This window comes from Ornithorhynchus anatinus, chromosome 1, assembly GCF_004115215.2.
Source record: "Ornithorhynchus anatinus isolate Pmale09 chromosome 1, mOrnAna1.pri.v4, whole genome shotgun sequence".
Taxonomy (NCBI): domain Eukaryota; kingdom Metazoa; phylum Chordata; class Mammalia; order Monotremata; family Ornithorhynchidae; genus Ornithorhynchus; species Ornithorhynchus anatinus.
This window is the reverse complement of record NC_041728.1, coordinates 94,597,033-94,741,211: the sequence shown is the minus strand read 5'-3', so window position 1 is coordinate 94,741,211 and position 144,179 is coordinate 94,597,033.

Below are 144,179 nucleotides of genomic sequence, written 5' to 3'. Positions count from 1 at the left end.
AAGCTCTGATTTTAGCAACATACCTCCACTGGGTAACAAGCATGAGAGGAATGGGCAATGGAATACCAAAGCAGTTGTGGTATGGTGAACTGAAAGGAGTCATATCCAAGCCAGGAGGACAGAATGAACGGTGGTGAAGCACAGTCTCAAACAAACTGATTTAGAAGTAAACTTCTGGGACCACTCCAGCAGACAAATCAGCCTGGAGCAGCAAAGGTGAGAAGGATTACTCTTCTTGAACAAAGATTTAAAAAAAATATTGCAATAACAAATACAGAGGCAGACTATGAATGGAAAAAATCCATTAACAAAGCAAGGGTCTATCCTGTGAATACAGTACAGCAGGTTGTATTGGTCACAAATTAGTCTTTTCAGCTGCAAACTCAGGATAGACTATTATTCTTTCCATTTTCAGAGGCCTTGTGAATTCACATCATCACATTAGGGAGGCCTTCCCTAATTAATTTCTAATTTTACCTCCTCATGTCCCCCCAACTCCCACTTCAGCTCTTCCACACCACGTAAGCACTTAAGTACTCACAATCCCCTGCAGCACTTTGGTTCATGTCTTTCTCATCTTTGTTTTTTAAACAGTATTTGTTAAGCATTTACTATGTGCCAGACACTGGGATAGATGCAAGCTAATCAGGTTGGACACAGTCCCTGTCCCATGTAAATCTCAGTCTTAATCCCCAATTTTCAGATGAGGCAGTTGAGGCACAGAGAAGTTAAGTAACTTGCCCAAGGTCACACAACAGAAAAGTGGCAGAGCTAGGATTACAACCCAGGTCCTTCTGACTCCCAGACCCATGCTCTATTCACTAGGCTATAGTGCTTCTCTATTTATACTTTCTATCTGTACAATCTCCCTTCAAGATTATAAATTCCTTGCAGGCAAGGATCCTATCTACTAACTATACTTTACTCTCCCAACCCTTTGGCATATTGTTCAATTAATTAGTGGTATTTATTTAGCACTTACTGTGTGCAGAGCACTGTATTAAGACCTTGGGAGGGTGCAGTATGAAAGAGTTACTAGGCATGATCCCTGTCCTCAAGGAGTGCTGCATATTTATGGTGCTTAGTATGTTCTGTTGAATTATTGAATAGGATCTAAACATCAGTAGAGTCATCTTAGAAAACAAAGGACAACTATAGAAAAATAATTATTTTTATTACACGTACATATATATATGTATGTATATATATATGTATGTATATGTACGTGTAATAAAAATAATTATTTTTCTATAGTTGTCCTTTGTTTTCTAAGATGACTCTATTTTTATTGCACGTACATATATATATGTGTGTGTGTGTATATATATATGTACCTGTAATAAAAATAATTTTATATACACATATATGTACATATATATCTTGTATCTGCTCCTACACTTGGCATGGAATGAGCACTTAATAAAAACCATATCTAACTACAGGATTAGACCCATTGGGAAAATATAGATTTGATTCACTTGGCTTACTCCAGTGGTGAAGGTAAATATAGCCTCAGAAACTCAGGACAGAGTCAGAAACTCAGGACAGAGTCTAACCCTGTCGAAGTTTAACACATGACAATCTTGTATGTTTAGGTGATTGGTAGAGGTCCTTGAGGGTCAAAAGTGGTGGCAGGCTTCACTAGAAACGGAAAATGTTTTTGCAAGCAAACACATTTGCAGTTGAGGGTAAAGATGACTAACACTCCTCCCTGTATCGTGTGAAAATTTATACATCAGGAAAGAAACTGCTGATCATAGCCAAACACAGCGATATGTCTTCTAAGGAATTAGTTTAACTGATGTGGAACTCCAAGCTTTCTATAATTGCTTAAAGATTTAAGTTTCACAGTTGGTTTCCCAAGCCAGAAGGGTCCCTGGCCAGGGTTGTGGCTGAGTTGTGAAAGTTAGCAGAACACTGTGTCAGAACCCGCAGTAACATATTTTCTTTAAAGGCCCAAGAGTATGCACAACTTTGCTAGGAGCTCACTGGCTGTACCTGCCATACCTAAGCAGGTGTTGAGAGACCTGCAGGCCCCACAGAAAATATAATCTGAATTTCTTATATGTATTGGAAGTACTTGTTTCACTATAGCCCGCTGGCATTGGGATTCAAACCACCAAGGGTGTAATAAAAATGGACATAACGCTTCGAAATGCCAAGAAAAGCAAATGCTAAACAGGAGCTCGAGCCGACTGAAATATCAAAACAGGCACAGAGATCACATCTGCTGAAAGATGCTGGGGAAAGTGTAGGACAGACCTTTTCCCAATGTACTTTGCAGGAGTTGCGGCCTGCCTAGATCCATCTCTGTAAGCCTAATGAAATTGGATGGAAAGGGCAATTTGACCCGTAATGCACATACCCGACAGCTACTTGGAGGCCAGAGCTCATATGCTCCTCTCAGATACCTATCGTTTCCTACCTGAATTCAATTCTTACCCCCAATTCCCTCAAAACATATGGCTGAACCTTTCACACAGAGAAAGATTACCAAGGTGAAATGCCACATGTTGGAATAAGGAACCTTGAAATTAATCTACAACAGGCAGAGATGGTGGAAAGGAAAACTACTGATAAACAGCAATCATTTGAGGGGAACTGGTAATGCACATTTTTTTTAAAAAGACCCTTTTCCAAAAGATCGTATTTCCAAATTTCACCTGGTGTAAAACACTAGCATTTGTAGCCCGAAAACAAAGTGTCAGAGAATATTAAATTCACAGCTTCTGGAAATCACTTCTTGTTTTTTGTGAAATTCAATGTGAGAACAAATATGTCATCGCTCTTTCAAAGAGCTGCAAAAATGATCATTCGTTTGCATGTCTTTATTGGAATTGATAATATTTTCACACTACTTTGTGTGTCAACTGTCTCCCATTTAAAGATCTGTTATTTGTGTTGGCCTCTATCACTTCTTCAATCCAGCCAAATAGGCTGCATCCCTACACCTCCAAATCACTGCCCACAATTTTGAATAGGTCTGGAGTTGCCTAGATCTGGTTTCTCAACTGGAAATGTTCATTTAGTAGCACAAATGTTACTAACAACGAAAACTCTGCCTTTACAATCCTTTTCTCTCAATCTCCTCGGAATTAGCCACTGTTTATTCATTAGGTCATTTGTAAGACAATTTTACAAAATGCCAATTAAAAATTCCACAGCCCCCACTGATTAATCAATCGATCGATCAATCAGTGGTATATATCAAGCTTCTTGGGTGCAGTATGTTGTACTAAGAGCTTGGGAGAATACAATAGAGTTAGTAGACATGATCTCTGCCCATGAGGATTTTTACAGTCTGAATGGTGAGACAAACATTGAAATAAACACAGATGGGGAAAAATGGCAGGGTATGAGGACATATACCATAAGTGATGTGAGGTTGAAGGTATGGTGAACATCATTGAAAATAAAGTATAAGAAAGCAAATGTCAGAACTGAGGTAGGTCATATCTATTCTTGTAAATTCAATAAAATTGATTGCTAAACCTAGCTTGATATTAAATAATGACATAAAGTAACAGTGTGATCTAGTGGAAAGAGCATCGGTTTAGGAGTCAGAGGACCTGGGTTCTAATTTCTAATCTGCCACTTGCTGCTGTTGATTTTGAGCAAATCACTTAACTTTACCTTGTTTTCCTCATCTGTAAAATGAGGACTAAATTCCAGTCCTACTTTGTCTTAGACTGTGTCTAATCTATCTTTTTTTAGCCCTGTGCACCGCTGGGCACATAGTAATTGCTGAACAAATATAACAATCATTCTTATTTACGACACTTCACTAACTAAAATGTCTACAAGTTTACAAGGTCCTGCAGCCAAATCTACTTTAAACAGAGCCTAATTGGTAGGGATTGTCTTTATTTGTTGTCCAATTGTACTTTCCAAGATCTTAGTACAGTACTCTGCACACAGTGAGCACTCAGTACATACAATTGAATGAATGACTGAATTGATTTTTCTTTTCCACATCCCTCCACAGATACTGCTGATAGGAATCCTATCTCTCTGGGCAGAATTGCCTCTCAGAATCCTAAACAGAAGAACTACTGACTGAAAAATTTATATCAACTCAAAGATCTAGTGCTACCATCCTGCAAAATTTGGTCAATGGGCCCCTGGATATGAAGGTAGAAGTGTTAAAACTAGTAGACCTGGGAGACCATTTCCTAAATTTGAGGCTTGAATGTTTAGGAGCTCAGAGTTCCATCTGAAGAGTCTGGAAAAAAGAACACTGGTTGAGAATGAAACTCAAAACACTACAACTTGAAGTTTAATCCTTCTTTTACAAACTCTGACAGCTCACTGGAAAGTTGTATCTGAGGATCAACATTTCAAAGGAGTATAATTACTGAAAAGGTGGCAACTCTCAAAGTCAAAAGGTCGGCCCACCCTAGCCACAGTCCTTCTATTGGAGGAGACAGGTCTATTGACCCTGATCCTTTCATTCCCTGGCTCAGGGTAAGCGTTTGTAGAGCCCTCATGGGAATCCAGCCCTGGGGCTCCATAATCCTGAGGAAGAAGCAGACAGAATTTAACCTGCCACCTCCTCTAATGGAGAGGTCAGAGTCCAAACCCTAGCTCTAGCCCTAGCCCAAGAGATGATAGTGAACTACCTACTTTCTAGTCAAGGCAAGTTTCATCAGCTTGTCCCTAGGCAACTTGATCTTCCACCCTTTCCGTCTCCTATTGGAGGTAAGAAAAGAAGGTACTCACATCCATCACGCCACCCAGTGAGATTCTGGATTTAGAGCCTCCTCCCCTACTGAAAGTCAATTCCCGCTTTTCAATTTCCCCACCTCCTTGTCTGCAATCTCTAGTTTCCTTTCTTTGTGAATCCAGAGCTCTCACTCTTGACTAGCCCTCCATACTTCCATACCTCTTGATCCATGCTAGTCCCTCATTCCGAGCATTTAGTTTTGGGCCACCTAGTTCCCCACTCCCAGGACAAGGTATGAGCCCGTCATTGGGCAGGGATTGTCTCTATCTGTTCCCAAATTGTACATTCCAAGCGCTTAGTACAGTGCTCAAATAAGTGGCAACTGCTCAATAAATACTATTGAATGAATGAATAAATGACAAGATGCATAGATTGAATAACCTGATAATCCAATTTAGGAAGGGCAATTATGATCTTTTGACTGCTATATTTCTATCTGAATTATAGTGAACAAGGTCTGCTGAAGTCCTTTCCTTGGCCAGAGGGACAGCTGGGGTTATAGTGTTAGCAGTGACATTCATTCATTTATTCAATTGTATTTATTGAATACTTACTGGGCAGACCACTATACTAAGCACTTGGGAAAGTACAATACAACAATAAACATTGACATTCTCTGCCCACAACAAGCTCACAGTCTAGAGTGGGGGAGAGAGACATCAATAGGAATAAATTAAGTTATAGATATGTGCATAAGTGCTATGGTGTTGGGAGGTGGGGAAGAGTAAACGGAGCAAGACAGGGCAACACAGAAGGGAGTGGGAGAACTCTTAGCTCAACTAATTAATTAATCAAGGGTGTTTACTGAGCACTTGCTATGTGCAGAGCACTGTACTAAGCACTTGGGAGAGTACGAGATAAGAGAATTGGTACACACATTCCCTGCCCACAAGGACCTTACAGTCTAGAGGGGCCCATGTTGATAATAGTCACAGTTGAGAGATGCTATTACTATGTCACAGTTTATTCCATTGCTCCCTGCCCTTTTCTTCCTGGTCACTTCCACTGTCTGGTGACAGAAGTTGAAATCCCCAAGGCACATATTGGATGGAGGGAAATATTGGGGAAGACTAAAGTGTCACGTGCTGCTGCAAACTGAGTGGTGGTAGTTTCATGACAAAGAAAGTGGCTCTGATTAAGTGTGTTCCATCTTTTTGTGTGTGTATGCATGTATGTGTATTTCTGTGTGCATTCACATGTGTGTATGTATGAATCTGAATGTTGGCATGTATTCTGACTCCTCTCTCTAACCCTCTTTCTCTCTTTTTTTTCTGATTTCCTCTACATAAATTTGCCTTTTTGACTCCTGTTTTTGACTTCTCCCACCTTCTGCTACAAATAGTGTCTAAGGAACTTATTCTTTCTCAAAGATCGTGGAAATTGGAACCAAATCCTGCTTGATACTGATCCCTTCCACCCAGGTGTCTTTATTAGTTCTCTTTTTCCCTTAATTTGATCTAGACTGTAAACTTGCTTGAGGCAGGGAATGTGTCTTTTATATTATATTGTAATAATAATGTTGGTATTTGTTAAGCGCTTACTATGTGCAGAGCACTGTTCTAAGCGCTGGGGGAGATACAGGGTCATCAGGGTGTCCCACGTGAGGCTCACAGTGAATCCCCATTTTACAGATGAGGTAACTGAGGCCCAGAGAAGTGAAGTGACTTGCCCACAGTCACACAGCTGACAATTGGCAGAGCCGGGATTCGAACACATGATCTTCGACTCCCAAGCCCGGGCTCTTTCCCTTGAGCCACGCTGCTTCTCTCACCCTCTCTGTGCCTCCCAAGCACTTAATACAGTACTCTGCATGCAGTAATGACTAATTATGACTGTTTAAATTTCTGTCAGAACCTCCCAAGACCCTCATATTTTTCAAGGCAAAAGGCACAAAGGTGAAATGTGAATTATAAATTTGAAAAAAAAAAGTAAACATTATTAACAGTATCATTGCCATTGCATTACTGTTAATTCTTATCATAATAATACTACTCAATTCTGCTTTGGTCACTGAAAAAAAACAAATCTGTCATCCTTAAATGTTCAATATGATATTTTTTACCTATTTCAAGGCTATCAAAGCAAGCAAGGCAATAGTTTGGTAAGTTCTTCCTGTGACAAGATAATTTGAAACATGAGAGTAAAGAAAAGCAGTTTTAGCTTTAAATTATTTATCTTGTTGCTTCACAAATGTCTTTAAAAATAATCATGCTAAAAATCTGTAGTAGGACTTCCAAACTGATTCCTAGTATCTGCTGCTACTTGCTGCTTACTTACTTCTGCTATTACTAGGATAAAATAAAACTTTCAGCCAACAATAATTCACCATGTCAAAGAAATCATACATATAACCAAAAATCCATATTCCAAAGTCAGAACTCAACATTATCATAGAATTCTTCTACCTAAGCAGTACACCTGAAGATGGTACAGGGATAGACAGGGAAATGAAAAATTGAAAGAAGAAGGCCAGCATATTTTTTAGGAGTCAGTCAGAGTATGATGCCATGGGATATTAGGTTCCAGACAGAAATTAAGGTAGCCAGAGCAGTATGGCTGTTCAATATTCTCTATGGCTCTGAGATTTGAGCTCCTCACAGGTGCCACAACTAATGGTTTGAGAAGTTCCTTTTCAGATTTTGAACAGTTCTTTTACCATCTTTTACAGACTTTATTCAATTTCAAATGGCAGAAAAACAACAAAGTTCTGATGGCAGATCAGTCTCTTTACACTGAAGTTCTCACATCAACACAACTGCACTGGATAGCACTTGTGAGGAGAATGAACAGTAAAGGAATCTCCCAACAACTGCCATATGGTGATCTCTAATTGGGAAACTGAAAGCAAAGCAGCCAGAGAAAAAATGTCAAAGATGCAGGAAAAAAAAGCTGCATCCCCATTCAAAATTAAGAGTGCGTTGCAGCAAATAGACCAACATGGCACTCTGCTTTCAAGACAGAAGTAGCTATTTCCAAGCAGAACTGAGGGTGTCCCTCTAGGTTCAGTTCCTGGTTCCCTTCTATTCTCCATCTACATTCACTCCCCTGAATAACTCATTGGCTCATATGGCTTCAACTACCACCTCAATGCTGAAGACACCCAAATTAACATCCCTGATCTCTCTCCCTCTCTACAGTCTCACATTTCCTCCTGCCTTCAATGCATTTCTAATCAGATGTCCACAAGTCACCTCAATCATAATATGACTAATACAGAACTTCTTATCGTTCCACCCAAACCCTGTCCTCCCCCAACTTTCCCATTACTGTAGATAGCATCATCAACCTTCCTGCCTCACAGGCCCTTAGCCTTGGCATTTTCCTTGAATCTCCTCTCTCATTAAACCCCCCTATTCAATCCATTACTAAACCCTGTCAGTTAGACCTTCACAGCATCCTTAAAATCCACCCTTTCCTCTCCGTCCAAACTGCTACTATATTAATACAATCACCTATCCTATCCTATCCTGCCTTGATATCTATGTCAGCCTCATTGCTGACCTCCTGTCTCCTGTCTTTCCCCACTCCAATCCATTCTTTACTCTGCTGTTGGATCATTTTTCTCCAGAAACATTCAGGCCATGTTTCTCCACTCCTCAAGAAACTTCTCTGTATCAAAGAGAACTCCTCACCATAAGCTTTAAAACACTCAATCACGTTGACCCCTCCTACCTCACCTCGCTACCCTCCTACTGCAATGCAGCCCGCACACTCCCCTCCTCTAATGCTAGCTTTGTCAGTGTACCTTCATCTCGTTCATCTTGCCACTGACCTCTCGTCCATGTCCTGTCTCTGGCCTGGAACATCATCCCTCCTCATATCCGACAGACAATTACTCACCCCACCTTCAAAGCCTTACTGAAGGCCTATTCCCTCCAAGATACGATCCCTGACTAAGCCCTCCTTTCCTATTCTCCCACTCCTTTCTGCATCACCCCGACCAGCTCCCTTTATTCATCCCCCCTCCCAGCCTCACAGCACTTATGTACATATATGTTATTTATTTATTTATATTAATATCTGTCTCCCCATCTAAGCTGTAAAGTCATTATGGGCACAGAATGTGTCTGTTTATTGTTACACTGAACTCTTCCAAGAACTTAGTACAGTGTCCTGCACACAGTAAGTGCTCAATACATATGATTGACTAACTTACTAACAAGTCAGCATCAAAGATTCAACTGTCAACACATCTCAGGCCCCATTCTTGGTAATAATAATAATAATAATAATAATAACAATAATAATAATAATAATAATGTTAGTATTTGTTAAGCACTTATTATGTGCCAAGCACTGTTCCAAGTTCATTCATTCATTGAATAGTATTTATTGAGTTCTTACTATGTGCAGAGCACTGTACTAAGCACCTAAGTGCTGGGGTAGATACAGGGTAATCAGGTTGTCCCATGTAGGGCTCACAGTCTTCACCCCCATTTTACATATGAGGTAACTGAAGCCCAGAGAAGTTAAGTGACTTGCACAAGGTCACACAGCTGACAAGTGGTGGAGCCAGGATTAGAACCCAAGACCTCTCAATTCCAAGCCCAGGTTCTTTCCTCTGAGCCATGCTGCTTCTCATACACCTGGTAATCTACAGACACATTATATAAATAAAAGGCACTGGCAGTTATCTTAAATTGTAAGGTCTTTGAGGGCACAGATCATGTCTATTAACTATGTGGTACTCTCTCAAGAATTTACCATAGTGTTCTGCACAGAGTAGGCACCCAATTATTACTAGTAGCCATGTAGCTGAATATGTAGATCTAACCACTTCCAGCCAATGCAGTGAGTAGAAAATGGAACAGGACCTCCTAAACCTCAGGGAACACTAGCTTAAAGGAATAAGAACAGGAAGAACCACGCAGCCATCAAGGTTTTTCTCAAAAAAAAAGTGCAAAGCCTCTGCAGAAGAGGGAATTCAAGTCATTAAAACTCACTCCTTGGGGCCAGGTGCCAGTAGGAGGGGAAACCAACTTGAGGGGAACAGTAGAACAGTAGCAGCACATCTAGTTTTGTGCAGACCAAAGTTATGGCCTTTCTGAATATAATTTCTGTTGAGCTTGGAGCTCCTCTCCCCCTCCAACATTTATTCACCCTGAGTTTTCCATGCAGCTGGGGATGTGTAAGCTGGGGCTATGAGAATACAGAGCAACTGGCATTTGTAACATTTCAACATGTTCAAGGGAAAAACAGCACATGCATTTTTGTCTCCAGAAGAGCTTTATGCAGACCACAGATTGAATCAATAGCTGGAGATCTGATGTATGTGCAGGAGCACAAATATCCCCAGGAGAACTCATCATGGGAAGTCCATGTTCCTATGGAGTAATCAAGCTTGTTGCTCTTAAGCTATATAAACCTTGTGTATCACCCTCCAAAAATCTTATAGGAAAGAATTTCCAAGTACTCTGAAGACATCCCCAAATGTCATTTCTTCCTCAGAGGCTTTTCTAAATAGGAAGCAACCCCCATTTTATTGAACACATAATTTTACCCATTAAAACAATCCCACTCCTTTTTGAACCATTGGCCCAGGAGACAGTGTTGGAGCCAATGAAGAGTGTTGCCTATTCTTGGAATGCCTCACCCCTACTGAGTCAGCTTGTTACACCTCAGAGCCTATCTTCCTAAAGACTTAATGGGGAAAGAGCACTCCCAACAGTCAAGCTGGCAACCATTTTCACATATGTCTCTATAGTCTTCTTAAATTAGCTGGTCAATGCATGTACTACACACTTATTATTCGCATTACACCCTAGGATAGAGACCAGATCATCAGACACAGTCCCTGCCCTAGAAAGGTTCTCAATTTAAAAGTCAGGGACAGCAATTATCATTCTCATTTTACAGATGAGAAGACTAAGGCATGGAGTGCCAAAGTGATTTGCCCAAGGCCATTCACCAGCCAGGTTAGTTCTCATTCTCAGTCTCAGGCTCTTTCTACAAGCAACAAATAGTGTAAATTGGCTGTACTGATGAACAAGCTTTGGGAAAAAGCATGTAACTGCACTGAACCTTCCATTGGGACTGAAAGGGAGTTTCCCTTGGTTCTTTCACTCAGGAGCAAGGGACACCAGTGAGTACTTTGACCTAACTCAATGCACTTGAAGATCTTTTACTAAAAAATACTGAACATCTTAACCAAGCAGGACTTTTAAGGTTTCCCCCTATTTCAGAGCTTCTTGATATTTATTACTTCTTGCCTCTCAAGACAATGCCACTCCTCCATGCAACAATCATCCCTCCACAAAAAATAATGCGGTAGAATCTCCTTGTTGCTCAGGGTTAAGGAGGTGGAAGTCACAGTAGGAAATAGTAACCTTTATTCTGCTAGAAAGGTGAGGCTTTCAAAAGGGACAAATGGGATGATTGATAAGAGGTAGACGTGTAGAAGATGTGGCTTGGGAAAGAAGAGAATGGGGAGGAGGTTTCTTCAATGATGTGTCAACGTACTCTCCCAAACACTTAGTACAGTGCTTTGCACACAATAAGTGCTCAATCAGTGTTTGGATGAAAGAATGAATGAATACCACCATCAGTTTAAAAAGTCTAGTTCCACAACTCTGTTCCCTATAGTCATCAAGGGAATCCCAACGAGAATCACCACCTTGATACCAAAAGCCTTAGCATGACTATACCATCCGAAGTCCTCTCCATTTCAGAGCAGGTCTTACTGATCTGGATCCTATTTTTCAGGTAATATAAATGCCAAAGGCACCTCTCCCACACTGCGTGTCTTGCAGAGAAGATACTTGGCTTGATTTTTGGGAAAGTGAGAAGGAGAGGTCCTCTCCCTCTGAGTATCTGGTACCTTTCTCAACAAGTCTAACTGACAGACCCAATTATTCCCCTCATTTTATAGTCATAAAAATTAGCAGCAGATACAACTTGATGGATTGCACTCTTTCTCTTCTTTAAGGATCACCTCCCTTCCTTGTTGCTTGAGTCTTCACCATATGCTGAAATTTAGATGAATACCAATGCTGTGCACACTGTTCAGAAGAGGCAATTGACATGGCCATTATAAGCCAGTTGCATGAAAATCCTTGGGTAAACATCTTGTTAAGTCAACGAACTGTGCCCTAAATTGGCACGTTTTTTTCCCTTTAGGTAATGGATAACCCTTCATGCAACTACTGCAGTGTTGCCTCTGAACTAATAATGAGAAGGAAACAAAGATCAGACTTGGATTTAGTGGAAGCCAAGTGTGAGGGCAAAAGTTTTATTAAAGGAGTTCAAACTAAAGGGCAGGCATCACCAAGACGTTATGCCTAAGGATTTAAATTTAGTTTCCTCTAGAAGTATGTGATGCCTGCCAAGAGACAAATTGTTTCCAGGGTAACATTAGAAACGAGGGATCAAATATCCCAGAGAGTCAAATGGCGGAGTAGACTGTAGTTACAGACCTCTCTGTTGCTATATCTATACATTAAGCATTTACTGTAGAAAGAAAACTATGCCAGTTTATGTTGGGAGAACAACATGGGAAGGTCAGTTTCTTGAAATCTTCAGAGACCTATGCTTCTAAATTTTCTGGCTGAAGGGAGAAGAAGATGAGTTAACCTATCTTTCAGTAACTTGGTAAGTGAAAATACAGGCAGCTGGTGAATGTGGATCTTTCAGGTCAGGGGCTAAACAACATCTGAGGATTTTATGGTTGTATATTATACTCTCAGCTCTGTCACTGAGTTCTGCGATTCTGAGCAGATGTCTTCACTGACAGAGTTTTCATTTAATAATCTGAAAATGGGAATGATGATACTGGTGTATTTCATTGAGGAGTTGCAAAGAATAATCAGTGAAACTGATTGTGAAGCACTAGCTAAATATTAACAAATAATTTAGATATCTTCTTAGAGAAAGGGAGGGATACAATCGAAGCAGTGTGGTCTAGTGGAAAAAGCACAGTTAGAGGACCTGGGTTCTAATTCTGACTGCACCGTCTGTCTGCTGCAAGTTATTTGACTTCTCCATGCCTCAGTTACCTCACTTATAAAACTGTGAGCCACATGTGGGACGTAAGGCTGTGTACAATCTGATTAGCACTTCGTACAGTGCTTGGCACACATAGTGAACACTAAAAAAATACCATTAAAAAGTTTATATGAGAAATATGCAAATTTTCCCTTTCATAAGTAATACTTGTGCAGCTCTTAAGCTCTTAAACCGTACAAATGTGGTTGGAAAGAGATGTAGGGGTAATAGTAATAATTGTTGGTAGTAGTTGTAGTAATAGTAGAGTAGTAGCATTTATTAAGGCACCCACTTTGTGATGAGCACTGTACTAGGCACTTGGGAAATACAAGATAATGAAGTTATGTGTTTTCTCCCTTCCAGGAGTTTATACTCTTTTAGGGGTGACAAACATAAAATAAATATATAACTAGAGTGGTAAAAATAAGTAACTGAGTTCCCAAGACTACTAAGGAAGGAGTAAACAAGTTCATAAGTGCTGGAGTTTGCTATAGGGATAATATGGCTCAAGGTGAGATGCTAGAAGGGAGTGATGGAGCATGTGGAAGAGAAGGAACAGGAATGGGAGATATTCAGGTAGAGGAGAAACTCAGAGATGGAAATAGAAGTGGACACAGTAGAAAAACAAAAACTACTCAGTAGCATTGGAGAGTGGTTATTAGGTAACAAAGACAAGGGTTTTGGAAGCTTTCGACCACTGCTGAAAACCCTGAAAATTTAGGTATAGGGCAATGTTGAAATAAGACTTGTTAAATAATGCACACATAAGGGTAACTGGAGCTCTTAAATTGGAAGTGAATATGGAAAGCTCAACTGCCCTAAATGTTCAAATTCATTTGGCAAACACTGGCCTCAGTAGGAGAATCCAAAATGTGTGCTTGGGGGAGGGCAGGGTGTGTGTGTGTATGTGTGTGTGTGTGGAGGGGGGTGGGGATATGCTACTTTTGTAGTTTCCATATCATTCCATTCTCATCTCATGCTTTCCCCAGAACAGTTATCTTCACCATGCATGCTGCTCAAGACTGTGATTTATGGTTGTAATGGTTAGTTCTAGTCTGGCTCAGTTCTCATGTAACTGAAGTTATTGATGGAAGCAACTGGAATTTCTTTTACTGAATGAAAATTACAGTTTACAGTGGTGGAGAAGCCTGAATTACCAATCTCTATTAACGAAACAGTCATGTGTATTAAAGGCTAGTTGCATTTGGAGGAGTTTTGTGTACAGTACAAATGAGTGAAAGACATGGTCCCTACCCTCATGGTCACAATCTACCTAGCCAGGCTACTGATCTGGATTCCAGGAGACCTAGATTCTAATCACAGTTCTGTCTTTCCCCTCTCCCTATTTCCTAATCTATCCTCCTCTCTACAATCTCACATTTCCTCCAGCCTTCAGGATATCTCAACTAGGATGTCCCACCATCATTTCAAATTTGACAACTCCAATACTGAACTTCTCATCTTCCCTCCCAAACTCCCTACTCCCTCCAGCTTTCCCAATGTTGTTGACAAAATGCTCACCTTCGTGTCTCATAAGCCCATGATCTTGGAATTAACCTTGAATCGTCTCTCTTCTTCAACCGACGTATTCAGTCGATCACTAAATCTTGCCATCATATCTCCATGATGTTTCCAGAATTTGGTCCTTCCTTTCCATACAAACTGCCACTGCAATGAGTCAAGCACTTCTTATATCCCCTCTCTAGTTTTTCCCTGCTTCCAGATTTCTCCCCTTCCAGTCCAAGCTTCATTCTGCTGCTCAGATTATTTTTCTATAAAATCATTCTGCTCACATCTCTGCATTCCTCAGTTTCCTTCAATGGTTTCCCATCCATCTCTACATCAAACAGAAACTCCTCACCATAAGAATCAGGATAATCAGTTATCTTCCTCTCTACTTAAGCCTCTTCCCTTAAATACTTAGATACTCATTCTACCCCAACATGTATGAACATATACTTTAATCAATCAATGAATGGTTTTTATTGAGCATTTACTGTGTGCAGAGGACTGCAACGAGAACTTGGGAAAGAACACTATAACAGAGTCAGTAGATACAATCCCTCCACACAAGTAACTAAGTCTACATACTCATATTCGGTGGCTCCCTTACTTGTATTCATTTTAGTGTCTGATTCTTCCTTGAGTCTATGAGCTCCTGGAGAGCAAATTACAATAATAATAATTGTGGTATTTTTTAAGCACTATGTGCCAGGCACTGTACTAAGTGCTGGGAGAAGGAATACAAGCAAATTCATTCATTCATTCAATTCAATTGTATTTATTGAGTGCTTACTGTATGCAGAGCACTATACTAAGCACTTGGAAAGTACAGTTCATCAATAGAGACAATCCCTGCCCACACCGAGTTTACAGTCTAGAAAGGGGGAGACAGACATCAAAAAAGTAAACAGGCATCAATATAGAGTTATAGGTATATACACATTAAAACAAGTAAGCACGCATTTATATAAATGAATATAATTATAGATATGTACATATATACACAAGTGCTCTGAGGTGGTTGGGGTAGGGCAAAGGGATCGAGTCGTGGTGATGTAGAGGGGAAGTGGAGCTGAGGAAAAGAGGGGCTTATTCTGAGACCTCTTGGAGGATGTGAGCCTTCTGTAGGGCTTTGAATGGGGGAAGTGTGACTGTATGGCAGATTTGAGGAAGGAGGATGTTCCAGGCCAGAGGTAGGACATGGTCCAGGGGTCAGTGGCAGGAAGGCAAGAATGAGGAACAGTGAGAAGGTTAGCACCAGAAGAGCTGAGTGCGTAGGCTGAGATGTAGAAGGAGACAAGGGAGGGGAGATAAGATGGGGCAAGGTGATGGAGAACTTTGAAGCCAATAGTGAGGAATTTTTGATACTGAGGTCGATAAGCAATCGCTGGAGATTTTTGAAGAGGTGGGTGACATGCACAGAATGTTTCTGTAGAAAGATAATCTGGGCAGCAGAGTGAAGTAAGGACTGAAGTGGGAAGAGGCAGGAGGTTGGAAGGTCAGAAAGGAGGCTAATTGGGTTGGAAAAAGCCCCTGTCCCACACTGAGCTCACTGTCTTAATCCTAATTTTACAGATGTGGTAACTAAGGCACAGAGAAGTAAAATGAATTGCCCAAGGTCACACAGCAGCAAAGTAGAGAAGCTGGGAGTAAAACTCATGACCTTCTGACTCATGTCTATCAGTTGTATGCACTCAGCATATATCACTGATTGACTGATAAACTGGTTAATATGGTTGAAGATCATACAAGCCATACTCACCATTCTATGCACCTGACTGCCTACTTGGTCATCACACTCCCTTCCACAGGGGAAACAAGCCTGGCACAGTGGGTGTTAATCCCTGTTCTGCCACTTGTCTGTTGTGTGACCTTGGACAAGTCACTTAACTTCGCTGTGCTTCAGTTATCTCATCTGAAAAATGGGGATTAAGACTGGGAGCCCCATGTAGAATAGGGACTGTGTCAACCTGATTACCTTCTGTCTGCTACCCCAGCACTTAGAACAGTGCTTGGCACATAGTAAGCCCTTAACAAATACTATAATTATTATTTCTGATGGGAGACTCCATCATCACACATTACCTGAGGAGGCTGACACACACAAGCTACAATGTTTTATCTTTTAACCCATCTAAACACTTTTTTCTTAGTCTGTCTTCAGTACACATGGTGTACAACTGGCCACCATTCCCAGTCTAATAACCCTTCATAAGTCACGCTCAGCCTCCACTGCTCCAGGCTACAGAATGATTGCTTTAATCTTTCTTTATAAATCCTTTTCTTCTCATCCATATGTTATTTTCATTGCTGTTCTTTAGAGATTTTCTCCAGTTTCTCTCCATCAGTTTTCATTGCGAAAGGAAGTTAACTCATTAGAATGATCAACTTCAAAAAAAACCACCAACTTTTGTCTTGGCCAACTATCCTTACAATTCATTGCACAATATATTATTTTTCCATTTATAAAAATGGGGGTTTTTCTGATTCAAAATTCTCAACTATAGGACAGGTCTAATAAAATAATTTGGAAGTCTATGGATAAAGAAGGCAGATACAATAAATCACCGTATGTCATTCAGCTTCTTCTTGGTCACTGAATATCTCGTCATTTTAGGCTGGATAGTAGTATGGTTTACCAAAACTTCAGCAATCTCTTTTAGGGAAGCCTCTGTTTCACAACATGATGACTAATTAACCTTGACTCTGAACATGCCATTCTAGAAGTTGATCATGACATTCCTTTTGCACTGCTGAGTGTATAGAAACATCAAGTTTATCCCTGTTTTCTCCTTTTAAAATCCTTCTAATTACACACTCCCATTCTGCTTTGTATCAGAAAGTTGAGCAGAAGGCACAGTATCTCAGGAAAAATTGCACAGCTGTGAACAGACCTCAGACTTCCCAAATGAATGAGTGTTAGATTTCCTCGGAAGGGGCAAAAGTTGAACTTTCAAACCTTAGAACACAGAGTCCAGAGAGGTGGGGGCTGTTTGTTGCCATTCCCATTTTATAAATGCAATTTTCAAGTGTCTCCAACTTTCTGAAATTCAGTACTGCAATGAATTCAGAACCATCATGTGGGTAGACAAAGATCTCTCTACTATTCCCCCCACTCCTTCCTGACTCTAACTCCAATTTAAAACAAGCACTCTAAGTCAGAGAGCATTTACATAAGTCACTGTTCCATCCTTCTCCTAGATAATTCATATTGTGATTGCCTAGATGTGTCTTTTCATTTCTGGTATGCTTATCCAAGTGCTCGGTTCAGTGCTCTACATAGACTAGATGCCCAAATAATAGAACTGAAGGCATGAATGAATGAAAGAAATCTCATTCTGACAGTGGATGTGCAAATTCTACAGCCACAGAGACAAGGAAGGCCAAAAAGATATTGTGCCTGCTTGTCTAATAGACCCTTTTCCTATAACAATTGGCTCTTCATTTTGTAACAACTCCAAAGAGTAGATGGTTCCTTTATAATACAAGGTTTTATGTGAGATTGTCAAATCTATGTACTTATACATCTGTCACTGCTATTCGTGTAAACTTTAATCATTTCATTCTACAAATGTTAAAGTAAGAGAGTGGCACTGTGTCTAAAAGGATAGGCTTGGAATTAAAAGTAAAAGCCAGTGAGGCAGTTCATTAGTTTTCCTTCATGTCAAAAGAGTGTAAGTTAACTTCATGTTGTAATGATGTAGGAACTCTGTGGTGTGTAGTTGTGCACTTGCTTGGCTCTGTTCTACACTGCATCTGTTAGCAATGAAGAAAAAAAGGGTTCCATTACCTAAAAAAAAAGTGTGTTTTCTCACACACATAAAAACCGCAGGCCTCCTAGAGGTGAATATTTCCATCAGGCCTCTCCTCATTCCAAAGTTTATAATCAGTAGCATGAGTTTACCATCCCCCACCAGAGGAGATTTTGCCAGACCAGAAATCAGAACTCAAAAAAAAATGCCCAACTGGCTTATTTTAATGTCTGCCAGCTGATAATGCAACAGGCAAACACATCCTCAATGTACTGTGGGTGAACCGGCTGCCTCTCCCAGGCTTCAAAGGGAATGAAATCGGATTCCTAGAACAAGCGGGAACAAGGTCTGGGAGTTACTGCCTGGAAATGGGAAACAGGGGTTCTATGGCACAGGCATCCTTTCTTCCTTTTCCTGTGCCATTCCGGTTAACCCAGAATCCTGTTTAGTTCATTCTATTCTGTTCATACACTTCATGAGTTAGGCACTGCTTTTTCGTGTGTTGTGTCATGTCTGTTTAATGATAAGAATGCTTGAGTGTCTACAAAGGGAGAACCACAGGGTGTAAGCTCCTTAAGGGGCAGGGACCTTGTCCTTTTTTTTTCTGTAAAGTGTTCTTACAGTGCTTTGCATTCTGTAGGTGACCAGGAGAATGCTCTGCACACAGTAAATGGCCAGTTCATGGTAGGTATATGGTGGAGAAGCAGCATTATGTAGTAGATAGAGCACAGGCCTGAGAGTCAAAACGTTATGGGTTCTAATCCCAGGCTCTGCCACTTGTCTGTTGTTCATTCAATAGTATTTATTGAGCGCTCACTATGTGCAGAGCACTGTACTAAGCGCTTGGAATGAACAAGTCGGCAACAGATAGAGACAGTCCCTGCCGTTTGATGGGCTTACAGTCTAATCGGGGGGTGTGACCTTGAGCAAGTCACTTCACTTATCTGTGCCTCAGGTACCTCATCTGTAAAATGGGGATTGAGACTGTGACCCTCACATGGAACAGGGACTGTGTCCAACCTGATTTGTTCGTATCTACTCCCATAAAGTGCTTAACAAATGCCATGATTACTATTACTTATTATTATATTACATCTAACACATTGCTCCACAAACAGTAGGCATCCAGTACAGTACTCTATTCATAGTACTGTGCATTCAGTAGGTGCCCAGTACAATGCTCTGCATAAAGGAGATGGCTAGAAAATACTACTGATTGATTCCTATACTCTTTGTCCTTCACCCTAAGCAATCCCAAAGGAAAATGGTTTTCATTCATAGGTTCTAGGGGTTCCAGCCACTTGACAATGGCCAACTGGAGGCTGGATTTAGGTGAAATAGTCAATAAGCACAGTCTCTAAGAACTTCAGGGTAAACTCTCACTGTCACAGATGGAGAGATAATTCTATTGGGATTTTCATAGCATTCTCAAGGATGAGTCTGCTTCACTCTTTCCTTCCTTCCCTCTATTCCCACCACCCGGCCAGTCCTGGAATCCACACTCACTAGGCAGCACTGAGATTTGTACCAAAGCCACTTCTTGCATCTGGCCTCCCCCATGGATGTTTAAATCGGACGTGCTTCTCCAATGAATAATGATGTTTTTGCTCTTCCATCGTAATGTTTTACAGGCGAGGTTTCTGCTACAGAATCTCCCCATTCTAAAACTTCAAAGCTCTTTAGTTTCCTGCAATGGGCAGAAAACGAGGCTTGTAGCCAAACTGGAAAGGTAAAAGCAAATCACTCCCCACCCCCAGCCCAGTTGTTCCCTACCAACTCTGGAACTGACACTGAAGCTGAGGGAATGGATATCTGTACATTCTATACTCATTTCTGTATCCAATCGGTTGTGTGACTTGAAATATCAATGAGCTTCTTTTCGTCCAAGTTTTCTTATTTGGATGGTGGGAATGGTGATACTGATCTCCCACACAGACAGCCTTGGGGATCAATAATCAAATCATTAAAAAAGCCCCATGGAAAATATGAAATTCTAGATCAATGGTTAGGTATAAAGAGAAGATGTAAATATTACAAATATATATTCATTCTGATTCTGACCCCAAGTCCTGAAGCCAGCCAGGAGGACTGTAAAAATGTTCGAAGTAGAATTTCAGTGAGTGACTGACTCACACCACTTTAAAAGGCAATTCTGCAGTATCTATGAAGTATTATTTTGAATGCTTTTTTATCTAGGCCAAAACTATGGATTTATTATGTGAAAATGAAAATTTTATACAAATATCGGAAACGAATACATATTTCCACTTGAGCAGTGCCTCAGATGTAGGAAGGCTGAAATAGCCTTTTCAAAATTGTACTTTCTGGTTGACTCTGTTCCTTTCTTCTTAAAACAAACAAACAAAAAAAACCATTGTACACATTGCCTTTGAAATTCTCATCTTTGCTGAGTCAGTCACCTACATAACATAATCTCACTCCCCAACTACATAAATACCAAAAGGCTAATTGCCACGCAAACACAGAGGCAGCTGAGAGGCAAAGCTGGGAATCTTTGCTGTGAAATTGAATTGGTTTCTGAGGAATTAAAGAAACCTGATTTGGGTGGTATTTTCTTTGGAAAGCATCCATCTTTGGAATGTCCTTCCATTCTTGGTCAGTCATGGCCCTGCACATGACCTTCTTGACAAAACATACCTTCCAGGTTCTCTCACCCCAAGAGAATAATGCCCTGATTACTAATGCCTTTGCCTTAGCAGTTGAACTGATCTTTGTGTATTTTTCTGTTGTTCCTTGTGCATCGACTAAATGACTCATTGAATCAGAAATTCGAAATGGATCTGTCCTGAAGCATGACATAATCACAAACCTTTAACCTTATTTCAACCCAAAGGGGGCTGTAGGGCTCAATAAGCTTGTCTTCACTGTAGTATATTGAAGTCCATAGATCTCAAGGAATCATAAGTGCTTACTATGGGCAGAGCACTGTACTAAGCTCTTGGGAGAGTACATTACAAAAGGGTTAGCTGACACGTTACCTGCCCAAAACAAGCTTACAGTTCCTTGTCAATGTCCCACTTAAAATGCCCAGAAAAAATATCATTACCCTTCTTGGGTAAATTACAGCTTTATCTTTAATCCTAGCTAAGAAGTCATCCTCCTTAAAGGATATAGAGAACAGGAGATTGTCATTTTGGAAGCAGCATGGCCTAGTGGACTGCAAGCCCGGACTCTAGAATGTAAGCCTATTGTGGGCAGGGAATGTGACTCTTTATTGCTCTATTGTACTCTCCCAAGTACAAAGTATAGCTCTGCACGCAATAAGCGCTCAATAAATAGGATTGAATGAATGAATTAAAGAGCATGGGTCGGGGAGTCAGAGAACCTGGGTACTAATTCCAGCTCTGCTGCTTGTCTACTGTGTGGCCTTGGGCAAGACACTTAATTTCTTGTGCCTCAACTACCTCATCTGTAAATTGGGGATTAAATCCTACTCCCTTCTACTTATACTCTGAGCCCCGTGTGGGTCAGGGACTGTGTTCAAAATGATTAACTTGTATCTACCCCAATCGTTACATAGTGCTTGGCACATAGGAAAACCTTAATAAATACCATTATTGTTATTATTTGCATATACCCAATTACCCATTACTATTATTTCCCATTACACATATTCCATAATGGCTTTCTTCCTCCAAGGTTCTTGTTCCATTGTTAACAGGATTGACTGACAGTACTCAGTGGCACAGCTTGTATGGCATAGAATCAGTGCTTTGCATAAAATATTCAGGACCCACATGTTTCATCAGCAGAAATAGAAGCAACCTCATTTTAATCATATCAAAGGAGAATTTGCAACTACTATTCATAGTCATTTTTATGGCTCACTTGAACTCATTACAGGTAAAAAAAAAAGCAAGATTACATTTTGCAACCATGAGATTATAAATTCCTTGAAGCCAGGAACCATGCTAAGCTTTCAGATAAATGCAATATAATTAGATTATCCATTTAGTCTAATAATGATAACTTTAGAAGTTAAACACTTACTATTTTCCAAACACTACACTAAACACTGAAGTAGATAGAATCAGACAAAGTCCCTGTCCCATATGGGACTCACAGTCTAAGGGGGAGAGAGAACAGATATTTTATTCATTCATTCAACAGTATTTATTGAGCACTTACTATGTGCAGAGCACTGTACTAAGAGCTTGGAATGCACAATTCGGCAACAGATAGAAACAATCCCTGCCCAATGACAGGCTCACAGTCTAATTGGGGGAGACAGATTGACAAAGACAAGACAACATCAAGATAAATAGAATCAAGGGGATGTGCATCTCATTAACAAAATAAATAGGGTAAAAAAAATATATACAAATGAGCACAGTGCTGAGGGGAGGGGAAGAGAGAGGGGAAGGAGCAGAGGGAACGGGGGCTTATCTGAGGGGAGGTGAAGGGGGGAAGGGGAAAGGAGCAGAGGGTGGAAGGGGACCAGAGAGGGAGCAGAGGGCAAAGGGGAAGCTCAGTCTGAGAAGGTCTCTTGGAGGAGGTGAGCCCTCAGTAGGGCTTTGTAGAGGGGAAGAGAGTTAGTTTGGCAGAGGTAAGGAGGGAGGGCATTCCAAGACAGTGGTAGGCCGTGGGCCAGAGGTCGACGGTGGGATAGGCGTGAACGGGGGACGCTGAGGAGGTGAGTGGCATAGGAGCGGAGCGTGCGGGGTGGGCAGTAGAAAGAGAGAAGGGAGGAGAGGTAGGAAGGGGCAAGGTGATGGAGAGCCTTGAAGCCCAGAGTGAGAAGTTTTTGTTTCAGGCCAAGGTAGATAGAAACTACTGGAGGTTTTTAAGTAGGGAGTGACATGCCCAGAGCGTTTCTGCAGGAGGATGATCCGGGCAGTGGAATGAAGAATAGACTGGAGTGGGGAGAGAGAGGAGGAAGGGAGATCAGAGAGAAGGCTGACATAATAATCCAGCCGGTATCCCATAAGGAAGCTGAGATGAGGAAACTGAGGCCCAGAGAAGTTAAGTGACTTAACCAAGTTTGCAGGGCAGCAAGTAGCAGAGCTGGGTTAACCAATCTATGGTATTTGTGGGGTCATCCTTGACTCAGCTCCACACATCCAATCTGCTACCAAGGTCTGCCAGTGTCACCTTTATAATATCGCCAAGATTCACCCTTTCCTCTCCATCCAAACGGCTATCTTACTGGTGCAGGCTCTCATAATATCCCAGCTGGATTATTGTGTCAGCCTTCTCTCTTTCTACTGCCAACCCCTCAAGCTCCGCTCCTCTGCCTCCCACCTCTTCATCGTCCCCCATTCTGGCCTATCCTGCCATTGACCCCTGGCCCATGTCCTCCCACTGTCCTGGAATGCCCTCCCCCCTCACCTCTGCCAAATTAACTCTCTTCCTCTCTTCAAAGCCCTACTGAGAGCTCACCTCCTCCAAGAGGCCTTTCCAGATTGGGACTGAGCTTCCTCTTTTCCCTCTGCTCCCTCTGCTGGATTAGAGATTACTATGCCCCCCCTTCACCTCCCCTCAGCTAAACCCCTTTTCCCCACTTTCCCTCTGCTCCTCCCCCCTCCCTTCCCCTCCCCTCAGCACTGGGCCTATTTGCTCATTTGTATATATTTTTATTACCCTATTTATTTTGTTAATGAGGTGTACATCCCCTTGATTCTATGTATTGCTACTGTTTTTGTCTGTCTGTCTCCCCCGATTAGACCGTAAGCCTGTCAATGGGCAGGGATTGTCTTTATCTGTTGCTGAATTGTACATTACAAGCTCTTAGTACAGTGCTCTGCACATAGTAAGCGCTCAATAAATACTATTGAATGAATTTGTTGAGCATCTACTGTACTATAGCTATACTATACTATACTAAGCTCTTGGGACAGTATGATAAAACTGAATTTCCTGACCACAAGGAGTTTACAGACTAGAGGGGGAGACAGACATTAAAATGAATTACATATATGTGCATAAATGCTGTGGGGATTAAGGTGGAGTGAATACCAAGTATTGAAAGGGTACAGATCCAAGATTCTGTGCAAATAGGCAACACAGAGGGATAAGGAACAGGGGATATGCTTGATAAAGGGCTTGGTAAAGGTGACCTCTTGGAGGGAAGCAGTGTGGTCTAGCAGAAAGAACATGGGCCTGGGAGTCAGAGGACTGGGGTTCTAATTCTAGTTTTGCCACTTGCCAGCTGTGCAACCTTGGGCAAATCAATTAACTTCTCTGTGTTTCAGTTTCGTCACCTGTTAAATGGGGTTTAAACACCTCTTCTCCCTCCTGCTTAGACTGTGAACCCCATAGGGGGCAGGGATTATCTCCAAACTGATTATCTTGTATCTATCCGATGACATAGTTCAGTGCTAGTTGAATAGTAAACACTTTACAAATACCATCATTATTATTGAGGCTTTGAAGGTGGGGAGAGTGGTTGTTTGTCTTAAATCAAAGGGGAGGGGTTCCAGGCCAGAGGGAGGATGTAGCCAAGGGCTTGGCAGTGAGACAAATGAAATCTAGATATAGTGCTTATGTTGGCTTTAAAGGAGCAAAGCGGGTTGTAGTAGGAAATGAACAAGGTAAGGTAAGAGGGAGAGAGCTGATTGAATGACTTAAAGCTGATAATAAAGAGTTTCTCTTTTCTAACCTGGTCAATATGCTCCCTTCTAACATTTTAGTTAATAGATTCAGAAGCAAGTGTTTCATGAGATTGGAGTGGCCTAACACTAAACATGTATTACAATACAAAATACTATCCTATGTTCAGCCCACTTCAGAGAAAAAGAATGGGTAGACAGTTAAACAGGATCCATTTGTTAGTTAGAACAGTGCCTGGCACATAGTAAGCACTTAACAAATGGCATCATTATTAGTATTATTTTTTAAAATTGTTTTGCTTTTGCTTTTCATAGAATTCATTAAGCCCTTGCTATGTGCCAGGCACTATACTAAGCACTAAAGAAGAAACAAATTAATACAGTTGTCACAATCCGTGCCCCATCTGGGGCTCATGGTCTTAATCCCCATTTTACAGATGAGATCCTGTTTAATCAAGACCTAGATAAGATAAATGACTTGACCAAGATCACACAGCAGATATGTGAGAGAGTCTGGATTAGAACCAGTAGGATCTATCCACTAGTTCTACAAAAGCCTTGGTAAGCAAGGCTGAATTAGGTTTTTAAAGAGAAGGAAGGCCAAAGTCAATGTTAAATTAATTTTACAATGGGAGAGCACACAAACTGAGCAATTCAAAAACTGAAATATGGCACTGTAAACCTAGGGATTTTCAAAGAGACAGTAAGAGCTTTTAACATGTTTGGGGTCAATCCATCAGAGCACAAGATCTCCTGTACTCTAAGACTTTACTTTGGCAAATAAAGATTTAAAATTAAAATCATGAAAGGGATTATCCTAGCCTCTTTTAACTTAGGTATTAGTTAAACAAAGATTGATACCACCTTATATGAAAATCTTGTTTGAGGATTCAAGGCTCACAGGAATCATGAAAAAACACTCTGATCATCAGGAGTGAAAGCTGCACATAATTAGAAGTAGAGAAGCAGCATAGCCTTCTGGATAGAGCACTGGCCTGGGAGTCAGAAGGTCATGGGTTCTAATCCTATCTCCACCACTTGTCTTCTGAGTGGACAAGTTTGGGCAATTTATTTCACTTGCCTAGGCATCAGTTATGCTAAATGGGGATTAGGACTGTGAGCCTGATGTGGGACAGGGATTGTGTCCAACCCGATTTGCTTGTAATTGTCCTCCCCGCTACCTCCCAGTGCTCAGTACAGTGTCTGGCACAGAGCAAGTGCTTAAAAAATACCACAATTATTATTAATCCACTGGGATAATTCATTATGAAAATAGGCTCTGCCCCAGGAATACCAAGAGAGCACTGTAATTCTCCACCTACTGCAGAGAATAATAATAATAATGGTATTTTTAAGCACTTACTATAAACCTGCCACTGCACTAAGTGCTGGGGTGGATATAAGCAAATTGGGTTGGATACAGTCCCTGTCTCACATGGGGCTCAGTCTCGATCTGATCCCTACTTTACAGATGAGGTAACTGAGACATGGAGAAGTTAAATGACTTGCCCAAGGCCACCCAGCAGACTAGAGGTGGAGCTGGAATTAGAACCCAAGCAGACTCTTTCTGGAGTGTCACCGTGGCTCTAGGAAATGCAGATGTAACATGGATGGGGATTCCCAGCTCTTAATCTCAGCCCTGGAGTCATTTTAGAAGCATTTCTTCCACTATTAGCTTCCGCTAGGTTCTAAAGCTCTCCAGCGACCAACAGGTGGAAGACCTCTGTCTTAGGTATCCCAAATCCCTGCACTCCTATCTCTGCTACCACCCTAGTCTCAAGGTTAGATGCCTCCCATAAGAATCTGGCTACCAGAAACTCACAGAGAAAGTTCTCTTTGCCATGGCTACCCAGTACCCTGTACTTCTCCTTTAGCCCATGCAGCAAGCAGATACCAAGATCAGAGAGTTCAATCGCATTAAAAAGTGTTCTTCCAAATATTCCATAACTTGGTAAAAAGTCAAACAGAATTCTGGATCAAACTGCCTTTCCCTACCACTAATATTTTTCTCCCCCAGACCCTCTGTACTTTTGGATAGGTATTCTAGGGCTCACATCCCTCTGTTTTTTTCCCATCTTCAAGTACCCAGGTTTCCAGCCTCACCCACTCTGAACCCCTTTGGATGTTAGGGTCTCACTGTGATTCTCCCCTTCAGGAGCATCTGCTTCACTCCTGCAAAGTCTTATCTCTGGAACCCAAAACCTTCAAGGTCTGTTAAGCCTCACCCAGAAATAGCTCCAATCTCTCCTGGGGTCCTTTCACCCTCTTATCTCCTCCAACCCCCGAGCATAGGGACTAGTTATAGTGACCACCTTGCTATTCTCCTACTATAACCCAGCCCACACATTTCACTCTTTTAATGCTAACCTTCTCACTGTACCTAGATAATGTCTATCTCATCATTGACCTCTTGCCCACATCCTGCCTCTGGCCTGGAGACCCCTCTCTCGCCTATCTGTCAGACCATTACTCTCCCCCCACTTTAAAGTTTTACTGAATACAAATCTCCAAAGGTCTTCCCTGACTAAGCCCTCCTTTCTTCTTCTCCTACTCCCTTCTGTGTCACCCTTACTTTCTCCCTAAGCGCTCAATAAATACTATTGAATGAATGAATGAAATTCACCCCCACTACCCACCCAACAGCATTTATGTACATATCTGTAATTTATTTATTTAGATCAATATCTCTCTCCCCCTCTAGTCTGTAAACTCATTGTGAGAAGGGAATGTCTGTTATATTGTACACTCACAAGCTCTTATTACATTTCTCTGCACAAGGTAAGTGCTCAAGAAATACAATTGACTAACTGATCACCACCACACAAGGCAAATCAGTTCCTTTGCTATGTCATGTAGTCTTTGTCATGCCAGATTTCAACCAGAATTGGAAGATTTTAAAGCACATCACCTTGGTTGTGACATAGATATAGAACAGTAAGCAGGCATTCATGGCAATAAGTTTATAAGAAAGACATTTGCCCAAAAGTTCTGCTTGCCTGTTAAGTTTTAGGACAGTTCATTTCTCTAGAACTACTAACATATGGTGGCTACTGTCTTTGTTTTAAATATTTTAAATAATAGCATAGAAAAGCCTGAAACTTTAAATTGAAAGGGTGAATTAATATCATTCATTAGTATAGTACAGCACTATACTAAGCCCTTGGAGTGTACAGTTCAGCAAAAGATAGAGACAATCCCTGTCCAATAATGGGCTCAAAGTCTAAACAGAGGAGACAGCAAAGCAAAACAGAACAAAACAAAACAAGCAGTCTAGCACAGACATAAAAATATGGAATACTTCATGAATTATCCCCAACCATCATGTTAATGCCACACTATCCTATCTCATATAAAGTCATATTTGGAGTTTATCTGACATTCATTGTGCCATGGTTTATATGCAGTTTCCACACCTGTAAAATGGGTATGCAATACCTGTTTTCTTCCTACTTAGACTGTGAGCCCCAAGTGGGACAGGGACTGTGTCTGATCTGGTCATATTGTACTGTACTCCAGTGTACTGTATTCCAGTGCTTAATACAGTGCTTGGCCCTTGGTAAGCACCTAACAAATGCCACAGTTGTTATTATCATTATTATTATACAGTCCATAGAACATGTTTCAGTTTCTTTGTTCGAAGGGAAGGTGAAAAACATGCAGTCATAGATGCCTGTCTACACAAACCGGAGTTCGAAAAAAATTTTCACACTCATCTACTAGGTGCTCTGTACACATTAAATGTCCAATAAATACTACTGATTGATTAATTTCCATATGTGTAATGGTGAATTGCTCCTATTCAATATACCAATATGCATGTTGTCTTTGGTTTGGCAAGATGGAGCATTTACTTCTAACTAAATGGAATAAAGTTATCTGTTTCATTTTAATGACAAAGAAGAATTATCTGATTATTTTTATCTAACCTCATGCTAAGCACTGTTTGGCCCAGAGTAGCACTTGAAAAATACCATTAAACATGAAAAATACCATTAAACACACAGACGCACACACACACACACACACACACACACACACGAAGATATTCTACTGCTCAGAGTGTTTCTTAATTTTGGAGGGATTCTTAGTGGGAGCTATTCCTTCTGTGTCGCTTTCAAAATATTTGTACTGTGTTATCAACAAGTATTAAAGATACCTCTTCCCTTCCCCAACCAATCAAACCCTCTATCTAGAGAAACCCCACCCACTGAATGGAATGAGGAGGATTTACAGAGACGAGTTGGTGGCAAAGGACAAGTTGACCTGCATTCAGCTTTGATCAGATTCCCAGACTTCCTGTGGGGGCAGTGGCAGAGACCGGCTGTTCCAGGAATCACCTGATGGCTTTTGATAAGCAAAAGAAAGAGGTTAGCAGATTTCATCACTTCCCAAGTCCATGTCCGACTTATAAATCCCTCTTTCAATACTTTGTCATAAGAGCAAAATTATACAACTCACACACAATTGAGCTGTAACAAACACATGCCCAAGCCTTTCATTTATTCAGCCAACCAAAGCTGTTTAAACAAAGGTATGAACACCTTTTGTAGTACAATAGCTTCCTCTAAAAGACACTTTGACTTATAGGAAAGAAGATTGGCTTTCACTAAGACAAACAGAACAAACCTAATTTTAACCTTTGGAGCACTTTTCCATAAGAATAGGAAATAAAGTTCTCTTTGGGTCACCATCTCAAAATGAAAATGACTCCCTCAGTATTTATTTTGATGAGATGTGTGCTAGTAATGAGTTCGTCACTGAATACACTGACAATTTTTAAGTATCTTGGCACTCATGTAGTATTTTATCACTCGCTCTTAATGTGGTCAATTACATCAAGATATATCAGTTATTATAAGGGAATTTTTTTCCCCAGTAACAAGGAAGTACATTTGGAGAATGTATTCTTTTGTATTCTTGGAGGAGTTATTTACTCTTTAAAAAAGTGGCACTTTGTGAGAAGAATGTGATTTCTTTTTCTAGCCAACAAGTTTTAATTTGAGGTTCATCACCCAGGGTAATTGGGTCTTGAGGATAATGTCAGTGAAGAATAAGCTTGCAAAGTGGAATCTGAATTGTATTCTTCTTGCAAGATAGTGCATAAAATAATCTTCCTTAGGTTTTCTCAACAGCTTGTTTATTTCACTTGGCCTCTATATATTTATACAGAGCTGTCCTTCCGGTTTGGAGATGGTGCTTCTGAAGTTGAGATTGCATCATTGTACAGAGGTGTGGCTGCTAAAATCAACCGTAACTGACCATACCTTCCATATGGTATACCCTTAAAGTTTGCCCTTGCTGTGCTGTTGAATTAGTGAACAAGATGCTAGGCTCTGAATTTGTTTCCTCACCTTGTTGTTTCAATCTTCCCAGAGTCTTTAAAGACATAATGAATGAAAGCATTAAGTAATATGACACACTCAGGACCCTAGGGAGGTAGCAGCAGAGGCTTTGTGAAGATCTTCAGACCAAGGTGAAATAAATTAGATATTCATTCAGCATCTATCACTATATCACTTAAGCATTTAATTATACAAAACTAAATCTCGGAAGGTGGAGTGGAGTGAAATTGAAGGGCAGATTTAAAACACTAAGATGTTTATCATTTCAGTGAGCTACTAGAGGAAGAGAGCATTTTATGTGCTTTATCAAGGGATTAACTTCATATTTTCACTGTCTCCTAAATATGGAAGGAGTAACTCACCATGGATTTATAAAGATCAAAACAGAATTTAATGTGCTTTGAGGATGAAAACTATCATCTGAGTTCCTGTTGTTACTAATAATAGCATACTAAAATAACGATAATAACAATGATAATGAGGGAAATAGTAGCAGTCAAGTACAAAAAAACTTGCCAGTTACATGTCTGCAACTGCAGGAAAATACAGTGTCAATCAGCTGGTCATTTTTAATCAGTGCTTAGTGTGTGCAGAGAACTGTGCTAAGTGCTCAGAAAAATACAATTCATTTACTCATTCAATCATATTTATAAGTGCTTACTGTGTGCAGAGCACTGTATTAAGTGCTTGGGGAAAGTAAAATACAACAAAGAGCTCACAGTCTGGGGCCCTGGGGAGACAGACATCAATACAAGTTGGTAAATGTGTTCCCTTCCTACAAGGTACTTGCAATTTAGAGGGATGTAGCTGTAAATTATAAAATCATCCCTCTTGCTGATTGGTTCTATTTTTTTGCCCTTGAAAAGTTCACATTTGCTACTGAAACTCTTATTCTGTCACTTCCCTTTCATGTTTCTCTTGCCTCGTAAGTACAGAAAATGGACATGCCAGACATTTCACAGAGTGCTGCACCTCTGCTTGAGTATGTGATTTTTGCCCTCTTCGTGCCAAGAGGAACTTGATCTGCAGGGACAAGAGACTAATAGTGGCCCTGCGTAAGTCACTAGAAATAATAGTAACTGTGGCACTTGACAGCTTACTAGGTGCCAAATATAAATTCTGGGGTAGATCGAGCCGTCAGACATAGTTCCAGTCCCAAATAGGAGAAGTGGCATGGCCTAGCGGCCAAAGCATAGAACTGGGAGTCAGAAGGATCTGGGTTCTAATCCCAGTTCTGCCAGTTGTCTGCTTTATGACCTTAAGCAAGTGACTTAACTTCTCTGTGCCTCAGCTACCTCATCTGTAAACTAAGGAGTAACACTGTGAGCCCCATGTGGGACTTGACCACCTTGTAGCTATCCTAGTACTTAGTACAGTGCATGACACAGATTAAGTGCTCAACAAATTCCATTAAAAACAAAGAATAGGGGTCAGAGTCTAAGTAGGAGGTAGAACAGGTGTGACAAGGAAACTGAAGCACAGAAAAGTTAAGTGACTTGCTCAAGGTTACCCAGAAGGCAAGAGGCAGAGCAGGGATTATAATCCAGGTCCTCTGACTCCCAGATTTGTGTTCTTTCCACTGGGATATGATAGGGTTATCAATCAATCAATTAAAGATATTTATTAACTGTTCACTGGTTGCCCAGCACCATATCAAGTGCTTTGTCTATAATCGATTTCTCCACACAGATCGTTGGTCCTGAAGTCTCAGGACAGAAGCTCAACAGTTGTTCCTGAGAGAAACCTCCATCACTTTCCTTCATCCCTCCAACCTCCAGCTCCACTTCTTCTTATAATGTTTTCATCCAGTAGATTTGGAATGTGAAGTCCCTTGTGTCCAATATTCTCTAGATATCTATAAAGAAAACGACTGCATTCACATTTGATGTGGTGCCATGTTTCTTGAGTGAAAGCTATGTATGTGATCTACCCAGTGACCCCTCATTAATAATAATAATAATGGTGGTATTTGTTAAACACTTACTATGTGCAAAGCACTGTTCTAAGCACTGAGGGGATACAAGGTGATCAGGTTGTCCCACGTGGGGCTCACAGTTTTTAATCCCCATTTTACTGATGAGGTAACTGAGGCACAGAGAAGTGAAGTGAGTTGCCCAAAGTCACACAGCCGGGAAGCAGCGGAGCCGGGATTAGAACCCATGACCTCTGACTCCCAAGCCCGGGTTCTTTCCACTGAGCCATGCTGCTGAAACAATCATGAAGATACTCAGAAGTGGCCTATGTGTGCAAATATGCCTGCACACAGTGAGGCTGGAAGGCCAAGCCAAAAGTAGAATGAGAAACTCAAAGAACATAAGCAATTCCTAGGCCCAGGGTAGACTACAAATGAATATAGTTTGGAAAATATAGTAAATAGGATATTTTCCAGACCAAGGTTAAATGAAAGGAGAGGGTAACTATGGTGCCTGAATCACTTTTCTAAAATACCTCTGATCACTCTTTTCCCCATTCTTCATAAACCTCCATTCCACCCACATCAAGCAGAGTAACCTGACCACTTGCGTTAAGACATTCATTCATCTTTCTTCTCCCTTCTAATTCTTACATCTCTCCCATTACAGTCCAGCTGACACGCTTTGCTCCACTCAAGCCAACCCACTCATTGTGCCTCATTTTCATCTCTCAGTCCACCAACCCCATGCTCAAGACCTTCCTTCTACCTGGAACTCCTCCTTTCCTGTCTGATGTACCTCTGTTCTCCCCGTTTTTAAAACCCTTCTGAAACTGTATCTCCTCTAGGAAATCTTCCCTAATTGATTCTCTGATCTCTCCACCCTATATTTTCCCCCATGACTGCTACTTCCGCACTTATGCAAAACCAAATCCCTTAGGTACTCACTCGTGTTTGAGGTACTTATGAGTATACTTCTATGCTCAAAGCTTCTTCGTACCTGTAATTTATTTTGTGTCTGTGTCCCTCAAATCCACCCCACTCCAGTCCATACTTCATTCTGCTGCTTGGATCATTTTTTACAAAAGCATTCAGGACTGGTCACCCTGCCCCTCAAAATACTCCAGTGGTTGCCCATCCACTTCCACATCAAACAAAAGTTCCTCACCACTGGCTTTAAAGCACTTCATCACTTTGCCCCTTCCTACCTCACCTCACTTCTCTCTTTCTACAGCCCAACTGGCACACTTCGCTACTCTATTACTAACTTTCTCATTGTGCCTCAATCTCACCTGTCTCACCGCTGATTCATTCATTAATTCATTCATTAGTATTTATGGAGCTCTTACTATGTGCAAAGCACTGTACTAAGTGCTTGAAATGTACAATTCAGCAACAGATAGAGACAATTCCTGGCCAATGATGGGCTCACAGTCTAAATTGGGGAGACAGACAGCAAAGCAAAACAGAACAAAACAAAAACAAGACAACATCATCAAGATAAATAGAATCAAGGGGATGTACACCTCATTAACAAAATAAATAGGGTAATAAATAATATATAGAAATGAGCACAGTGCTGAGGGGAGGGGAAGGGGGAAGGGAGAGGAGCAGAGGGTGAGGGGAGAGGGCAGGAGAGGAGGAGCAGAGGGAAAGGGAGGGCTCAGTTTGGGAAGGCCTCTTGGAGGAGGTGAGACCTCAGTAGGGCTTTGAAGAGGGGAAGAGAGTTAGTTTGGTGGACGTAAGCAGGGAGGGCATTCCAGGACAGCGGTAGGATGTGGGCCAGGGATCGACGGCAGGATAGGCGTGAATGGGGGACAGTGAGGAGGTGAACGGCAGAGGAACAGAGTGTAAGGGGTGGGCAGTAGAAAGAGAGAAGGGAGATGAGGTAGGTGATGGAGAGCTTTGAAGCCAAGAGTGAGTAGTTTTTGTTTCGTGTGAAGGTTGATAGGCAACCACTGGAGGTTTTTGAGGAGGGGAGTGACAGGCCCAGAGCATTTGTGTAGGAAGATGTTCTGGGCAGCGGAATGAAGAATAGACTGGAGAGAGACAGGAGGAAGGGAGATCAGAGAGGAGGCTGACATAATAATCCAGTCGAGGTATTATGAGAGCTTGTATCAGCACAATAGCAGTTTGGATGGAGAGGAAAGAGGGGATGTTGGCACTACTGTAAAGGTGAGACTGGCAGGTGTTGGTGACAGATTGGATGTGTGGGGTGAATCAGAGAGCTGATCCCTAGTTCATGTCCTGCCTTTGGCCTGGAATGCCCTCCCTCCTGAAATCCAACAGACAATTACTCTCCCAGTCTTCATATCCTTATTGAAGGCACATCTCCTCCAAGAGGTCTTCCCAGAATATGCCCCATATTTCCTCATCTCCCACTCCCTTTGCCTTCTCCCTGACTTGCTCCCTTTGGTCTTCCCTCGTCCCAGCCCCACAGTACTTATGTTCATATCTGTAACTTTATTTATACTGATGTCTGTCTCCCTCGCTCTAGGCTGTAAACTCACTGTGGGATGGGAATGTGTCTGTTTACTGCTGTATTGTAATCTCCCAAGCGCTTAGTACAGTACTCTGCACAAAGTAAATGTTCAATAAATACAACTGAATTAACTGTAAGCTCCTTGAGGGCAGGAGTCATGTCTACCATCTCTACTGTTTCCAAGCATTTAGTATGCTGATTTGCACAGAGTAAGTGCTCAAATGAATATCAGTGAGTGATTGAGGAGAAAGTAGGGGGAGGATATAGGCAGGAAGTCTGAGGCTTTTCTTCCTTGAGGCTTTTTTTCCTTCATTATTGCCTGTGCTTCCTGTATGCTAACTTGGTGTGTTTGCAATTTTTTTACAGAAATCCTAAGAAGGTATTGGGTATAGGTTTCAGTATGTATGGGCCTAGGTACCTCAGAGCAGAGAGTGCTAATTCATCAGAAAAGAGGTCATGAGGGTAACACCTCTGGGCCTTCAAGAAAAGCAAAAATTTGCTGTGCTGATGGATAACTCTGAGTGGTGTTTAACTCGCAAGCTTCGCCTCCAAGTGATAAAATAATTATAGTCATAATTAACAGATTACTATATCAAAGCCCCAAACTGATAATCAGATCAGAGAGACCCTGTCCCACGAAGGACTCCCAGCCTAAGAGGGCGAAAGAATAGCTACTTTAACCCCATTCTTTTAGACTAGGTAACTGAAGCACAAAAATATCATGCTTGTTATAGGTTGCTATCCCTTTTGCTCTTCAACAAGGGACTCACCAGTCTAAGGGGGAGGGAGAACAGGTATTGAGTTCCTATTTTACAGATGCAGAAATTGCAACAAAGAAGGCATGTGACTCCCCCAAAGTCACAAGACAAGAAGTGGTGGAGATAGGAGTAAATTGTGGGTCTCCCGTCTCCCAGGTCCCTGTTTTTTCCATTACACCACGTTTTTGTAATATTGAGATCAACAATCAAGCAAAAAAGCTTATTAATTAAAATGCTAAAATATGTCCTGAAGCACAGGCAACATATCCTTTGCCATTCAGCATACTGCTGCTTTTAGACCCAAGAAGATGGGCTTGTGAAAATTATTTCAACCAATAGAGTTTCTCCCATCCTGTGGGTAACATGGCTCAGAACATATAATCAATCATGCCCAGTCTAATTCAGATTCAGTACCTTATAATTTTGAATTCAGAATAACTCTCTGGAATCCAAAGTGTTTGTGGCCAAATCCATTGTGGATGCCTAAATGTTTTGGATCAATGAAAAAAGTAGTCAGGGATGCTTGGTCATGCTTCTGACCAGGTACAAAATGTCCTTCGTGACCAAAGGACAACATCAGAATGGCTAAAAATGACCTAGTTGCAAACCACTGCCCTCTTGCTTCAAAACCATTTCTATATGTAAAAGAAAGAATGCAGAGAACCCATTTCTAGAAATCAGGGTTGAGGGCCAGGGTGATGTCCTGGGCTTTTAACTTATTCGTGGCTCAGTGGAAAAGAGCATGGGCTTGGGAGTCAGAGGTCATGAGTTCGAATCCCAGTTCTGCCACTTGTCCGCTGTGTGACTGTGGGCAAGTCACTTAACTTCTCTGTGCCTCAGTTACCTCATCTGTAAAATGGGGATGAAGACTGTGAGCCCCACGTGGGACACCCTGATTCATCTGTGTCTACCCCAGCGTTAGAACAGTGCTCTGCACATAGTAAGTGCTTAACAAATACCAACATTATTATTATTATTATTCAGAAATCCCAAATACTAATATTCAATAAAAAATTGGCTTGCTGAATATGTAGGGAACATGTCCACCACCAGTTCTATTGTATTGCAAGAAGCAGCATGGCTTAGAAGAAAGAGCACGGGCTTGGGAGTCAGAGGCTATGGGTACTAATCCCGGCTCTGCAACTTGTCAGCTGTGTGACCTTGGGCAAGTCACTTAACTTCTGTGGGCCTCAGTTACCTCATCTGTAAAATGAGGATTAAGACTGTGAGCCCCACCTAGGACAACCTGATAACCTTGCATCTTCCCCATTGCTTAGAACAGTGCTTGGCCCATAGTAAGCACTTAACAAATACCATTATTATCATTATTATTATTATTATATTTTTGCACTTAGTACAGTGCTCTGCACACAGTAAGTATTCAAAAAATACCACTGATTGGTTGATTGTAGGAGCCAGAATTCCTAAATTCTAGTCTTGGCTCTATTGCTAGACTGCTGTGTGTCCTTGGACAAGACATTTAGCCTTTCTAGGCCTTGGTTTACTTAAAGGGGGGAAAATAATTCCTCCCTCTGCCTACCTCACAGGATATTTTGCGCACAAACAAGAAGCGTGAAAGCTCTTTGGGAAACAAAATCACCAAACTCAAAGTGTTACTCTGAAATGTGAGGTTGGAATACACTCACTCCTGTAGAGATCTTCCTACAAACATAGTCTTGATACTTGTGTAGTGAAATGCAGGGAATCGGTCTGGAATAGAAAAAGGCAAGCTTTCCAGGAGGCAGTGGTCCAGTAGAAGGAAAATGCTGGGGATAAACGCCTTTATCTATCTGCATAAATTCTGTATTCATAACATGAGGATAATCTGAGAAAGACAGACAGTGCCAAACTACAAAACCAGATAATGTGGTTGGATTGTTTTTGCCTTTTTTCTCCCATGCACCTCATAAACTGTTAACTTTGAGTATAATTTCCCAACCAGCAACTGGAAAAGGAGTTACTCTTGGAAAAAAATGATTTAGGATTCCAGCTCCAAATACATTTTTAAAAATCTTGGCTCTAACAGTGAGGCATGAAAATAAGTTCCTATGCAGGTGACATTTAAGTTCACCAGCTTCATCATCCAGGGAAATAGCAGTTGTCTGATTTCCAAAACACAATTCTGAGGGTGAATAAAATCTGCTTTAGCACCTGGAAAGAAAGGGAGTCAGTCTTTGATTATAGAAAATATGGTACGGCTAAGGGTCCTTCACATTTGAAGAAGATGCTCCATGGGTGAAATTCACCTGTAAAGACCAATGGAGAGCCCACATTTCGGACCTCATTCTGACTGTTCCATTCCCCCGGCCCGCAGCACACACATGGAAACATTGTCCCTTGTTATCTTGCTCTATGCAGCACACTGGTGTTTTTGCTTTGGTCTTTGTCCATCAATCAGTCAATGGAATTTACTGAGAGCTTACTGTGGGTAGGACACTATATTAAGCACTTGGAAAAGTCCAATTCAACACAGTTGGTAGATGTGAAGTCTGGCCACAAGGAGCTTAGAGACAGATATAAAAACAGATTAGGGATAGCAAAAATAGGATATTTTCTCTAGATTCTCTCAAAGGCCCTTCTCAAAAATAAATGTTTCATTCTGGACTGCAGTGTGTCTTGCTGAGCTGATTGCTGAAATGTCTCCCAGTTTTCATGGAGACCTTTGCTCTAGGTATTATTGAAACTTTTTTTTCTGTTCCTTTTGTTTTCAATTATACAATTTCAGCTTATGACACTCAGCCTTTTGGGTCCTACACTGAAACGTTTCTGCCCAGAACATCTCAAAAGTTGCCATTTTTGAAGCTTGAGTTCCACATAAAGTCTTCATACAAATAAGAAATTTAAGAGTTGTTGGATCACATCAGTGGGTGGAAAAATGTGTGTGTTTGGCGTGGCAAAGTGCTAAAGGTATTCCTTGAGTGAGTATAATGGTGAGCCTTGTGTCTCCCCCTCCCCCTGCAGTAGTTATTTTGCAGATCTTTTCATCTTTTTCTTAAGTGATTTCTTGCTCTTTCTCCACTGTACCACTGAACCAGCTTTGCTAGTCAACCCCTTTTACAGTACTGATCAGTGTGAAGAAGGCAGATTCTGTGAGTGATGAGAAGTGATGTAGCCTAGTGGAAAGAACATGGACCTGGGAAATAGAGGCCCTGGGTTCTAATCCCAGCTCTGCCAGTAATTTGCTGTTAGTGAGTCAATCATATTTATTGAGCATTTACTGTGTGCAGAACACTTTACTAAGCAGACCTCAGCATAACAATTTTACAAATGAGGAAACTGATGTAAACAGGTCTAGGTACCTCGCCTGTGAAACACTCCCTTCCGCTGGAAACATTATCTAATTTTGATTTCATTACACTATCTGCCCCTGGTTCTCCTCTAATCACTCAGGCCTCTCCTTCTCAGTCTCTTTTGTAAGCTCATTCTTTGCCTTCCACCTTCTAACAGTGGGAGACTCTCTAGGCTCAGGTTCGATTCCCTCTCCTATTCACCTTCTACACCCATTCCCTTGGAAAATTCATTTGCTCCTATGGATGGCTTCAACTGCCATCTCTATGTGACAATTCCCAAATCTATCTCCCTAGCCATGACCTCTTTCCTAATCTACAATTTTGCATTTCTTCCTGCCTTCAGGATATCTCTACTTGGATGTCCAACCAACACCTCAAAATTACTATGTCCAAGACAGAACTCCTCATCTTCCACCAAACCCTGTCCTTCCCATGACTTTCCTATCACTACATACAGCTCTACCATCTTTCCTGTCTCACAAGCCCCTAACCTTGGCATTATCCCTGACTCATTTTTCATATTCATCCCAAACAGTCAATTTGCAAGCAGATCCTGTTGGTTCTGCCTTCAAAATATTTCTAGAATCTGCCCTTTCTTCTCCATCCAGACTGCTACCACACTAATCCAAGCACTCATCAGTTCCCACCTTGACTAATGCATCAGCCTCCTCACTGATTTCCCCTTCTCCTGTCTCTCCCAACTTCAGTCCACACTTCACTCTGCAACCGAGGTAATTTTTCTGAAAAACCATTCTGTCCATATCTTCTACTCATCAAAAACCTCCATTGATTGCTTATCCACCTCTGCATCAGATAGAAACTCCTTACTGTGTGTTTTAAGACACTCAGTTAACTCTCTCTTTCCTACCTTAGCACGTTGATATCCAACTACAGCCCACTTCTCTCATTCCGTATTGTCTACACCTCTCATCTATCCTGCTACCATCCCATTGCTAGCATTGTTCCTGGGGCCTTGAACTAGCTCCTCCTTCTTATTCAACAGTCCACAACTATGCCCACCTTCTAAACTCCCCTAAAAATGACACTCCTCATTCAGCTTTCCACAACTCTGCCCACCTTCAAAACCCTCCTAAAAATCACATCCCCTCCAGGAGGCCTTGCCTGAGTAAGCCCTCATTTCCCCTACCCACTCACCCCTTTGCGTTGACTATGCACTTGGTTGTGTAGCCTTAAGCACTTTGATATTCACTTCAGACTCACAGCACTAATCCTTATACTATTTCTAAGCTACTATTTCTCCTATCCATAATTTCTTCACCACCAACCCCTCACTCTTGTTCTCTCTCTGCCCCCCCAAATCCCTGACCCTTCATATATGACAAACCACCACTCTTCCCACCTTCAAAGCCTTATTCAAATCCTATCTTCAAGAGACCGTCCCTGACTGAGCCCTCATTTTACTTTTTCTCTCTCCCTTCTTTGTCACCTATAGACTTAGATCTTTACCCGTTAAGCACTTGATATTTACTTCTCCCTCAGCCCCACAACACTTATGTACCTATCCATAATTAATTTATTTATTTTAAGGTCTGTCTCCCCCTCTAAACTGTAAATTCCCTGTGGGAAAGAAATGTGTCTACCAAGTCTATCGAACTCTCCCAAATGCTTACCACAGTGCTCTGAAAATGGTAAGCACTTAGTAAATGCACCTGACTGATGGATAAATATATTCATTCATTTATTTATTCAATCATATTTATTAAGCACTTACTGTGTGCAGAGCACTGTACTAGGCACTTAGGAAAGTACAATACAACAATAAACAGTAACATTCCCAGACCACAGTGAACCACAGTCTAGAGGTGGGGAGACAGAACATCAATATAAATAAATAAAATTACAGACATATGCATAAGTGAAATGGAGTGGGGGGCTGAGTGCGGGGGAGAACAAAGGGATCAAGTCAGGGCAACGTGGAAGGGAGTGGGAGATGAGGAAAAGTGGGGCTTAGTCTGGGAAGGCTCTTGGAGGATATGTGCTTTCAATAAGGCATTGAATGGGGGCTTTGAAATGTCTGGCAGATTTGAGGAGGGAGGACATTCCAGGTCAGAGGCAGGACACGTGCCAGGGATCGGCAGTGAGACAGGCAAGATTGGGGCTCAGTGAGAAGGTTAGCAGCAGAGGAGAGAAATATGCAGGCTGGATTGTAGAAGGAGTGAAGTGAGGTGAGGTAGGAGGGTACAAGATGATGGAGTGCTTTTAAGTCAATGGTGAGTAGTTTTTGTTTGATATGGAGGTGGATGGGCAACCCCTGGAGTTTTTTGAGGATGGGAGTGGCATGTCCTGAGCATTTTTACAGAAAGATGATCCAGGCAGCAGAGTGAAATGTGGCCCAGAGGGAGGAGAGCTAGGAGGCTGATGCAGTAATCTAGGCGGGCCCGATGAGTGATTGCATTAAAGTGGTAGCAGTTTGGATGGAGAGGAAAGGGTGGATTTTAGCTATGTTGTAAAGGTGGAATGAACAGGATTTGGTGATGGACTGAATGTTGAATGAGAGAGAGGAGTCAAGGATAAAGCCACACTTACAGGCTTCTGAGATGGGAAGGAAGGTGGTACCATCTACAGTGATGAGAGTTAGGGAAAGGACAGGGTTTGGGTGGGAAGATAAGGAGCTCTCCTTTGGACATGTTAAATTTGAGGTTATGGGAAGACATCCAAGTAGAAATGTCTTGAAGACAGGAAGAGAGATGAGCCTGGAGAGAGGGAGAGAGATCAGAGGAGAAGATATAAATTTGGGTGTGTCTCCCTCAACAGACTTTAAGCTGTGAGTGGGTTGCTTCTATTAACTGTTGTATTGTACTTTCCCAAGCATTTAGTAGAGTGCCCTGCACACAGTAAACACTCAGTAAATACCATTGGTTTGATTGTTAGTCCAAACCACACACAGTATAATGATAATAATAGTAATGATAATAATAACAGTAATAATAATGGAATTTACTAAGGGCTAACTATCTGCCAAAAACTGTACTGAGTGCTGGAGTACATACAAGAAAATCAGGTTAGGCACAGATCCTGTCCACTTTTAGTTTGCAGTCTAATACTGAAGGGAGAACAGGTATTCAATTCCCATTTACAGATGAGGGAAGTGGATCACTGAACTGTTCAGCAACTAACACCAAGTTACACAATAGGCAAGTGATGGAGTTGAGATTAGAAACCAGGATCCCTGACTAAGGGCTGCAATCTTTTTACTAGGCCATCCTGCGGGAGCAAAACAGGAATTAGAAGACAGGTCCTGTAACTGATCAGATCCTTAATTCCTTACACTTACCCTCACTACCACTCAGATTTAGGGATGGAGGCAATGGAGATCACAAGCGTAACCATGTTATGGGCAGGGAACGTATCTGCTAATTCTGTTGTATTATGAATTCCTTAGTGCTTAGTAGAGCTCAATAAATATGATTGAATGAATAGTAAGTGCTCAAAAAATGATTGATTGAGGAAAGAAGAGAAGGGACACCATGACATTTTCATGTAGAAAAATCGTGAGAGAGGGAAATAAAACCAGATATTCTCACCACCCAGAGGAAAGTCGAAGTGAACAATCCAAGATCCAAGCCATACTGCTGGAGTAATTTGTGTTGCAACCAAACCTCTAAAGATACACAGATCACTGCATCCAAGTGTGATGTCAATTGGTGAGCATTCCACCACATAATTCATTCTGCATTACTCCAAGATGCAGAGACAGTTGAAAAGAGAGTCACATTCCACAATAAACTAGAACTAAACTAGTGAGAAGCAGCGTGGCTCAATAGAACGAGCACAGACTTGGGAGTCAGAGGTCACGGGTTCGTATCCCGGCTCTGCCATTTGTCAGCTGTGTGACTGTGGGCAAGTCACTTAACTTCTCTGTGCCTCAGTTCCCTCATCTGTAAAATGGGGACTGTGAGCCTCACGTGGGACAACCTGATTACCCTGTATCTACCCCAGCACTTAGAACAGTGCTCTGCACATAGTAAGCATTTAACAAATACCTACAAATACCAACATTATTATAAACTAGGCAATGAAGGTGGCATTTAGGAACTGTGACATCTAATCCCAGCTCTTTGGCTTGGGCAAAGCTTTTTAAATGCTCCTTGGTGAGCCAGTTCCAACAGGGGAAAAGCAATCAGTGCATTCTGCAACTACAAATGTTAAGTTAATGCCTAACTGTGAAGTTCTATAGAAATAAAACTTATTTGAACCTCTTTCCAGGAGAAAGTTATCCCATTCATGGACAGTTTATGGAAGTGCAGGAGAAATAAGACCTTGAGTGTGTGCTGAGCACATTTCAAAGTAAATTAATCCTCTGTTCATTGGGAGTGAATGGCAGGAGCCGAAGACATACGAAAATGAGAAACACAGTTTATTAAGTGTGCTATTAAGAATGCTTTAAAGAAGAAAGAAACATGGATTAGACAAGATTTCTTCTCTAACCCAAAGAACAATGAAACAAAGTTGAACCTTAGACAATTGTGAGAGTGGGACTGTAATTACTTTTTTTCTCTCAGGCTCCTCACTCATAAACAGAGTTAGAGATTTGGCCATTCACTAAAGGCAAATTTAATTTGAGATTGGTAAATTATGATTAATGCCTTTTATTTTGCTATTGGGGTAAAATAATTGAATCATGGATTAATAGCATTCAGTAAGTCAGATGGCCCAGCCTCCTGCCTCTGGATAGTTAAATGACTTCACCATGCAGGGCAGATGATGGTCCAGTTTCATGTCCAACCTCTGTAGTTATCCCCTATTGGTTCAGTTGCCACACCCATTTAGGTGTTCTTCCTCTAGCCTCTGGAAAACCTCCACTGCTTAATTTAAACTCAATATCTCTTGTGTTGTCCTCAATGGACACAGAAAGAATGTTAAACATCTTGGCTAAAATATTTCTATCCCATTTGATTAAAGGCTCTTTGAGGATCCAGGTATTTAATTTTAATGTACTTTTCCCCTCTAAACTGTAAGCTCATTAATAATGATGGTATTTGTTAAGCGCTTACTATGTGCCAAGCACTGTTCTAAGCACTGGGATAGATACCAGGTCATCGGGTTGTCCCACGTGGGGCTCACAGTCTTAGCCCCCATTTTACAATTGAGGGAACTGAGGCACAGAGAAGTGAAGTGACTTGCCCAAAGTCATACTGCTGACAGATGGTGGAGCTGGGTTTAGAACCCACAAACTCTGACTCCCAAGCCCGGGCTCTTGCCACTGAGCCATGCTGCTTAAGCTCACTGTGGGCAGAAAGAGTGTATTCCAATTCTATGTTGTCCTTACCCAAGCACTTAGTATGGTGCTTTTCATGCAGTAAGCATGCAATAAATATAATTAATTTATTGATTAAACAACTAGGAGAGACCTCAGAATTCTGCACAAAGTAGACATCCAGTATTGTCCCAATACACTGTAGATGGTCAATATAAACTACTGATACTGCTAATTGGAAAATAGCTAAGTCTTTCCTCTAAAGTAAACAAGTTCAATTCCTGTTCCTCTATAACTTATTTTCCCTAATTCTAAAACATTTGATCATTCTTCTTTTATAACTAATTAAAGGTGCTTATCCAGCTCCTATTGTCTATTATAAGCTCTCAAGTGCTTAGTGTAAGTGCTCTGCAAATAGGAGTTTTACATTATAAAAAGGGAAGTAGATAAGAGGAAGAAGTGCTTAAAATCATCTATGTGTAGAAGAGTATACTTAGTGCTTGGGAGAATACTCTATAACAGAGTTGGTAGACACCTTCTCTACCCACAGCTATCTTACAGCCTAGAGGAGGGGGCAGAAATTAACATAAATACACAATTTCTAATATATAGATGATACATATGTACATAAGGGCTGCCAGGCCAAGGGTAAGGTGAATGTCAAATGATCGAAGGTCACAGATCCAAAGGCTTAGTCGATGCAGAAGGGAGAGGGAGCCAGGGCAAAAAAGGCTTAATCAGGGAAGGCTTCTAGGAGGTGTGACCTTAAGTAGTTGAATATATAAATGTCAATGTACAAAGCTACTCAATATGTTGGCCCTAAACTTGATATGATCCTCTATCAAAAGTCAGACACTCCAGAAACTTGGAAGGATTTCTTTCTAACACTTTTTTTCCCACCAGTTTATATGCCTCACTTCCATGTTGGCTTTTTAAATAATGGCTGTATTGAGCCTTAATATACATATCCTTAGACTCTATCAAACTCTTCCAAGCTCTTAGTACAGTTCTCTGTACTCAGTAAGTGCTCAATAAATGCTCTCTAGACTGTAAACCTAGTGTGGACAGGGAATGTGTCTACTAACTCTGTGGCAGTGTACTCTCAGATAAGCAGTATGATGTAGTGGATAGAGCATCGCTCTGAAAGGTAGAAGGTCATGGGTTCTAATCCTGGCTCTGCCTCGTGTCTGCTGTGTGACTTTGGGCAAGTGACTTCATTTCTCTGGGCTTCAGTTTTTCATCTGTTGAATGGGGATTAAGAGTGTGAGCCCAATGTGGGACAGGGATTATGTCCAAACTGATAAATTTGTATCTACCTTAGCACTTAGAATACTGTTTGGCACATTCATTCATTCAATCGTATTTATTGAGTGCTTACTGTTTGCAGAGCACTGTACTAAGCGCTTGGAATGTACAGTTCGGCAACATACAGAAGCAATCCCTGACCAACAATGGGCTCAAAGTCTAAAAGTAGTAAGCACTTAACAAATACCATAATTATTACTATTACTCTCCCAAGTGCTTAGTACAATGCTCTGCACTCAGTAAGTGCTTAATATATAACATCAGTTGACTGATTGTCGTGTTTCCTGTATCAGACTGGCCCGTCACAGTACCTGAAAAATCCCTGTGGGGTAATGTCTGCATGGGTCAGTCTAATCTGATCTGGGGCATGTCTGGATTTGAGTAACTCCTTGCTTGCTTGGAGTTTAGAGGATGCTTGGAGCCGGTTAAGAGAAATGTACCTGGACTTTTGTTTTTATGGTATTTGTTAAGAACCTACTATGTGCCAGACTCTGTACTAAGTGCTGGATTTAAGAAGCTTCCACTCCCCAAACCTTCTCCACTCCTCCCCAGCTCTTAGGCTTCAATGACAGGTCCCTGCCCATCTCACTGTTCACACAGAGATGAGCTGATTGAGGGCTGGCAAAATTGGGTTAAATCCTCTGTGTAGATTTAGGAAGCAGATGGATAATCCTTAATGTAGACCAGCCTGGATGTGCAAATCTATCAGTGATATTTATTGAGCAACTACTCAATGCAGCACATTGTATTATGCACTTGGGAGAGTTCGGCAGAAGGAAAAAGACATGGTTGCTGCTGTCAAGGAGATGTGGTATTCGGTTATGCAATCAGGGACCTGTTAGAAGGATCATTTTTCTGTTTGAGCTTTGTAAGTCAGAGAGCATTTCACACAGCTGCAGTGGTCAGCACCTGTCCTTTTTCTGTTTTATGTCTCCTAGGTGAACAGGCCTGGTTAGCATCCTAACAGGTAAAATCCAGGCTGTGCCTGAAGCCACTGTGCTCTCTATGAACAGGCCCTAGGTAAAGCATCGACATAAAGCAGGCTCCCTGCTGTGCTTGGTCAGAGTCTGTTTCATGTCTAGAATTCTCATATGTCTCTCTATATAATACATATATATATATATATGGATTGTTTATTTTATTCCCGCTCCAAAAAGCTATCTGGCACTTTTTTTCTGTCTCTTTCTGCAAAAATCCCACCCTCCCCTTTGTTTTTTTGTAAGTGGTATCATTCACATAGCAGTTGGAATGAGCTCAGAGAGAAACAAATCTACACATTTCCATCTCTTGGGCTAGGATTGGCCAGTTTATGCAGGGAATGTATGTTTCTGAAGCAATCCAGGGTGCACTCTAGGATGACTAAATTGGCTCATAGGGTTTGGATCATATGCTTAATAGAATTCTCCTGGCACTAGGGAATTCATGAGAAAGTCACATGCTCTTCTATTAGATTACAGGCAACTTGAAGGCAGGGTTGGGGTGTCTCTTGTTTCCATTGTACTCTTCTAAGTGCTTAGTTCATGGATCTGCATACGGATGATATTCAATAAATATCACAGATTTATTAAATACTTATTTCATTAAACTGTCCTGAATTTGAATGGTACTTTTATTTTTCCAAAGCACTTTCACAATGTTTATCTCATCCCCATGAGGTCAGGAGAGGCAGGGATTATTATCCCAATTCTTCACATGTGGCTAAGACACAGAATGGTTAAGTGCCTTGCCCAAGGTCACACAACAGGCCAGAGACCACTGTGGCAGCTCTGAGGAATAGGACTCGGATTCTTCTATTTCAAGATACAGGATATTCCCAGTAAAAAACAAACAATATAAAGCCTAGTTGCTCTCAAACCTGGGAATACTTCTCACTGTGCCACCACTGTACTATTCAGATTTTGCTGCTCTGCATATAAGGAGCAACCATGAAGGTCAAGGGAAAGGCCAATCATTTTCAGGATGAGACATTGGTGGGAGAGAACCCAAGATAGATCATTTCAGTGTCTACTGTTGTCTTCTAAAATGAAACTAGATTCTCTGTATTCCATTTCCTTTCAGTTCCTCCTCAGTCTACAGTGGGAACAATGGATTGCAGTGGAATACATTGTTAGGTTCCAAGATGTGATATTCCATTTTTTCAGAGAGAATATTTTATCTTTAGAACTCTTCCACCCTAACCACAGGGTTAAGATTAAGCCACATGGCCCTGACTCCTCTTTTTCTTGGGTCATGTGGTCCGGCAAAGGACACCCCTGAATTTGCCATGTAAACCAGAGGGCTTTCCAAGAAGTTTTTTGGGGTCATATTACCAAGGTAGAGCCCACAGTCCACTCACTGAAGGACACAGACAAGGGAAATAACACACAAGGACCTTCCAACAATCACCATGTGTAAGTGACACCTATTCTATATTTCCCCAGGGTGGCCACTGCCAAAATCATATATTTTTATGTCTTCCAGCTGTAATTTCCATATTAAGTTCTGATGCTAATACAGCCAACCTACCTAAGGCTAGTCTGAGAAATATCTTAGGTTTTCCTACTGTTAGGTCCTACTGGACCACCGCCTCCACCCCAACCCTTAGAGTTGGATAACTCAGGCCAGCCTATTACTCTTATCTCAAACCTTAGTTAACAATAAATAAATGAATCATTTTAAATCCAACATTGTGTACACTTTCAGTGATGAATGCAGACCAGTGCAATATGAATCAAATCACAACAAATGGCTTTGACCTCTTAAAACCAGGTCCTTGTGGGTTTGTTCCAAATATTCCAAACCTGTCATCTATGTGGTGCCACAAAATTCCCAGTATTTCTGATTACAAACTTCACATACTCCAGCTCCGATTTCTCCTTCATCCTAACTCCTCTCCTGCCCTCAAGTTAACTGGCCTTAGTTGTGCCACAAGAAAAGAGACCAGTCTTAGAAATGTCACCTGCTAAGCTCTGAGTAGTGGGGGATTTGTCATTTGTTTGTACTTCCCAAGTGCTTAGGTCAGTGTGTTGCACTCAGTGGGACTCATCAAATGTTATTACTACCACTACTACTGTTCACTTTAAGGTAAGAAGTGGTCTGCATGAGTAGACAGACTGCCTTCTTCCTGAACGTATTATTTTAGTATTCATTAATAACTATTAAAAATGATAATAAAAATAGCTATGGCATTTGTTAAAGTGCTTAACATCATCATCAGTGGAATTATTGAGTGTTTACTGTGTGCAGAGCACCATACTAAGAGCTTGGGAGAGTTTAATACCACAGAGGTGGTTACTATGTGCCACACTCTGAACTAAGCATTGGGGAATATACAAGATAATCTGGTTGAACACAGTCCCTCTGCCACAGGAGAACATGCAGGGAGCCTTTGGTCCACAACAAATTCATTGTCCAGGTCCCCTTTTCTAACAGTCTGATGGGTTCTGAGATTGCCATGCTTCTCATATTTAGTTCCAGTCTTCTCTCCCATTTTTGAACTATCTCTTCTTGTAGTCTATGCCATCATGCCATCAAAGAACATGGTCAATAATGTTAAAAATTCTCCCTGTCCATCAAGAAATCTTTCCAACTCAATGGGCATCTCAGTGACATACTGATGATGGGGAGCTTAAAGCACACGCATTAGAAATCATACAGGAAGGAGCCATTCTAGCACAACCAATGTAGGTTTAATAAGGTGAGTATTTGACGGAGTTCACCACCACTTCTAGAAAGAAAGACCTAATTAGATTTTGCTAATGATTACTTTTGAATTTGGCTAATATGATTATTATTATTTATTATTATTAATTCATTGGTCCATAATCAGGATTCATTCCTTTTTCCCTGAAGCTTGAAGAGAAGGGTTACACATTAGCTGAATGGTTGCTAATCTACAGTTCTTTTAACACCAAAAGATGTCCTGGGATACTTATGTTGTTTGGATTCATCCTATTAAAACACTGCTTTATGATCCACCCCTCCTGCCCCCTCCTCTGAACAATTAACATAATAGTTACTAGATGAGTTATACAGGACTGCTTTTCCCAAGTTCCCTAAAAGAATCGTTTTATGAGACTAAAACAATGCAGTTGAGAGCTATTTTTAAAGTCCTATTTATGGGTCAAAGGACTGAGGTCATTTAGTATCTGTATCTGTTTTTCTTGGTTGAATCTAGCTTTCAAGCTACTCAGCAAACTATCAATCCTCTGGTAGCATAACACACTGAACACAAATTATTAGAATGAGGCACTGACCTGGGTTTCTGACCCCTAATAATCAGGGAGCAATCAATCAAAGGTATTTATTGAGCACTTTACATATGTAGAGAAAAAAAATCCCTATCCTCAAGGATCTTATGATCGTATGGGTCCACAATAAATTTTTTACTTCCTTTCCAGAAATACCATGCTGGGGTGGAGGCTCTTGTTCATTATTTTGGAAACATGATGAAGATTTGGCAATCCCTCCTTACTTTTGTGCTGAATACATACTCTTTTCCCCCAAACAGGATCTAGAATTTCACAACCAGTGTTTTTCAAAATAGGCCAATTTTCAGAACTAATGTAGCCAAATTTCACAGGGGATAAATACATTCAGCCTAGCTTTCCTTCCTACACAGTTATTTGTAATCTTATTGACTAGATTACAACTTTTTCCTTTTAAACCTTAAATCATATTTTTATGGCCTCAGTAAATGCTCAATGAATACCACTGATTGATTAGCATAGTTACTTTTAATGGCTGCTGTTTGCATTTAGTTTCTATTAATTAATGAATCAATCAAGTACTTACCATGCTCAAAGCATTGTACTAATTGTTCAGGAGAGTAAAATGCAATAGAGTTGGTAGACATGATCCTTGCCCCCAAGTAGCTTACAGTCTTGAGTTGGAGACAGACATTAAAATAAATTAGAGTTAGGGAAAGCAGCTGGGCTGGAGGGTTGGGTATTGGGTGAGTAACAAAAAGCATAAGAAGACTATATTTAGTGCATTGTAAATACACTAATACGGAGGAGTGTTATCAAATTTGTCAAAGCAGAAAATTTATTTGGATCATTCAGGCTGCAAAATTACTTTTGGAGGCCTGAAATGGCCATTTGGACAGATAGCATTGAATGAACTCTATGAGAGTGCTCCAGTCTATTATGTGCTGTGTCCAAAATGTTTGGAAAAAAATAAAGAAATCATTCCTCTTTGTTTTTGTTCTTCATTTATTCATTCAATCATTCCTTAGTAATTACTGAGCGCTTACTGTATGCAGAGCACTATACTAAGTGCTTGGAAAGTACAATTCAGCAGTAGAGACAATTCCAGCCCACCACAGGCTTCTTCTTGGAAAATTGTTCCTTTCCAAGAATGACAATACCCTCAGGAATTGTTATCTAATAAAAAAATTCAGTTCTTATGACTTTTAATTCCTAAATTCTACTACATTTCTGAACTGCAGTTTGAGGCCCCTTAAGTCTGCATTTGAATTAGAGACTTCGCTAGATCACGCTACATGCTCTATGCCAGCAAACCATCTTACAAGATTCTATAAATGTTTAATATCTTTGCCATATTGGCCCATTTATAGTACATTTTATGGGTAGACATATTCTACAGATGATTTACTGAACTTCTATGTTGCCAAGCAAAGTGAAAATAAGTTTTTTCACCTTCCCACCCAACCAATGAATACACAGTATAACTTACTACGAAATTAATAACTTTGTCCTCTGAATTGGGGTACATAAAAAAGTAGTGAAAATAAATACATCTACCAAGTAATTAAAAGGATTTGAATTGGCAGATTCCCTCTTGTTTATGAATGTTCAGTGTTTGCATAAATAGAACTGGGAGATCCTTACTTTGTCCTTTTATAGTTTTCAAATGTTCATGGAAGAAGTTTACGCTTTCAACCCCACATCCCTCTCTCCCCTATTTCAAAAAACAAAATTCCAAATAGCAGCATGCTCTATCCATATCTGTTTAATAGGGGTCAGTTAAATTTTGAGAAATGAATGGCTTTTTCAACTATTCTGTTTATACTGGGAAAGTTCATTTTCAAGTGGTTTTGTAATACCACTTCTTTATCCTCCCGTAACCAAAACTTTACATCTAAAAAGTGAAAGGAGTTAAAATAATGCATAATATCCATAGTTTGTTTATATTAATGTCTGTATCCCCCTCTACACTGTAAGCTCATATGTGAAGGGAATGTGTCTACCAATTCTACTTTACTGCACTATCCTCCAGTGCTCTGCACATAGTAAGGGATGAATAAATATGATTGGTTAATTGACTGATAATACTTAAGAAATTATTCTAATTAAAAAGTTATCTAAGTCTTTGTTCACATATTTTCAAGAATCTTCTTCCATTCCCAAATGATTCTTTGCCTTGCTTTCTTTCATGCTCCTATCTCATTTACTTGAAGTGGAAGTATGCTTCTTGCACTGTTGTCGATGGAATGTGCATACCACACCCTTTATAAATTATCAGCATTTCCTTATCCTTATGTAAAATAAAAGTTACATTTCAACATTGGTTTTCATTGTGCTACCAAACCAAAGATTCATATTTATTGAACACTTACTGTGTGCAGAGCACTACAACTAAGCTCTACAGAGTTGGTAGGTTTACTTGAGGAAAAGCATGGGCCTTGAAGTCAAAGGATCTGGGTTCTAAACAGGCTCTGCTGGTTGCCTGCTTTGTCAATTTGGGCAATACACTTAACCTTATGTGCCTTATGTGGGACAGTGACTGTGTCCAACCCTATTATCTTGTATCTACCCAAGTGCTTAGTAAAGTGCTTAGCACATTGTCAGCACTTAACAAATACCACAGTTATTATTATTCACTTCAAATAAATAGAAATAAATATTCATTTACAAAAGCTTGTACAATTATCTTGCAATATTATATAAAACAATTTTCCAGTGAGTGGCCAATACAAGGAAACTTTTTCAATCAATCAATCAATCAATTGAACTTATTGAGCACTTCCTGTGTACAGAGCACTGTATTAAATGCTTGGGAGAGTACATATAACAGACACATGCCCTGCACACAGCAACCTTTCAGTCTTGTTACCTATCCTTTCCCCACATCAACATACATTCTTGGTGGGATGGGGGTTGCGGGGGAGTAAACCAAGTTGGGGAAAGGGGAAAGGAATGCTTTGCAAAGAATACATTTTTTCCAAGTGCTGTAATGTCAGTAATCCTAATGCAAAAATTACACTGAAGTTCAACTGTTTACATATAGACACATAGGTTAAGTACTATCATCCAATCATGTTTATTGAGTGCTTACTGTATACAGTGCACTTGGGAGAATCCAACAGTGAACAGACACATTCCCTGCCCACAATGAGCCTTTCCTTTATCTAGGAGAGGTATCAGCTCTTAAATCCCTTCAATCAGCTCACTTCCCTTTTTCTTATCCTCTCCCACTACAACCCAATCAATGTGTGTGGTCTCTCGCCAATGACTCCTTTTGGCTCAGTGGAAAGAGCCCGGGCTTGGGAGTCAGAGGTCATGGGTTTGAATCCCAACTCTGCCACTTGTCAGCTGTGTGACTGTGGGCAAGTCACTGAACTTCTCTGTGCCTCAGTTACCTCATCTGTAAAATGGGGATAACGGTGACCCTCATGTGGGACAACCTGATTACCCTGTATCTACCCCAGTGCTTAGAACAGTGCTCTGCAAATAGTAAGTGCTTAAATACCAACATAATTATTATTGTTACTTCCTGGCCTGGAACTTCCTCCCCCTTCATATTCGGCAGATCACTATTATTCCCATCGTCAAAATCCCACTAATATCTCTGGAAGCCTTCTTGGACTAATCTCTCCTCTCCCCAACTTCTTCTCCCTCCCTGAACATCCATCACCCATGCTCTTGAGTTGGAACATCTAAGCATTTAGGTACTCTGCTCATTCATCACCCCACAGCACTTATATACACATATCTTATACTCTGTTGTTTCCCTATTTTGTAACTTATTTTAATGTCTGTCTCTCTGGCTACATTATAATTTACTTGAGGGTAGGGATTCATGTCAACTTGCTCTGCTATACTTTTCCAGGGCCTTAGTGAAGTGCTCTGCACACAGAAAGTGTTCAATAAATGTCATTGATTGATAAAAGACGTAGCATTAGCCATGTCTTATATTGTAGCACATTGCCAGAGAACTGAGTATACCTCCAAAACAGAACACTGTGAATAAATGCCTAATATAGTGGTCTGCATGATAAGCACCCTATACAGTGTGCATATGCAGTAAGTACTCAGTAGATATTTCTATGTACCGTAGATGCCCAACACAGTGTTCCGCACAAATTAGGCCTTTTGAATGAATACTATCGAATTGAAAAAGAAGATAATGGAAAATACAACTGCAAACAATTTTCCAGCAATTCTCTCTTTTGAGTGAATACTAACTTTTTTTTGTATTTAAATAGATTTATAAGTCCAATTTCTTTCCAACTTCCTCTTATAAGAAAAGTCATAGGCTCCTCACAGGACAGAGTTCCTTATCTTCCCTCCCAAACCCTATCCTCTCATGAACTTTACCATCAGTGTAGGCAGCACAACCATCCTTCCCGTCTCACAAGCCCGTAACTTTGGTATCATCTTTGACTCCACTATCTCATTCAACCCACATATCCAATCTGTTACATCCTGTCAGTCTCACCTTCACAACATCACTAAAAGCCACCTTTTCCTCTCCATCCAAACTGCTACCATGTTAGTATAATCACTCATCCTATTCCGCTTCCTTTCTGACCTCCCAACTCCAGTCTGTACTTCACTCTGTTGCCCAGATTATCTTTCTACAGAATGTTCAGGGCTTGTAACTCCTCTCTCAAAAATCTCCAGTGTTTGCCTATCCAAAAAAACTACTCACCATTGGCTTTAGAGCTCTCCATCACCTTGCCCCCTCCTACCTCACCTTGCTTCTCTCCTTTTACAACCCAGGCCACACACTTCGCTCCACTGGATCTAATCTTTTCACTGTGCCTTGATACTGCCTATCTCGCTGCCGATCCCTGACCCATGTTCTACCTCTTGCCTGGAACGCCTTCTCTCCTCAAATCTGCCAGGCAATTACTCACCCCGTCTCCAAAGTCTTACTGAAGGCACATCTCCTCCAAGAGGTCTTTCCAGACTAAAGCCCACTTTTCCTCATCTCTCACTCCCTTCTGTCATCGACTCACTCCCGTTGCTGTTCTTCCCCACCTGCCCTGTCCCACAGCACTTATGTATATATCTGTCATTTTATTTATTTATATTGATGCCTGTTTACTTGTATTGATGTATGTCTCCCCCCATCTTGACTGTGTGCTTGTTGTGGACAGGGATTGTCTCTATATTGTGCTTTCCCAAGCACTTAGTACAGTGCTCTGCACACAGTAAATTCTCAATAATTATGATTGAATTAATGATTGAATGAATTGATTCTGGACTATGGATTTCTGCCTGAGGATGTTCTGGTGCAGCAGAGCCTAAATGACAACATGATCTCTATACAAATTAATCTCTGTTTAGTCATCAATCTGTGGGAGTATTCATGCTACCATAAGAAAAAATGCACACAATATTACCTTATGCAAATGAGATGCATGCATATTTATTTATTTTGTCATTATAATCAAAGCAGAATTCTTCACCCAAGGGAATGCAGACTCTAGGAATAGAGCAAATTAATTGGTCACAAATTGTTCACCAACTACACAGTTCTCCAAAGAAATTTTCCAAGATTTATCTCTACCAAAGGCACAGAATTAGAGCTCTCCTGCCACATGTTTCCATTTGAACAGATGGCAGCAGAAAGGTCTGACTGCAATGTGTTATTAGTTAGGAGAAAAAAAAAGACTCACTGATATAGATCAAGGGTCCTGTTTAAATTTACTTAGAGGAATCGTGGTTTCTAATCCATTCATGCTTGCAAGTGTAATTACTTTATAATTACTTGTAAGTGGTTAGAGTACTACAGTGCTCCTCCTTTGGATTTGTAATCTGGCCAGTGCATTTGGTCTACTCTTTCATTCTTTTTTTTCTTTTTCCTCATGGGCTAAATGATTTGTGAATCATGACCGTGAATTCCGTTTCTTCTGTGACATTTATCTACATAGACTCTGTTGATAATTCTTTGTAAATATCCTGGTAGTTCTACCAGTGGCCCAAAGTCTGCTACTCATGGTTTGGACATATTTTATTTTCTTTCCTTATGCCTCTCCTTCTTCCTTTTCCTCATCACTGTATGAGTTCGGGTCACCTCCCAAGGTTCCAAGGATATTCATTTAAGCTTAGAATAGTGGTGACATTTTAATCATACCAAGAAAGGATCTGAGATGTACCACAATTCTAGCCTTAGACATTACAACATAGAATTTATTCCATTTCAAAAATAGCTGAGATCCATGGGTTAGAAATATAATCTTTGGCCCTCAGTTTTCATACCAACTTGGGTGCAGATGAAAAACTACGCATTCTAGGAACCTGTAGGGATATTGTTCACCTAAGTCTCCAGTGAAGTATATTCAGTTGCCAAGTTTGGCCTCTGCAAGTATTTCAAAGGCTGCCATACAGGGAATGGATACCACCAGAAGTTAGTCACTCAACCAATCAACACCTACTGTTTATTAGCACTAACTGTGTGCAGAGTACAATGGTACATGCTTGTGGGAGTGCAAATGACACAATCCCTATCCTCTAGGAGACAGACAGAAAGTATTTACAAGCCATGGGAGCAGGAAGAACAAGAATATAGCTACCAGTCACAAGGAAATAGAAAGATGAAGTAGGTAAATGAGTAAGTGGAAATAAGTTGTATGTATGTGAATATATATATTTCATATTTATTGAGCACTTATTGTGTACAGAGCACAGCACGAAGCACTTGAGATAGTGCAATATAACAGAGGTGGTAGACATGTTTCCTGCCCACAAGGAGCTTACACTCTAGAGGAATAATTTTGGTATTTGTAAAGTGTTTACTCAGTATCAAGCACTATATCCGGGGCAGATACAAGATAATAATGTTGGTATTTGTTAAGCGCTTACTATGTGCGGAGCACTGTTGTAAGCACTGGGGTAGATACAGGGTAATCAGGTTGTTCCACGTGGGGCTCACAGTTTTCATCCTCATTTTACAGATGAGGTAACTGAGGCACATAGAAGTTAAGTGACTTGCCCACAGTCACACAGCTGACAAGTGGCAGAGTCGGGATTCGAACCCATGACCTCTGACTCCAACCCTGGGCTCTTTCCACTGAGCCACGCTGCTTCCCAAGTGGGAATAATAGGTCCCACATGGGGCTCACAGTCCAAGTAGGAGGGAGGACAGCTATTTAATCCCCATTTTGCAGACGAGGGAACCGAAGCACAAAGAAATTAAGTGACTTGCCCAAGGTCATATGCAGGGAAGTGGCAGAGCTGGCATTAGAATCTAGATCCTCTGACTCCCAGGTCCATGATCCTTCCACTTGGCCACATTTTTGCATAGCTGTCCGTGCGGAGGAGGGAGTATCAATACAAAGTGTTAAGGGTAGTTGTTGGGTTGTTACAACTTCGGATTGAAGTGACCGATAGATGGGTAATGACTGGTAGATGGGTAATGACATCTTTCACCTCTGATCCTCTGCAGCCTGCTAAGGCTGGACGCATTGGTGTGCAATGACTCTGGAGTTTATGTCTATTATTTTGACATGAGCCATTCATTTTGAAAACAAGATAAAGGTACAATCAAACAGAAATCACAGAATAGTTTGTTTTAATCGATTGATCAATTGATCCTTAAAATATGATTATTTTTTCATAGAATAATTAGGGCAATTTTCTCTTACCCCTTTCATTCCATTTAAGAATTGTCAGAATCTCTAACTTGCTTTTACTGAACATCTTGTAAAATAATAGTCTGCCTTTATAGCCTATTTGCCCTTCAATTTGAGGATTCCTTTACTTACCCTCAGGATGGAGAGAATGTTTTAACATGATAAGATAGCCATAATTCTAGTAGAGGGTCCATACTGTATACATTTACTGGCTGTGGTCATGTTTATGGCTGAGATACATAATAACCACTAAGAAGAGTTCTCAGCTAGAATTTCATTCTGACTTTTTATTGCTACTCAAAGGAGTTGTATTGGGGCTGCAATCACAATCCTGAATGAGAATGGATGGGGATGGAGTTCATGATACTCTAAGGCTCTAAAAGAAAACTTTCCCTTTTTCCCTGCAGGACAAAGCAAATGGTATAACTTTTTTTTTCACCCTCCATCCTCTCCTGTGTCCAGGCTACAATGCACTAGGCTGCCTGGATCATTAATAATAATAATAATAATAATAATAATGTTGGTATTTGTTAAGCACTTACTATGTGCCGAGCACTGTTCTAAGCACTGGGGTAGACACAGGGGAATCAGGTTGTCCCACGTAGGGCTCAGAGTCTTAATCCCCATTTTATAGGTGAGGTAACTGAGGCACCGAGAAGTTAAGTGACTTGCCCAAAGTCACACAGCTGACAAGTGGCCAAGCGGGGATTCGAACCCATGACCTCTGACTCCAAAGCCCATGATCTTTCCACTGAGCCACGCTGACTGTTATCAGGCATATATTTTTCCACTCCCTGAAAACCTCCAATGCTTATGTCAAGCAAAGATTCCTGACCCTTGGCTTCAAGGCTGTCTACCAACACTCTCCTTTTTACTTATTGTCTCTCTGCCCTTGCAACTCCCCAGCTTGTGCCTTTCCCTCCTTCAGTGCTCACCTTTTAGCTGTATTTCATTCTCACGTCTCCCACCTATGACCTCTTGTTCTTGCCCTTCTACCTGATTGTAACTCCCTCCTTCTTTGAATCCAACAGCCACTGGATATCTTTCAAAGCACTCTTAAAACCCCACCTCCTCTAAGAATTTTTCTCTGATTAGTTTCAAGGACCCCATTTCAGATCATGGAAACAGCCAAATAACAATGTTATTTAGCAGTTTTATATACAACCATTCTTAGCACTTAGACATATTTCTATGTACCCTACTTACTCACTTATGTATTCATTTTTTCATACTCTTGCTATTGCCAGTTATAACTCGGAGTCAGTAGCCTACACTGCTTTTTTATCTGAAGCTGCCCTTCTTCACTCAGAGATCAAACCTTACCCTGCTGTAACAAGCCAGGCAGGTCTGTCTGCTGTTGTTTCACGCTCTTTTTTCCCGGCAGTCCTCCCATTTTACTTCATTATTTGAGACTGAGTTTTAATGAGCCTGAGAGTAGCAGCATTAACAGAGCGTGTCCTCAATTTTACTTCTGTAACTTTCCCAAATGATACAGTTCTATGTTTCAAAGGGCTGTTTATTTTTTTTAAATCTGAATGAAAAAATGCTAAATGCTAAAATAGAGCTTATGGTAGAAATGTGATCTGTATATGAATACTTTTCCAAAAAATAGGATTTCCTAGGGCCAATTCTTGGGTGGCAAATGTGACAATAAAGAAGTGAGGCACTTTTAAAAGCTGCAGGATCCACTTCCAGCCATGACAGATCATTTACTAAATCACTGCTCTGATGCCTGAAATGGTACCCTAGTCGTGGCCTGTGAGAATCATTGCCCATAACCTCCTCCCAGGACTAATTAATGAGTTAGGGAAATTTGGCTCATCAGTCACCATATGGTAGTCATTTTAATAAATTTCAGAACACCTTCAATTTTGCCTTCAAAGCATAAGACTTTAGATATCTACTATCTCTGAATGAATGATTATTGATTGGAGTTGACATGTGGATAGACTCTGGGGTGGGACCATACTAGCATTCCTTTCAATATAAGGGAGATTTTCCTAAGTTGGGTGATCCTAACTGCAGTATCAATTTCCCAGTGACTATTTTCCACTGGTGTTACAGATGATGTAACTTGCTTCAATGTTTTCCAAATTAAAAATCTGAAGCAAAAAAAATGAAAAGAAATTCCTTGGGAAATAACTATGGACAACATCAAGGCAGGTAGTTCAAATTCTATTTATGACCTATTCCACTGTTACTTTCATAAATAAAAAATTCATTTATGTCCTTTTCAGTTTAGCTGCACGTTGCATTAACAATGCATCCACAACACTTGAGTAAAATATATTATTTAGCCATTATATCGCTTTAGTCTTGGCTATGTGCTACAGCAGTTAAAGTTAACAATATGACCCCATGAGGTAGGTTAGGATTATTGGTCCACTGCTGTTCTACTTCCACAGCCAAAGAACCTGGCTCAAAGAAGTAACTCAGCAGGTGGGTAGCCAGGGTGGGATTAGAACTCATGGCTTCTGAGTTGCTATTATGCTCCCTGGATTGCTTGGCAACCCAGGCCACATTTCCTCCCAATAAATGTCAGAAGGTAGCTAATGGAGAAACCAGTGCAAAATCATCAAAACCAAAGAAAACTCACCAAACACCCACTCAGACTTTACACCCTTGCCTGCTGAGCTTCATACTTTTCCTTTGCAAGTATACATATCTGGCAATGTAATTTGCTGGGTCCCAAATTTCCCATTTGCATGGGCATGCCTCATTTCCTAGGGGAAATTCAAATTGTTTCAGCCTCAAGTGCTTATTTTGTACTACCAAGCCATATGCTCTCCAACATGCAACTAGCTGGACCAGAACAATACAGAGATCGATGAATATGCTTTAGGGTGAGAAATCTGATTTAACTGGACAAAGTAAAGTAGGACGATGGTCACGAGAATGGAGTTAAAAATGTCAGAGAAATGAATATTAAAATGTAAGTGGAACGAAGCAGTGAAAAAGGGATACTAAATCTGAGTGACAATCTGAATAAATTGGCCATATTTAAATTTAACTTCTGTTTTGCTTTATTTTGGTCTGCACCTGAGGCTGCAGGAAGCCAGGACTCTGAGACCCGGAAGACTGGAGGGTGCCGAAATCTTGTGGACTTGTAGTTTGATTATCAGTTCTTCCCTAGGACATCAAACGGTTGAGTGCAGGGTCATGTCCTTTACTTTAATTATATTTGCCTATGTGCCCAATATAGTGCTCATCCAGTATAGTCCTCATCACTCCAGAGGTGCTCAATACCGTACCCTGGCTTTAGTAAGCGTCTAGTAAATCTTTTGCATTCAACAGAGTCTCAATAAGTGCTAATTGATGAGTGAACATCAGGGTGCATGATGGTGCATGTGCAAGATTCGGATACAACCGCTCTGAGAATTTTACTCAGAACATCAGTTCATATAGCTGGACTAGGTACAAAGTAAAAAAGCAAGTGTCCAAGATATTTTTTGGCAACCAATCAGAAGCAGTGCTTTCTAGTGGATAGACCACAGGCCTGGGAGTTAGAAGGACCTGAGTTCTAACACCAGCTCCTCCATTTGTCTGTTCTGTGACCTCGGTCAAGTCACTTCACTTCACTGTGCCTCAGTTGTCTCATCTGTAACATGCAGATTAAGAATGTGAGCCCCATGTTGGACATGGACTGTGTCCACCCTTGTATTTGCCCTAGCTATTAATACAGTGCCTGGTACATAGTAATTACTTAACAAATACCATAAAAAAACACAAACAAACAAAACACTCAGTTTGGGAGTTGGGGAAAAATCTGCTGTGGTAGCAACTCTATAATTTTTATAACTCATTCCTTCCAGAAGCAGCATGGTGTAGTGGATAGAACACAGACCTGGGAGGCAGAAAGTCATGGGTTCTAATCCTGGGCTCTGGCACTTGTCTGCGGTGTGACCTTGGGTAAGTCACTTCAATGGGCCTCAGTTAATTCATCTGTAAAATGGGGATTGAGACCATGAGTCCCATGTGAAAATGTGAGCCCATTGTGGGCAGGAATTTTCTCTATGGCTGAATTGTACTTTCCAAGTGCTTAGTACAGTGTTCTGCACATAGTAAGTGCTCAATAAATATGAATGAATGAATGAATGAATGAATGAATGAATGAATGAAAGAAAGGGACTGTGTCCAACCCTATTAGCTCGTAATCACCCTAGTGCTTAGTACAGTATCTGGCTCATAGTAAGTGCTTAACAAATACTATAATTATTATTATTGAGCACCTATCCCCAAACTAACTAGAAAAGGCCATGTAATTGGGCAAAAAGGACATCTGTTTAGAAAGGCCTGTCATCGGGTGCTCTCTCATCCATCAAGGTGGCTCAACCAAAAAGTTAACACAGGCACCATGATCACATTCTCCAGCTTAGCTCCTTGTGATCAGAGAACATGCCTGCCAACTCTGTTACATCGTACTCTACCAAATGCTTAGTGTAGAACCCTGCACACAGTAAAAATCAATGATTTTAGAAACTAGAGCAGCTGATGGGCTAAAACATTCCCCACATCATCCACATCATCATCGTTAGTATTTCTTGAGCACCCATTGGGTTCTTAGCACTGTTTTGAGCACATATTTTGTGGTGATCACTTTAATGTATCCCGGCTCCACCGCTTGTCAGCTGTGTGACCTTGGGCAAGTCACTTCACTTCTCTGGGTCTCAGTTCCCTCATCTGGAAAAGGGGGATGAAGACTGTGAGCCCCACGTGGGACAACCTAATTCCCTTGTATCTACCCCAGCGCTTAGAACAGTGCTTGGCACATAGTAAGTGCTTAACAAATACCAACATTAATGTAGCACTCATATTGGCTGAGCACTGTACCTAAATTCATGATGGCAGAGCACCTATTATGTGCCCACCACTGCACTGTGGACCTCAAGTCTGCACAGCACTGTATTCGGTGGCTTTTGGAGTAGAATACTGGCATGGGCATTCAGAAGCTTCAGTAAAAATAGAGGACACAGTCCTTAACTTCAAGGAGTTTACAGTGTATTATCAAAAAGATAAAGATAAAAGATTAGTGTGGTGTAGAAGGAGAATGCACCAACCAAATGGACATTCTGGGCAGTGCTGAAACCAGGAGATAGGGGGTTTGGGGTCTCGCAGAGTTTTAATCTAACCTATATTAATATCTGCCTCCCCCTCTAGACTTTAAGCTCGGTGTGGGAAGGGAATGAATTTGTTACATTATTGTATTGAACTCTCTCAAGCTCTTAGGAGAGTACTCTGCACACCGTAAGTGCTCAGTAAATGCAATTGACTAATTGACTGACTGGGACTTCTAGTGAGTCAGTCAGTCTGATATGAACAGCATGGCTTAGTGGAAAGAGCCTGGGTTTGGGAGTCAGAGGTCATGGGTTCTAATCCCAACTCCACCACTTGTCACTTGTGTGACTTTGGGCAAGTCACTTCACTTCTCTGTGCCTCAGTTACCTCATCTCTAAAATGGGGATTAAGACTGTGAGCCCCACGAGGGACAACCTGATCATCTTGTATCCTCCGAGCGATTAGAAAAGTGCTTGGCACGTAGTAAGTACTTAACAAATACCATCATTATTATTATTATTATGAACTATCAATTTTTCAATGGAATAAACTGGGTCAAAGGGATATTAGATTCCTGATTCCACCATTCTCTGACCTCTGGGATTAAGTCTCAAGTGAGTTGGGTATGGTATTTTTTAAGCACTTATTATGTGGCAAACACTGCATTAAGTGCTGGGGTAGATGTACAATTATCATATCTGACAAATTCCCTCTGCTATAAAAAAATATGTAGGAATTAAGGAGAGGCAGGGATCTCATTGTCATTTTATAGATAATGAAACTGAGAAACAGAAAGATCACATGAATTTTTTAAAGTCACAGAAGGACAGTGATATAGTTGGTATTGGTCAACTATAAATGAATCATATTTATTCATTCATTCAATCATATTTATTGACTGCTTACTGTGTGTAGAACACTGTGCTAAGCACTTGGAAAGTACAATTTGGCAACATATAGAGACAATCCCAACCCAACAATGGGATCACAGTCTACAAGGGGGAGACAGACAAAACAAGGAGACAGGCATCAATAGCCTCAAAATAGATAAATAGAATTATAAATATATACACATCATTAATAAAATAGAATAATTTATTCTATTAGGGGAAGAGTAATTGTCTGTCAGATATGAGAAGGGAGGGTGTTCCAGGACAGAGGCAGGACGTGGGTGAAAGGTCAGCAGTGAGATAGACAAGAACAAGCTACAGTGAGAAGCTTAGCATTAGAAAAGCGAAGTTTGCAGGCTGGGTTTTAGTAGGTGAGTAATGAGGTGAGGTAGGAGGAGGCAAGGTGATTTGGTGTTTTGATTAGATTAATTAGATCAGACAATTTTTGTTCTGACACAGGATTCACAATCTAAGAGATGACCAGAGCTATTGACTAGGACAGTAGCTGTTAGAGTGGAGAGGAAGGGATGGAGCAGGGAAGTGTTGAGAGAGAACTCTCGGGATTTTTCAATAAATTGAATGTAAAAGCTAAAGGACATTAAGGAGTTTAAGATGGCACCAGAGTGTGGGCTCATATGACAGGGAGGATAGGGATGTTATCTAAGAAGAAGGAAAGATAAGGAAAGGAGGGAGTTCAGGAGTGAAGGTAAGTAACTTAATATTCGCTCTGTTGAGTTTGAGAAGCTAACAGAACATGCCAGAAATATCTATAATGATAATGGCAATGATGATGATAGTAATAATAACAATAGTATTTGTTAAGCATTCACTATGGGCCAAGCACCGAACTAAGCACTGGGAAAGATGCACAACAATCAGATTGGAAACAGTTCTTTTTTCACATGGGGCTGATAGTCTGAGAGAGGAAGAAGTGTATTGAATCTCATTTTAAAGATCAAGGAACTGAAGCCCTGAAAATCAATCAGTCAATCCATCAGTGGTATTTATTAAGCACTTAGTCTATGCAGAGCACCATGCTGTGTCAGAGAGTACAAAAGAAAAAAGGTGGCAGAACACAATCCCTGTCCACAACGAGCTTACAGTAAGCACTCAATAAAGACTGAATAAATACTGAATAAATACTGAATATTGAAATAAATACTGAATACTGAATAATACTGAATAAAGACTGAATAAAGACTCAATAAAGAATGAATGAATGAAAGTTAAGTGATTTGCCCAATATCACAGAACAAGCCAGTGACAGAACTGGGAGTAGAACCCATGTCCTCTGGCACTCAGGATCAGGCTCTTTCTACTAGGCCACCTGTCTTGGAGCAGTTGGACATGCACCTACATGGTAGTAAGTCCCTCCATTTGCTGCATGTTACAGCCTCGCAAAAGTGTTCCTCAGACCAAAACCTAGGAAAACTGAGAAGACTATTCTGCTGAACAGAACTTTCACTTTTAGGAAAATGTGTCCAATCACGTGGCACTTCCTGGGGATGGAAATTATTATTTCTAGCTAAGGCAAAGAAGACCTAGGAGATGTTTTGCAAGCCTGGCTAGCTAGGTGGGCTCTGCCGAAGGCTTGCCGATCCCGTGTAGAGTGGGGACGCCTCAGAGCTTACACAGCTGTAATGTTCTGCTCCACGCTTGGTCTGGGCGATCACATGGCTGGCCCCAAAATGTTAAAACATCAAACCTCAAACGTTCTTTTGTTCCCTCTTCCATCTTGTGTATGTTTTACTCAGTAGCTTTGTTTATTTTCTTAAAATATTTCCTTTTTGTTTGCGTTTCTTGGCAGTGGCTCCCTGGAGTTTCTCTCCATGTAATCTTCTTTCGTTCCCTCTGCCAGCTAGATAGCTCTTGATGAACCACAAGTGAGTTCCGGAGGCTTCTGTTCGCTGGGGCTCGGGGGGTGTTACTTAGAAAAAAAAACAACTGCCAAGAAGAAATAGGAACTAATTATCTTCCTAATCTGAGTCACCTGGGTTGGGTGAGGATGAAGAAGAGAACTGTTGCACACCCGTGACCTATCTCTCCACAACAACTCTTCACACAAACAGCAGGAGGGGCCGCAGTCCATCTCCATCCTGAAAGGCATCACTGCAGTTTAACTATCACTGCTACAGGGAGGGCCAGTAGATTGAGCCCTCATCACTGTTTACCTTTAACTCCGGATGCTCCCTGAGATCATGAAAATCGAAATCCAAAATTAAACCTCACACCAAACATCTCCTCACTATTCAGCACCCATTCTACCTAAGGAATGAGGTGGGCAGGGCATCTCTTTACCTATATCTGTCATCTATCAAGAGGAAAATCATAAGAATATCAGTGAAGGGTCATCAGCATTTCCAAGCACCTAGTCCTCTGGGCTGCTTGCAAATGACCACTGCCTTGCCCGTGGGCATTTTTCCTACCAGTAGGCTTCGAGTCATTGGCTTGTCGAAAGTCTCCTTCAGAGAGCTAAATACCAGCACTGCCTGAACTAACAATAAGACATGTTTTACTAGTAGTGATGAAACATCTTCTGTAAACACTCCCTACCTTACCAGCCATCCTCTTCCAGTATTGATTCACCACTGAAATATTTGTGTCACTTGAGTTCAAGTACATGAAACCAAATCTTTCAGTGCCTGAAGTTGTCTGAGTGCCACAAAAAGCAGTGTGTACTTCAGCAGTTAGTGAATTAAATAAGCAAAGCATGCTAATGGTCTCTGGGAGACCAGCGCAGCTGACCTTAGAAAGAGAATGATAATAAAATGAAGAATACAAACAAGGGATGAAACTACAGGCCTTTTATGGGTCATATCAATACTGCCTGCTGGGATTAGATGTTGCATATTATTCTTGTCAATTCCCCAAAATGTTTATGGCCTTCCCTAGCCAGAATACATAACTGGAGCATACCATGGGAACGATGACTGTGCACTTACATATACGATTCATATTCTCACTTTGAGAAATATGAGCACATATTGAACGAGAAAAAGGTCCACTCTGTTGTGAGTCAGTGTGCTTTAGAATTTCTTGAAGCATTGCCTACATATTAATCATGCTACTGGCATAGGCATGCTTATACAAAGCACTGAAGCTTGTGAACCCACTGGAGCTCCCAGATCCTTCTTAATCTGATTATTTGAACTCAATTTCAAATAGCCAGTAAATATTTTCCTATTGCTACAGAAATGTGTAAACCAACAAGGTAATTCTGGCTAAAGATTGTGCAGTTAACAGACGATCCAGTCTACACAATATGATGGGACTTGATTTGAGTCAGCTTTCCTCAGGAGACCAGTGCAGACCCCGGCAGGGGAGAGACAAGAAAGATTGAAGGGAGAGAGCTATGTTAAACAGGAAAACGTTCCAGGTGCTAAAAATAATGATGTGTACATCCCCTGGGATTACAGAATCTTAAATTAAGTCAATGGGAGTTGGAATTTTACAATTTATTGTTCTAGTGGAGACTGTTTGTGAGATCTTTGCATTTATCCTGTAACTCAATTTCATTCCATTGTGGATATCATTTTAATATTCATTTTTTTGGCTTAGAATTCACAGATAAATGTTGCATTCTTCAGTCAAAAAACAGGTGTGATCTAACTAGGTGTAGATCTGGAATTCCTTAGTGGCACACTTCATGTTTTAGCTATGTTCCAGCCCAGATCCAGAAGGCACCCTCACTCATAGTCAAATTCTAACTCCACTGACTTTCCCCTCTATTTGAACCTTCTCCAGCCATTATCTGGCATTCTGTGTTGCACCTTTACCTTTAGTGCACAAGCCCATTTATTCCCTCTGTCAATTCCTGAATAATCCCTCCCTTTACATTGCCAGAAGGATGACCTTGGCTAGCTGCCATTGGCCATGGCAACAGAATTCGCACAGTTGCTATGAATTGTTGATCAGATAAGATTTTTTTTTTTCCTCTTACACCCTCTGCACTCCTTCCACTCACTTCCTTGACACTTGTCCCCACTCAACTTGCCTTCTTGTAAAATTTCATCCTGATCAAATCACTGGCAGTTATTGAGCATTTATGATGTGCAGAACACTGTATTAAGTGCTTGGGAGACTAAAATACAACAGAATTAGCAGACATGGTTTTAGGGTGAGTCATCTTCCACTCTCCCTTATAAATGATTTCTTTATATTAATGTCTGTCTCCCCATCTAAGACTGTAAGCTCTTTGTGGGCAGGAATGTGTCTGCCAACTCTGTTGGATTGTACTCTCCCAGAACACTTAGTACAGTGTTCTGCCAATAGTAAATACTCAGTAAAGACCACTGATGATGATGGTGATTGAAAATGCCCTTCTGAAAACTTGCAACAACAGGGACTGAATCTGATTGGGCTAGAGAAGGGTCCAGTCATCTCTGCCCCCATCAATCCTTTCCCAACCTTCTCTACTTTGATCTCCAAAGTCTAACAGAAGGATAATCTCCACATCCTCTCTCAACTCTGACCCTACTCCCTCCATCCAGCAGCTGTGAGAGACCAGAGAAATGAGTGCTAGAATAATCAATACTCCATATCCTGGCTTTGTCATGGTGTTTGGTTGCTTACTACAGTTATTACATGCAGTTTTCATTATTTTCCTGTTTCTTTCAAACCACTATCTTTAGAATTTAATTTACCAGTCTCTATACAAGGTTCCCCAGAAATCTTCTATTGCACTCTAAGCATTCAGTACAGTATTCTGCACCCAGTAGCCACTTAGCATACCACTTTGCACATAATAGCCACTCAGTACAGTGCTCTGCACAGAGGAGATCCTCAGTATTCTGCTTGTATTCAGCAGGCACCTAGTAGGGTTCAGAAAACACTGTTGACTAGTGCACAAGTAAAATCAAATCCATTTTAGAAGTCTGAAAATTGAAGCCCAGACTGGTTAAACAGGAATGGAACCCACTGACTCTAAATCTTCAAGTTCAACACTCTCGCCATGGAATGAATGCGCTGCCATTCACAGTATTGCTTATGCACCAATCAGCTATGTTTGGCTTTTGAGTTAGTTTGCACTTTACACAATGCAAATATGGAAATAGCCGAAAGAAGATATCGTATCAAATGATCCCTTAACCAAAACACCAAAACTTCCAGGGACCAAGAACAAGGAAAAACACGATATCATTGTAATGAATAAATAAATGAAAAAAGTGTTCTCACCCTTAACAGATGTTGATAATCAGCTGCTTGTTCAGCACATGACAAGGTGGGAGGAAAAGAGAGATACTAGCCCAGATGTTGTAAAATATGTATTAAGTCTGCAGTGGCATTCTCTGTTTGTCTTGAGGCACAGGAAAAGAAGCCTTCGTGCTCTTGAAGATGTAAGCTTTTAGGCACAGATAGATTTGAATAACTTAAATAGCCTCCCCTCCATGCGCAAAACAAGATTTTCTTCTTCTCCATATCCCTTCAATTTCTATAAAAGCTCAAAATTGACTGATGTAAATCTGTAATTGTCAAAAATGTCCAACAGGCATAATTTTTTGGTTACTGAAATTCTTTGAATTAACATTTTTATAAAATAATGGGCACTGAACAATCAATAGAATTTATTGAGCACTTAGTATTCACTGTATTAAGCCACTGGGAGAGTACATCTGAAGAAAAAGTAATTGCCCCTAATTAAAAAAGTAATGCATATGTCAATTCATAGATTAGATAAAAATTTTTTAAAAAAACACAAAACTGAATGGTTAGAGCACCAGAGAGGAGTAACACTTCCAGCATAAGCACAAAAAAAAAAGGATGAGGATCCAGAAGGATCAGGTTCTGCAAAGAGTATACAGAGATATTCAGATCCATGGCCACACACTATATCCCTATCCTCAATCAGCCATCTCACAAGGGACCAGGCTGGAGAGAGTGTGGCTGGTTCTGTGCAAACCCAATCAATCCTGGGTACTATCTGGTCTTGATGCAAAGTTGACTTTAAGGCAGTCTGATGTCCAAAGCAAATGGATAGATCACATGAGGCAACTGACATGTGAAGCAAGAAGCAGAGTCCAAATGAAGACTAAGCAAAAGTCTAGTTGGGGTATATGGTAGATTTGGCCCTGTCTGTTTGATTTAGTCATTCCACTGCCGGAAGGTAAGGGGTTGAATTGGATCATCTCTCATAGGTCCTTTGACTCCCATGATTCTGGGAGCTCTTTCTTCAGGAAAAATTCTTTAGAGAGATACAAACCTCTTTTAAATGGCTTCCCAATATAGATACTTCATTCCTACTTCCCACACCTTTCTGGCTTTTTCAAGGTTTTATGCCTAGAATACATAAATTGATTATAGCCCTAACCAGTCAGTACCCCTTGGGCCCACGTTCTCTTTGTTCTCCAGACTGGTACTAAATTTCAGTACAACCAAATCATAAAGGGAAGGCTTAGCTGGTTTTCCCTGGATTAGAGATGTTGTGTTGGAGCCCAAGGACCTTAATGGAAGTAGAGTGGAGGGGAAAGATGGGACAAAATCAGGGGCGAGAACCAACCAGTGATTTGGTTGGCTGCCACAGAAAGGACCATGGGGCTTTACTTAGTCTGAAAAGTAAGAAAAGGGTAATCAATCAATCAATCAATGAGGTAAGTTCCTTATTGGAAACTCCCATTGGAGAGTAAGTTCCTTATGAGCAAGGAACTTTTCTGATGCTACTGCTGCACTTCTCAAGAACCATTACTGCTGCTCCTTCATAACTACATTCAGTTTTAAGATATTTTTATCCATAAACTTGCTCTATACATTCATCTCCCTGTCTTTCAGACCTCTAGGAGAAATCGCTGTGGGACCTTGGGCAAGTCATTTCACTTCTCTGCACTTCAGTTCCCTCGCCTGCAAAATAGGGATTAAGACTGTGAGGTCCATGTAGAACATGGACTGTGTCCAACCTGATTAACTTGTATCTATCCCAGTGTTTAGGACAGGGTCTGGCACATAGTAAGTGCTTAAGAAATACCGTTTTAAAAAAATTTCAATGTGCAACAAGCCTGCTTCAGAGCATCTGGTTCAATTCAGATCTTCTCATGAAGGTTTGGAATTTTAGCCTTCGATTTGTGAAGCGTACTGATCCCTGATAACCTATCCCACCTGGGTGAGGGTAACAATCTCAATTCCTAACTGGTGGTTTGAAAGCAGGGATGTAAAGCCACATTAGCTACGGTCCTATATTATTAGATCATTTTGAGTCCATCAATCTCAAGAATCGGAACGTTTTCAAAAGGCCAGTCTTTCTTGAGCCTATGAATCCGATAAATCCTTTAACTCCTTCTCCTTCACACATAGAAAGCAGATTCTGTATGCCAAATTTTTCTTGAATTTGATGTCTAAAATTATTTCTTGAGATTGCTGATCAAGCTTTGATGAAACTTTATAGCCAGTGTTTCTCTGTGAGACAGCCAACGGTTCTTTAAAAAAGACTTCAAAATCTACCAACTGAAAGTGCAAAAATCCTAAGTAGATAATGATTGTTTCTTTCTTATATGTCATTTTTAGCTTCTATGGACTAAACTTTGCCGCAGAACTTGCATGTATCAGGAAGTTATTGGCTTCAATGGGAGCCAGATGTGGGCATATGGAATGGATTTTGGCCTTCTGCCATCATAATTTTAAAAGGGAGCAACTGAAAATATTAGTCAATTGTGTGTACGTATCCATATACACACATAACCACTAAAAACACATACATACCATTATAAATTTATGCACCCAAAAGGCACACATAGGTTTAAGCCAAAAATGTATTACTACCATGAAAACATATGATGAAAAGTTCAAATTGGATGGGTCTAGTTCCCAGGGTAAGACTGAGGATAGGTCCACAGCTCATCAGAAAGTGAGAGTGATTATCATCCCACTAATCTCCAGTTCAAACTTCACTATGGAGATCACTTACATTACATGATATCAAATAGGAGGTGGAGGAGAGGGAAGAGAAAAAGCTCATGTGGAAAGGTAACTTGTCTAACAACTTGTCTAACAACTCTGTTGTATTGCACTATTTTGCAAGCAGTTAGTACAGTGCTCTGCACACAGTAAGTGCTCCATAAATACAGTTGATGATGATGAAGAAAGTGACAAGGCCAGTCCAGGGAGATGGTGGCTTGGTAAGGAACAATCATAGAAATAATCATTTAAGAAATACTAATGGAAACAGGAAAATTGAACTAGGAGAAAGCAATATATTCTAAGGTGAACCAGAGACCAGACTAGGATTGGCCTAGGAGGCTTGGAAGTAGCATGATTTGCTTGGGGTTCTTGTGGGTCTTTCAGTGATACTCACCACATCCCCACCCTCTCAGCACTTCTATACATATCCTTACACTTTGTTTCTTCTCCTATCTGTAATTTATTTTAACGTCTACTTTCCCATCTCAAATGTAAACATCTTGAGGGCAGGAAACGAATCTACGAACTACACTGCACTCTCCCAGGCATTCCTCTGTGCTCAGAACTCATTAATTCATTCATTCAATCTTTTTTTTTGAACACTTACTGTGAGTAGAGCACTGTACTAAGTGCTTGGAAGAGTACAATGCAACTATAAACTGACACATTCCCTGTCCACAGCGAGCTTTTAGTCTAGAGGGGTACTTAGTAAATGTGACTGATTGTTGTTCTAACCTATTTCCTGCTGCGTCAGAAGCATGAATATACTCCAGCTTCCAGATCTTCATTACACTGCCTGTCCTGGTGGCATAGAATAACAGAATTAACCCTGATTCTCTCCTATATTTAGGGGACAAAGGTTAGGCATAACATTCTTCCCATCATATTGTTGTGGTGCGGCCTGAGGTTTATGTTGACCTCTCAGGGTAGCCTAATTGGCTTTGCAGTTCCCCAAACCCAGTGTGTTTAGAGGTCTTACTGTTTTTCTCCACGTTTTCTCTTTAACTTGGCATCCCACTTCTGGTTGCCAATGTTTAAGGTGCTAAAACAGCTGAAAGCTATTTCCAAAGAGTTTTACAAGTTTAAATGCTTAATGAGCCTTTCCATTTTTAAATGTTCTCCATGAGTCATTCATAGCAAGGAGTCTTGGGGAACACACCATAAACATCACCCTCAGTCGCAGCTTTGGGTGTTGCACCGTGAGCACTGTGTAACTATAAACACAATTGACTTATTTATTCATTCATTTGCTTTTCCTCTCTTGCCACAACCATTTATAGCTATACTTTTCCTTCTACACTTGGTGTTTATCAAGCAGTGGAATTTATTGAGCATACTGTGTGCAGACCAGTGTAGCTGGTAGAGTACAGTACAAATATAGACATGTTCCCTGCCCACAAGGAGCTTACAATCTTCAGGTTTATGTATAATACTACTACTACTAATATTTTTTACTATTTGTTAAGCACTTACTACATGCCCGGCACAGTACTGGTTTATATAATTTATCTCCACCTACCTTCACTTCCTTCTCAGTGTCCCACCTGGAGAGTTTCCAGTACTCCACCAGTCTTGACTACAGGAGGGAGAATCATGCAGAGGCATACCCACTCCCTTCCTAGCTTGGGCAGTGCCTAGCAAATGGAAGGCAATTTGCTACAAGTCAAAACTCAGCGGGGCTGGGTAGTAGCAGCATGGGAGAGAGTCGAGAGTGGAGACTCAAGTTAACTGCATGGAAGGGGCAATGGTAAACCACTTCTGTATTTTTACTAAGAAAACTCTATGGATCCACTACCAGAATGATTGCAGAAGGAGGCAGGGAATTCTGGGAGAGATGTGTCCATGGCCTCGCTATGGCTCGGAGACAACTCGATGGCACGAGATAGGACCTTCACTTCAAGGGCAGGGGTGGTTACTTTGTTGTTTATGAATAATTACTGTGACATTTATTAAACCATTAATATGTGTTCAACACGGTACTAAATCCTGGAGTAAATTCCAGACAATCAGGTTGGACACAGTACTTGTCCCACATGGGGCTCACAGTCTTAAGTAGGGGGGAAAATGCCCATTTTACAAGGAGAAAACTGAAGCCCAGGGAAGTTAGTTGCCTTGCTCAAGGTCACACAGCAAGCAAGTAAGAGGAACTGGGATTGTATGCTCCTAAGAGCCCAGTACACCATGCTGCCCAAGTAACCATTCCAAACAGCTCCCCACCCCCACCAAGAAAGCACTTAATAAATTATTATTATTTTGGTATTTAAGTGCTTACTATGTGTCAAGCTCTGCTCTAAAGTGCTGGGGTAGATACAAGTAAATCAGGTCCATAACAATCCCTGTCCTATAAGTGGCTGAGGGTCTAAGTACAACTAATACTGTTGGATCAAAAATGAGTTTTCCTCTCTAAGCAATAGCCCATGAAAGAACAGATGAACAAAGAAAGATATTAAAAATAAATTGATACACAAAAAAGACATTTCTCCACTATAACTTTCCCTTAATAGCAAACTTTTGAGGGCAGGGAACAAGTCTACCAAATCTGTTATACTCTCACAAGCGTTTAGTACAGAGCTCTGCATACGGTAAGCACTCAATAAATACAGTTGATTGATTACTCACTCAATTTTTTAAAACAAGGATATCATTATCAACTAGGGTATTTGTAACAATAGTGCAATAAAATATTTTAAAATCACAATGATGAGAAAAGCTGAGAAGGAAGCTAAGAGTTTTGAATGTCTAACTACTGTTCTTGAAAAGTAATTCCACTCAACATTGTACAAGGTCAGCAAGTCAATTCTGGACCACCCAGCTTGGGGATTTAATCTCAACACAGAGTTGCGTTGAATCCCTCAGCTGAGACATGTCATCCAGCACCTTTCATATTTATGGTGACTCATAAACAGGAAACGCAGCCCTGTAACTTTTTCATATCTCAAACCCTTTTATGAAAAAAAATATATAAAACAAAGAACTTAGCAGGACGTTTAAAGCAGCTGCCTTATGCAGTCTGTGCCAAAACAAATATTGCCAAATTAGTAAGCATACTGAACAAATTAAGCGCTAAATGCAAATTTATCGACTGAAATACAATGGTGGAGTAGCCAAACAGCCAGCAACAGTATAGTTCCTCTTTGTAAGTAGGTGTTTTTGTTGGCGAGTCGGTACAGAGTGACATGGGAACCGTGATATAAAAAGAGAGCATTTCTGTTACACCCAAGATGAACAGTTTGTTTTAGAAAGTTCAAGTAAACAGTTTCAAACATATATTCACTAAATTCAGAGTCTCTGTTGCTACTAAGAGTGAAATTAAAAAAAAAAAATCCAGCAAAAATTTTTTCAAAATGTGCCCAGTTAGAAATGTTCAAGTCAGCTTCATAAATCATCTGACGGAATTTTACTGCCCTTTCTCATCTCGGTTTAATGGAAACTGCTCCACCTCACCCCTGAAAAGAACACCCTTTTTTACTTCCTTATGATTCAATTCTAAAATTCTATGATGGACTCTTCATAAAGTTTTCCCATCTCCCCAGCAATGATGTATAGTTCATGCCATTTAGTGGACCTCTTCAAATATGACTAAAATGTTTCAACTGTAGAATTTTATAACCTTGTACTTTTATTCCTGTTAGCTGTGTTTACAGACTTGTTATTGCTCCTTGCTCTGCTTCAAATATATCTGCTGGCTTTTGTTTTGGTCTGATGGCACATTGTGTTTCAGGTGGTGCACGACAGCCTGTCCAGAAGATTCTGGCTTGGATCTTCTTAGTAAAGAGTGATTATGGTAATTATTGAGCATTTACTATGTACCGAGCATCACGCAGTGCAAAATAGTGAGACACCCAAGACAGCTTTCACAGTCAAATCTCTCATCTTTTTCCAAGAGTATGATTATGACTCAAGGTAGCCCTATGGCATTTCCTCATTGTTCCATAAGTGGAGGAAAACTTAAGCCAATATCTGAGGATTTAGGCTCCTTGTTGGCTTGTAGATGTTGTGAAAATAATAATAATAACAATGTTGGTATTTGTTAAGCACTTACTATGTGCCAAGCACTGTTCTAAGCGCTGGGGTAGAAACAGGGTAATCAGGTTGCCCCACATGAGGCTCACAGTTAATCCCCATTTTACAGATGAGGTAACTGAGGCACAGATAAATTAAGTGACTTGCCCACAGTCACACAGCTGACAAGTGGCAGAGCTGGGATTCGAACTCATGACCTCTGACTCCCAAGCCCGTGCTCTTTCCACTGAGCCACACTGCTTCTCATGGGATCAGCTTGGCTTAGTGGAAAAAGCACAGGCCTGGGAGTCACAGGTCATGGGTTCTAATCCCAGCTGTGTGACTTTGGGCAAATCACAACTTCTCTACACCTCATTTACCTCATCTGTAAAACGGGGATTAAGACCGCGAGCCCCACGTGAGACAACCTGATTACCTTGTATCTACCCCAGCATATAGAACAGTGCCTGGAACATAGTAAGCGCTTAACAAATACCATCATCATCAGATCTGATTTACCTATTTCCATGGATTTGACTGGGGCATTTACTTCCCCAAAATTTGGAGCTTTACACTGGAATGCTTTTCTCTGCTTTGACAGGCCATCTTCTCAAGGTGGTAGGGATTTATGTTCTTTCTCACTACAGTTCCTATCTCTGATGTGTAGTTCTATTTGCTAATGGTGCAGTGGTTGCAAGGCCCTGGAGTTTCTTTGTTGATAAGTAGAAGTCTTTAGTTTCAGCTGCTCATTATGTCCTTATATCTCTTCAGTATTGGTGCCCCACTGGTGATCATGTTAGCTTTATAGCTTGATCTCTCTGTCCAGTCACAGGTCTTTGTAGAGTTCTGTTTCATAATCATGAAGAGTCTTAAGGTTGCTGAGGCATTTTGTGGCTTTTTGCAAGAAGCTATTTAATCTCTGAATCATTTTTCATCAAGTTTCTCTTGATAGTGCCTTCTTGCCATTCCCACATTCTTGAGGGCTACTAGATAGTGTTTCTGAGAAAGACCTATTCTGTTCTCTTCATGTCTGTACCTGTATCTGTGTTCCTTGTTCTAAGTGAGCTGCTCTAATGCTGCTAAATATTACTTTGCTGCTTTCTTTTTTGCTGAATCTTGATGGTTTGCAGCAACTTTACAATGATATATGCCGACATGGATGTTCGATGTGAAAATAAGCAATTAGATCCATTTGTAGTGGGTACAGAAGAAAAGGGGACTAATTTTCACCGGATGAAATTTAAAATTATTTCAATACCAGTCCGATTTTGCAATCCTATTTGCAAGACAAATAGACCATAAGCTCATTTGTGAGTAGGGAGTGTGTTTACCAACTATGTTGCATTGTACTCACCCAAAGCGCTTAATACAGTGCTCTGCTCTCAATAAATACCATCAATTGATTGAAGACATGCATATCAAGAGACTGTCTTCCACTATGAAAAATCAGTATCTCTGAATGTTCAACAAATTGAATAACATGTTATTTAGTTTGTCTTACTTTTCTCCACATCTGCATCTACCCCTGCAACTTGAAACTAGTAACTTTTTGTGGCCCTTCCCACTTTTCACAGTCTTTTGAGAAGCAGTCCACCTCTCCATTAATTTCTAAGTGCATCTTTCTGTAAAGACCCAAATTAAGCTCCTTGTTTGCAAATGAAACCCAAACTGGAGCCTGTGGACATCTTTAAATCTATTAATCTCTGAAAGCCACTTGTAGCAAAGCTACAAATGTCTTTTTGCTTCAAGGGTTCTGCTCTTATAAAATAGCTTTTCTTTGTAAATAAACACATAATAAGGAATGTGGCATGACTGTTATTATGAGTTTTTCTGAGATGACTATCTTGGCCACAAGCATGGCCGCACCTCTCAGTCTGGAAAGGGCCAGTGATGAATGACAGCTCTATTTAGTCACTGCAAATAAAATACTGATGTTGGAGGATCGGTATCAAAGCACACAAGCAGCCTCCTGAAGTAGAAGGAACACTCTCAACCAAATATCCATGAGAAAAGAAAAAATGTCACAACATGCCCATCCTCAGTGACTTCATTCTTCACTTAGCAATAATCTGTACCCACTCATCTGCCAAAGCTAATGTCTTCCTTCCTTCAAATCCTTCTTCGGTACCTCCCCATCTCTTTTTAACGTGAGATGTTCCCCAAAACAGCAGTTTGTCATAGGGATAGAAAGTAAGTTTTAGCTAAAGTGATATCAATCAATGCATAGCATTCATTGAGGTCATACTGTCTGCAGGGCATGGTACTAAGCACTTGAGGAAGTACTATAAGTTTTAATAAACATGGTGCATGACTTCAAGGAGCTTGGGGCCCTTCAGTATAATGGGCGTCATATGTCATGCTTTGTTCCAATCTTTTTTGTTTGTCAACATAAATCTTTCTATTACAGAATACAGTAAGATTCATTTTCCTAAGAAATCAGCCAATTCACAGAGTTTTCTATAAGCCACTGGTTTTGCACCAGTGTTCAAGGTACAGTTATTCTCCTAATCCTTAAATCAGTCAATCAGTGGCTTTTACTGAGTGCTTACTGTGTGTGAAGTGTTGTATTAATCACTTGGGAAAGTACAGTACAATAGATTATGTAGATAATACCTTTGACCCTGTGGACTGCTCTCTCCTCCTGGAAACACTTTCAGGTCTCCATTCTACTGACACGATACATTCATTCATTCATTCATTCATTCATTCATTCATTCATTCATTCATTCATTCATTCATTCAATCGTATTTATTGAGTGCTTACTGTGTGCAAAGCATTTGGGAGAGTACAACACAACAACAAACAGACACAATTCCTGCCCACCACGAGCTTACACTCTAGAAGGATTAACTTGATTCTTCTCCTAACTCTCTGGTCAATCCTCAGTTTCATTTGTTGGCTCCACTTCCTTGTCTCATCTTTAAACTGTGGATGTCCCACTCCGTTCTAGGTCCCCTATTCTTCTCACTTTATATCCACTCTTGGGAAGCTCATTTGCTCACATGGCTTCAGCCCCCAATTTATGCAGATGACCCCCAAAATGTCCTCTTTAAACCCTGTCCCCTATTCTAACATACAATCCCACATCTCCTCTTGTGCCCAGGACCTCTGCCTTTGGATATCTAACCAGGACCTAATATTTAATGCAACTATAATTGTACTCCCCACCTGCCTTAAAACTAAACTCCCTCCTAACCTTCCTATTTTAGTTTTCCCTGGAACAGCTAACTTACCCTGGTCCAAAATGAAGTGAATTTGACAGGGCCCCAAATCTCTTACTATCAAAAGTAGTGGAAGGAAAATTGTGTGTGGGACTTCCTTTTCACGGATGACCCAAAGCGAGAAGCGGTATGGTGTAGTGAATAGAGCATGAGCCTGGGAGTCAGAAGGTCATGGATTCTAATCCCAACTCCTCCACTTGTCTGCTGTGTGACCTTAGGCAAGTCACTTCACTTCTCTGGGCCTCAGTTACCTCATCTATAAAATGGGGATTGAGATTGTGAGTCCCATGTGGGACAGGTACTGTGTCCAACCCAATTTGCTTGTATCCACCCCGGCACTTAGCACAGTGCCTGGAACATAGTAAGTGCTTAACAAGTACCATTGTTATTATTATTATTTATTAAATATATCTTTGTTTGCTGCCATTTAGAAAGACTCCAACTCTAAATATCCTGACCAATTGTACCAGGCATAAATGAAAACTTTAGAGGCAAAATTATCCCCCGGTATCTACACTTCTGTTGTTCCTGTGTCTTATGTAGGAATGTATCTTTGCAGGACATCAAACAGTGGAATAGCACTTACTGTGTGCAGAGTATTGTACAATCTCTTGGGAGAGTACAATATAATAGAATTTGTAGACTTGCTCCCTGTCTCCAAGGAGCTTATAACATAGAGGATACATCTTAGATGACGTGAAAAGATCTAATCTAAATTTCTCCTAAACTGATTTTTTAAAATATGTTTGTTTCATTTAGATGATAGAAACTTCCATCTGGAGTGCTGTTTTCAGGGAAAAGTGACAGTGGCCTCAGCCTCTAGATCAGCTTATTTAAAACGGAGAGTCTTTGATTTGCTCATTCCAGTAAGAGGCTGAAGACTTGAAGAGAAAGTGCATTTTCCCATTTTAACTTGGCTAATGGAAGCACACCCTCCTCCTCGCGTCTTATTTGGACGTCACAAAGTGTGGGAAATATGAACCGCATTGCAATTGAATTGTTTGTGTCCCAGATGACAAGAAACCAAATGCTTCAGTGGCTCTCCCCAGTCCACACAATGTTTTCTATGAGGGTTCATGCTGGGGTCAACACAGTAGTTGTATAAACATATGTTGCTAGCCAGATTTCTACTGGTCCTGGATAGAGGAGAGTTTAAGAAATAAATCCTCATTAACGACCTCAAATCATTTGTAACCTAGGGAGAAACATCAGCTTCTTAAGATGTGAGCCCTATAAGGGCAGAGATTTAGCTTTTTCGGATGTTCTGAACATTTTCTGGTATCCATCGGATGCTTCGGCAACAATAAATACTTAAAGCTTGGACAGTCTTCAGGAGGAAGAGACACAGTGGGTTAAACACACTGAGAGAACCACTGTGGCCTCTGTCTTGGGTGTTTGAAAGAATTTTAAACCTGTGGAGTTGAAGTTATGAGTGCTTAAATATATGACTGACATTCCAGGAGATCTGATAATAATGATAATAATAGTTTTATTTATTATGTGCTTACTATGCACCAGGCACTGTACTAAGTACTGGGGTGGATACAAGTAAATCAGGTTGAGCACAGTCCGTGGACTGCATGGCACTCACTAATATGGCCTAATGGATAGAGCATGTGCCTGGGAGTCAGAAGAATCCAGGTTCTAATCCTGGCTCTACCACTTTGGGCAAGTTACTTTAACTTCTCTCTTTCTCAGTTCTCTCTTCTGCAAAATTTGGATTAAGACTGCGAGCCCTATTTGGGACAGGGACTGTGTCCAATCCAATAATTCTTGTATCTACCTCAGAACAGTGCCTAGGACATAGTAAATGCTTAATAAATACTATTATTATTATTGTTACCGATGAGGTAATTTGAGGCACAGAAAAGTTAAGTGACTTGCCCAAGACCACAAAGCAGATAAGTGGTGGAGTCAGGATTAGAACCTTCGACCTTCCAACACCCAGGTCCATGCTCTATCCATTGCGCCATGTGCTTCCCCATACCTAATGAATATGCTGTAGTCCGACAAAGGATGGTCACACCCTTTAAGTATTCACTTCCTATAATGTAAAGAGAAGCACTAGGAGTCAGCTAAGAAATCTGGCCCAATGTAGGTTTAGTAAAACAAATACTTTGAACAGGAAAGATTAGTGCTCATGGAAGAACACAAATATGGAAATCGTTAAGTTGGTTCCCTAATCCAAATAGCCCCTGCAGAGCAATGCCACAAGCAGTGAATGTGTATTGGCAGGATAGACCCAATTATATTTTATCAATCTCATATCTCTCAATCTCATTGTCCATATTTGGGTATCAGACTCCCATAACCCCTACATAAAAGGGAAAACTTTCATTAAAAAAGTATTTTCTAAGATCCTAGCTCATCTATTAAGTCATAAGGTTCTATTTTATTTCATTGTTTTTCTCCATGAAAGTCCAACATGAAAATTAAAATTCTGCAATGGCCCATCTGCACAGCCAGCTGTAGTGTTGGTAAAAGTAGCCAGCATGCAAAATGTTGTCCTTTTCCTATCGAAGAAAGAGAGCTGAAGAATCCTACCGTGTCCAGGCATACCCATGAGCCACAACAATATGTAAAGTGGGTCATGCTCACCACATTTAACAAAATTTGTATTCCTTTCTTCCTCTGAATTAGTGTCAGGCGATTTTAAAGCATCCTAATGTTCTATCTGTTTTTACCTTCTAGTCTCAGAGCCAGTTTCTTAACAATGTCCAATTGTGTCAGGCACAATTTGAAGAATACACTATATTCTTTAAGAAACTTTAGAATTAGTGTCTCAAACTATTGGGACAATGTCGCTATTGTCTCTAACACTCAGCCTTGTTGTTTTATCTTGGAGGAAGTTTATTCCTAGATAGTGATCTTCATAACATGGAGTTGGGAACAGACACATTGACAGGAGGAGGACAGTTTACTGCTGCTTCATAAGAGCACTATTTAAGAGCAGGAGTGAACATTCTCATCAGCAAACACTGGCACTTGATGTTGTCGGGCAATCTGTCAGTTTTTGCTTATTTAGACTATAGAAGCTCCTTTCATAATCACAAATCTTAGTAATCAGCTTATGTTCGAAAAGTCCAGAGTTTTAAAAATGCCCTTTCTAAGAGATGGTGTTTTCACTCTTTCACACATCATGATGTCATCCCAGAAGCGAGTAGGACACTCTTCCTTTTACCCCTTTCTGCTATGAATTGTAGAGACGAAACCTAGCTGTTGTGAATAAGAGTGAGACATTCTAAAACAAAAGCGTCTGGTGGTCATTTCATTACTTCCAGCGGTGATGTATCCCTCCAAATCATTTGTGCTACTGCTGCCCTTCTGGTCTCATTGCTGAGGGTGATATAGGGCTGAAGTGTTGTGGATAAAGTGGGTGCAGTGATTTACTGGGAAAGGCTTCCTGGAGGAGGTGGGAATTTTAGGAAGGCTTTAAAGATGTGGGAGTGGGGGAGAAGAGAGAGAGTGAAGGAATAGTGAGTGAACAGTATCAATAAGTGCATAGAGGTGGAAGAGCAAGGTAAAGTAAGACAGTGAGTTTGGGAAGAGCCGAGAATGCAAGCTAGGAAATAGTGTGTGAAAAAGGCTGATATGTAAGATGGAGAGAGTTGATAGAGAGCCTTGAAGACAGTGGAAAGGAATTTCAGTTTGTTGTGGAGAAAGATGTGTAACCATCACTTTATATGTTAGAGGTGAAAAGATGAAAATGAAAATTGGGTAGCCACTAAAAAAAAGTGAGGAAATAGCCTAAAAACTAAAAGGTGAACCAAATTTGCCTTCTAATAATCCTGAGAATAGAATGGGTACACTACATCAGAGAATGGACTATTCTGAAAGGTGAGTCCATTTTCCTCTTTAAATTCTGGAAACTAGAAAGGGAGAAAGAGGATGGGAATAATGGAAAGAATGAAACAAGGAGACAACAACAGGGATAGAAGAGAACAGAATAACTGTGCCTTATAGTAAATACATCTGATTCAATGAGGCTCTGATATTTTGGAGACTAAACTGGAAGAAAGAGCTAGAATGACCTCCTGGATATTTCCTCTTCTCAAAAATTGATATTCTCATGTTAGTCCCTGGACAGCCCTGGTTTTAATAGCTCCCTCAAATGCAACTTTCTGGAGCTCTTATTATATTGGCATTAGCACCTTAGCACATTAGCATGAGCAGGGAATGAGTTTACCAACTCTATTGCATTTTACTTTTTCATTCATTCATTCAATAGTATTTATTGAGCATTTACTATGTGCAGAGCACTGTACTAAGCACTTGGAATGTACACTTCGGCAACAGATAGGGACAATCCCTGCCCAATGACGGGCTCACAGTTTAAACAGGGGAGACAGACAGCAAAGGAAAACAGAACAAAACAAAAACAGGACATCATCATCAAGATAAATAGAATCAAGGGGATGTACATCTCATTAACAAAATTAATAGGGAAATAAATAATGTATACAAATGAGCACAGTGCGGAGGGGAAGGGGGAAGGGGGAGGATCAGAGGGCAGGGGGGAGGGGGAGCAGAGGGGAAGGGGGAGCTCAGTCTGGTAAGGCCTCTTGGAGGAGGTAAGCTCTCAGTAGGGTTTTGAAGAGGGGAAGATATTTAGTTTTGTGGAAGTGAAGAGGGAGGGCATTCCAGGATAGCAGTAGGACGTGGGCCAGGGTCGACGGCAGGATAGGTGTGAATGAAGGACAGTGAAGAGGTGAGTGGCAGAGGAGCGGAGTGTATGGGGTGGACAGTAGAAAGAGAGAAGGGAGGTGAGGTAGGCGGGGGCTAGGTGATGGAGAGCTTTGAAGCCAATACGAGTATAGTGCTCTGCACACAATAAATGTTCAGTAAATCCCAGTGATTGATTATATTATTTCATCTTTCCTAATGTGCCCATAGCCAACCCTTTCAGTTCACTCATTCAGTTTGTGAACTTCCTAGTCTTATCCTCCATTTTTTTTTCTTTAGTATTTAGTCTAGTTCTTTGCACATAGTAGGTGTTCGATAGATATCACTGAATGAATGAATTATATGAAAAATTGGGATATGGGGCTTAGGGGAAAGAGATAAAATGAATTGTTTGGATCACTCAATTTGTAAATTATAAATTTGGAAACTCTAAAGGATAAGAAACCAAGTAAAGCAGTAGTATTGATTGACCACCTCCTTTGTGCAGTGACCCATCCTAATTTCCAATTTAGTGCTGACTAATGTACTGGGTGCTTGTTGCATGCAGGCCACTGAACTGGGCACCGATCATGTGCAGAGCACTGTCCTAAACCCTTAGAGCTGGTAATCCAACTAAACTAATCTAGCAGTGAGGAATGAGAAATATGGTGACACCCTGGCAAATGAGCCTGTATCCTCTCCTTCCTTCCAAATTGAGACGCCAAGCCAGGGTCGACCTAAACAAAACCTTTATCAGGCTTTCAGTTGGCTTCCTAATAGAAGACTCATGACCAAACCTGTGTTCCATCTTCTGGATTTCTCACCCCGAGTCAGAAAAGGCCAAGATAAAAAAAGAATATTAGCCAGAATATTTACCTCATGACAGTAGCAGATACTAAGCATACCAGCAGGCTATGCAAAGGCCCTGTTTTCCACAGAGTATTTCATTTTACTCTTTCTTCCAGCTTTAAGGCTTTTAAGAAGAAAAATTAAAAGAGTAAGAGGGGCCAAAATGGAATTTACTAGTGCAGTTGATTTTTCCTTCAAAAAGCAGGTGACAAGGTATAAGAAGCAGTATTTTAGTAAAAGGTACCTCTGTATTGTAAATCCCTTGTAAACTGGGACATTCTCTACTGATTCCACTATACTTTCTCAAGTGCTTAGTACAGTGTTCTGAACACAGCAGATGCTCAAGAAATATTATTGATTGATGTACTGATTGGAAATGACAGATTTGTGTCTCTTGTCAACATGAGCCAAAACTATGGGATTGGCAACCTCGTCCTCTTTGTGGAAAGGAGGTAATGCAGGTGACAATGAACAGTCGTCTGACTCACTGTTGGAAGATTGAAGATATTGTTGCTGCACTGTTGCCAAAAGAATGGCTTAGAGGAAGCTGTCGGGGGCTAATTGTCATGTGCTATATTTATGCTAATAAAGTTGGGGCCTAACAGCCTATCCCACTAAGACTTTTCTTGCCACTTAATTGCCTGAGGAACCATAGAGTTGGCAAAAACAATTCTGATGAATTTCCTCTTTGGCACTTCATTGTAATGTAAATTTAAAAAAACCATAACAACACACGTGTTCTTCTGGAAATTAATGATCTCTTTCCTTCCTTCCCTCTCTCACTTTGACCCCTCTCTTTTTTCAGGGTAACTTGTCTGTCACCTTCTTAGGGCATGACCTTCTTTTCACCACACTACAAATAAGTTTATCAGTGTCAGCATACCTGTGCTACAATCTTGGTTTTGCCACTGACTCTTCCTGTGGAACCGTGCCCTTCTTCAACTGTTTTAATGTCCTTGTTTCTGAGACTCCTGCTCATGATGTTTACGGTTCAACTTAGAGAGTGTGAATTAACAAATCTATCATTATCCTGGTGGTGATTGCAGGGAAAGATGCCTCCTGCTTTGACTAAAATTGGATTTATTTAGTACCTATCCTTAGAATAGATCAAATGACTTCCAAGTCCAAGACCTCATTTATTCTTAAAATTTGTTTATGCCCATTCTTCACAGGAGGAAACTGAATTCCAAAGATGCTAAGGAACTTGCTCAAGATAATAGGGTCAGTCAGCAATTCAACTGGGACTGAGACCCAGGTCTCCTGCTGTTTACTAGACGCTAGACTCCTACAGGCATGGCCAAGTCTGAGCTGTATTAGGACAATGGGACAATTTTACCTACTATGCTAAATGTTCCTCAGGCGCCTGTATGTGGGTGGAGGCTCTGTTATTATGGTTTTTCCTCAACTGTGGTCTAAAACCTGTTCAGTCAAGTTTATTTGAATCTGGTATCTACTGAGTGAAAAGAGAGCCAGGTGTTTATTATTATAAGAATTTACTGTTGCTGTCTTCAAATATCCTCCTGTATCTACTGTGAAAAGCGTGCCATGTTACTTTTGGAATGACAGTATTTTTCTATACTGTATTATTCTTCACAATTACTCCTCAGGCAGCTTTACCACATTCCTCTATCTCAGTCATCCAGATGAATGGAACCTATTTTCATTTCATCTTCAGGTTTCAAAAGAAAAATTGGAAGTTCTCACAATTGTATTGTTTCCTTTCCTATCTTTCAACAATTACTCACAATCAGGTAATTCTAGTTATTGATATTGTGTGTCTTATCCACAGTGCCTGCTTTCAAAAGCGGGTATTCAGATTATTCCTTTTTTAAAAAAATGTAAATGATCATATCTTGGAACGAAGCATATTCTGACAGTTCAAAATTCTGAGATTGTCCAATATTTGCCAGCCTAAAGTAAAAATTTTAAAATGCTATATAATAACATCTGTTATTACACAATAGTCCTCTTATTGCTTCCAGCAGTGTTCCAATAACCCAGGACGAAGGACTTTCACATAAAACAATGAGAGTGTATGCAAGCCTGTCAAACAGTAAAATGGCCTCAAGCAACACATACCTCCCAAAGACAATCAGAACAAAACTTCATTGTTTCAGATGAAGAAGAGTCTTAATATAGTAGTCACATTGTAGTTGCATTAGTCTAATGAATAATACTCATATTAGATATGGAAAGAGTTAAGCTAGTTCCAAACTTGGAGGATTTTTTAAAAAAATACATTCAATATATTTAACTGAACAAATGGTACAAATAAAGATTCTTTATTTGTAAGTAGATGTACATATATACATATGTACATATGTATAAAGTTTGTATATATATATATATATATATATATATATATATCATAGCAGTGCAAGTCTTGCTTTAGTTGTTTTATAGCTGAGTTGGGTCATTTGTAAAGTTAAGTCAACACTTTGGAAATTCTATTTTCAAAATGAGTGTATCAATCGAAAATTATACTCTATTCTTTAAGTATATTCTTGAAGCAAATTGAATCTCACAGCATTTCTGAAACAGAACATAAGCACAGATGTTGGAAAATTTTAAATGTGTTCATGAAGAATGTGGGAAATCACTATAAAATGCAGTGCAATGACTGTGTTCTGTGCTCACTCCTAGATTGAAGCCACAACCCGATGTGCAAATGTTGCTTCCTAAAGAGAAACTACTTGCACCAGTGTGGATTGCATTATCCCGGTACAGACTTGCGTTTTGGGATGAAATTTTTGTAATTTTCCAGCAGTCTTTTAACCAGATCACATAATAGAAAAATTTGCCCTAACAGAACTAAGCCATTCTGAGATTATCATTAATATCTTTAAACATGATATAATGCTTAAATACAAGCTCCCCCCAAAATGTGTTCTCATCAATCTTGGAGCAGATGGGTCCAGATTATTCTAAGGCTCAGATGGATGAGCCTAAACTCTAGGAATCCTCTACCCAAAGATATCAGTTTGCCCACAACATAGGCCATTATGAACTATTGTCAAGGAAGATAGATTTCCTAGGCCCTTGTGGATGTATTTTCCAGAATCCTAATACACTGAATAGCACATGCCCTGCTCAAATCTCTCTCTAGTGGGAGACCAGGACTGGTGTCAACTGAGCATCACCAATCCAGTAAATCTCTAACCTATTTGCTTCAGTGTCATTTCTCTTTTTATCCTTTCTTACTGAGCACTTCTGAAGATGGAGTAAATACTATGATTTACAAAAAGCTAGACACTAGATAGTAAGATTGGAAGCCACTGTTCAGGGATTTAAACTACTAGATCTTTGGACTGACCTTCCAATTAGACTGTGAGCCCGTTATTGGGCTGGGATTGTCTGTATCTGTTGCCGAATTGTACATTCCAAGCACTTAGTAGAGTGCTCTGCACATAGTAAGCGCTCAATAGATACAATTGAATGAATGAATAAGCAGTAAGCCATGCTGGGAAATGGAAAGAGATTAACTATTCAACATCCTTACAGCTTGTTGAACCAGTGAATCTATTAACCTTGTGTCTGAGTATAGACCTTGATGTCTAATACAGTAGATTAGTTGCAATGAAATAAATTCATTTAAAAAGTCATAATTGTGACAAAATTACAGCCTATTCTGTGAATAAGACTGCTGACTACTTAAATCCTATGGCATTTCTCTTCCTATTTATGAGCTCCTATAGCTTACTGCAATGGGAGCTCATAAATATGGAAGAGAAATGCCATAGGATGTAAAGCTATCATTAGAAAATGTGAAATACAATATATTTGTTTTTATAAAGTAGGAATGCCACAATGGCATGATCTGTCTCCAAAGTTTCTCTTAAAATTGATTTCTGAAGAATTCTGAACCTCTGAGGATGCCAAGAAGGAAGGAGAAATAGAAAATAGAAGTAGAAGGCTTACTTTACAATTGGAAAACATAAGGATGTGCTGCCACTGAATCAGATGAATGGTCAGAGGCAAAGGATTCAACCTGATGATCAGGGTTGGATGGACCATCTCAAAATCTTTATTCTTATCCCGTGCTTCCCAAACTTTCCCTCTGGCAGTACACTATATATCCTTCATCTGCAGAACATGGCCCTAGAGGATTGCTATGACATTAGTCATTTTATTGGTTAGACAGGCTTATTTTATGATCATGATATTTAGCAAGACATGGGTTAGTGTCTGGAAGCAACATATCCTTATAGCAGACAGACATGTCCTCATATCTGACAGATAATTGTTCTCCCCACTTAAAACCCTTTTTGAAAGCACATCTTCTCCAGGACCTTCTCTGACTGAACCCTCCTCTCCTCTTCTCCAGTCCCTTCTGCACGGTTCACACTTGCTCCTTCATTCATCTTCCGTCCATTCTCTACAGGGCATATGCAAATATATGTATATATCTGTAATTTATTTATTGATATTATTGCCTGTCTTCCCCTCTAGACTGTGAACTCATCTGCAGGGAATATGTCCGATGTTATCTGTACTCTCTCAAGCACTTAATATAGTGTTTTAATAATGTTGGTATTTGTTAAGCGCTTACTATGTGCTGAGCACTGTTCTAAGTGCTGGGGTAGATACAGGGTAATCAGGTTGTCCCATGTGAGGTTCACAGTTAATCCCCATTTTACAGATGAGGTAACTGAGGCACAGAGAAGTTAAGTGACTTGCCCACAGTCACACAGCTGACAAGTGACAGAGATGGGATTAGAACTCATGACCTCTGACTCCAAAGCCCGTGCTCTTTCCACTGAGCCACGCTGCTTCTCTACATATAGTAAGCACTCAATAATTATAATAATTAATAATAATAACATAGATAATTGAAGGATGCTACTTTTTCAACTCAAACTCATTGTGCCCTGTTATCAAAGCAAGTGTTTATGCAAATGCTTGCAGTGTTGGAAGAGGTGGTTACTATAGCACACATTTAACATGAGAACTGGCAGTAACTAGAAAACCTAAATCCTGATGTGAAATCCACTGTCTTATCTCCTAAAAGCAATTTGCTAATGTCCTGTGATATAACTTTTTATTTATTTGACATTGTTGTTAAATCTAAAACCAAAACACTGTATGCCAAGTTTTAATTTCTGATGAGGACTCAATGTTTGCCTAGAATAATCTAGGGGAAAGCCCACCTTTTATTTTAATTACCTTGATAATTACCTCAACTCATCCCTTTAGCTACAGAAATCTAGCCAAAAGCAGCTCCAGCTAAGTAAGTTAGGCCCAGTTTTAAATCAAAGTGTTTCTGTGACTCTGGTCTCTATTGCATTTAGACAAAGAGGAAAAAAACAATCAGTAAAAGTTCCAATTGGTATAGTAATAATAATAATAATACTTGTTAAGCACTTATTATGTGCCGAGAACTGTATTAAGCACTGGGGTAGATACAAGACAATGAAAAGAGAAAATAGGTGGGCCTGTCCATAATTTTTTTTTATGGCACTTAAGTTCTTACTTTATGCCAAGCACTTACCTAAATGCTGGGGTAGATACAGGATAATCAGATTGGTCACAGTGGCTGTTGGCTCATTGTAAGTAGGAGGAAGTAGGGTTTAATCCCCATTTTACAGATTAGGAAACTGGGGCATAGAGAAATTTAGAGATTTGCCCAAGATCACACAGCAGGCAAGTAAATCCTCAGATTCCCTGGCCCATGCTTCTTCCACTAGGTCATGCTGCTTCTCAACAGTGCTCATCTCAACAGCATGGCTGGGTGAAAAGTTCCCAGGAATGGGGTAGTCTAAAGAACTTGCAGGCAGTGATGCTGAAATGTGGCGAAATATCAAAGAACACTCAGGATTGGAAATCAAAGCAGCAGTAGACTATTCCATCTTAAGTAAATGTGCTAAACATCAGCTTGCAATAATCAACACAGAATTTTGCTGAAAGAGTAGCGGAGGAAATCTTCGATGATTCAAGATCTGAACAGTAGGAATTTATTGTAAGTGTAAGATAACCTGATAGCAAGATGCAAAGATGGTGTATTACAGGGCTCTTATATCGTAGCACTGATTACTGGACCAACCATCTCTTGGTAAGTTCAAAATTTTCATCATTGCTAAAATCAATATACCACAAACTGGCACCCAAATCATAAGATGACACTCAAATAAGCACTCAAATAACATTAAGCATTCAAATAGTAAGCACTCAAATACTATTGACTGACTCATGGATTGATTGAACGGCAAACTCCAGAAGTGTAAAAAAAACTATGCCAGGCATTTTGGTTTTGGAGCATCTTTAAAAGAATCAAAACCCCTTTTGGCTTCTATGAACATAACTGAGGAAAGGATGGCCTAGGAGTTACTCTTTCCCAGGTGGCCTTTAGACTGTGTGTGCAACCGGAAGATAATTCTCCACTGGGGATGAGAATGCTTCTGAAATTAAGGAGCCACCAAATCTTGGTCAGTTGGTAATTGAGGCGTCAAGTGGGGAGGTTGGGTTGTTGAGGGAGAGGAGCAAGAATAAGTAAGGGGGAGAGAGCTAATTAAGAGCCTTAAATCCAATGGTAGACTTTCTGTTTGATGTGGAGATGGATGGATAACCAATGAAGCCACTTGAGGGATGGGGAGATATGGAAGAGCAATTAACCAATGGTATTTATATTGAGGACTTAATAATAATTGTGGTATTTGTTAAGTGCTTTCTATGTGCCAAGAAATGTGCTAAGCACCGGCATAATCAGCTTGGATATAGTCCCTAGGCCACATGGGGCTCAAAGTCTTGAGCCCCATTTTACAGATGAGGAAACTGAAGCCCAGAGAAGTGAAGACACTTGCCCAAGGTCACAGAGCAGACAAGTGGTGAAGCAGCTTGGTGTAGTGGATAAAGCATGGCCCGTAAGTCAGAAGGTCATGGGTTCTAACCCCAACTCCTCCACGAGAAGCAGCAAGGCTTAGTGGAAAGATCATGGGCTTGAGAGTCAGAGGATGTGGGTTCTAAATCCTGCCTCCATCACTTCTCTGCTGTGTGACCTTGGGCAAGCCACTTAACTTCTCTGTAGCTCAGTTACCTCATCTGTAAAATGGGGATTAAGACTCTGAGCCTCATGTGAGACAACCTTTGTATCAACCCTAGTGCTGAGAACAGTGCTTGGCACATAGCAAGTGCTTAACAAATTCCATAATTAATATTATTATTACCTATCCCAGTGCTTAGAACAGTGCTTGGTACATAGTAAGCACTTAACAAATACCACAATTATCATTATTATTATTATTATTGAGTGGTGGAGCTGGAATTAGAACCCAGGTCCTTCGACTCCCAGACCCATGCTAACTGCAGAGCACTGCAGTAAGCTCTTGGGAGGGCACAGTGTAACAGAGATAATAGACACAATCCTTTCCCACAAGGAGCTTACAGAGCAGAGGGACAATGTTTTAGAAAATGATCTGAGCAGCAGAGTGAAGTATGGGCTGGAATAGGTAGAAGCTGGAGGCAGGGAGGTTAGCAAGTGCTGATGCAGTACTCGAGGCAGGATATGACAAGTACTTGAACCAGTGTGGTAGCAATTTGGATGGAGAGAAAGGTACAAAACCTGGATATTGTAGAGATAGAGTCAACAATATATAGTGACTGACTGAATACGTGGGTTGGAGGAGAGAGACGAGTCATGGATAAATTATAGGTTGCAGACTTGTGACACAGGAAGGAAGATGTTTTCGTCAAAGTGATCAGAAAGTTAAGAAGAGGAAAATGTTCCGTAGGGAATATGAGAAGTTCAGGTTTGGGCATGTTGGTTTTGAGGGGATGGAACATCCACCTTGAAAGAAAGAGGGAAGAAAATGCAAGATTGCAGAGATGGAAAGAGGTTGGGGTGGGAGATGTAGATTTGGGAATCATCAACAAAGGTGAGGTAGTTGAGGTAATGAGAGCAGATTTGCTCCCCAAGGGAGAGGGTGTGACTGGAAAATAGAAGGGGACCCAGAACCAAGCCTGAGGAAGCCCATAGTTAGGGAGTAGAAGGCAAAGGAGGAGCCAGTGAAAGAGACTGAAAGGGAGTGGTCAGAGAGGTAGAAGGAGAACCAGAAGATGACAGTATCAGTGAAACCATGGTTTGATTGTGTTTCCAGGAGGAGGAGTGAGGAGTGTGACCTGATGGAAAAACCATAGGCCTGGGAATCAGAGGACCTGGGTTCTAATTCCAGCTCTTCCACTGCTGTGTGACTTAGGGTGAGTCACTTAATTTCTCTGCGCATGTTTCCTCATTTGTAAAATGGGTATTTAAATGCCTGTTCCCATCCTACTTAGACTTTGAACCCCATGTGGGACAGGTACTGTGTCCATCCTGATTATCTTGTATCTACCCCAGTGCTCAGTACACTGTGTGGCACATTGTAAAATACCATAATCATTATTATTATATACTTTGAGATGCAAAGCAGTTTCTTGTTGGTAACCGATGATTATGCGTCAATACAAATTATCACCCTTGATTAGGAAAAAAGACAAAGTGAAATGGAGATAGGGAAACTAAAGAAATTCTCAAGGCTGTACAAGTTTCAAGGCATTATATAAGTTCAAGGTTATGTAGTGAGCTGATAGGGTATCACTGAATGGAAATTACTCTTGAGGTGTTATTCAAATAGACTTATTTTAATACCCTACATCAAGATGATAAATAGCTCATTCTCTGCCTATCCCACACCTCACTAAAAGAAAATTCAAAGCATACTTTATCATAGTGAAGGCAAGGTAGTGAAAGTAGTGGAGCTCCCCTGGGTTTATGCCATCTGTGAAGGTTTCTGACCACAGAGCAATCCAAGACATCTTGTGTGATATGGATAAACTAGGCAGGAATCCTGATTCTTACTGGCTAACACCATTGTCCCAAATCACAGCAGCTACTGAGATGACTGCACTACACTGACAACTGCATGTTTATCCATCAATCAATCATTGTTTTTCATTGATCACTTCCTGTGTGTAAATCACGGGGCTAAGTAACACTCTGGGAGAGAATAACACAGTAGAGATGTTGATGCAATCTCTGCCCACTAGGAGCTTACAGACTGCAGTGGAAACAGACATTAAAATAAATTACAAATGAGGGAAATAGTAGTTGTAGAAATAATAGTGGTCTGCGGTGCTACAGCACAGTAAAAGGACAGCTGGGACATTGGCTATGAATCAGTTTTATACAGAATTATTTGCATGCACACATCACAGTGTACTGCACTTTTCCCCCACCTAGTCACGTTACACCCCCTGCTTCATCTGAGAGAAGCAAGAGCACAGTGAAGGTGCTGTGCAAATCACTAGCACTAGAATCAATTCTCCCACAGGTCTTAGTCTGGGAATCCAGCCTGAGGCTCAGATGATAGAAGACTACCATCATAATAATAATAATTACAATAATAACTATGGTACTTGTTAAGTGCTTACTATGTGCCAAACACTGTTCTAAGCACTGGAGTAAATGCAAGGTAGCCATGTTGAACACAATCCCTGTCCCACATAGGGCTCACACTCATCTCTATATTACAAATGAGACCCAGAGAAGTGAAGAGACTTGCCCAAGGTCACACAGCAGACATGTGGCAAAGCCGGGATTAAAACCCATGACCTTCTGACGCCTAGGTGCTTATTCCACTGAGCCATTCTGCTTCTCATTTCAACAGTATTTTTCAAATGATAAAATCATTTGTCCAACAATATTCAAAGTCAGATGATATGTAAAGCAATTAACTTTCTACCAATGACCCTTTGTCTTTAAAGTTCACCGGAGTATAATTTTTTAAAAAAACCTTTCCACATTTACACTGTTTTAACCAGTAGTCTCAAACTTTTCAAATGAGCAACTGTCTTAAAATGTTCTTCAAAATCTCCTTAAAAGCAAATTTTCTACAACTGAATTTGATCCACACTGTTACTGGAGACAGTTTAGAGTGATGACACAAGTCAAACCACTGTGAATGAGACACTTTCTTCTTTCTTGTCTAAAACTGGTGTTGGAAAGGAGGCCAGGGCCAATATCCTACTATTCATATTTCATGTTGTAACATTTTGTCCCTTAATATTTTGGTTTTAGCCAATTTTGAAAGATTTATTGTTTGTTAGTGTTATGAGGTACAAGGATGGTGTCCTAAAGAGCAAGGCCAGGAAACTGCTCTCCAGGCAGTGATCAGTGGATTAATAGATGAAGTCACTGAACTTTTTGTATCTTTACAGTGGCTAGCTCATTTCTGGCTAGGTATTCATATTGAGAATGAAGTCAGCTGCTGGATTGATCTAAAAAACAGTGCTATTAGAATAAATGAATGAAAACCTCCTTGTTATATGAGGTTTTTTTTTTCTCAACAGGCATCAATATACAAGCATCAATAGCTTCAATGTAAATAAATAGAATTATATATATACACATCAGAACAAGTAAAACAGGCATTAAAATAAATAAATAGAATTATAGATATGTAAGTTTATACACAAATGCTTTGGGGTGGGGGGATAGAGCAAAGGGAGTCAGTCAGGGTGACGTGGGGGGAGAGAGGAAGCTGAGGAGCTCTTCCAGGAGGTCTTCCCAGACTAAGCCCCCCTTTTCCTCTCCTCCTCCTCCCCCCCCATTGCCCGACTCGCTTCCTCTGCTCTCCCCACCTCCCCACAACACAGCATTTGTGTATATATATACTGGTACTATCATCCTTCCAGTCTCTCAAGCCCACAAACTTGGTGTCATCCTTGACTCAGCTCTCTCATTCTTTCCACACATCCAATCCGTCACCAATGCCTGCTGGTCTCACCTTTACAATATCGCCAAGATCCGCCCTTTCCTCTCCATCCAAACTGCTATTTTACTGATACAAGCTCTCATAATATCTCAACTGAATTATTGTGTCAGCCTTCTCGCTGATCTCCCTTCCTTCTGTCTCTCCCCACCCCAGTCTATTCTTCATTCCCCTGCCCAGATCATCTTCCTGCAGAAATGCTCTGGGCATGTCACTCCCTCCTTAAAGTTCTCCAGTGGTTGCCTATCAAACTCTGCATGAAACGAAAACTTCTCACTCTAGGCTTCAAGGCTCTCCATCACCTTGCCCCCTACTACCTCTCCTCCTTTCTCTCTTTCTACTGCCCACCCCGCACACTCCGCTCCTCTGCTGCTCACCTCCTCTCTGTCCCCCGTTCATGCCTATCCTGCTATTGACTTCTGCCCCATGTCCTACCACTGTCTTGGAATGCCCTCCCTCCTCAACTCCACCAAACTAATTCTCTTCCCCTCTTCAAAGCCCTACTGAGAGCTCACCTCCTCCAAGAAGCCTTCCCAGACTGAGCTTCCCCTTTTCCCTCTGCTCCCTCTCTACTCCCCCTTCACCTCCCTCAGCTAAGCCCCTTTTCCCCCGTTTCCCTCTGCTCCTCCCCCTCTCTCTTCCCCTCCCCTCGGCACTGTGCTCATTTGTATATATTTTTATTACCCTATTTAATTTGTTAATGAGGTGTACATCCCCATGATTCTATTTATTGTGACTAAGTTGTCTTGTTTTTGTCCGTCTGTCTCCCCCGATTAGACTGTAAGCCCGTCAATGGGCAGGGATTGTCTCTATCTGTTGCCGAATTGAACATTCCAAACACTTAATACAGTGCTCTGTACATAGTAAGCGCTCAATAAATACTATTGAATGAATGAACAGATGAAATACATATTTATTACTCGATATTTTATTAATGATGTGTACATATCTATAATTCTATGTATTTATATTGATGCTATTGATGCCTGTTTACTTGTTTCGATGTCTATCTCCTCCCTTCTAGACTGTGAGCCCATTGTTGGGCAGGGATTGTCTCTATTTGTTGCTTAATTGTATATTTCAAGTGCTCTGCACACAGTAAGCGCTGAATAAATAAGATTGAGTGAATGAAAAGAGGGGCTTAATCTAGGAAGGCCTCCATATCTACTTTGTCATCATTCTTGAGCTTATAATTTTGATATTTCATTTGTGTTTCTTATTGCACACTTTCTCACAGCCAGTTAGGTAAGATATTCCAAAATGCATTATTCATTTTTCACAGAAGGTGGTAAAAGGATGCAATTGGGAAAAAATCTTAGAAAGTCTCTGAGGTGCATTGTGGTCTAGTGGAAAGAGCAAGAGCCTGGGATTCAGAAGGCCTTGGGTTCTTATAATGGCTCTGCAGCTTGTCTCCTGTGTGAGCTTGGGCAAGTTACTTAACTTCTCTGTGCCACAGTTACCTCATCAGTAAAATGGGGATTACTACTATGAGCCCCTTGTGGTACAGGGACTGTGTCCAACCTAATTATCTGGTATCTACCCCAGGGCTCAGTATAGTGTCTGGCACATAGTAAGCACTTAACAAATACCATATATACAAAAAAAAAGGGCATATGGAGGCAATCCACTGCAGAAGACATGGGTTCTTGTTCAGTTCCTGGCACACTCTCTGGAAGAGTAACCGATCTGTTTGGGGAGGGCTAGAGGAGAGGTAATGGCTGACTCAGTAATCTCCTTCATTTCTGTCTCTAACACTGCACCCAAGTGATGGAGAAAGGGTTGTTGCAAATGCCCTCATATTCAGGGCCATAGAGTGATCCTCAGTAAGAAAACTTTGGAAGGAGTTTGAGAAACAGAAGGGTCTCATTGGCCCTCACCATATACTTTACTGCCTCTGAATGGCTCTATGTTTCCTTGCACTTAGACTTGTAAGCTTTATTCACACCATCCTCAGCCCCACAGCACTTAAGTACATATCCATAATTTATTTCAATTCCTGTCTCCCTTTCTAGAATGTGAGCTCATTTTGGGCAGGGAATTATCCACTACCAACTGTTATATTTTACTCTTCCAAGAGCATAGTATAGTGCTCTGCTCTGCACACATTAAGTGGGGCAGAGAATGTTTCTGTTATATTGATGTGTTGTATTCTCCCAAATACAACAGCATGGCCTGAAGCATCGTGACCTAGCAGATACAGCACAGGCCTGAGAGTTTGAAGGACCTGAATTCTAATCTTGGCTCCACCACTTGTCAGCTGTTTGACCCTGTACAAATCACTTCATTTCTCTGGGTCTCAGTATCCTCATCTGTAAAATGACCAAAACATGACCCAAACTGAGCTCCTCATCTTCCGTCCCAAGCCCAGTCCTCTCCCTGATTTCCCTATCACCGTGGATGGTACGACCATCCTTCCCGTCTCTCAGGCCCGCAACCTCGGTGTCATCTTTGACTCGGCTCTCTCGTTCACCTCACACATCCAATCCATTACCAAAACCTGCTAGTTTCACCTTTATAATATCGCCAAGATCCGCCCTTTCCTCTCCACCCAAATGGCTACCTTACTGCTACAGGCTCTCATAATATACTGGCTGGATTACTGTGTCAGCCTTCTCACTTATCTCCCTTCCTCCTTTCTCTCCCCACTCCAGTCTATTCTTCACTCCTCTGCCTGGCTCATCTTCCTGCAGAAATGCTCTGGACATGTCACTCCCCTTAAAAACCTCCAGTGGTTGCCTCTCAACCTCCGCACGAAACAAAATCTTCTCACTCTAGGCTTCAAGGCTCTCCATCACCTTGCCCCTTCCTACCTCTCATCCCTTCTCTCTTTCTACTGCCCATTCTGCACCCTCCGCTCCTCTGCTGGCCACCTCCTCACTGTCCCCCATTCTCGCCTATCCCACCGACGTCCCCTGGGCTACGTCCTCCCACGGTCCTGGAATGCCCTCCCTCCTCACCTCTGCCAAACTAATTCTCTTCCCCTCTTCAAAACCCTACTTAAAGCTCACCTCCTCCAAGAGGCCTTCCCAGACTGAGCTCCCCTTTTCCCTCTGCTTCCCCTTCATCTCTCCGCAGCTAAACCCTCTTCTCCCCCCTTTCCTTCTGCTCCTCCCCCTCTGCTCCTCCCCCTCTCCCATCCCATCCCCTCAGCACTGTACTCATCCGCTCAACTGTATATATCTTCACTACCCTATTTATTTTGTTAATGAGATGTACATTACCCTGATTCTATTTATTTGCTACTGCTTTAATGAGATGTTCTTCCCCTTGATTCTATTTATTGCCATTGTTCTTGTCTGTCTGTCTCCCCCGATTAGACTGTAAGCCCGTCAATGGGCAGGGACTGTCTCTATCTGTTACCGATTTGTACATTCCAAGCACTTAGTACAGTGCTCTGCACATAGAAAGCACTTAATAAATACTATTGAATGAATAAAATGAGGATTAAGATTATGAGTTCTACTGTGGAACAGGGACTGTGTCCAACCCAATTACCTTGAGTCTATCCCAGTGCTTAGAAGAATGTCTGGCACATAGTAAGCACTTAACTAATACCACAATTATTATTATTATTAAGTGCTTAATACAGTCTTCTGCACACAATAAGCCCTCAATCAATGTGATTGATTAATTATATACCATTGATTGGTTCACTGATTGATTGATTGGACCCAGATTTGGCCAATACAGCCCACAAGGGCACAGCCCAATCAGGATGTTCCCTCTTCCTCAAAGTCCTATAATGTCCTACAGCTAGATAATATTTTGGAAATGTTCCTGGCGTGCTGGTTGCAGTAAGAGCCTCTTCTCCTAATGAATCATCCTAAAATGCACCCATCTCCTGTGTTTAGTAATACAGTACATTTTACCTGCTATGTGTCCTGAGGCTTGCAAATTCTAAACCCATCAGCATTCAGCAATATATTAGAGAGAAACATTCATAATACCGTCCCTGTATAACCATGCAAATACTGCTTTTCTCTATGGTTATCCTTAACCCCTGGCAATTTGTAGTGTAATTACCTCTTTTCTTGATTTTTTTTACCTAGACCTATCATAACACCACCTCTATCTTTCTTTAATCAACTATTTCCCAGACAAGAGCTACACTTCAACATAGGGATCCCTTTATAAATAATTCCAGTCCTTTTACAGTGGAAATGTATCAGATTTATCAGATATATGACTTACTCCAAATGACAGAGAGGAAAGGGCTAATCTTTGAATGGATACAACATGGAAGGGTCAGGTGGCTAAAGGCTTTATCAGCTTAACTGGTGAACTCTCACCTGCAGTAGAGTCATCTTTAAACCCTGAAGGACAGCTATATATAAACTACAAGAAAAATAGCAGACCAAACAAAAAAAAACCCAAAATAAAACCAAAAAAATGACATTATCACCTTAGAAGTTATTATCCCCCTTGGTTCTAAATATATTCTGTTTTTAACATCATCAAATGTCTCCTTGTTCTCTTATTGTGTAAGAGGGTAAAAAGGACCAATTGATCAGCTCTCAATGGAACCTTTTATAATTTGAAATTCCACAAATCAAGTTCCCTCTTACTCTTCTTCTTTCCAAATAACACAATCCGAGACTTTGCAATCTCTTGTTTAATGTAAACTCTACCAATTGCCACATTCGTCAGCTCAGTCTCCAATAGAATTATTGGACAGACTTGCTTAAGAACACAGTTTCCCTGCCAAGAGGTAGGGTTTGCACTACAAGGGCCAAACATTTTCGCCAACCTCCAACTTCTAATGTGTCTATGAGTTGCCAAACACTTCAAAATCCAGCATTTAAATCTTTGAAGAGAGGACTCAGCCTGTCTTTGTTGAAAGGTTTCCAAAAATCCTCTGTACTCTGCTTCTTTTAACATGATATGTGGATGTGTATATTCATATTGGATGACCAAGTAGAAACAAACTCAATTAGTTCAACTTGGTTTTTAGTTTGGCTTTAAACATTCTTCTATCTCCACAAACACCTATATCTACTTCAATACCAAAAAAACCCCCAACAAAAACAAAAATAAAACATCTGGTCTATTTGAAACATCTCACCACAGTTTAGCTTGATATAGGATTGCTTTTATATAGGCTACAGACTGGAGGTAGCATAGCCTAGTGGGCTGGGGAATCAGGAGACCTGTATTCTAATCCTGGATCTGCCACTTGCCTGCTGTGTGACTTAGGGAAAGTCACTTAATTCTCTGCACCTCAGTTTCCTCATCTGTAATATAAGGATTAGACTCCCGCTCTCTCTTCCTCTCAGACTGTGAGCCTCATGTTGGTTAGGGACTGAGACCTGATTGTCTTTTATCTACTCCTGCACTTAATATAGTACTTGACACTAGTAAGCCCTTAACAAATATTATTATTATTAGTGTAGCATTGCAGTCTCAACTCTTCCCCTGCCTCTCTGTCATCTTGGATAAGCTGATTTAACATTTCTAAGTCTTGGTTTCCTCATTTGTAAAATTAAGATTTATTCATTCAATCATATTTATTGAGTGCTTACTGTGTGCAGAGGACTGAACTAAGCACTTGGAATGTATAATTCAGCAACAGATAGAGACAATCCCTGACCAACAATGGGCTCACCGTCTAAACAGGGGAGACAGGCAACAAAACAAAGTAGTCGGGCGATATAATAATATTCTTTCCTTACATAACAGGGATGTTGTGATGATAAAATTAGATAATTGCTGTGAAAGCTATTTGGTAAAATAAGAATGCTATATAAAGACAAGTTATTATCATTTTCAGTGTTGTTGTAGATTTTCATGTATTTGAATATGACCTATACCATCAATAAATAAATACATTCAATTCTATAATGTAGTTGCATTGTAGATGAATTCTCCTTTAAAGAAAACTTGTATTATCGTAAGGATACCCTGGCACAACCATTTCTTTCAATATCAAATAGCAATGAGCTCAAATTTACTGAAAAACATCATCAGAAGGCTATTTCTTACTTTTCTAAAAGTGTTCTATCCATGTACTATAGAAGAACAGAGTGTAAAGAGGGATGATATCACTTACATAGACAAATAGCATATGATGTATAAAGAATATTGACCCCTACTGAAAAAGTTTGTTGAGCCAGTTCCAAAACTTTGCCTTAGACTGAGACTCTCTGAGAGGTCAAATACAGTGATAGGTTTGACCAGTACCATGTGTTGTACTCTCATCTTTGCCTGTAAAGCATTCAATCAGTCTACAGACCACTGTACTAAGTGCTTGGGAAAATACGAGTCAATAGGCATGATTGCTGCCCACAAGGAACTTACAGTTTAAAAGGGGGAGGCAGACAAAATACACTTCAGATAGGGAAAATTGGAGAGTATAAAGACAAGTAGATAAGTCCTATGGAACTTTGGGTGGGGTGAATATCAACTGCTTCAGAGGTTCTGATCCACGTGCATAGGCAACGCAGAAGGGAGGGCAAGCAGAGGTAATGAGGGCTTAGAAGGGGAAGGCCTATTGGAGGACACTTTAGTATTCATTCATTCATTCATTCATTCATTCATTCATTCATCCATTCATTCATATTTATTAAGCGCTTACTGTGTGCAGAACACTGTACTAAGCACTTGGGAAAGTACACTATAATAATAAAGTGGCACTTCCTGCCCTCAGTGAGCTCAGAGTTTAGAGGGGGGTAGACAGACATCAGTACAAATAAACATTCATTCATTCACTCATTCATTCATTCAATTGTATTTATTGAATTCTTACTGTGTGCAGAGCACTGTACTAAGTGCTTGGAAAGTACAATTTGGCAACAGAGATAATCCCTAAACATACAACAAAACAAATAAATAGAATTACAAATATATACACATCTTTAATAAAATAAATAGTATAATATGAACATATACACACAAGCACTGTGGGGCAGGGAGGGGGGTAGAGCAAAGGAAGCAAGTCAAGACGATGCAGAAGGGAGTGGGAGATGAGGAAAAGTAAGGCTTAGTCTGGCAAGGCCCCTTGGAGGAGATCTGCCTTCAGTAAGGCTTTGAAGGAGGCGGGGAGAGTAATTTTCTGGTGGATTTGAAGAGGGAGGGTATTCCAGGCCAGAGGCAGGATGTGGGCCAGGAGTTGGCAGTGAGATAGGAGATACTGAGAAGCAGCGTGGCTCAGTGGAAAGAGCCCGGGCTTTGGAGTCTGAGGTCATGGGTTCGAACCCCAGCTCTGCCACTTGTCAGCTGTGTGACTTTGGGTAAGTCACTTAACTTCTCGGTGCCTCAGTTCCCTCATCTGTAAAATGGGGATGAAGACTGTGAGCCCCACGTGGGACAACCCGATTCCCCTGTGTCTACCCCAGCACTTAGAACAGTGCTCGGCACATAGTAAGCGCTTAACAAATACCAACATTATTATACTGAGAAATGGTGAGAAGGTTAGCACCAGAGGAGCCAAGTATTAGTAGAGCTTTAAAGCTGAGGAAAATGGTAATCTGTCAGAGAGATATGAAGAGATGGCATTCCAGGCTGGAGGGAAGACATGGGCAAGAGGTTGGCAGTGAGATAGATGAGACTGAAGTACAGTAAGTTGGTGATTATAGAGTCAAGTGTGGGTGCTGTTTTGTAGTAGAAGATCACTGAGGTAAGATAGGAAGGAGAGAACTGATTTAGTGCTTGCTTTAAAGAAGAAAGTAAGGAGTTTTTGTTTAATGTGGAGGTGATTAAATAGCCACTGGAGGAAGTTGAGCGGGGAGACATGGATTGAACATGTGGATTCGGCAGCAGAGGGAAATATGAACTGAAGAGGGGAGTAACAGGAAACAGAGTTCAATAAAGAGGCTTAAACAGTAGTCAAGGCAAAATATGAGAAGAACTTAGATCAGTAAGGTAGCCGTTTGGATGGATAGGACAAGATGGATTCTACGGAGTTTGCAAATGCAGAACAGACAGTCAGGTTCCAGCTGAGACATGGTGTGTTTCAACAGAGTAAGCAGACCAGGGAGGAGTACAATGTCAAGAGCATTCAAAGTCTTGTGGGCAGGATTCATTTGATGCTGAAATGACTGCAAGATTAGTACCGATGTTGTTCCATGACACTTGGAGCTCCCACAATTTCTGCCACAATGTTGGTCAATTATTTTTCAGGATTCCTGTTGGGATGGGGAACTTGTAGAATGCTTGAGGTCATTCTAGAGGCCCTAGTCAGAAACTCTTAGTGACATAGCCTGGCAGGCATTTTCCTACTTACAGAGCCAGGACTGGAACCTGGGTCTTCTCATTTCCAGAACCATGCTCCATCCCTAGACTAATAACAAGGCTCAATAAATAAAGTGTAGATAGGTAGAGTATAAAATGGGTAAATATAGAAAAAGGCCTGTCTTACTTAGGAGGATTAGGTGTAGAGATTAGGATGACCAATTATGTTATAATAATAATAATTATTATTATGGTACTTAAGTGCTTACTATGTGCCAAACACTGTTCTAAGTGCTGAGGTAGATATAAATCAATCAGGTTGGACACAGTCCCTGTCCCACATAGGGCTCACAGTCTTAATATTCATTTTACAGTTGAGGGAACCGAGGCCCACAGAAGTTGTGACTTGCCCAGTGTAACACAGCAGGCATGTGGCAGAGCCGGGTTTAGAACCCAAGTCCTTCTGATTTCCAGGCCGGTGTTCTATCCACTGAGCCGGACTGCTTCTCTTGCTGCTGTCTTAACAGTGAACATAGCTACAGCTCCGGTGCCCTCAGGGTGATGCTGCTGACTCTACCTAAGCACATAAAGCCGGGCTTTTCCAGTCTCTTCACCATCTATTCCTCTAATAATTGTACATTCCAAGTGCTTAGTACAGTGCTCTGCACATAGTAAGCACTCAATAAATACTACTGAATGAATGAATGTATAATAATAATTACGGAATTTGGTAAGTGCTTACTATGTGTCAAGCACTGTACTAAGCACAAGACAATCAGGATGGACACAGTCGCTGTCCTTTATGGAACTCACAGTCTTAGAAGAAGGAAGAATGGGTATTGGCACAAAGACGTGAAGTGACTTTTCCAAGGTCAGCCAGCAGCCAAGGTACAGGCTGTGATTAGAACCCAGGTCCTCTGAGTCCCAGACCAGTGCTCTTTCCACTAGGCATTGCTACCCTCTGCTTGTTATTTCCAACCTCTGGGTGTCCCTCATGGATTTTTTCTAGACTCCTTTATCTCAGTTCATGCAGACTTCCTTGGGGAGTTCATTTGCTCCTATAGCTTGAAATGCCACTGTATAGCAATAGCTGAGCTATTTGTTCGTTCGTTCGTTCGTTCGTTCGTTCATTCATTCATTCATTCATTCATTCATTCATTCATTCATTCATTCATTCAATCAATCATATTTATTGAGTGCTTACTGCATGAAGAGCACTGTTAAGCACTTTGAAAGTACAATTCAGCAACAGATGGAGACAATCCCTCCCCAGCAACGGGCTCACAGTCTAGAAGGGGGAGACAGACAACAAATCAAAACAAGTAGACAGGCATCAATACTATCAAAATAAACAGAATTATAGATGTACATACATCATTAATAAAATAGAGAAATAAATGTGTACAAATTACACAAGTGCTATGGGGAGGGAAAGGGGTAGAGCAGAGGGAGGGAGTAGGGGTGATGGGGAGGGGAGGAAGAGCAGAGGAAAAGGGGGGGGGGCTCAGCCTGGGAAGGCCTCCTGGAGGAAGTGAGCTCTCAGTAGGGCTTTGAAGAGGGGAAGAGGATTTACTATGTGCCAAGCATTACATATGCTCAGTGTTGAGGTAGATACAAGATTATCATGTCAGACCTAATCCTAGTCCCATATGGGGCTCACAGTCTGAAGGAATAATAATGTTGGTATTTGTTAAGCGCTTACTATGTGCAGAGCACTGTTCTAAGTGTTGGGGTAGATACAAGGTAATCAGGTTGTCCCATATGAGGCTCACAGTCTTCATCCCCATTTTACAGATGAGGTAACGGAGGCACAGAGAAGTTGTGACTTGCCCACAGTCACACAGCTGACAAGTGGCAGAGCTGGGATTTGAACCCACGATTTCTGACTCTCAAGCCCGTGCTCTTTCCACTGAGCTACGCTGCTTCTCTAAAATTGTTATAGTGCTTTTATTGTCAAAGTGCTCTTACAATAATTAGTTCATTTCAAACCTTCACAACACCCCTGTGAGGTAGAGGAACCAAGGCAAGTATTATTACCCCCGTTTTACAGATGGATAAACTGAGGTACAGGGAAGTGAAGTGACTCACCCACGGTCACACGGCAGACTAGTGGGACAAGTGGGACTCGAACTCGGGTTTTCGGGCTTCCAGACTGGTGCCCTACTGCTTCGCCACACCACTCCCCTTTGTTAGTCCCCATTTTACAGATCAAGAAATTGAGGCACAGATAAATCAAATGACTTAAGCACTGTAGACAAATGGTAGAGATGAGACTCTTTATGGTATTTGTTAAGAGCTAATTTCCAGGCACTGTTATAAGCCCTAGGGTGAATATAAGGTAATCAGCATGGATGCAGTCTGTGTCCCACATGGGGCTCCCAGTCTTAATCCCCATTTTACAGATGAGGTAACTGAGGCCCAAAAAGTGAAGTGACTTATCCAAGGTAACACAGCAGACAAGTGGTAGAGCTGGGTCTAGAACCCAATTCCTTCTGATTCCCAGGCCTGGGCTCTATCCACTAGACCACACTGCTCCTCAGGTTCACTGATGCCCTGACCCGCATTCTTCCACTGGGCTATGTTACTTCTAATTTCTATTTGGATGAGTCCCAGATCTATCTCATTAGTTTTGACTTCTCTCCATCTCTGCAGTTTTACATTTCCTCCTGCCTACTGGGCATCCGTCCCCTCTCAGGATTGCAAACAGAAGAGTTTTCACTACTCTACCAGTCTCAGCTATGAGAGGGAGAGTCAAGCAGTGGCGTAGCCATTCCATTCCTAGCTTGTGCATTGGCTAGTGAGTGGAAGGCAATCTACTACAAGTCAAAACTCACCTGCTCAACTCAACTCACCTGTCAAAAAGCAGCAGCATGGGAGAAAGTCGAGAGTGGAGAAGTTTACTGCATGGAAGAAGACAATGATAAACCATGTCTATATTTTCACAAAGGAAACTCTATGAATACACTACCAGAATGATTGCAGATGGAGTGGGGTATACCAGGAGAAATGTGTCCATGGAGTCACTATGGATCGGAAATGACTCGACAGCAAAAAAGACAAAACCGGCATCTCTATATGGATAAACTAACAACACCCCTAGCTGAATTTCTCAATAATGAAAACTGAACACAGCTTCTTCTGTAAATCGCTTTCTCCATCTGACTTTTTCCATCACAGTTGACATCATTACTCTCCTCCCGATCTTCTAAGTCTATAACCTTGGCTTTACCATAAATTCCCCTCTTTCAATCAGCCACTATATTCATCCTGTTACCAATTCCTGGTGGTTCTCCCTCTTCAACATTTCAAAGACTTTTGTTTCTATCCAAAAGGCACCTTGCTGGTTGATGCCCTTTTTATATTCCAACAGCTGCCCTCATCAAACTTTACTCACTTCTCCCTGCCTCCAGTGTCTCCCTGTCCCAGTCCATAAGGCACTCTTCTATCTGGATCATTTTTTCTAAAATATCATTCGGCATACCTATCCCTATGCCTCCAAAATCCAAAGACTGTCCATTCCTCTCTCCATCGAACAGAAACGCTTGATCATTAGCTTTAAAGCATTCAATCAGCTCTCTCCTTCCTACTCTCATCTCCCATTACACCCCAGCTCATGCTCTATGTCTCAGTCATGCTAGCCTACTTGCTGTCTCATGCTCATTTCTCTCCCATCCAACCTCTTGTTCAAATCATGCTCCCCGTCTATAACTTCCTCTTTCTTCTTATCCAGTATACCACTGCTCTCCTTATCTTCAAAGTTATTCTGAAATCACATCTCCTCCTTCCCTAGGTCCACTGTGGGCAGGGAATACATCTACCAACTCTGTTATACTGTACTCTCCCAAGTGCATAGTTCAGGATTAGGCACACAGAAAGCACTCGCTAAATCAAACTGATTGTTTGAACTGCTATTTCACTCCTTTGGCTTTTCTAAGCATTTGAGGACCCACAATCCTCTCTTAGCACTTAAATACATATCTTATGTATTCTATTACTTCCTCCTATCTGTAATTTTCGTAACCATCTGCCTCCCCCCACCACTCCCCACCTTGTAAATCCCTGGAGGTTAGGAATCAAATCTACTAATTCTACTGGCCTAGCCCAAATCAGTCAGTCAATCATATTTATTGAGTGCTTCCTGGATCCAGAGCACTGTTCTGCGCACTCAGGAGAGTACAATATAACAATATGACAGGCACATTCCCTGCCCACAATGAGCAGTGCTCTTCATATAATAGGTGGTCAATAAATGTTGGCTGTGTAGTTAATAATAATAATGTTGGTATTTGTTAAGCGCTTACTATGTGCAGAGCACTGTTCTAAGCGCTGGGGTAAACACAGGGGAATCAGGTTGTCCCACGTGGGGCTCACAGTCTTAATCCCCATTTTACAGATGAGGGAACTGAGGCATAGAGAAGTTAAGTGACTTGCCCACAGTCACACAGCACAACAGGTTGTATGAAGGAATGGCTGTAGATATTCGCTGTGAGATCTTAGTATCAGGGTCCCGGGCTCACCCACAATAGCAGATTGGACTGAAACAAAATGGGGCAGCCCGCTATGCCCAAATGCCATCCATCAACTAGTTTATGAATTGAATGTCCAATGTTCTGTAACTGTAGCATCTTGTGGAAACAAAAAGGACATGGAAAATGACATCACTCCCTAATTTAAAATCTGACATGCCTGTTTTAATTTTTTGGACTCTTCCCTGCTTTTTCGCCTTCTTTTGAAATTCATGACCCTGCATGGCCCCTGTTCCAAAGTTCTTCCACACAACAGGCTTCTTTACCCTGCATGGTTATTCCTGGCATTCATTCACAGCCATGGGAATACAACATCTCTGAAATTCTCCCTGCAGAAGCTGTCTGCCAGTTTCAGTTAGCTGATCTGAAAAAGAGGCCCAATTTATTTAAAGAGACATTTTCATTACTTCTCCATTTTTGAGTACTATTTCAAAATTAGCTGACAGTACTATGAACTATTGTCTTTTCATCTGTACACCACAGAAGAAATATGAAATATTGCTCTGGTAACTTTGGACTTCTAACCCCGAACTCAAACTTTAAATGGGCACTGGGCTCAGCTTCTGAATAATCTTCTCTAGAGATTTTCTTTCAGGTTTTAACTTCACCTAAGATACCATGAACTTATTCTTCCCCAGGGAATAAAATGTTAACAGATAACACACCCTATGAACACAAAGTTCAAAACTTTACTTAAGAAAAGAAGTGAACCCAGAGTCCATTATTCCCCATCAGCTCTTGTCATATTCTAGATGTGGATTTCTTCTTAATGTGGGTGGCTACAGGAATACTATCATAACGTTACCCAGTTACCCTGAATTTAATTATTACCAGTGTTCACTTACAGTTGGAAAGTTAACATGGAAACCTTATTAGTGCTTTGAAGAATTCTTCAGAACCTTTTTTATGTATAGAAAGCCATGGGAAATGACAGCCTAAAGAATCAATCAATCATATTTATTGAGTGCTTACTGTGTCTGCAGCACTAAACTAAGCTCTTGGGAGAGTACAATATAACAGAGTTGGTAGACACGTTCTCTTCCCACAAGGAATTTAGGGTTTAAGGGGGAAAAAAGTGATTAACCTCAGTGATTTAAATACTTAGGCATTTGCAAACTCTAAACATTTAAATACAGATCAATTTATATATTCCCCTTACTTATTCAGCTATTCATCTATCTTCCAAATTGGTTTAACAAATTGTATCTTTGCTTTCTCTCCTGCTTCCACTGCCCTTACTTTAGTTGTAATCCCCCAAGATTGTGCTACATACTGTGCATACAGGAGGTGCTCAATAAATATGATCAATTAGCATTTACCTTTTCATATTTGTTGCTCCTGGAACTGAATTTCTGGGCCAATGTATGATGACATCATTCATGAGAAGCAGCATGGCGTAGTGCATAGAGTACGGGCCTGGGAGTAGGAAGGTCATGGGTTCTAATCCCAGCTCCACTACTTGCCTGCTGTATGACCTTGGACAAGTCACTTCACATCTGTGGGCCTCAGTTACCTCATCTGTAAAATGGGGATTGAGACTGTGAGTCCTGTGTAGGACAGGGACTGTGTACAACCCGATTTGCTTGTATTCACCCCAGCGCTTAGTACAGTGCTTGGCACATAGTAAGTGCTCAACAAATACTACAGTTATTATTATTATCATTATTAGAATGAACCCTGCAGTGGAGACAAGGTTTAATAATGGAAAGCAATGCAGACTGGATGCTATCAGAGACAAGTTCTATTCCCAATTTAAGCACTGACTGTTGAAGGCTCCAGCAAAAATGTGCCAGGGACTGTTCTAAGTGCTAGGGTAGATACAAGGTAATCAGGTTGCCCCACATAGGACTCACAGTCTTAACCCCCATTTTACAGATGAGGGAACTGAGTCACAGAGAAGTTAAGTGACTTGCCTAAAATCACACAGCTGAGAAGTGACAGAGCTGGGATTAGAACCCATTACCTCTGTCTCCAAAGCCCTTGGTCTTTCCACTAAGCCACATTGCTTCTTCTAGAAGAAAGAGCACAGGCTTGGGAGTCAGAGGACGAGGGTTCTAATCCCATCTCAGCCACTTCTCTGCTGTGTGACCTTGGGCAAGTCAGTTAACTTCTCTATGCCTCAATTATCTCATCTGTAAAATGGAGGTTAAGACTATGAGCCCCACGTGGGACAAGCTTATTACGCTATATCTACCCCAGAGCTTAGAACAGTGTTTGGCACATAGTAAGCACAACAAATACCATAAACACCTCCCCCCCCCGAAAAAAAAAACCCTTTGCTATATTGTACTCTCCCCAGGGCTTAGTACAGGGCTCTGCATATAGTAAGCACCCAATAAATATGATTTATTGATTAATTGAGAGATAGATGATAAGAGAAGCAGTGTGGCTTAGTGGCAAGAACATGAGCTTGGGAGTCAAAGAACATGGGTTCTAATCCTGGCTCCACCACTTGTCTGCTGTGTGACCTTGGACAAGTCACTTCACTTCTTTGTGCCTCAGTTTCTGCCTATGTAAAATGGGGATTAAGACTGTGAGCTTCACGTGGGACAACCTGATTATCTTGTATCTACCCCAGTGCTTAGAACAGTGCTTGGCACCTAGTAAGCACTTAACAAATACCATCATCATTATTATATGCATTTGAGCAATGAGCTCTAGCTATGAGTAACAATATAAACATTAAGTGGCTGCTTCTCTGAGACATTATCTAACAGACAGCTTTTCTACCTCTTCAACAACCAGCAATGACTGACTGTCTCCCAAGGATGTCAACATGGACGAAATTGCTAATGTTCAGCTAGAGATACTAGTTAGTGCTGTATGTGTTTTTCTCAGTTATTATATAGCTGTAAATCAGGGAATCGGGATTTTTACTGAATTGAAAACATTACTCAGGGAATCGTGCTGCATTTGTTGGAATTTTTTTGCCTTCAATATTAGCAATAAGAGGAAGGGTGCATCTAGAGAAATAAATAACCTCTGTGCTTACCAGTGCATTTCAACACACAGCAGATGGAAGCAGAGTCGACAACCCAGCATGCTTGCTAAATTGCAAGACAAAAGACTTAAGATATAAGATTAGGCTGGGGAAAAAAAAAAAAACTACTTCGGGCTTGGATGATGGCTACTGTCCTTATTCAGTCATACTACTGGAATAGCCCTGTGATTGCATTATGGAAGTCTGTTATATCCTGAGGGTTGCCAGAATGCAGTGTATAATTAAAATACGCAATGGTTGAACAGAATCCAGATACAAAGGTTTTGTTTTGTTTTGCTTTATTTTAATGCAGACTCCACTTGGAATCACCTTTGGAGTTCTGGCAGAGGCTCAGTCATTATTCAGTCACATTAAGTGACTTCCTGAACATCAACAACTTTGCCAAACAGCTCATTGAGGCCACTTGGTGACTACTGCCTGCATCTTTCTGGAAACATGAATGTATTCCATTCATTAAATATTATCATATTTATTTACATGCCAAAAGTAAAAGTGCAAACTGAAAAAAATTCAATGCTATGCAACCTTAACTTCTTTCTTTCTTTCTGTCTGCAGAGCAGTAGTTGCTTATTGAATAAAGAACACTGCATTAAATGGCTTATGGGTGCAGAGAACTGTACTGAGTGTATCCTCACCCATCCAACAGAAGAAGGGGGAGATGAGAGGGAGTCCTGGTGGACTGTGATGGGGGGAAACATGGCCCCTTCTCCTAGAAGTCCGAGGTAGGGGGCCTGACTCAACTCTAGCTTTGCTTCCTCCTCATGATCCCAGCTGGAGAAGTCTTTGAAGGGCCATTAATATATCATATAAAGGTGTCCTGGAGGCAGGTGGGGATGAAAAATTGCTGAGAAGAGAAGTCAAGGCTAGTGAAGTAGTTTTGAGGAGTCATCTGAACAGTGTGGACATTTCAAACTATCAATTAATGATCATATCTATTGGGTGCTTACTGTGTGCAGAGCACTGTACTAAGTGATTTAGGAGAGTTTGTGGACCTGATCCCTGCTCTCAATGAGATTACAGTCTAGCGGGACTGATAGACATTAAATTACAGACAGGGAAGCAGCAGAGAATAAGGAAATGTGCATGAGGACTAAGAAGATGGGCTGAGGTAAGTATCAAAGTGCCTAAAAAATAAGGATCCAGCTGCAAAGGTAATGCAGAAAGGAGGGTGAAAATAGGGTGGCAGAAATGAGGAAGACTTCCTCTTGGCACAGATGTGATTTTACTAGAGTTTGTAATACAGGGAGAGTCGTGGTCTGCAAGATATAAAAGGGAAGGTAGTTCAGATGACATCCAAATTCTGCTTCACTAGGCTTAATTTCTTTTCTTCTCAGCAATATTATAAATTATTTATTTGCATTCATGCTTGTCACCCCCTAATGACTATAAGCTTGATGTGGGCAGGGAACGTGTCTACCACTGTTGTTTTTTTTTAATGGTATTTATTAAGTGCTTACTATATGCCAGGACTGAACTAAGCACTGGGATGGGTACCAGCAAATCATATTGGGCACAATCCGTGTCCCACATGGGACTCAAAGTCTCAATCCCTATTTTACAGATGAGCTAACTGACACATAGAGAAGTGAAGTGACTTGTCCATGGTCACATGGAATAAAAGTGGTAGAGCCAGGAATAGAACCCAGATCCTTCTGACTCCCAGGCCTGTGCTCTTTCCACTGTGCAATCCTGCTCTTCTCCTAAGTGCTTAGAACAGTGCTCTGCATGCAGTAAGTGCTCAATGAAGACAAAAATAAAATAAAATATCTCCAGGCCAGAAGAAAAATTCATTCATTCATTCAATTGTATTTATTGAGGGCTTACTGTGTGCAGAGCACTGAACTAAGCACTTGGGAAAGTACAATACAGCAGTAAAGAGAGACAGACCCTGACCATATGGGCAAGGGGTCAGAGGAAAGAAACAAAATCAGTATTCTGTGAATAGGTTGTCTTCTGTTGTCTTAGAGAAGCAGCGTGACTTAGTGGAAAGAGCACGAGCTTGGGAGTCAGAGGACGTGGGTTCTAATCCTGACTCTGCCACTTGTCTGCTCTGTGACTTTGGGTGAGCCACTTAACATCTCTGTGCCTCAGTTACCTCATCTGTAAAATGGATATTAAGACTATGGCCCCACGTGGGACAACCTGATTACCTTGAATCTATGCCAGGATTTAGAACAGTGCTTGGCACACAGTAAGCACTTAACAAATATCACAATTATTATTATTATTATTATTATGAATAATAAAGGGAGCTAAGTGTGAAGGTTGAGTTGTAGTAGGGGATTAGTGAGATTAAGTAGGAAGGGGCAAGTTGACTGAGTTCCTTAAAACTGATATAAGGAGTTTCTGTCTGATGTAGAGGTGGATGGGCAACTATAGGAGGTTTTTGAGGAGAATGGAGATGTGGTCTGAATGATTTTTACTATAAAAGTGATCCAGGCAGCAGAGTGAAGGTACAGACTGAAGATGGAATAGACAGGAGACAGGATGGTCAGCAAGTAGTTTAATGCATGGGTCAAGGTGAGATATATGTGCTTGGACCATTTCACGGTAACAGTTCAGATGGAGAAGAAGGAGCCATGGGGAAAATTAGTTCTCCATGGAGTAAGTGTAGAATGAGAATATTAGAAGACCCTGAACTGAGCCTTGATGGAAAAGACCATGAAAGAGATTGAGAAAGATCAGCCATAAAGGTAGGAAGAGAACCAGGAGAGGTCATTGTCAGAGCAGTTGAATTAGGAGCTGTGTGGTTTAGTGGAAAAAGAATGGGTCTGGTTGTCAGATTTGGGTTCCAATACTGACTCTGCCACTTGTGTACTGTGTGATGTTGGGCAAGTCATTTAACTTCTTTATGCTTATTTTACCTCATCTGTATAATGGGGGTTAAGACTTGTGAGCTCATATGGGACAGGGACTGTGTCCAACCTACTTAGCTTGAATCTATCCTAGTGTTTAATATCATGTCTGACACATAGTAAGTGCTTAAAAAAACATAAAAAACAAAAAGAAACCCAATATAAAAGCAAGCTTACCTAGTTTTTCCAGATTTTGGAAGACAGTTCAGGGGTTAAGGAGAATTAGAGCTCATTAGAATCTATTAGTTTTGTCAAGAAGATAATTTGTGACCTCTAAGAATGTGGTTTCAGTGAAATGAAGGGTAGAAAAATCCAGATTGCAGGGCATTGAGGAGGGAATTGGAGAGAATGTTGAGGTAGTGGGTGTAAATAACTCCTTTCAGGAGTTTGGGCAGAAATGCTAGGAGGAAGATAGGGGTTATAGGTGGATGGTGTAGTGGGGTCAAGGGAAGATTTTCTTTTTAGAATAAGAGCTACATGAGTGTGTTTCTTCTGAGATCGCATATCCGCTAGGAGGTCTTCCAAAGGTAATTTCTAATCTTCTCACTTAGTATCCTCCAACTGCCAAGTTGGCCTTTCCATGCCAAGCTACAACAGTGTTTGTAGCATTTATTCACATTTCTTATGTATTTGATAACTCCCCTTATCTGTAATTTATTGAAGTGTCTGACTCCTCAACTAAACCTTAAGCAGCACAGCATGTGGAAAGAGCATGGGTCTGGAATTCAGAGAATCTGGTTTCTAATTCTGGCTCTTCCACTTGCCTGCTTTGTACCATTGTGCAAGTCACGACTTCTCTGTGCTACAGTTTCCTCATCTGCAAAACTGGAATAAAATACCTATTCTTTTTCCCTTCTAGACTGTGAGACACATATGTGACAAGAACAGGGTCCATACTGACTATCTCGTATCTCCCCCAACACTTAGTACAGTGCTTGATACTCAGGAAGTGCTTGGCTCCTCCACTGCTTTCAAATTTTCTCATGGATTCCCTATACAAAGAAAACACTTCCTTGACCCCAAGGCTCCCCTCAAGTTGTCACTCCTCCTTCCTCCCATTCTTCTCAAATCTCCTTGAGCTAGTTGTATACTCTAGCTGTTTCCACTTCTCCTCTACTTTTTTCCTTGTTTCCCTACAATCTGGCTTCCACCTTCTTTACTCCACAGAAACTGCTCTCTCTAGGGTCACCAATGATCTCCTTCTTGCCAAATTCAATGGCTTCTACTTCAGCCTAACCCTCGCCAACCTCTCAGCTGCCTTTGACACTATAGACTACCCATTTCTCTTCAAAACTACTTAACTTTGGGTTCAATGACACTGTCCTCTCCTGGTTCTCCTCCTGTCTCTCTGGCCACTCATTCCAGATTTATTTGGGAGGCTCCTCCTCTGCCTACCCCCACCTTCTAACTGTGGGGACCCTCAAGGTTCAGATTTGGATCCTCTAATATTCGCTTCTACACTCACTTCCTTGGAGAACTTATTCACTCCACAGCCTCAGTTACCATCTCCACAATGATGATGACAAAATGTACCTCTCCAGCCCTGACTTGTATCTCCTGCAGTCTCACATTTCCTCCTGTTTCCAGGATATTTCTTTCTGGATGTCCCGCCTACACCTCAAACTTAACATGTCTAAATCAGAACTCCTTAACTTCTCACCCAAGCCCCATCCTTCCCCTGATTTTCCCACAACTCTAGGTGGCACTACCATTCTCCCCATCTCACAAGCCTTAGCACTATCCTCAACTCACCTCTCATTCAAACCACCAATTCAATCTGTCACGAAATGATGTCAGTTCTACTTCAACATTGCTAAACTCTGCTCTTTCATCTCTATCCAAAAATGCTACTACCCTGCCCCAAGCACTTATATCCTTCCTTGACTACTGTTAATGAGATGTACATCCCCTTGATTCTATTTATTGCTATTGGTTTTGTCTATCTGTCTCCCTCGATTAGACTGTAAGCCAGTCAATGGGCAGGGATTGTCTCTATCTGTTGCCGAATTGTACATTCCAAGTGATTAGTACAGTGCTCTGCACATAGTAAGCGCTCAATAAATACTACTGAATGAATGAATGAATCCTCACTGACTTCCCTGATCCCTGTGTCTCCCCACTCAAGTCCTTATTTCACTATGCATTCAGTACATATCTCCTCATTCCTCCCAATAGTCGCCATCCAGCTCCACAACAAAAATAAACCCATTACAATTGCTTTTAAGTCAGTCTATCAGCTCTGCACTTCATATTTTACCTTGTTGATCTCCTATTACAACCCAACCCACACCATTTTCTCCTCTTAACACCAACCTATTCACTATACTTGGATCTATTCTATCTCAGTGCTGACTCCTTACCCACATCCTGGAACTGCCCTGGAACTCCCTCCCCTTTTTGTCTGACAGACCATCACACTCTCCACTTTCAAAGCTTTATTAAAATCACATCTCCTCCAAAAGGTCTTCCTAGACTAAAACTCTTTTTCCCCTACTCTTGCTCCTTCCTGCATCATCTGTGCACTTGAATCTGCACTCCTAAGATTTCATTATCACTCTGCCACACAGCACTTATCTATGTATCTGTAATCTCTTTTAATGTATGTCTATCCCTCTAGACTTTAAGCTTCTTGTAGGGAGGGAACAGGTCTACCAACTACTTGCCGCTGTGTGATCTTGAATTAGTCATTGCACTCCTCTGTACTTCAGTTACCTCATCTGTAAAATGGGGATTGAGAGCGTGACCCCCACATGGGACAGGGACTGTGTCCAACTCGATTTGCTTGTATCTACCCCAGCACTTAATACAGAGCCTGACACCTAGTAAGTGCTTAATAATAATAATACCACAATTATTATTAATTATTATTCTGTCATATAGTACAATCCCGAGCATTTAGTAATCAGTGTTTTGCACATGGCACGAACTCAATAAATATCACTGATTGATTATTCTGATGTATGTCTCTGGGTCCAGACCCTAAGCTCCTTGTGTGCAGGGATCTTGTTTACCAACTCTGTTGTGCCGTAATCTCCCCAGCTCTTATTACAGTGCTCTCCACACAGTAAAGATTCAATAAGTTTAACTGACTAATTTTATTATTATTATTCTCCTTGATTTTGTCACTTCTCACTCTTTTATAATATCCTAGGCACTTAGTACAGATATCTGCATACAGTAGGTGTTTAATAAATGCTAATGATGATGGTGACCTGACAGTGGTGATAAAGTAGGTAATATATCAAGTAGCGTATGAGTAAAGTATATACATAAGTGCTAAAATTATAGGGCTTATAATCACTCACAGAAAATTACATAGAATGAAGACATTTTGTTTTAAGAAAGGCCAATATCACCCTGAATTATAACATTATGATAAATCAGGAGTTGCCAATATTAATCTATCAGTGGGATTTATTATTTACTCTGTACAGAACAAACACTAAACACTTGGGGGAGTACAATACTGCTGGTAGTTACAAGGAGACTCAATCTAGTGGAGGACACAGTCAATAAAATAAGTTCCAGATAGGGTGCCTTGTAGGTTGAGAGGAGTGGGGATATGTAGGAGAGACAGATGGATTGAATGCTTTAAAGTTGATGGATATGAGTTTCTGCTTGATGCTGAGATTGCTGGTCAACAATTGGAGTTTTTGAGGAGTGAGGAGACAGGTGCAGAGCATTTTTTTATAAAAATGATCCAAGCAGCAGATTGAAGTATGGACTGGAATTGTGGGGGGACAGGAGGCAGGGAAGTCAGCGACGAAGTTGATGCAGTAGTCAAGGAGGGGATATGAAAAGTGCTTGGTTCAGGATAGTAGTAATTTGAATGGAGAAAAAGGGGAAGACTGTAAGGATGTTCTGAGTGTAGTACCAAAAGGAGTTAGTGACTGAATATATAGGTTGAATGAGAGAGATGAGTCGAGGATCATACCAAGGTTGTGGGCTTCTGAGATACGGAAAGTGGTAGTGTCAACAGCCATGGGAAAATTGGGTAGGGGAGAGGGTTTTGGGTGGAAAAATGAATTTTTTTTAATGGTATTTCTTAAACACTTACTATGTGACAGGCACTCTCCTAAGTGCGGGGGTAGATACAAACTAATCAGACCGAATGTAGTCCATATTCACATGGGGATAACAGTCTTGATTCCCATTTTGCAGTTGAGGTAACTGAAGAACAGGGAATTTAAGTAATTTTCCCAAGGTCACACCACAGCCAAGAGGCAGAGCTGGGATTAGAATTCAGATCCTACTGACTCACAGGACCGTATTCTATCCACTAGGCCATGCTGCTTCTCTGAGTTCTGTTTTGGACATGTTTTGGACTTGTTAAGTTTAAGTTGTTGACAGGACATTCAAATAGAGATGTTCCTAAGGCAAGAAAAAATTCAAGATTAGAGAACAGGAGAAAGGTAGAGGATGGAGAGGTAGATTTGGAGGAAATCATCTGTTTAAAGATGGTAGTTGAAGCCATGGGAGCAAATGAATTATCCAATGGATAGAAGTAAATGGACAGTAAAAGTGATCGAGAACTGAACCTTGAGGGTCCCTAACAGGTAAGGTTGGGAAGGAGAGAAGCTAACAAAAGAGACTGAAAAGGTGTGGCCAGAGAGGTAGGAGAAAAACCAGCACCGGACAGTGTCAGTGAAACCTAGGTTAGATAGGCTTCCAAGAGAAGGGGATGGTCCACAGTATTGAAGGCAGCTAGGTGATAAAGAAGAATTAGAATGGATAGGCAAGAAGGAGGTCTTTGGTGACCCTAGTGAGGGCAGTTTCCATGGAGTAGAAGGGGCAAGGACAGATTGGAAGGGATTTAACCAGAGTTGGAGTTGTAGAAGAGGAGGCAATAATAATAATAATAATGTTAGTATTTGTTAAGTGCTTACTATGTGCCAAGTACTGTTCTAAGTGCTGGGGTAGATACAAGGTAATCAGGATGTTCCACGTAGGGCTCACAGTCTTCACCCCCATTTTACAGATGGGGTAACTGAGGCACAGAGAAGTCAAATTATTTGCCCAAAGTCACACAGCTGACAAGTGGCAGAGCTGGGATTAGAACCCATGACCTCTGGCTCCCAAGCCTGGGCTATTTCCACTGAGCCATGCTGCTTCTCGATGTGAATGCGAATGTGAATGAGGCAATGTGTGTAAACAACTCATTTGAGAAATTTTGAAAGGAATGGTAGAAGAGAGATACGATAACAACTGGAGTGTACAGAGGAGAGTTATTACAGTATATTTTAGCAATATTATTCATTTCTTCTTCAAACATATTGGTTACCATAGATTCCCATATTTTGGTCAAAGTCTCTTGATCTGAATTGCCAATTCAGAAAAGGTTACCATCTCTAACTTTCATATATATTATATTCATGTCTCACAGTTTTGTAGTGTGACATCTAAATATATGATCTGTAATAGACAGGAGCACAAGCACAATAACAATTTGGAGAAAACCTTTAGCAGACAAATCTGAAGCATGAGCTATTTTGGCACCTGGCAAGGTCAAAAATATAACGAGAACAGAAATTCACTATTTCTACATCTGACCAAATTCAGGAAAGGCTAGATGTGCAAAAGAAAACAGAAATTGCATTCAACACAAGAAATTCCAGTGTGGGGTTTAGTTTGAATTTTAGATGAAGGTTGAGGTCAGTTCTTGTTTTTTCCAAAACTGGATTGGTTTGCACAGTCACAGAATGGATCACTGAGCAAAAGCAAATATCAAATCTACCTCCCAAAAGCAAACAGTTTTTTGGAAACTGTGTCCTAAAAGATGTTATGAAATGAAATTCACGTGGCATTCCTCATTTGCCCAAATACAGTGGAGGTTATATCAACAAACTGACCTCAGGATTCCACAATCTCGGGCACTATTGAGGTAACCTCAACATAGTTTTGAATGAGATTCAATGCCAGGATTCATATTTCCCATTGCTTTGGTGTGAAATATTAAAGCATAGTCATCATCAAATGAAATTTACCAGCTGCTCTCATATTTCCACTAAGTGTTTTTTTGCAAAGGACTTGGATTGACTGATTATCTACACTCTTGAGGGATCTAGATTTCACTCCACAGATTCCCTGACAGATTTGAATCCAGTGCCAGTGAATATCCCAGAGGTTTTCAAAATCCCAGCAGGGGAGGGTAAAATGAGGTGCCGTAAAAAAGGTAGGAAACGGAGCCATTAAACATCAATCAATCAATCACTGAGTACTCAGTGAGTGTCCAGTAGAGAGTATGCTTCCACTGTTGTATGAGTTCTAGCATTGCTTCTCATATGGTAGAATTTACCTGGAACATTAGGACGAATCCCTCTGGGTAGGTGGATTTTACGAGACCATTCTCATCGGTAAGGACTCAATTAGTAGTTCTTTAGCACTCATTGCTTTTGGTGCATGGTTCCATTTGCCCCTTGGTGATTTGGGTGAAAACTTGATTTAATACTAAGAACCTTATTTTCAAACATGCCTTTCTTATGAGACAGTATCACTGGGAAATCTCTCTTACAGACTAGCCAAAGATCCATTTCCTAGTCCACTTTCCTGTCCAATCTATCTTGTATCTACCCCAGCACTTATTACAGGGCCTATCACACAGTGAACACTTAAATACCACAGTTATTATTATTATTTCCTCAATAGTTTGGCTTCTAGAAATGCCCTGTTCAAACCTGGAGGAGGTGTTCACACTCCAAAACATAATTTAAGAACTAGATAAAGGGAAAGAAAGAAAGAGTTAATGGGGAGAAATAAAAGTGGTCCACATCTCCTCTTTCATTTGGCTTTTGTGAAAGTCTTCAAGGCACTGATGATTTACTGTTCATTTGAGGACATACCTTACCTAAGACTTGGCCCAGTGAATGTCCATTTAGTCTTGGACATAAACATTTTTCTTGAAAAGCTGTTGGCATATTTCATTAATTCTTCCATGAAATGTTTCCCCAATTCCCTGTGAGAAATGTGATGCCCATACTTCACGAATAAGGTATTGCATAAATTCCACTCTTTATGACTGATGTATACCTCACACTTACATGGTCAGAAAAAATGTCTTAACTCCATCTATGTTTGTTCATTACTAAGGGAAACCTTACCAATTTGTGAGAAATCCATCATTTTACAGCAGAAATAAACCATTGACTAAATTAATGACCAGTCTACTATATTTGTTACTTTAGAATTAGAAAAAATGTCCTTTCTCTGAACTTTTTCTCTCTCCTGTTAGATTCCATTGAGATGATAAAAAGTTCAAGAAGTTCTTGAAGTTGTGAGGAAACAGTGGATCAGAGCTTTAAGTTCTTAAAAGTTTTAGCAATAATTTAATATTCATCCCAACTTTAAATCCCTTTGAAAACCTAGGAAACAATTCAGAATTCCCTTCTTTTCAAATCTATAAAACATGGATAATGATGAATCCCTGTTGAATAAACCTCAAGAATGAAATGATGAAAATGTGCAGAATATACATTTTATCTATATATAGTTATATTATAGTTAAATAGTTTATTAGCAATTATTCTATGAGTCAAATTTAAATCCCTAGACCTTTGGGAATTATGATCACTCTAACTGAAGGTAGGTTTCCATGGAAAAAGAAAACAGGGCTTTTTTACACTTGTGATTTAGAGTTCTCAGTTGCACATTCTCCATTTGGATAATAAAGAGACAACTACTATAATGATTATTCTAAGCTCAGCTATTATGACATAAGTTGATTCAGTAGAACTTACTTCTTGAAAAATCTCAGTTCTACAAAATTAACCAGCTCCCAGGAAGGACCCTTCAATCTTCAATTAACTATATTTGTCCTGTCATTGGAATTTTCAAGTTCAATTTGAAATAAACCTTACTAAATACTCTGAGAATAATGTTACTCAGTATGAAGCCTGCTGTTCCACTAACATTTTTCAGCATATTAACCATAAGGGAATCATGTTCTGTATTTTTTAAAAAATCATTTGTGACTACTCCAGTTCTTTGTTACTTGTTTATGACATTCTTTGCCTACTCAAGATTCTTTGATACAATTTAAATCTCACCTAGGGAAATCAAAAAAGGGAATATAGTCAGTGGTTGATGACATCATCTGCTAGTAAGGGCTGAACATCTTCAGTGAATATGTAAGTACAAATCTGTGGTTCCTTAGGTACCAGATTTCCCACCTGTGTGTTTGTTGCTTGAAAGCAACAGAGAGCATGTTTCTTTTCAAATAGGAATCAGAATGGGATATTGAAGAGGGTACTGGAAAATTAATGTTAGGAACACGTTTCTCTTCTTAAGACTTTCCAGTGATCGACCACTTCCCTCCACATCAAGGAAAGATTTGATTCCCTATGACTAGTTTCAGAGCTCTCCATCAAATCTATCTTATTGGGTGCTCTTCTCAACCATTTACCATTTGCTTGCACTCTTGCTCTTCCCAGGATCACATCCTGGCTTTATCCTTCTCTCATCTTGACTGCTTCTATCTCCTTTGTTCTCCTGGAATTTCCTTCTACCTTCTACTTTCCACCTCAAACCTCAACTGTTTTGCCAGGGACCTAAATGACTCTCCCCCTGTTTCCTGTTAGTAAGTGATGCTGATAATATTTGGATACTGGCCCAAAACAACTCTAAGCTTTCTGACAAGAAATGTCACCTTTTATGTGAATTGATCTGAGTTTATTGCCTAGATCTTCTTGCAGACCCTTCTTCTCTGGCAGAAAGGCATTCCCTGACAAATAACACAAAGTCCAAGAGACACAGTATCTTGGCCACAGGAAACCCAAGAAAGAGCCCTGTCCAGCTCTTGAGTTCATATTTTATCTCTTGTGATTCACGTGACCATCATCCAGAATGGAAAGGTGTTAATCATTTCCTTCTTCTCCCACACTGTCCATTGTACAGGCTAATTGTGCATTTGTGTGTTACATACATGTAGAATGACCAGTCAAATGAGTCTCTCACTATATAAAAATCATCTTTGCTTCTGCTCATGTCTCTCCTGGACCCCCTCCAATCTGCCTTCCGTCCCCTCCAGTCCACTGAAACTGTCCTTTCAATGTCACCTATGACCTCCGTCTTGCCAAATCCAATGGCTCCTACTCGATCCATATCCTCCTAGACCTCTCACCTGCCTTTGACACTGTTGACCATCCCCTTCTCCTCAAAACATTATCCAACCTTAGCTTCAAGTACTCCATCCTCTCCTGGTTCTCCTCATCTCACTGGTCATTCATTCTCAGTCTCCCTTGTGGGCTCCTCCTCCCCATCCCATACCGTAACTGTAGAGGTTCCTCAAGGGTCAGTTTTTGGTCCCCTTCTGTTTTCCACCTATACTCACTCTTTTGATGAACTAGTTCACTCCCACAGCTTCAACTATCATCTCTATGCAGATGACACCCAACTCTACATCTCCTCCCCTGTTCTCGCTCCCTCCCTCCAGGCTCGTATCTCCTCCTGCCTTCAGGACATCTCCACTTGGATGTCTGCCCACCACCTAAAACTCAACATGTCTAAGACTGACCTTATCTTAGACCTTATCTTCCCTCCCAAACCCTGTCCTCTCCCTGACTTTCCCATCACTGTGGATGGCACTACTATCCTTCCTGCTTTACAAGCCCGCAACCTTGGTGTCATCCTTGACTCCACTCTTATTCATCCCACACATACAATCTGTTACCAAAATCTGATGCTGGTCTCACCTTCACAACAACCCGAAGATCCACTCTTTCCTCTCCATCCAAACTGCTACCTTGTTAGTACAATTACTCATCATATCCTCACTGGATGACTGTATCGGTATCCTTTCTTAACTTCCAAACTCCTGTCACTCCCCGCTTCAGTCTATACTTCACTCTGCTGCCCGGATTATCTTTCTACAGAAACGTTCTGGCATGTCACCCCACCTCCTCAAAAATCTCCAGTGGTTGCCTATCAACCTTGGTATGAAACAAAAACTCCTCACTACTGGATTCAAAGATTTCCATCACCTTGCCCCCTCCTACCTCACCTCCCTTCTCTTGTTCTACAGCCAGCCTGCACACTCCACTTTTCTGCTGCTAACCTCCTCACTGTGCCTGATCCACCGTCGACCCCTGGCCCAAGGCCTACCTCTGACCTGGAATGCCCTCCCTCCTCACACCCAACAAACTAGCTCACTTCCCCCATTTAAAACCCTACTGAAAGCTCACCTCCCCCAGGAAGCTTTTCCAAAATGAACCCCTCTTTTTCTCTGCTCCTCCTCCCCTCCCCATCACCCCTATTCCCTGCCTCTGCTCTACCCACTTCCCCACCCCACAGCACTTGTGTGTATATGTACATATTATTCTACTCATTTAATTAATGATGTGTATTTATCTATAATTCTATTTATTGATATTGATGCTACTGATGCCTGTCTAATTGGTTTGTTTTGTTTTTTGGTCTGTCTCCTTGTTTCTAGACTGTGACCCCATTGTTGGGTAGCGATTGTCTCTGTTGCTAAATTATACATTCCAAATCCTTAGATCAGTGCTCTGCAGACAGTAAGTCCTCAATAAATAAGATTGAATGAATGAATGAATGGTTGCTATGGGGAAGACACAGGTCAGCTCCCAAGTGGTCATCCCATCCCTACTTAAATCCTGGAATCTTCCTAATTTCTTCCCTTCTTGACCTCCATTTTTCACCACTAACTCACCAGTGGCTCCTTCCCTACTGCTTTCAAACATACCCATATATCTCCTATTCTAAAAAAATTCTTCTCTTGACTTCACTACAACATCCAGTTATTGCCCCATTTCACTCCTACAATCTCTCTCCAAAATCCTTTAGCAAGTTATCTACACTTGTTGTTCATTTTTCTCTCTTCCAACTCTCCTCAATCACTTGCAATCCATTATATACTCCACTATAACTGCCCTCTCTAATGTCACTGGTAACCTCCTTCTTGCCAAATCCAATGACTTCTCTGACTTCCTAATGCCCTCCAACCTCTAAGCTGCCTTCAACCCTGAACCATCACTTCTCCTGGAAACACTATCTAACCTATGTTTCCCTGACACTATCCTTTCTTCGTTCTCCTCCTACATCTTTGGCTGCTCCTTTTCAGTGTCTTTCACTGGCTCCTCCTCTGCCTTCCATCCTTTAACTGTGGGAGTCCTTCAAGGCTCACATCAGGTCAACTTCCATTATCCAACTAGATTCACTTAATATAGTGCACTGCAAACAGTAAGCACTCAATGAATAGTATTACTACTACTGCTGCTTGGAGAATTCATTCACTCTAATGGCTTCAACTATGACCTCTACATAGATAATTCTCAAATCTAGAGCTCCAGTCCCAACCTCTTTCCTTCTCTACTGTCTTGCATTTCTTCCTATCCTAAGGACATCTCTACTAGAATGTCAGGCTGACTCTTCAAACTTAACATGTCCCAAACAGAACTATTCATCTTCCCATTCAAACTGTGTTCTCCCTCAGACTTACCTATCACTGTAGAAAACATCATCGTTTTTTTCTGTCTCACAAGCACATAAACTTAGCATTATCCATGACTCATCTCTTTCATCCAACCCACACATTTAGTCTGTCACCAAATTCTGATGGTTCTATCTTTGTGGCATCTCTTGAATCAGCCCCTTACTCTCCATACAAACTGCCACCACATTGATCCCAGCACTTGATTTGCCACTGACCTGTTGTGTGTCCTTGGACAAGTCAGTTAATTTCTCTGTGCCTCAATTCCCTCATCTGCTAAATGGTGATTCAGTCAGTGCCCATTTTCTCTCCTACTTTGACTGGGAGACCTATGTAGGACTTGATTTTCTTGTGTCTACTCAATTGCTTAGTACAGTGCTTGGTACAGAGCATTTATCTAATAACATTATTATTATTATATTCTTCCACCATGATTAGCATCAGCCTCTGCACTAACTTCCCTGTTTCCAGTTTCTCCTTCTCCAATCCAAGTTTCATTCTTCTGCTTGGATTTTTTTAAGAAGTAATTCAGTCCAAATCTCCCCACTCTTCAAGAACCTCTGATTATCCATCCCTCTCTACATCAATCAGATACTCTTCACCATCACCTCTTAAGGAGCTCAATCAACTATTTCTTCCTACCTTACCTCACTAACCTCCTATTACCACCCAGCTGGTATACTCTGATCTCTACTATTGACCTATTCACTGTACCTTGATCTTTTCTTTCTCATTATCCATGTCTTTTCCTTGGCCTAGAACCCCCTTTCCCTAAATATCTAGCAGAACATAATTCTTCCCATCTTCAAAGCCCTAGTAAAATCACATTTCTTCCAAGAGGCCTCATTGACTAACCCTCATTTCTCCATGTTATTCACCCTTCTCTTCATATCGCCAATGCACTTGGGTGCTTTAATACTCACACTAAACCCAACCCCGAAGTCCATAAATATATATATATCCTCCATATGTAGGTTATTTTAATGTCTGTTTCCTCCTCTAGACTGTGAGGTTTTATGGACAGGGAACATGTTTACCAATTCGATTGTATTCTATTTTATTGTACTCTCCCAAATACTTAGTACAATGCTCTGTATACAGTAAGTGCTCAATAAATATCACTGATATTAGTCATTCTAATTTCACAGCTTGTGATTATTTTTGTCAGCCTCCCTCATTAGGGTAAAGGTATGTCTTGTTCTTCTGAAGTACTTCCAAAAATATTACTACAGTGTACTTCACTCAGCAAGCTCAAGAAATCTCATTACTACTAAAATTAGTAATCTTGTACTAAGATCTGCTGTTGATTTAAAAGTGAAAACTTTTTTGTTATATTCTGGGCCAGAACTAAACAGACACATTTATCCAGGAGAGATGGAAAACAACAAAATCATGATTTTAGGACTGCTTGCATACAACGTGTATTCCTTTGAGTAGTGTTCATTCCTGCAAAATGTAAATATTTGCCTCATCCCTCCTTTCCAACCAAGTTCTACTTATCAGTGAAATCATTCTATAACTTCACAACAGTAATAGAGGTTATATTATTAAGATGAATCCAGTTTAAGAACCCCTCATAAGTATTCTTAATAGAATCCATGACAATGGAGTTTTGAGCAAAGAAGTGCAAATGAAGTAAAGTTTCTCATAGGAAAAAGTGTAAAATGCATTATTATTACTATATTTTAAGCATTTACTATTTGCCCAGTTCTGTTGTAAGCACTGGGGTGGATACAGGTTGATCAGGCCAGACACAGCCCCTGTGCCACCTGGGGCTGATAGGTTAAGTAGGAGGAGAAGAGGCATAGAATCTCTATTTTTCATATAACCCAAACAATATAAATACATTAGAGTACAGTGATAAGTCAATCAATGATAATGATTGAGTACTGTGTGCCAAGCACTGTACTAAGCACTTAAGAGTAAACAATGCAGTGAAGTTCAATTAATCAATCATATTTGCTGAGCACTTACTGTGCACAGAGCACTGTACTAAACTCATGGGAAAGTACAATACAAATTAATAGGCACATTGAATGTCCTCAAGCATTTTACCATCTAGACGGAGAGACAAACACTGTCGTAAATTACTGATAAGGGAAATTGGTATTTTAAAATAGTCATACAAAAATTAACCAGTGAATTAATGATTAGCTTGTGTATATACATTTAATTTTCAAAAGCTTTATGTTGAAAATCTAATCTAATCTAATTTCATAATTAGAGAAAAAAACAGTGATACAGGCTTTTAATCTCTCTAATCAAAGTCAGAATACTTCAAACACTGAGATGTCAGAGGAGAAACAGAATAAAAAGAAGGTGGTACAAACCTAGGTAAGTTTATGTGGAGACAGAGCATTATACTGAAGTGAGTGTGTTCTGTAAGAAATACTGGCATTAAATTCAAGTGCAATGGTGAAATAGCAGTAAATGAAGAGTCATTATGGTGACAAAGCTTATGGAGAGTTACCAAATTATCTTTGAGCTTTATAATTCTCAATAATTTTTTGGTCTCTTTTTGCTTGGAATTTAAGTATTATTTTTCTAAATTTCAGTTTTCTGGAGTTTAGAAACACTTTAAAGAGTAGGTATATATCATAACTGCAAGAAGTCTTCTTTCTTGAAGTGCAGCAGAAGTGTTAACAAAGTGCTAATGCCACTTGGACAGGATAATACTAGTTCGTGTGTCCAAGCCTCTTATAAATAAAATCCAAAATATTATATTGCCAATTAAGCAACAAGGTGGAAAATTTTTGTGTTTCTTCTGGCCTTTATAGGCCATTTTTTCTCCTTTCAAAAAAATAAAGCAAGTGGAAGAAAGTTTTACACTTCCAGAAAGGTTGAGTAGGTCAAGAAATGCTACTAACATTACCTTCCAATGATAATTCATATGCCTGGCAATGTAAAATAAGTTGTAGACCAACTGGCAGCTTGCCACTGAACTTTGAATAGTCCCAGGGTCACCTTACCTTAACTGGAGTGGGACTGTAGAAGTGGATATGTAACAGCTTTACATTTAGGACAACAAAGTAATCCTGTTGGCAGTTCAATTCCCCTCTAGATTGTAAGCTACTTGTGGATAGGGAACATGTCTACCAATTCTGCTCTGTTGTACTCTTCCAAGAGCTTAGTACAATGCTTTGCACAAAATAAACCCTCAGTATTACTGATTGATTGTATCATTAATTATCATACAATAATTGTGACATGTGTTAAGCACTTACTATGTGGCAAACACTGTATTAAGCACTGGGTTAAATGCAACATAATTTGATCTGTTTTAGCTCGCCCTTTGGTGCCTAAGAGGTGGAAATAAAGTGACATTTTTTGCTTCATAATGGTATTTTGTTATGCTCTTGTAATGTGCCAGGCATTGTACTGAGTGGTGGGGTGGCTACAAGTTAATTGGATTGGACATAGTTCCTACCCCAAGTGGGGCTCACAGTCTCAATCCCCATTTTACAGCTGAGGTAACTGAGGCACAAAGAAATGAAGTGACTTGCCCAAGGTCATGCAGCAGACAAATGGCGGAGCTGGGATTAGAACACATGACCATCTGACTCTGGCACATGCTCTATCCACTCTGTCATTCATTTATACTAAAAACACCTAAGGTCTCCATTTTGAAGAGATAAAATATGAAAACAAGAAAAGGTAATGCAGTCTTTAAAGGCACCAGCAATGTATTTACGTTGCTGATCCAAGCCAAGGAAGGGAGCCAAGGGAAGTGGTTGGGCACACTGGGGCCTTGGTGGTGACAGCAATTAGGCACTCATCCTGGCCTTCAAGATGACCCTGGTTGCCAAATGGAGCAAGAGTAAATGGTGGCAAAAAGCCAGATCCTCAAGTAGCTCACAGCTGGGCAATGGCCTTTAATAATGGTGAACCCCTAGAGAGGTGATGCCAGCCAGTAAGCCATGGTCAATGTCTTTTGAAGCAGGAAAATGGTCTCAAGAGTCACACTTTGGTAATGTGGCATCACCAATTCCTGATGCCACTTCTAATGTCTCTTGTTCCCTTTATGCACTGTTTGGATGTCTAAGCTGCTGGCTCATTAATTAATAATAATAGTGATAATGATGACATTTGTTAAGCACTTACTATGTGTCAAGCACAGTTCTAAGCCCTGGGGTAAAAATGAGCTGATTAGGTTGCTCACAGTCCTGGTCCCAAATGCGGTTCACAGTCTCAATCCCCATTTTACAGATGAGGTATCTGAGGCACAGAGAAATTGAGTGACTTGCTCAAGATCACACAGCAGACAAGTGGAGGAGTCAGGATTAAAACCCAGATCCTTCTGACTCCCAGACCCATGCTCTATCCACTAGGCCATGCTAAGCCACTACTGATAGTATCTTGATTTAATGTACACACTATAAGAAATTTCACCTTAATGTTTGAAGAAACCAACTCTTTGTGGTCTTGGAACCTTTACTGAAAGTGAATAGTTTTGGATTATCAATTAGTGTTTTAGAGGGGGGTCCCATTTCCCTGTAGTCAATGAAACTGAACTTGATAGTGAGGTGAATGCATAAATGATTGAATGAGAAAAAGAGAAAGGCAGTAAAGTCAAATGCCTTTCAGATTCCTGCTCAAGAACATTCTTTATTAGTCACTGCATAATTGGGGTCCATCATTCTGGGCAATTCGTTGTCAGAGGAATGGCAATTGGTATTCCATTATTTCCTGGCTGGTTCATGGACTTGGGGAAAGGGAACATGAAAGAGAGGAAAGAGGGATTGTTTTCCTGGCTAGAGTTTAGGCAAAATAAAAGTTACTTCCTGTAAACTCCCTGAATATTTTCCCTAACTTGGACTTTTTATATTAAAAATAACTCTGAAACCATCTTCCCTGTGCTTTCTACCCACCCTGACTTCCAGCTCAAGTTCACCACCACTTATGGATGATAGATTTCAGAGGAAATGAATTACTGGGGGGTTCCTTCTGCCTGTTGCTTTACAATCTTATAAAACATGTGTTAACGATGCCATGGTGCCTAATTAGCTGTCCTGCTACTGTGTCCAGTCATGTAATGAGGCTCCCTTCAAGTGCCTATCTGCTCTACACAGTCCTAGCCTCCTCATTCATTTTTTTACATCCTTAACCTGAAATTATCACAGAAAAATCAAGCAATAATCAATTGATTAGTATTTATTGGGCACCTACCACGTGCAGAACCCTGTAGAAGCACTCGGGGAATATAACAGAGGTAAAATATATAGTCCTTTCTCTTAATCACTACATTTTAGGGAGAATTCTGAGGAAAAAGTGGGCAAGCAGTCATAAACAACCGAATTCACCCTGGACTGTGAAACACATGTGGGATCTGGATTATCTTGTAACTTCTCCAGCGCTTAGTACAGTGCTTGGCACCTTGTAAACACATGCCACAATTGCTATCATCATTATTATTAATTATATCTTATTATATCGACTACATTTTATTGTTCTCATGGCTTCCATGGATGGTCTTTTTTGAATTTTCATACACACTTTGTAGTTTCATTATTAATCAATCAAACAATCAATCATAAAATTACCACAAGTATTTGAAAACCAGTTACTAGGTTTTTCAGAGTCACCACGTAGCTTTTCCTTTCCAAATTTGACACAGTCTAGCCTGATTGTCCTCAGCTTCTCAATTCTTTTTGACACTGTGAACCATTTGCTTCTTGTGGAAACATGCTCTAACCTTGCTTTTAGTGACACAGTTTTCTGCTGGTTCTCCTCTAGCTTCTCCAGTCAATCCTCTGTTTTTGTGTTGTTCTTGTTGCCTCTTCCCTGGCCCATAACTTAGAGGGTCTCTTGGGACTTTGTTCTCAGCTGTCTTTTGTTTTTACTATATATGATTTGGAGAGTTCATTTGCTCCCAAGGCTTCAAATATCACCTCTGGGCCCAAGTGTCCCAAATCAACTTTGCAACCCTCAATCTCTTCCCTTCTCTACAATCTTGCTTTACCTTCTGTCTCCAGGATGAATCCCCTTGTCCTGCATACTGAAAGGTAATGAGGTCTTAATAGCCTCTTTTCATAAACCCATGTCTCAATCTTCTTTGCAAACAAAGGCAAACATGAATGCTGTCCCGACCCTTATTAAAAAGTTCAATGAACTATGACCTCTTCTCTACTGAGCCCTAAAGAACTACTACCTGACTGATACTGAGAAACACTATGTCAGGAGAACATTCTACTAGACAGTAAGCTTGCTGTGGGCAGGGAACGTGACTATCCACTACATGCTACATTGTAGGGTACTCACCAAAGTGCTTAGTACAGTAGTCTGCACATAGTAAACCCTAGATAAATAGGATTGATACTGTACTCTGCACACAGTAAGTGCAAAATAAATACCATTGATTAATAGTCTCACAAACGATCACCCAATCCCCATCAATTAAGCAGAGGAAAAATAGTCTGATCCCAGGCTCCATTACTAGTTTTCCTTTGTCCAGTGAAACATAGGTAGGACTCTGGAGCATACAGTCAGATGTGGAGTTGATAATTGCCGCATGAAGTTGAGCCATGTAGACCAACAATATGGCCATTTGAGTTTGAGGAACTTTCTTTCCTTCCCAAATGGCAACTGGGAGGAATCCAGCCTCAAAAATAAACCTATTCACCAAATAACCGGGCCCAAACACAGTTGACTTGAATTGCCCTGGTCACTGATATAAATATGAGTTTATTTTTGCCTCAATTAGCCACAAATCTATTTCATTTTTTCCAGAGAATGTCTGGCTCTCAGGCAAAGTCTCTATAGCTTCAGAATCAAAATCAGTGCCAGGTTAGGAAAAAGTGCTAGAGGGCAGTAAGGGACATTTTTTTTCAAAGTGAGGAAAAGCTTGTCTACCACATGAGTGTTTTCAGCCCTACTTATATGCTTGGGAAAAAAAAAATCACACAACCAAGATCATTTTTGAATGGTACTGAAATGTTCTAACCTATGAAAAAGTAGGTTTTTGACTACTCAGATGATAAAGCAATACCTGATTTATGCACACTAGTTTTCTACATAAGTCAGCATATATATATATATATACATGTATATGTTGATGGGAAGGGTCTATAACTGTCTATAACTGTCTTTTGCCCTAAAAGATGACATTAATGATTGTGAAAGACCCATCTAGGAGTACATAGGAAAATGCCTAAAAGCCTGTCACACTGTGTATACATGAAGCCTGCCTTTGTTATACTGTTCTGTTTGCTTGTTTGCAGCATCTGGCACTGTTTTAGTATTTACCCCTTGTTCTCTTTCTACATAACATAATCTGCATGGCTATTACCATCTCTCCACTTCATTGGACTGTAAGCTCCTTAAAAACATGACTTTTACCTCCATAGTATTTCATAGTACTTTCTGAAGCACTCAGTACAGCATTTTGCACCCCAATTAATAGCTCAATACATGCTAGGTCCTCAGTAAAAATGATTGCTTGGCTGATTTTTTCCTTAATAGTCTTTGTTGAAGGAGACCAACACAATGAACAATACAAATGAATGAAATAATTTTACTTAACAGGCAACTGTCAATAGCAACAATAAACAGGCAATGCATTTTCAGTTGTTTCCTTTGAAATAAAAAGAAGTTCCAAAACCCATTTTTCTGGAGAGTTCAATTTCTGTTCCATCCTGGTGGAAAAAAAAACTCGGCTTGCTGCATCATTACATCTGCACATTTGCCCTACCCACATTAGCACTGTGACTCACTGTCCTGAAAGGAAGGCTTAGCAGCAGGGAGGGGTATACCCAGGTGTGGGGAGAGAAAAAAATAAAATCATAGGGAAAGTTCTCCTGCCTGCCAGCAGAGTTGAAAATGACCCAGGCAGTATGTACTTTCAAGCTTTTCTACTTTATTTTTTTTCCCTAAGTAACAGGGGCAGTGTCTGGCATGGAAAGTAGGATGAGGTGATGCTTTAAAGCCAGTGTTAAAAGAAAAAGAGAGAAAGATTTTGAAAGGGGAGAGGGAGAAGTAGCTGTGTCTATTTGAAAGATTTTGCTTCCCTTTGAGATCAACCTGATCTAATATCCATTTTATAAAATGGGGAAATTGAGGGACAGAAACGTTCACTGTCTTGATGAGTTCCAAGAGAAGACGAGGAATGAAGGAAGAAGGAAGGCTTACAACTATCAAGCTCTAGCTGTAACCACTTGAGCATTCTGGCAAGCTGTGTAACTCCATCAAAAATCCAAAAATGTTGAATTCAAGGATTGAATGGCATATATATACATATTAATCATGTTTTTTCTTTCAAGAGTTACCTTACTGTGGCACTCTGGCCAAGTTAAATATACCAGTCTCTCCATCCTGGAGACTAATTACAAAGACTAACCCAGTTCCTAGGTGATGTTCTAGGAAGAACATCTAAGATCAGACTTCCTGGGGCGTGAGCCCAGTAGGACTGTCATTTCCTATCTTTCTGGAAATGGCATGGCATTCTCTCACCACCAGGTAAAACTGCCAGTGCTGAGGGCTAGACAAAATGCAAAACTCCTTCCAAGCAACTAGTTTTTCATTCACCTAGCACAACAGCTTTTTGAGACCTAATGCTCTTTCCCCTCCTCAGTCTCACACTCTTCAATTATTCATTCAATATTCATTCAATAGTATTTATTGAGCGCTTACTATGTGCAGAGCACTGTACTAAGCGCTTGGGATGAACAAGTCGACAACAGATAGAGACAGTCCCTGCTGTTTGACGGGCTTACGGTCTAATCGGGGGAGATGGACAGACAAGAACAATGGCAATAAATAGAGTCAAGGGGAAGAACATCTCGTAAAAACAATGGCAACTAAATAGAATCAAGGCAATGTACAATTCATTAACAAAATAAATAGGTTAATGGAAGTATATACAGTTGAGTGGACGAGTACAGTGCTGTGGGGATGGGAAGGGAGAGGTGGAGGAGCAGAGGGAAAAGGGGAAAAAGAGGGTTAAGCTGTGGAGAGGTACGGGGGGGTGGCAGAGGGAGTAGAGGGAGAAGAGGAGCTCAGTCTGGGAAGGCCTCTTGGAGGAGGTGAGTTTTAAGTAGGGCTTTGAAGAGGGAAAGAGAATCAGTTTGGCGGAGGTGAGGAGGGAGGGCGTTCCAGGACCGCGGGAGGACGTGGCCCAGAGGTCGACGGCGGGATAGGCGAGACCGAGGGACGGTGAGGAGGTGGGCGGCAGAGGAGCGGAGCGTGGGGGTGGGTGGTAGAAAGAGAGAAGGGAGGAGAGGTAGGAAGGGGCAAGGTGATGGAGAGCCTTGAAGCCTAGAGTGAGGAGTCTTTGTTTGGAGCGGAGGTTGATAGGCAACCACTGGAGGTGTTTAAGAAGGGGAGTGACATGCCCAGATCGTTTCTGCAGGAAGATGAGCCGGGCAGCGGAGTGAAGAATAGACTGAAGCGGGGCGAGAGAGGAGGAAGGGAGGTCAGAGAGAAGGCTGACACAGTAGTCTAGCCGGGATATAACGAGAGCCTGTAGCAGTAAGGTAGCCGTTTGGGTGGAGAGGAAAGGGCGGATCTTGGCGATATTGTAGAGGTGAAACCGGCAGGTCTTGGTAACGGATAGGATGTGTGGGGTGAATGAGAGAGATGAGTCAAGGATGACACCGAGATTGCAGGCCTGAGAGACGGGAAGGATGGTCGTGCCATCGACGGTGATAGAGAAGTCTGGGAGAGGACCGGGTTTGGGAGGGAAGATGAGGAGCTCAGTCTTGCTCATGTTGAGTTTTAGGTGGCGGGCCGACATCCAGGTGGAGACGTCCCGGAGGCAGGAGGAGATGCGAGCCTGAAGGGAGGGGGAGAGGACAGGGGCGGAGATGTAGATCTGCGTGTCATCTGCGTAGAGATGGTAGTCAAAGCCGTGAGAGTGAATGAGTTCACCAAGGGAGTGAGTGTAAATGGAGAACAGAAGAGGGCCAAGAACTCACCCTTGAGAAACTCCAACAGTTAAAGGATGGGAGGGGGAGGAGGCTCCAGCAAAGGAGACCGAGAATGACCGGCCAGAGAGGTAAGAGGAGAACCAGGAGAGGACAGAGTCCGTGAAGCCAAGGTGAGATAAGGTATGGAGGAGGAGGGGATGGTCGACAGTGTCAAAGGCAGCAGAGAGGTCAAGGAGGATCAGAATGGAGTAGGAGCCATTGGATTTGCCAAGAAGGAGGTCACGGGTGACCTTAGAGAGAGCAGTCTCGGTAGAGTGGAGGGGACGGAAGCCAGATTGGAGGGGGTCTAGGAGAGAATGGGAGTTAAGGAATTCTAGGCATCGATTGTAGACGACTCGTTCTAGGATTTTGGAAAGGAAGGGTAGTAGGGAGATAGGGCGATAACTGGAGGGGGAAGTGGGGTCGAGAGCGGGTTTTTTTAGGATGGGGGAGACGTGGGCATGTTAGAAGGCAGCAGGGAAGGAGCCATTGGAGATTGAGTGGTTAGAAATAGAAGTTAAGGAAGGGAGGAGGGCAGGGGCGATGGTTTTAAGAAGGTGAGAGGGAATGGGGTCCGAGGCTCAGGTGGAGGGGATGGCACTTGCGAGGAGGGAGGAGATCTCCTCTGAGGATACTGCAGGGAAGGAGGGAAAAGTAGGGGAGAGGGTTGGTGGGGGGGAGGGGAGAGGCGGAGGGGTGACTTTGGGGAGCTCAGACCTGATTGTGTTGATTTTCGTGAGGAAATAGGTGGCCAGATCACTGGGGGTGAGAGATGGGGGAGAGGGGAGGAACAGGGGGCCTAAGGAGAGAGTTAAAGGTCCGGAACAATCGGCGGGGTGACGGGCATGGGTGTCGATGAAGGAGGAGAAGAAGTTTTGCCTGGCGGAGGAGAGGGCAGAGTTAAGGCAGGAAAGGATAAATTTGAAGTGTGTGAGGTTGGCTTGGTGCTTGGACTCAGTCAATTAATTACTCAGTCAATGGTATTTATTGAACACTTTTTGTGTGCCAAGCACTCTACTAAATATTTGGGGCAGTACAATAAAACAGAGTTGGTAACGTGTTTCATTCACCTTTCTTTAACTTGAAGTGGAGAGAATCAACAAAATAAATTAATACGATTTAGTTCTTTAGGCTACCTAGTCATAGAAGAGGAACTGAAGAGAACTCACTCCCTTCTCAACTCCGCTAAACCATTCCCTTTCTTCCTAAAAAAAAAAATCACCTTTTCAAGGAGGTCTTTCCTGATTAATCCCAACCATTCTTCTCTTGTCACCTTAGCACATATGGAAATAACTTTTTTATGCATGATTTATTTACCTGATGGCTTACTTTTGTTTTAATCATATATCTGTGCCCTCACACTTTTAACCAATGACATATTGAGCAATTTGTATCCACTTGTTTCCTGCACTATAATGTAAATTCCTCAAATTTAGGGATAGACTCCTGTATTTTCATTGTATGTGACAGAATAGGCTTGTGGCAGAATAGGCTCTCCAAAAATGCTACTGCTTTTGCTGTTGATTTGATTGTGTCAAGGAAAATGTTCATGAGAAACCAGCTGAAATGCTCTACTCCCTCTTCAAAATAATTGTGGTGTGTGGTAAGCACTGTGCTAAATTTTCATCCCTTTTTGCAGGTGAGGAAACTAAAGCTCAGAGAACCACTGTTTTCTAGTGGAAAGAGCACTGGCCTGGAAGTCCAAAGTTCTGGGCTTTAATCTTGGCTCCACCACTTGTCTAATGTGACCTTGGACAAGTCACTTAATTTTTTTGTACCTCAGTTGCCTCTTCTGTACAATGGAGAGTAAGACGCCAGCCCAGTGTGGGACATGAATTGTGTCCAACTTCATTTTCTTGTTTCTACCCCAGTTCTTATAACAGTGCCTGAAACATAGTAAGCACTTAAATACAGTTTAAATCATAAAATAAAAAGAGAAGTGCCTTAACCTAAGTCCCACAGCAGGCAAGTGCCTGAGGAGAGAATTAGAATCCCTGTCTCCTGAATGCCAGTCCTGTGCTCTTTCCACTAGGGTACACTGCTTCTTTCACTTCTTGAGTTATTGCAGAATCAAAAGTTGTTGAGAAGCAGTGTGGCTTAGTGGAAAGAGCCTGGGCTTGGGAGTCAGAGGACATGGGTTCTAATCTTGCTAATCTTATCTGCTGTGTGACCTTGGACAAGTCACTTGAGTTCTCTGTCCCTCAGTTACCTCATCTGTAAAATGGGGATTAAGGCTGTGAGCCCCACGTGGGACAAACTGATTTCCTTGTATCTACCCCAACACTTAGAACTGTTCTTAGCCCATAGTAAGCACTAAACAAATGCCATCATTATTATTAGTATTATTGCATTGAATAGTAAATAGTTGTAACCAACAGTCTTTCCATCACTGTCCAGACAATCAACCCTCCTCTCTCCATTCCCTGTCACTTGGTTCAACTCTCCTAAGGAGGGAAGGATGCTAGACTGGGGGACTCATCTCACCAAAGGGGACCCTCAGGAGGTGGGGCCTGTGTCTCTTATTTCAGAAGGAGCAGCCTCAGAGAGGGCAAATAATTTTTCAGAGCATAAGACATTGCTAGGCACATAGTAAGTGCTGAACAAGTACCATAATTACTATCAGACTCAGTTTCATCTATGTCAATATGTGTGCTACTCCCAGCCATCAACCTCAGTACCGTACTATCACATTTGGCCAGGCCATAATAGTGCAGTCAAGAGGTTCCTGCCAGCCTGACTGGATGGGGAGGTCAGTCTTAAACCTGTCCATCTTCTCTGTTTAAAGCTGTAGCTACCCAGGAAACTAATGAGGGAAACTTTGCTAACCCTATCTAGTAGTTTGCAATGAAATTCAGGGCTTGGTGCAGGGGCACATTACAGACCCTAAAAACAGATATTTCTGAAAACTGTGATTTAAGTCAAATGTTATAAGTGGGAACCACTTTTCCCTTAGGAACAATGCTTTGAAAAGGGGGTTTTGTTATTGAACCATATTCGACAATCCTATTTTTACCGCATTTAACTGGAATTGTGAACTCACTTATACATAACGGGGTTGCATTTATATATTGAATGAGACAAGTTCGAAGGTAGGATTGTTGCTTTTTACTTCATCAGACATATAATGAACATGGCGATTGCCTAATGACTGCATCAGGAGATTAAATAATTCTGTCATTCCGGAGCCCTTCAGTTAGTCCCGTTCTACTTTCCTCTCTCCCTTCTTCCCTCCCAAACACACAACATGGCTTTTAAAACTGCTTTGCCATTTCCTTGCCCTAAACCCCACAGCTGATGATGAATTTTAACCACTAAATGGAGCTAAGTACCATAAACGAGGCTTGCGTCATAAAGTTGAAATCAGTGTGGTGCAAAGCTGAAGAAGTGTGCAAATATTGAAAGTTTATTTCAAAATCAAGGCTTGTTTTACCTCAATTCATGAGCTAATGCTTAAAACCCCAACTCCAATGCAGATTCAGCCCAACTCACTCCAAAAAATGCTTTTGGAGTTCCTCTTCTATGCCTTATTGTATCTATCCTCTTTTCTCCCAAATTATCAAAAATATTGATACTTTCTTTTCCCTAAAAGCATCTCCAAACAAACCTAATTTCCCATCTGAAAGTGGAAAAAAAATGGAAAAAGTTTATCTATAATTCAGGACTGAGTTAAAATTAACAAGCATTTCTCTTCTAAAATGTAAAGCCATGATTTAATCTAATTAAATTTCTTGAATTTTCAGTGTTCAGATGAGAATATTGCCAGGTGTTCATTTCAAATGTACATTACATATGTAATTTGGTGTGTGTAAGGGTACGTCTGAGTTCATCGGAGAGACTGTGACAAATAGCGAAATATTGTTCTAATTTGGTTCTACCAATACGAGGGAGTGACGGTTTTTAGTCATTGGGGCTCCTATTCCATTTACTGCTAGTGGCTGAACCTAGATTTATTTTTTATTGCATGTAAAGTGTAACACTAATAGTTTAATAATAAATTATATAATATTGAAAAAAGGATAAAATTTTCTATGCTGATTTTTAAATATTTGCTCAGGCTGTCCACTAGGAATGTTATACTGGAAAGAGTTTGTGTAGATTTTCCACTTCTCATTATCTTCACCAGCCCTCACTTTAAAATAGGTCATATTTCAGAATTCCATATTACATTTACCACTCATTCTAATATTAGAAGACATGTATGTGACCCCCAGAAGATATGAGACAGGCTCTCAATGTATAACATTCTAAAATAAAATATTGCAATTACATTTCCTGGAAAAAGTTTTATTAAAAAGATTAGTAAAAGCCATTATGAATATACAATAATGTCAAAAGACTAACTGCAGGAATTTTCTACTTTCATAAGAATTAAGAGCTTAATAATTTTGACATTTATGATATTGTGGTTATATTTCAAAGCTGTTAACAGGATGACTGTGTCAAATCCTAAATATCCTAGTAAATATTATATCAATGCAGTTATAGGTCTATAGGTAAATAGGTTTTTTGCTTTAATTTCATTTTTAAATGGTATTTGTCAAGTGCTTCCTATGGGCCAGGCACTAGTACTAAGTGTCGGAGTAGACACAAGCTAATCAGGTTGGACACAGACCATGATCCACTTGGGGCTCACATTCTTAATCCTCATTTTACAGATGAGGTAACCTAGACACAAAGCACTTAAATGACTTACCTAAGGTCACACAGCAGACAAGTGGCAGAGCAAGGATTATAAACCAGGTCCTCTGACTCATATGGAGTTTCATATGGAGACTCATATGGAAACATTTACAAAAGCATGGAGCTCTATTTTCTGTGTTCATAAAATCAGAGTGAGTTTTTGCAAAACTATTATTATTCTTCCTTATAAGCATCATCAGAGAAGGCAGAGGCATTGGGTAGAGCACTGAATGGTGGCTTTGAAACAAACAATGGAGGCATAAAACACGAACCCTGTCTTTAAGTATCTAATCATCTAGACAGGCTAATACAAATTATTAACAAAGAGAAGGGTGAGGTGAAAGCCTCCTTGAGCACTTCTGTATACACGGATGGCAATTACATAATCAATTCATTTATTTTGATTATGCCATTTGTAAATAGCATTAGATCTATCACCCTATTTAAACATAAGTTCCTTGTGGGCAGGAAATGTGTTTCACTCTTCTGTTCTACTTTCCCAAGCCCTTAGTATGATGCATGGCAGCCAGTAGTCACTCGATGAATGAATTATAGGGCTTGGTACTAAGAGAGCTCTCAACAATTTCCATAAATAAAAACAACAAAATATTTGTATGAATAAGATAAACCCCTTGCTGAGCACAAAGAAGAATATCCCTTGTCATGGTTCCCAGAATTTGTGTACTTGCTAAATAACCCAAGGGTACATGCTCCATCCTCAGAGGGATTGGTTCTAAATTTGATCTTGTGCACTTCTATCAGTTCTCTGGAAGGTTTTCCATGTACCCAAACCATCCTGCCCCAAATCAATTGCAGGGGCCAGTCATTCAGCATTGTAGAATATGGCACGAAGCACTTGGGAGAGTTCAAAAAAATGCCAAGACAAGGTCTCCTGTCCTCATCTGGAATTTCTGTGGGGTCCAGCAGTAAGCTAAATTGCCTAGGCAGGAATTACTATAATTCCTATCTTAGCATCCATTTTCAGCAGTATCCCCACAATATGTTCTCATCTTCAATTACCCCTAAATCATCTTTGGCCAGCTAAGAGATTCCCCATCATGCCAGGGGCCAAATCAAGAATTCTTATTTAAAAGTGTCTGTCTCAAAGGCCTCACACTGGCTCTGTTGGACTCAGGCACCCTAATCCATCTTCAATAAATTCAGACTGCTGCATCCATCCCCCCTCCAGCACGGATGTCCTCAGTCACCCTCAGAGCCACAAAGTTGATCTCAACTAGACCAGCTGATTCAGGTATGTATCGGATAAGACTGCAAGCTTTTTGTGGAAAGGGAATATGTTTTCCAACTCTATTATATGGCACTCTTCCAGGAGCTCTGTATAAAGTGCTACAGTGTATCTACAGTGCTCTGTATAAAGCAAGCTCTCAGTAAATACAATAAATACAGTAAAATAATAATGGTAATAAAAACAATAATATAATAAAATAAAATAATATCATTGATAATAATAACAATAATTAATAATAAAATGAAGTGTAGTAAGTGTTGGGGTAGATACAAGATCATCAGGTCCTAAATGGGGCTCACCATCTAAGAAGGGGGAGGGAGAGAGACGGACATATTGAATCCCCATTTTGCAGATGAGGGAACTGAAGCACAGAGAAGTTGAGACTTCCCTAAGGTCACAAAGCAGATAAGTGGTGGAGGTGGGATTCGAACTCCATTCCTCTAATTTCCAGGCCTGTGCTCTTTCCATTAGGCCATGCAGCTTCTTGGTTATGTTTCAGTGCTGACAACTTGGGGCAAATTTAGTGTTTCTGAAGATGGGGAACATGTCTGCCAACTCTGTTGTGTGGGGCTCTCCCAAGTGCTTAGTGTAATTCTCAGCAAACAGTAAGTGCTCAATAAATATCAATGATTGATTGATTGATGGATGGATGGATGGATGAGTTTGGGCTAAAGTCCGGTGTAAGAAATCAGCAGGACCTCTTTACTGAGTGTGTGTGCGTGTGTTTTTGGAGGGGGCTGGGGAGGATAGTTGGGCCCAGAAAGCTTTTCAAATGCAGCCAGATTCCAATTTAGCAAACCTGGCTGAACCAAGGGGTAGTGGCTACAATTCTAGTTGGAGCCAGATTGAGAGGAAAAAGGAGTATTAGGTGAAGGGAGTTTTTTCCTCTGGCTGCAGAATAGTTCTGACATACAACCTATAAAAGAAGTGCAATGTATCTGGCAGTGAATGCATCTGTAGGGGGTACAGAGAGGGAGAAAGGAATGCGGACAAGGGCAAATATTTGACAGAAAGGCACATTTTATTTGAAATAGTTTTAAATCTTGATTTTTTTCTTTGAATCTCAGAGTTTGAAAATGAAAGCAGAAACATCTCCATCCTGTCCAGGCCTAGAGTTGAGAGGTAGAAAAATCTCCTAATTGAGAAAGCTGCTTTGTTTTGCTTTGGAGATTTTGCCAACTCATGTGCAGATACTTCTGTGGCTATTCTGAAATGAGGCAGAGTTAATAATCTTAAAGTGTGGTGTTTTGTTATATACCTACCAAGTTCTGAACTAAGCCGTGGGCTAGATTTGAGATAATTAGTCAAACACAGTTTCATCCCATTCTATGGTTCATGCCTTTTCTTAACGTGACCAGGAGTGCACCAATGGAAAGAAAGGTATGGTGTGATATATGGTATGAAAGGAGCATCCACTGGGAGAGTGGTGATCATTCTGACATCGTAGAGGGTCGATGGGAATGTGAAATGCCAGGGAATACAATTGTGACCTTTCTGCCCTAGTCCAAATATTTTTAATGGCTCCCCTGAATCTGAAGCTGTACTCCAAGCACATAAAACATGCAGTCTAAAGGCACTGATGAAAGATGCATGGGGAAGCTCATAAAGGAGAGGGGCCAACCAAATACTGTGCAAAAATACAGTATCAGTTAATCAATCAGTGGCATTTATTGAGCATTTACTAGGTGCAGGACACTGTTCTAAATATTTGGGAGCGTACATTCATTCAGTTGTATTTATTGAGCACTTACTGTGTGCAGAGCACTGTAGTAAGCATTAAGAAAGTACAATTCGGAAACAGAGACAATCCCTACTCAACAACGGACTTACAGTACAGTATAGCAGAGTTAGCCAAAATGTTTCCTGCCTACAATGGGCTTACAGTCTAGAGGACTATATGAGCATAAAAAAGGGATGGATGCAGAAATGTGGTAATAATAATTATAATAATAATTATGGTATTTGTTAAGCACTTACTATGTGCTAAGAACTGTTCTAAGAACTGGAGTATATAAAAGAGTAATGAAATTGTCCCAGGTAGGGTTCACAGTCTTAATCCCCATTTTACAGATGAGTTAACTGAGGCACAGTGAAGTAAAGTGACTTGCCCAAGGTCACACAGCAGACGAGTGTGGAGCTGGGATTAGAGAAGCAGTGTGGCTCAGTGGAAAGAGCATGGGCTTTGGAGTCAGAGGTCATGAGTTCGAATCCCAGCTCTGCCACTTGTCAGTTGTGTGACTGTGGGCAAGTCACTTAACTTCTCGGTGCCTCAGTTCCCTCAACTGTAAAATGGGGATTAAGACTGTGAACCCCACGTAGGACAACCTGATTCCCCTGTGTCTACCCCAGCACTTAGAACAGTGCTCTGCACATAGTAAGCGCTTAACAAATACCAACATTATTATTATTAGAACCCATGCCCTCTGAATCCCAAGACTGTACTCTTGCCACTAGGCCATGCTGCTTATTGCTTGGACGAAGGGTTTATTTCTACTTTCAATTAAGGGGGAGTGTAAATGGGGAGGAATTTGGATTTAATTTCAATTTGGAGTCAAACCTACTCATGTCTCTGAATTCCTATAGGCACTAATGAATGGGAAAACAAAACAAGCAGAACGAGTCAGAATTTCATATTACACAGCATGCTAAGTAATTTCTGGTGCACTTATTAAATGACGGGGATGGCAAAGAGCCTATGAAACATTAGTAATCTTAAAAACGGTAATAATCACTATATTCATATTTAATTCCAGACCTTGCCAACATTGAGTTGGTTTCCACTGAAGTATTGGCATCTCCATGGCTTATTAGCTCATGTTAGGAAATGTTGGTGCCTGGGTTAGCTGAAGCCAAGAGGGTATGCATCTGTCATCTGAGGAAGCAAAGCCAGTTGATTCTAAAATGCTTAGAGACTATTTCTCAGGCTGATCAAACACGCAAAAACACCCAGCCCTTCAAAGACAGTGGCCTCGGTATTTCCATGAGTAGTAGGTATTTCAGGAATGACTTTATCATTTCCCCCACTCATGAACATGAGCGCTGACCCTAATTCCTTTAAAGGTGTTGGGAACCATTCTCATGGCAGAATCTCACCTTTTGAACGTGTGATAGGACAGAGCACGTGTAAAATTCCTCATAAAACACAGCTCCTGTCACTATTTCATATTCTTTCTTTGATGATTTTCCTGGCTTGAGCCAATAACAGCTGTGCTTATGGCTGACCATGTTACAACAGAGACTGCAAACTAACCCTCCTGATACTACCCAATGTGGATCCTTTTATTTTGTTGAAGGTTAAGCAGCTATGAAGAATAAACTTCCTTGTACATCAACACCTGGAAAGTCAGAATGCCGAGAGTTATGTCTCTAGTCATAGCCAATGGAGCCAGGCATGTCATGATTTCCTAATTGGAGAGTTTCCACATTATACTATAAGTAATATCACTCTGCCAGCCAGAACTTTCTGCCCAATTCCTGGGGTTTGTCTTTGCCAAAATGTGAATAGAAAATCTATTTTGAAACATGCACATTTTAATTCTGTGATGATGGTTTGTTTGAGGGAGTTTTAATTTTTCAAATAAAATTTCACTGCCTTGACTGAGTTGTTTCTAGTCAACAAAATCCAATAAATAATTACACATTTGATTAAAAATGCCTAATTTTCTTGCTATAAAATTCCTTTCCTCTTTACTTGTTCAGCCTCCTCACAACTTTGACAATTACTTCAATCATTCAGTGGATCAATAACAAAATTTCATATAACTGATTTGCTCTGGCAGAAACGATCAAACTGTAAAGAAGAAATCCTAAAAAAAAAAAGGATGTCCACATCCTTTGGTCACTGGAAGTAAAACCAAAATAACTGACAGGTAGGTGGGAACATGTCTATCACTCTGTTTTATTTTACTCTTTCAAGTGTTTAATACAATGCTCTTCATAGAGTAAGCACTCATTAAAAACCGTCAGTTGACCAATTGAGGTTAAAGATATGCCCATCCCATGGAGCATTTAAGCATAAAAAGGTTCAATTCGCATTTTGGGATGGAATGAGAAGTCACAAGATTTGCAGGACTCTACCCTCAAAAGATTATCTTCCAATGGCAAATCATAAAAAAGAGAGAAGATTGCCCAAGATAAACCCTTAGATCTCTTGGTATTTATGATGATCATTATATTTATCAAGATAATTAAAATAAAATTCTATTATTAGACTTTTCAGGTTCAAAGAGCCCTCACATACTGGAAAGAGCTGGGCAATTTGGTCCAGTGTTTATTTTAGGAGGCCAGAGTTATCCAGATAGCTAGCTTATATGAATCCATCCCATGAAGCAAATAGATTTTCCATAAGAAGTCATGTTGGGCCAGTAAGCATGGGACTTGATTCTAAACCCTTTAAAAATTACAGCTGTCAATT